The 115,736-nt window shown below is 52.9% G+C and overlaps 5 protein-coding genes, 1 long non-coding RNA gene and 1 pseudogene across 22 annotated transcripts; 2 read left to right on the top strand and 5 right to left on the bottom strand.

The window, feature by feature from the left end:
* The first annotated feature begins 16,167 nt into the window (after nt 1–16,167).
* Nucleotides 16,168–52,638, top strand: PAK6 (p21 (RAC1) activated kinase 6). 6 transcript variants are annotated; one of them, XM_078334389.1, is made up of 12 exons: nt 16,168–16,923; nt 17,360–17,569; nt 17,714–17,796; nt 29,285–29,396; nt 40,339–40,547; nt 41,686–42,339; nt 47,775–48,272; nt 48,416–48,549; nt 48,917–49,043; nt 49,125–49,250; nt 49,711–49,845; nt 51,110–52,638. In XM_078334389.1, the coding sequence occupies exons 5-12, from the start codon at nt 40,344–40,346 to the stop codon at nt 51,275–51,277; spliced, it is 2,046 nt and encodes a 681-aa protein (XP_078190515.1). In that variant the 5' UTR covers nt 16,168–16,923; nt 17,360–17,569; nt 17,714–17,796; nt 29,285–29,396; nt 40,339–40,343; the 3' UTR covers nt 51,278–52,638. The 6 variants fall into 6 exon arrangements, with proteins under 6 accessions (XP_078190515.1, XP_035115749.1, XP_009003818.1 ...); XM_035259858.3 differs by lacking the exon at nt 17,360–17,569 and having other exon boundaries at nt 16,168–16,256; XM_009005570.5 differs by lacking the exon at nt 17,360–17,569.
* On the bottom strand, nt 28,253–29,327 carry LOC103795642 (putative uncharacterized protein PAK6-AS1). Its single transcript, XR_004729717.3, has 2 exons — nt 28,766–29,327; nt 28,253–28,647 (listed from the first exon to the last, which is right to left on the bottom strand). It is a non-coding gene; the product is annotated as a putative uncharacterized protein PAK6-AS1 (long non-coding RNA).
* Nucleotides 52,639–53,518: 880 nt separating the features above from the next.
* Nucleotides 53,519–58,159, bottom strand: ANKRD63 (ankyrin repeat domain 63). The gene has a single exon (XM_078334391.1). It carries the CDS (start codon nt 57,683–57,685, stop codon nt 56,531–56,533), a length of 1,155 nt encoding a protein of 384 aa, XP_078190517.1. The 5' UTR covers nt 57,686–58,159; the 3' UTR covers nt 53,519–56,530.
* A 1,396-nt stretch (nt 58,160–59,555) lies between these two features.
* On the bottom strand, nt 59,556–82,177 carry PLCB2 (phospholipase C beta 2). 7 transcript variants are annotated; one of them, XM_002753550.6, is made up of 32 exons: nt 81,828–82,177; nt 78,350–78,427; nt 77,675–77,743; nt 76,885–77,025; nt 76,687–76,766; nt 76,552–76,605; nt 76,374–76,449; nt 73,646–73,746; nt 73,316–73,482; nt 73,081–73,227; nt 72,758–72,915; nt 72,439–72,521; nt 72,082–72,166; nt 71,316–71,478; nt 71,093–71,205; nt 70,868–70,964; nt 69,751–69,835; nt 69,487–69,611; nt 68,835–68,989; nt 68,141–68,305; nt 67,457–67,556; nt 66,905–67,009; nt 66,631–66,725; nt 66,410–66,485; nt 66,140–66,184; nt 65,790–66,012; nt 65,540–65,705; nt 65,336–65,412; nt 65,160–65,255; nt 64,578–64,635; nt 63,892–63,978; nt 62,514–63,541 (listed from the first exon to the last, which is right to left on the bottom strand). In XM_002753550.6, exons 1-32 carry the CDS (start codon nt 81,909–81,911, stop codon nt 63,338–63,340), a joined length of 3,558 nt encoding a protein of 1,185 aa, XP_002753596.1. In that variant the 5' UTR covers nt 81,912–82,177; the 3' UTR covers nt 62,514–63,337. The 7 variants fall into 7 exon arrangements, 5 of the variants coding, with proteins under 5 accessions (XP_078190513.1, XP_002753596.1, XP_002753597.1 ...); XM_078334387.1 differs by lacking the exons at nt 62,514–63,541; nt 66,140–66,184 and adding an exon at nt 59,556–59,681; XM_002753551.6 differs by lacking the exon at nt 66,140–66,184.
* Nucleotides 82,178–85,779: 3,602 nt separating this feature from the next.
* Nucleotides 85,780–90,256, bottom strand: LOC100386565 (putative ribosomal protein uL10-like pseudogene; annotated as a pseudogene).
* A 7,273-nt stretch (nt 90,257–97,529) lies between these two features.
* Nucleotides 97,530–100,353, top strand: INAFM2 (InaF motif containing 2). The gene has a single exon (XM_009005628.4). It carries the CDS (start codon nt 97,682–97,684, stop codon nt 98,141–98,143), a length of 462 nt encoding a protein of 153 aa, XP_009003876.2. The 5' UTR covers nt 97,530–97,681; the 3' UTR covers nt 98,144–100,353.
* Nucleotides 100,354–105,020: 4,667 nt separating this feature from the next.
* CCDC9B (coiled-coil domain containing 9B) lies at nt 105,021–114,468 on the bottom strand. 6 transcript variants are annotated; one of them, XM_078334383.1, is made up of 11 exons: nt 114,337–114,468; nt 113,425–113,535; nt 113,029–113,206; nt 112,273–112,428; nt 112,063–112,188; nt 111,250–111,419; nt 110,905–110,960; nt 110,281–110,334; nt 110,093–110,183; nt 109,261–109,306; nt 105,021–109,177 (listed from the first exon to the last, which is right to left on the bottom strand). In XM_078334383.1, exons 3-11 carry the CDS (start codon nt 113,095–113,097, stop codon nt 108,635–108,637), a joined length of 1,311 nt encoding a protein of 436 aa, XP_078190509.1. In that variant the 5' UTR covers nt 113,098–113,206; nt 113,425–113,535; nt 114,337–114,468; the 3' UTR covers nt 105,021–108,634. The 6 variants fall into 6 exon arrangements, with proteins under 6 accessions (XP_078190509.1, XP_002753595.2, XP_078190510.1 ...); XM_002753549.6 differs by having other exon boundaries at nt 113,029–113,136; XM_078334384.1 differs by lacking the exon at nt 114,337–114,468 and adding an exon at nt 113,763–113,822.
* Nucleotides 114,469–115,736: the final 1,268 nt, after the last annotated feature.

The following is a 115,736-nucleotide window of genomic DNA, read 5'->3' as shown; positions in this document are numbered from 1 at the left end:
CTCATTTCTCAGTTCACTGTGTTGACACATAAAGTTATTTCTCTGAGACTGGACAGTAAATATAGATTCCTTCTTATTGTAGGCTTAGCTACTATCTAGTGAATTCTTTAGCAAGCTTGAGGGCAGGCTGCTGTGTAAATAAAGCTTTGTTTCTGAAAGTAGGCTGTGAGGAAAGGGAGGGGAATCTGAGGAAGCTACTTTGTTAGAGAACTTGTATCTGTTTTACCAACCCTCCTTCCATTCCAGTCTCCTCCAACCCCAGCCCTTCTTTGTAGAGAGGAGAAAATGGTACCTGACCAATTAGGACTTATAATGTCATAGGTTTTCTGTTTGCCTAAGCATAAAACCACAAAGTGAAATCCTTTCCATTTCCCTTATATTATATGCTTGTTTGTCTTGGAAGAAGGAAGCCTTTCCTTTTTGGCAGAAGTTTCAAATGGATTTTATTTCTTGTCTCACTAAGGCAGTAATAGTGTAGTGATGGACCTGGTGGGGTAGTAGGGGACAGCTGAAAAGACAGGAGTTTTACTTTTGTTTTAAAACAGACCACATAACATATAGCATCTCACCATTCACAGTGTTGTTATGTCTGCCAATCTTACTCCACTGTTAGAGCCTTCATCCTCCTATGGCAGTAGTGTAAGAAAATTTCCACCAAATCAGAGTGCTCTTACTGAAGCCAAACCTGAATCTGGAAATAAAAAGATTTTCATGGAGCAGTAGGACTTCAGACTGTTGGTTGGCTATTATCTCAAGATAAATAAGAAAGCCTTTCAGGTTGGCACAAGGTTCTTGGAAATAACTCACTGGTGGCTTTAAGCAAGGACAGCAAAGAAGTGCTTTTCTGTTGCATCTGAAAATGAGGAATTCTTCCAGCTGCACCAGTTCTTTCTAATATGCCAAAATTTTCTTCTAATTTGGCTCCTAAAATTAAGGTTTTCCTAGTGAGGAGAATTCATTTAAAAAAAATTTTTTTTTAATATGGTAAACTTCTACCTTAATGGGATCCTTGGTTCTACCAAAGATGTAAGAAGCAATCAATATTTAATAGGTCAAAGGTGGCATTTTAAGTCAGTATGTGAAAAGATTATTCAATAACTGGTATTAAAACTGGATTAGGGGCCGGGTGCAGTGGCTCACACCTGTAATCCTAGCACTTTGGGAGGCCAAGGCAGGCGGATCATGAGGTCAAGAGATGGGGACCATCTTGGCCAACATGGTGAAACTCTGTCTCTACTAAAAATACAAAAATTAGCTAGGTGTGGTGGCATGTGCTTGTAGTCGCAGCTACTCAGGAGGCTGAGGCAGGAGAATCACTTGAACCCAGGAGGTAGAGGTTGCAGTGAGCTGAGATTGCACTACTGCACTCCAGACTGGGTGACAGAGCAAGACTCCATCTTAAAAAAAAAAAAAAAAAGATAGATTAGGCCAGGTGCGGTGACTCATGCCTGTAATCACAGCACTTTGGGAGGCTGAGATGGGTGGATCTACCTGAGGTCAGGAGTTTGTGACCAGCCAGGGAAACATCGTGAAACCCCTTCTCTACTAAAAATACAAAATTAATTGGTTGTGGTGGCTCATGCCTGTAATCCCAGCTACTTGGGAGGCTGAAGCAGGAGAATCACTTGAACCCAGGAGGTGGAGGTTGCACTTAGCCAAGATCATGCCATTGTACTCCAGCCTACGCAACAAGAGTGAAACTCTGTCTCAAAAACAAAAAATGAAAACAAAACAAAACAAAAAACCCGCAGTGGATTAAAGCTTGAACTCTATCTCCAGTGCCACCACTAGTTCATATAGCACCTTTGTGTAAATTAGAAAAGACCCCTTCCTCTAGGATTCAGTACCTCCCAGTGTGCCATAGCCTGAGTGAATTTCAGTCCCCACTTAACCCCCTCAGCCTGGTACCCTTGTGCAGCAAATAAATTGTGTGGTCTTACACAGTGATCTTGCCTGTTTCACTGCTTATCCCCAAAATGATTTTAGAGAAATCAAATTTTAATCAAAATACAATGTATTTTGTATTTTGGTTTTGTAATCTTTTGCCTGTGTGACATAAAAGCAATATATAAATAAGAAGATTGCTATGACTATAGCAGATAAAAAATATAGCATGGCCACCTGTCCTTCCCTGCAAAAAAAAAAAAAAAAATTAAAACACCATAAAGTTAAAATTTAGTGACAATAAATATTTACATCTTTTTATTCCTTGAGTCAGATCTTGCTCTATCGCCTGGGCTGCAGTGTAGTGGTGAGATCAGTCTCCAGGTTTCAGGCCTCCCAAGTAGCTGGGACTGTTGGTACACACCACCACACCTGTCTAATTTTTAACATTTTTAGTAGAGACATCATGTCTCTCTGTGTTGCCCAGGCTTGCATTCACTTTCATCTGGTCTCATGACTTATCTTTGTTCCTATCCACCTTCAGACAAATCAGAACCCTCCAAAGACTTTACTATGGCCCATAAGACCCTACCATGTCTGACCCCACTTTCTCTGACCTCTTCCCTGACTCCCTTCTTCCTTACCCACACTGCTGTAGTCTATCTGCCTCCTTGCTGCTTCTGAAATGTGCCAACTAATTTCCCTCTCCCTCTCCTTGAAGTCTTTTGGCTTTAAAGGCCAGATGTTTTTTGGCAGAAAAAACATTTCTGCCTGAAATGTTCTTTTCCTTGATCTTTGTGTAAATTACTTCCTTTCTTCCTTTCAGGTAGGTGCCTTCTCAAATCTCTATCAGTGAGGCTGTCCCTGACCACTCTGTACACTGTACAAAATAGCATCCCATCCCACACACAGTGCTGTCACTTTCTATCCCTTTTTACCCTCCTTTGTTTTCTGTAGCACCTGTTACCACCTTGTGGGTACACACGCGTGTGTCTGTGTGTGTACCTAAGATTTTTTTCCTTCATCTCTCTACTAGAATTTAAATTCCTTTAGGGCAGGGATTTTTGTTTTGTTTTCTGTTTGACTACACTGTCTAGAACAGTGCCTGAATGAATGAAACTTACTTTACCTAAAGTGCAAAAAACTCTTAAAAAATTGAAAACCAAAAGAAATAGGCAAAGGACATGAACAATATACTAAAACATTTTAATGGCTCACATACATGAGATGTTTATTCCTAATTAAATGCAAAATCATTGAGAAATTGTCATCTTTCACTGTAAATGGTTGAAAATTGTAAAGATGATAAGAAACAGGTACTCATATATTAGTTGGGATACAAACTGGCACATTATTAGCAGTTGATTCAGCAAAATTTACTTAAATACTACCTTTAGCTGAGAAACTTTTCTAAGAATTTATCTCACAAAAACATTGACACAGGGGCTCAGAGAAAACACTGATCCTAATACTTGTCTTCTCTGCTTCCAAGGCTTGTCAGTCCCCAAAGGGATAATCCACATGACAGACCCCAGAAAAGTAGTCCTGGAACTAGTATAGAGGAGCTGGCAGACCATCTCTATAGGCTTCAGGGTGCTGCGTCATTGGCAGGGAGTGCTCTTCCAATTTGCCATGAACCCTTGGAGACAGCAGAACCTGAGCTAGACAGACATTTTCAGCCTATGTAGGGAAAAAAAGCTGTGGGGAAAAAAGTGATTGCCTTTGGTGGGGAGGGTGTATGAGAGAGGAAAGAATGAATGCTTTTTCTTTTTAATTTGTACATTTATAAGCATTTTGAATTTTCTGATCATGTATATGAATTGCTTTTTAAAAAAAAAATGTACTGGGTTAATCTAGGCTAAGAAATTATAGGCCATGTTTTTGTCATCTTTTCCCTCCTGTATGTTATAAAAAATAAGCCTTTTAAGTGTTTTTTGAAAAATGAACATTTGGAAAGCTTTATTATCTAAATATGAAAGCAAAGTTGATATGGAATTCAAATGAGAGTAAAACTTATTTTAAATCTTTGATGATAATATGTCTGAGCTTTTATTTTTAGTATATAAAAATTCATGTTGAAATGTTTAATGTTCTATTAGAGATATGCTTTGTAAAATTACCATCTTCTTACTATTACAACTTCCTATGTTTGTGAACAAGATACCAAATTACATAAAATCCAACTATTTTCAAAACAAAATACATTTTTTATGGCTTTCATATAAAAACTTGAGTTTCCACAAAGTTATCTTGTATGTTTAAGAAAAGAACAAAAAGTGATGAACTTAGGATAAACATCTATAGACACAGACTTTTTTTTTTTTGAGATAGATAGAGTTTTGCTCTTGTTGCCCAGGCTCGAGTGTAATGGCACGATCTCGGCTCACCACAGCCTCTGCCTCAGACTCCCAAGTAGCTGGGATTACAGGCATGCACTATCATGCCTGGCTAATTTTATATTTTTAGTAGAGACAGGGTTTCTCCATGTTGATCAGGCTGATCTTGAATTCCTGACCTCAGGTAATTCGCCCGCCTCAGCCTCCCAAATTGCTGGGATTACAGGCGTGAGCCACCATGCCCAGCTGATATGTGCTTTTTTTTCCATCAAAGCATGTTACTTCCAATAATCTTGCTCTTGAGAGGCTTGCGTGGCAAACCTTTGGCTTCTGAGCAGTGTTGTTCTGTAAATTCATGTTAGCCGTTCCATCAAGAGACTGGTTGTCCCATCAAACTGCTAGTTTTTAAGCCCCTTGTGAGTAGGGGACTATGTGTCTATTAATTTTGTATACTCCCAGAAATGAGCACATGGTTCTTAAAAATATGTGGTGAATTAAAATATTGGAAAGGAGCAGCCACAAGTTCAGAAAGTAGTTATACTGGAGCCTTGGTGACAGGGAAGAAATTTGAGTGAGCCTGTAGATATAGCTGAAAGTGTAATCTCCCTATCATTTTTAGTATTTCACTTTATACATGTTTCTTTAACATGTAATAATTGACTGCTGACCTTACATTGCAATATACTTCATCTGGTTTATACCTTTTTAAATTAAATGTTATTTTCTCAGGTATGTTCCACTGAAATGTGTACTGTATTTCCTGTTAAATTACTTCAATCTTAAAGTGAGGATGGCATTTCATAAAAATAAATACCAATTAAAATCTGTGGACAAAAAGATATGTATTTTGTTTTATTTTTATTTTTATTTTTTTGGCATTTTAAAGCCTAGCTGTCCAGGCGCAGTGGCTCATGGCTGTAATCCCAGCACTTTGGGAGGCTGAGGAGGGCAGATCACATGAGGTCAGGAGTTCAAGACCTGCCTGACCAACATCGAGAAACCCCATCTCTACTAAAAATACAACATTAGCTAGGCATGGTGGCACATGCCTGTAATCCCAGCTACTTGGAAGGCTGAGGCAGGAGAATTGCTTGAACCCAGGAGGCGAAGTTTATGGTGAGCTGAGATCGCACCACTGCACTCCATCCTGGGCAACAAGAGTGAAATTCTGTCTCAAAAAAAAGCCTAGCTGGCCTTTTTTTTTTCCACCTAAGAGATGGGGTTTCACCATGTTGCCCAGGCTGGTCTCAAACTCGTGAGCTCAAACAATTTGACGACCTTGGCCTCCCAAAATGCTGGGACAACAGGCATGAGCCGCACCTGGGTTTTATTTGTTTCCTTTTGCATTTTAAACAAAAATGAAAAATCTAATATCACTAGAACAAAGTGATAACATAATTTAAAAAGATGAAATGCCTGAAGCTTCAGTGATACTGTCTCATTCAAGGAAACAGTAGCTAAGGGTGAATGAGTGTGCAGTGAGTCCAGAGTCCCAGCGAGTCCAGGAGGTCAGGCTGGGAGTAATATGAGCGAGGCAGAATAGACAAACACTAACTAGCATTGCCAGGAGGGACGTTTCAAGTCAAGTGTACCCATCACTGAATAGATATAAAAGCCATCGCTCAGGACTCATGCATGTTCAATATCCTACCACATGGACCAGTGGTCGAGGTTCTGGGGTATAGGCTGTTGGGGGCAGCAGCATAGTTCCTCCCTGTACCATTCCTCTGCAACATTCTATTATGAATTGCCTTGGACTTGTCTATGTGTATGGCCTTACCTCTCCAACTCGGATGAGTTTGTTGGGGGCGAGTTCTCTTTATGCCCTGGTTAGGACTTCAATATAGTGCTCACATTGTAAGGGGTCAACTTTGTAGGCCCAAGGTCTGCTTAGAACCTTCTCAGCAATAGATGACTCTTCCTATGGTACCGAACCAGACACTAGCATGGTGGCTAGAAATTCTGTCTTTAGCCAGAATATTTGGATTTGAATCCTAGCTGTGTAGCACTGGATACGTTACTTAACCTCTCTGAGCCAGTGTCATCTATGAAATGAGGATAATTGAAGGGCCTACTTGACAGAGGATTGAGAACTGAAGCTTTAAGTACACATACTTGTAGATGTTGGTATTGATTTAGTTCTAATGTTTAATGGTCTGAGGTTCTCTGGAAATCTCAAGTAATTTGAGATCTCAGCTGGTTGATCTTAGCCTTTCTATCTTTTGATTTAATATACATAGTATAGCTAAACATTTAATATAATAAAAGTAAGTGAAAGAAATGTGGTATTCTGTAACTTAAAGATAGGGGAAACTTTGTTATTTCTATCAGGATAAGTTTCAGGGAACCAAATATTTATGCTTAAAGAGATAGTCCTTAAGATCAGCCAAATACCAAGGTATCAGGAAAGTCCATCCAGTCTTCATTCTCAGTCCACAAGGTCATTTCAGCCCAAAGGACCTCTGGCTTGCAGCTGGGCTGCTTCTGTGCCATGTTCAGAGCACAGAGATCTTGAAAAGGCTGTCTTGGGTCCTGTTTGTTCCGAGGTACCAGGCAGGGTCTTGCTGCCCACCAGCCACTTAGGTGTATCTCAGTCTTCCTCTCCGCAACCAGGAAAAATGGCTTTCTAGCTTAGGGGACATGGCCTACTGATGCCATTTAAGGCGTCTAGTCTCTTCCTGAGACTCATGTTGCTAGAAACAACAAGATGTAGTCAACAGTGGACCACATATCTGACTGTGGTCCCATGAGATTATAATATCATAATTTTTATGTACCTTTTCTATGTGTAAATATGTTTATTTTTATTATTTTTTGAGACAGGGTCTCTGTTGCAGGCTGGAGTGTGGTGACATGATCATAGTTCACTGCAGCTTGATCTTCTGGGCTGAAGCGATTCTCCCACCTCAGCCTACCAAGTAGGTGGGACTACAGGTGTATGCTACCACACCTGGCTAATTTTCTTTTTTTTTTTAAATGAGAGACATTATCTCACTATGTTGCCCAGGCTGGTCTCAAACTCCTGAACTCAAGGGATCCTCCTACCTCGGCCTTCCAAAATTCTGGTATTACAGGTATGAGCCACTGCCCGCAGCCTAAACATGTTCCAATACACATATGCATACCTTTGTGTCCCAACTGCCTACAGTATTCAGTACAGTAACATGCTGTGCATGTTTGTAGCCTAGGGGCAGTAGGCTACACCATATAGCCTAGGTTTGTAGTAGGCTTTTACCATCGAAGTTTGTGTAACTATACTCTGATGTTTGCAGGATGAAACTACCTAACGACGCATTTCTCAGAATGTATCTCTGTCATTAAGCGAGTATCTGTTATTAAACAATGCATGACTGTATTTCTGTATTATGCTCTGCTATGTCCCTCACCTGAGCCAATGAATAAAAGGTGATCACCTGCTTAATAGGAAAAAGGAAAGGGGGAAATAATAGGAAGCCCTGTGAACTCAATTCAGGAACTGAAAAATCTGGGCTCAACAGCTGCTTGATCTGGTTAGGTCACTCTGCCTTTGCTTGCCCATCTAAACTAGTACTGATGGCTCCTACCGCAAAGGGTTCTTATGAGAATAAACACAAAACAGTAGATGAGCATGGAAGTTCCTTGGCTTATAGCAAGAAGTGATTTGCATCTGCTTCCCCAGCATCCAGCCCTGGGCAAGGCACATGGGAGGCAGTAGGAGCTGGTGCAAACCACTGGTGAATCTAATACACTGTTGAGAGAGATGCCTGACATTCTTACTCACTCAGGCCCGCAGCTGCAACCTGTTGACTCCTGTTTTACTCTTTGTTGAACATGGAAATGTGTTCATTTTTGCCCTCCAGGGCAGAAAATAATATCTTGGAATGTGCAAAAAAGATAAGGCACTATATATTAAGTTCTACTGTGGCCTCCACATTGATGATGGGTACCACGAAAAATATAACAAAATGTAAGGCATGCTCACGCCCTCCAGAGAGTTTATAATTTAGAGAAACATGCCACAACACTTAAAAGCCAAGATAATATATGAGAGAAATAAGTCCATCAAAAATGGACATCTCAAGGGAAGTTATGAATGAGAGCCAACAGAGTGGCACGGTGTATGTAGTAGACTGGAAGTAAGGGCTAGTATGGCATGACAGGGGCTGGAGCTGGCTTATGTTAGGTAGTTTTCAGCTGCAAAAAAAAAAAAAAAAACCCAGAAGAGCAACCCAAAATATCTTAAGGGGTAAGAATATCTGTTATTTCACATAACAGCAAACCTGGAGCTCAGAAGTTCATGCAGGGGCCCAGCTGGTCCCCTGTGGGTCCCAGTTGGCTCCCACAGTTCCAAGTACCTCAACGACTTAGAGCAGCATAAGAAAACTTTCTCCCGAGACCCTCCCAACTGGCTTCCTCACATGTCTCTTGGCCAGATTGTCACATATCTGGGCCTACGCCAATCCCTGGCAAAGGGAAGGGCATTACCAGGCCGGTCATGGTGGCTCACGACTGTAATCCCAGCACCTTGGGAGGCTGAGGTGGGTGGATCACTTGAGGTCAGAATTTCAAGACCAGCCTGACCAACGTGGTAAAACCCCGTCTTTAAAAAAAAAAAAAAGGAAGGGCATTACCAAGATTGGTTTCAACTTAAGATTCACTCCTAGGGCTGGGGCTAGGGAAGGGCCTTTCGCTGAGTACACAGGTAGGATAGGAGTGTACATTCTAATAAACGGGGTTTCTTCCAGCAAGGGAGGTGAGATGCATTTAGAAAGGCAACCAGGCCAGGCGTGGTGGCTCACACCTGTAATCTCAGCTACTCAGGAGGCTGAGGTGGGAGGATCAGTTGATCCTGTGAGTTCAAGGTTACTGTGAGCTATGATGGCACCACTACTCTCCAGCCTGGGTGTAATAAACAAAGACCCCATCTTTGTTTATTTTTTTTTAAAGCAATCAACAGTGTCTACTCTATAGGTAGTGCTGGGAAGAAAAAAGGAAGGATTTGGTAACAAAATAGCATCCTGGACTCTGAAACAGATCTCCTGGGTTCAAACCCATGTCCTGTCATTTAATGACCTGAGCAAATAAGGAAACATCACAATGCCTTAGTTGCCTCATCTCTGAAATGTGATAATAATGGTTCCTACCCAGACCATAAATTTCATGGGCACAGGGTCTTGCTCACTGAGTTCTCCCCAGCACCTAGCAGAAAGCATTATACCTAGCAGGTACTTGGTAGATACTTGTTGAATGGGTTAGTTAATTCTAATGTGAGGATTAAGTGAGATAGTGTATTAGGGTTCAGCACAGTGCCTAAAGTATGTGCTCAAAAAAGTCATTTCACTGCAGGCTTTGTAGAGACCTTGGGACCTCTACATCAGTGGTCCCCATCCTTTTTGGCACCTTTGGGACCGGTTTCATGGAAGACAATTTTTCCACAGATGGGGGATGGTTTCGTGGTAAAACTAGATTTTCAACCCGGATCCCTCACATGTCCAGTTCACAATAGGGCTCGCTTGCCTATGAGAATCTAATGATACAGGCAAGCGAGCCCTCTGAGTATCAGGAGGCAGTGCTCAGGCAGTAATGCTTGCTTGCCTGCCGCTCACCTGTGTGGCCCAGTTCCTAACAGGCCATGGACCGGTGCCAGTCTGCAGCCCAGGGGTTGGAGACCCTGCTCTGTATGTGTCTTTCAGTTCTTTTGCACTGCCTGTGCTGCCAGGTCAGGGTCTGCAGGGTTGACCCTTTCACTGACAAAAGACTTTTATTTTTGGTCCTATCCCTAGTGAAGTCCCAGTCGGTCTTTGGTAGTCCCCCCCTTTTCCTGCTCTGACAGAGACAGACCAGCCCCTCTTATAGGGGCTGCTCCTGGGAAAGGCTCATCCATAGGCTAGGCCTCTGCCGGGCCTGCTGCCAGACACTGAGCCTCTGGAGATTGAGAGCTGACACCCCACTGAGGTGTAGGGCTGCATCCAGTCAGCACAGAGGGAGGCATATCCCTTGTAGCAGTACCCACAGCTCCTGTCACAGCAGGCTGTGGCCAGACCCTGGAGTGGCTCCCTCTCAGCCATCTGTTCAGTCACCCAGAAACAGCTCCCAGTGAGTTCCTGCCTCAGTCACGTGGTGTCACACAGAAAGCCAGGGCATTGCCACTTCCTAATTTGAGACAAGATATGTAAACACGTTGAGCCTCAGACTCCTTATCTGTAGAACTTGGGGTAATGATACCTACTTCATGGTGTTTTGAGGATTGCATGGAATCACAGATGGAAAGAGCCTAGCTGTACTATGCCTGACACATTGGAGACTTTACATAAAAGGGTTTTCAGCTGCTGCCACCCCCACCTTTGAAACCAAGTATTTTCACAATTCCATACACCTGGTCCTGGAAAAAAGAACTCCATTCCCCATTCACTTACTTGAAAACCCTTATTTTTTTTTTTTGTCCCCAAGAGAGGGTCTTGCTCTGTTGCCCAGGCTGGAGCGCAGTGGTGCAATCTTAGCTCACTGCAGCCTCAACCTCCCAAGTAGCTGGGACTACAGATGTGCACCACCATGCCTGGTGAATTTTGTTTATTTTATGAGATGAGTTCTCGCTGTAGCCCAGGCTGGTCTCGAATTCCTGAACTGAAGCGATCCGCTGGCCTCAGCTTCCCAAAGTGCCAGGATTAAGGTGTGAGCCACCATACCTGGCCTGAAAGAAAGCCTTTTCTCCTGAGGGAAAACTGTTCTGGAAGTCAACAGCAGAGTCCCTTGCCAGGGCCACTTCTAATCCTGATGAGATTCTGGCCTGTACTCCCTTCCCTCATATTTTGTATAGTATTGTGATTAGAGATTGGGTAAAAAGGGAAGACCTTGCCAAATGGTGCCCACCTGCTACCCTTTCCGGCTGTCTGCTGACATTGCTCACTTGTGTTGAGTCTCATCACTGACTGTGCCTGCCCTTGGCCCCTGCCAGCATCCTCCACACACCTTGCCGACAGGAGGACAGCGGGAGCAGGGCCACAGGAGAGGGCACACAAGAGACCTAGAGCATCCCTATCTGACAAGGCCCTGAAACTTCCCTCCCACTGAGGATCTCAGGACTTGACCTAGTTATCCCCCAGTTTGCTGCCAATACTTTAGGAGCAGGCAGGTGTCCAGATAATGTCTGTTCCTCTGTGCCCACCCTGCCAGGGAAACAGCTTGGGAAAAATCTCTTGAAGGTGGGGTCCCTGCTTCTGGCCTAGCTCTCCTGGAGGCCCAGGGCTGTCAGGTGCTACCAAGGTAAGGCCAGCTCTGGAGTGTGGGACATACAGGCCTCCAGTGGCAACACCTGCTCATTAATCAAGCCCTTCCTTTCCCGAACCTGCCCTGGCTTGGGATGGTGGGAAGGGAGGAGGGCAGAATCTTTTCCTCCCTTCCTGGGCCTATGGTGAGAGGCGCTGACTAGTGTGGGCGGGTGGAGACAGGCCCATCAGAAGGCCTGAGTGAGGCACCCTCTGTACATGCAGTACAAGCAGGTGGGGAGTGCGGGGAGTAATCTAAGGATCTAGAAACATTTGACAGCAAAGGAATTTTACCCGCTGGAGCCCTAGGCTTTGTTTCTAAAAGTTTTTATTATTCTTTGGAAAAACTTGGAAGCACTGGTTTATGAAAATGTTTAGCACTTCATTGCTACATGGCCTTTCCAAACACATCCCCAGATGTTTTTTTTAAAACCATGCAGTGGGTCAAGGTTGATACAGGCAGTTGTTCCAGCTGAGTCCAACTCACCAAAATGGTGCAGGTGAGGCAAATTACTTTTGAGGCTGCAAGTACTGTATATGTCCATTAACAAAAACACAGTAAAGTAAAAGACTTTAAGAAATTGCAAGGACACTGGCTTGGCTGATTCCTGCTGCTGCAAATTCCTGGAAGCCAAAATTCAAAGGCAGAAACGTCTCTGGTGACAGCACCACCACTGCCTTTGACCAAATTGTAGATCTGTCACACTCAGGGCTTGCTGCTAGCATGGGCCTGCCATTGGCAGCAAGGGGAACTCCATGGGCCTGTGAGGAGAAACAGCTGAGTTCCTGACTTTAATTTTCTGGGAGGCTTACCTGAGTCACCTAATCTCTTGGGGCTGTGGTTTTCTCACCTGTAGAAGGAGGGGTGGGGCTGATATCCCTAGAGTCCTTTTCAGCTCTGGGATTCACGCATTCTAAGGAAGGTGGCTAGGGTATAGAACCTCTAAAAATGTGTATTGATTCCTTCAACAAAGTTTCAATGAGCACCTGCCTTGTGCCAGAAACCCACCACTGGCCCAGAAACCCAAGCATCTGCCGGCCTGCCTCCTGCAGCTGCAGCAACCTTTGCAAGCCAGCAGAGCCCCGCTTTCTACAGCCTGTGGAAACAATGGTTCTAAATTTGCAGATCTTCTCATCAAGACAGGAAGTCATGAAACATGATAGAATAGAGGAACTGGTCTCAGTTTGCACATGCCATCAGTTTCACAAGACAGGAATCAACGATGGCCAATTATCACACTCAGGAACTGAAAATGATTAGAAAAAGTGGCAAAGATGCTATGGCAACCATTGGCTGGTGTTTGGCCTCCAGCACTCATTCCCCTTTGCTTTAGTGACAGCACCCTAACTTTCCTCCCTGCATCATGTGGTAACGGAAGCATTGTCTCCAGGACACCCTGCCTGAGAGACAGGCATATGAGCCAGCCAATCAGATTCCTTCCCTGCAGGGATGCACTGGGTGGACAGCATGGTGGTAGCACCTCTCGCCCAGGTGGGGGTGATCTGTGGGACTGGAGTCAGTCCTGTCACTGAGAAGACCCCAGGATGGGCGTAGCTCCTGTCCTGGACTTGATTTTCCAGGCTGGTAGTTAGAGAACAGGACTGATGCAGATTCAGGGGAGGTGGTTTTTTTGTTCTCAGTTCCTTTCTTGAAATGACTATTATCTCTGCTAGCTACTGTAGCAAAAATCTGGAAAACATGATGTTTCTTGATTTATGACATTGTTGCTGTTACTTCAGGAATTTCTGCCTGCTTCTCATAAGCCAGCAGAAACTCAGAAATGTTACATTTCTTAAAGAGTCATTGTAATTATTATCTGAATGAGATGATAATGTTTTGAATTTAACGTAATAAACTCTATCTCCTGCCTTAGCACCTTCACATCTTCATGTTGCCCCTCCCTTTAAGACAACATTTCTGAAACTTTGAAATACACGAGGGAAGAAAAAGTGTTTTCTGTATCTCCACATCACCTTAAAGTGGAATTTATGAAGAAAAATGTTCAAATATATAAATTTTAAGTCCTCTCCTTGAGTTTCTATTATTAGGTTTTTGTTTTGTTTTGAGACTGAGTCTCACTCTGTTGCCCAGGCTGCAGTGGCACAGTTTGCTCACTGCAACCTCTGCCTCCCAAGTTCAGATGATTCTCCCTGCCTCAGCCTCCCACGTAGCTGAGATTACAGGTGTCCACCACCATGCCGGCTAATTTTTGTATTTTTAGTAGAGACAGGTTTCACCATGTTGGCCAGGGTGGTCTGGAACTCCTGACCTCAGGTGATCCACCCACCTCGGCCTCCCAAAGTGCTGGGATTACAGGCGTGAGCCACTGCACCCTGCCTATTTATTAGTTTTAAAAACATACATTCCTTTGGTTTTAATTTTGTATTGTTTAAATACATGTTCACTGAAACAATGCAAGAGTGTAAAAAGTCCAAATTGAAAGACCCCTCTCACCACTCCTATTTCCAAGGATTACCACACTGATAGTTTGTGGTTAAACATACAAATATAGAAATAACTTTAAATAAAAAACGTATATGAGATTATGCCATCTCATATTTTCAGGTTAACATTGTTCAACCTGGTCTTTTCTCTCAACTGTCGTGATCATCCTTCCTCATACATACAGATGACCAAACTCATATTTTAAGGCTGCAGATATTTCATTGCATAGGGATGTACCATCCTATATTAATCCACCCCCCCAATTAATCTGCCTAATTGATATATATTTTGGTGGCTTCTGATTCCAGTTTTTGCAGGTACAAACAGTGCTACAGTGAATATTCTTTTTTTTTTTTTTTTTTGAGATGGAGTTTTACCCTTGTTACCCAGGCTGGAGTGCAATGGCACAATCTCAGCTTGCCTCCCAGGTTCAAGTTATTCTCCTGCCTCAGCCTCCTAAGTAACTGGGATTACAGGCATGCGCCACTAAGCCTGACTAATTTTGTATTTTTAGTACAGATGGGGTTTCTCCATGTTGGTCAGGTTGGTCTTGAACTCCCAACCTCAGGTGATCCGCCTGCCTCAGCCTCCCAAAGTGCTGGGATACAGGTGTGAGCCACCGTGCCCAGCCCAGTAAATATCCTTATACAAATATCTTCAGGCTGATGTACAACTATTTCTTAACTTGGGTTCCTAGAAGGGCATTTGCTGGATCAAGTATATACACATTTTGAAATTTTGGTCAAGACTATAAAACTGCCCTCCCAAGAAGACTGTACCAACTCACTCTCTCACCTGCCATATTTTTCCCCCCTGCGTGATGACAGGGAGTGGCATATCCCTTTTGTTTTAGTTTGCGTTTCCTGGATTATTTGTTAGTGAGAGAGAGCAGAAGTGGATTATTTATAACTAAGTTTACACACAAAATTACCTGGAGATACAAAAAGAAAAATACCAAGTTCTTCTCTAAAAGAAACTGATAACCTAGTTAAAGGGAAAATGTTACATGTCGACCACAAATTGAAGTTCTTATATTTAGTGCCAAGACATCTAACACTGCGTTCAGTCAAGATGTCGATGCATGCAGCTTGAGACCTTTGCACAGAAGGTGTCTGGGGTCATGGTTTGTGAAGATTAACCTGCCACCAGTGGGTGGGTGGATAAAAACTAATGTTTATTGGGATCAAGATGAGCAGTCTCTGTGCCTGAAGCTTTTTTCATTTAATTCCCACAGCCCTGTGAGGCAGGTGAAATCATCCCCATTTTAAAGATGAGAAAATTGAGGTTCAATTGGTTCAATAGCATGCAAAAGCACTCAAACTGATAAACAGTGCAGCTGAGATGCGAACTCAAGACTGAAAACTCAGAGTCTGGGTTTTTAACCAAATACCACAGGGCTTCACTACAGAAGAAAGTTGGAGTTTTCAAAAATAAAATGTAGAGCTGAGTGCCACCTTGGATACAAAGGACTGGGGAAGAGTCAAGAACTCTCAGGCTTCCCTCTGGCTGTCAGTAGCAGTAGGTCCTGGCAGTGGGAGCTGGGCCATCAGAGGTGGTGCCTCAAGTGGGGCAGGCACAAAATGGATTCTGGGGTGAGCCACAGAAAAAAAGAGATTTTCACGGGAGTGGTGGCTGAGTGTGGAGAGATAAGAGCAGGGGACCAGGCCTGGAGCCTGGGCAGCCCACGATTGGACACTAGGAGAAGAAAAGGAGCCAGTGAAGGAGACACTGAGGCTAGGGGTGGGGATGGCACTGGGAAGGTTGGGCTCCACCTGGCACTCTGGGGAGCTGCTGGCAGGGGGGCACCCAGAGAGCTCAAGCTGCCTTACCAGCAAATGCCTCTTTCTGACCAGGGGCCGTGAAATAAAGGGCCGCGGATGAGTAACTGGTTTCTGGTCCCTGCCAACCCAGGAAGCCAGCGCCCACCCTGCCTCATATGCCCTGCCTGCTACGCTCAGCCTTCCAACCAAACCAGCTGAGACCAGCACCTGCCAGGTCTGAATCCGCAGCTCCAAGTTCTGGGGGGCAGGGGTGGGGGTCAGCCAAGGAGGTCTGATTTCTTGGGGTCAAGAGTAGGGAGGACAGCAGGGAGGCTCACCCTGAGCCCGGCAGGCAGCCCTTCCTCCTCCTCCCTTTCAGCAAAGAAAGGCAGAGAAAAACGTGTTTTTATAAATAGCTCCAGCCCCAGCTGATTTGTAAATTCAGTGGGGTTTTTTGTGTCAATGACATCACCTTCCTCCCCATGGCAACCCCCGACGATATCAAAATTGCCAAGCAACGTTGGAGCAGCTCGGCGCCCCAAACCGAGCAGGTCGATGCCTGAGGATTTAATGAAGAAATCCCAAAGTGAGCCGGGGCGAACTGTGGAGGAGGGGCGCGCCGCGGCCGGAGCCGCCGGGCCCTGATGGGCGGGAGCGGGGTGGAGCGGCAGCGCCTGCCACGCAGCCCTGGGCGCTGGGCTCCGTGGCCGGGCTCCCGAGACAGCCGCGGGTCCAGGCAGGTGGGGGAGGGCGCTGCTCCCGTTCCGAGGTGCCAGGAGCCACCAGCAGCCATCCAGGTGACTAAGCCGGCCCACAGGCATTGAGTCACCACCCGCCCCGAGCTGTTCCTGCTTCTCCTTTGCATCTGATTATTTTGGGAGCTGGAAACTTGGAGCTGCACCTGAGTCCCGCCCTTCTAGCTCCCCCCTCCCTACCTTGGGCTCCAGGAAGATGGGACGTGCTGTGAGTCTGCTCCCACCCCCTAAAGATATGGAAGATACTGTGGGGGCCAGAGGTGCCCACAAGGCTGTGGCAGCAGGCAGAGTGCAGTAGCAGACATGGTGGTCAGGCTGCCGGTGTGTGTCCTCTGGAGGTGTCGGGACAGAAGGGCGGTCTTGTCCGAGCTGACTGGAGTCCTTCCGGGCTGGCTCTGAACTCATCTCCCACGGGGATGTTTCTGTAAAGGAGTGGCTTCTGAGGTCGGAGTGGCATTTGGAGAGCGAGGCTGGATTGGCTTAGGCTGGCCTGGGCAGGTAGGTGGCTCCGTGCTGGGCGTGGACCCACGTGTGTGAGTGCGAGAGCGTGTAAGCTGGGGTGTGTGCCATCGCTCTGCTGGGGCAGCAGCTGGGTCCAGCAGAGAGCTGGCTGGAGGCTTGACAGCAGTTTATCCTAATTGATGATGGGTGGGCGCAGGCCCTGAGATGGGCGTCAGGGAGAGGGGACGCCAGACACACGGCCTGAGCAGGGTGAGGAGCAGCTGCCAGCCCCGGCAGGCCCAGGCCCTGTCTGGGTGCACAGGACAGAGACACAGCAAGATGCCCAGGTAGGAAGCTGTCTGGAGGGGCTGGCCAAGGGTGGGAGCCCATCATCCGGGGCTGGACAGACCATCAGCTGCCCCCTCATTCTGGCAGGCCTGTGTACCAAGGAAACAGCTTCCTACCGAGAACCTTGTCACACTCTCCCATGCAGGGCCAGGCAGCACCCATGTGCATCTCTGCTGAGCTCACAGGGACACATTCAGTGAGAAGGGCGCTGGCCAGGGCACGGCTTCCCACAGTCGGGACCCAGCAGGTGTCACCCTCAAGCCCCTGGTCCCCACAGGGCATGCCCCAGTGTGTGTCAGGAGGAGGGGGGAGGTCCCACCTCCCCCACACAGCTGGCAGCTTTGCGGGCACACCGGTGAGTAAGCTGCTGGAGGGAGGGGAGCTGTGTGCCCACAGAGGCAGGACCACACCAACCAGGAGCCTTCAGGAAAAGAGGCTGGGAGAGAAAAGCACTGAGGTTTTCTTTTCCTTTTTTTTTTTTCTTCTATTTTGCCTGAAGGGAGTGCCACTTCCTGGGCTAGAGACAAGCACCAGCCTGCAGTGGAGAACGCGGGGCCCCGCTGCCCAGAAGCAGCAGCCACGGTAAGGTCCCCACTGCCGCTGTGTGTTCAGGCTTCCTGGGTGAGGGACAGGGGTGCCCAGGTGTCCAGGCCGCCCCCCATCTGGTACAGGGAGGCTAACTCCACAGCTGCGGGTTCCTGGGTCAAGGAGCTCCATCCCCACCCAACCTGCACCCCTTTTCCAGATTGACTGTGAAACAGTCCAATGCCAGCTGGACTCTGGCTCCCTAGCTAGAGGGAGAGATACTTGTATCTGCCGTTCCTGCAGGTACTTCCTGAGCCTTCTGGGCAAAGCCAGTGCCACCAGGACACCCCTCTACAAGCCCCCCCTCACCTTACAGCCTCAGGGATATTTCCCTCGCGTATTCATTCCACAAATACTTAGCACGCACTGCTGGGTCCCAGGCTCCAAGTCACACCTTTTTGCTGGGCATGACCTGGCACAGATTCTGACTCTGAAACTAAGCATCAGGGCAGGTTCAGGGAGCTGCCTGGCCAAGCATAGTCACTTCTCACAGGCCTTGGGCTGCCCACCTCTGCTGCAGGGAGGATAACCTGGTCAGCTTCAGGGACATTGGGCCCAGTGAGCTTGGGTCTATAAAGCACTGGGCCCACCAGAAAGAAGGCTAATGTCCTGCAGCCTCCAGTTGTCCTTTCCCTGGCATTGTACACCAACAGGTTGATGCAGTTCTGCTTGGGGTCTTCCTGAGGCTGGTTCTGGTGGGAACTGGGCTGCAGGAGGAGAGGATGAGTTTAGGGGCTGTTGGGCCTGGGATTCAGCCCCGTGCGAGCTCATCTAGCTGGGGTTGAGGCCTTTGCGCCAGGCAAGGGATCCCCTCTGCAGGCAGGCTTTCCTGGCAGTTGTCCCAGTCCAAGGCTTGGAGGTGGCACCTGGGAGCCCTAGTGACCAGAGGACCTGGTCCAGAAAGGGTCGGCACCAGAAGAAACCCTTCTGGGAGCATCTGATTTGGCTGAAAGCTCTGTGCACCTGAGCATGGGTTGTGGGGACTGCACGGCCGGCCCAGTGCCCTGAGGACAAACTGAAGCTCTGTGAGCACTCTGGGCCCTCCTGGACTTGCCAGGCACAGGAAGGGTGGAGAGGGTGAGGTCTCCAGCCAAGGACACCCCTCTCTGTCCACAACACCTAAGGATGACCAAAAAGTCCCCCACCCTGGAGGAGCACACGGGCTGAGTCAGGAGGAACCCATAGAGTCTCTCGTGCTAATGAATTCCCATACTTGGCTCCAGATGAGAATGACCCAGCTGTGGGGTACCTCCTGCTTCCTCACAAAAGGCGACTCTGTCCCTGGGAGTCTTCCGTGTTTGCAGAGCTGAGCAGGGGCTGCTGCCCAACTGGGGACAGATGGGCGAGGGTGTCAAGCACCAGGCAGACAGCAGGCTAGCAACAGGCAGCAGGCAAGGCCAGGAGGGAGCAGACAGCAGGGCCCAGGGCAGGCTAAGCAGGACAGGAAAAGGCTGCCTGGAGTCCTGAGGGCTCAGGGAGGACTCCAGACAGCTGGCCTTCTTATGCCAGCCCGCATCTGTGGGAGAGGCCCTCTGCACAGGGGACTGGGCAGGGAAGAGGCTGAGACACAAAGACTGCATTCCTCACCCAAATGGCCCAGAGATGCCTACCACACACAGTGTCCTGGGTGCAGAAGGCAGCAAGGACCCACAGGAGGCTGTCCTGTGGCCTGAAGCAGAGTCCTTCCTCTAAGATGCTCTCTCTGCCCTGAGCAGGAAGGCCAGGCTGCAGGAGCAGTGCCTGAGACCTGGGCAGCAGAAAGGATCCCAGCAAAGCTCATCAGGAGTCATTTGGCTGCCTGCAGCTAGTGGGCCCCAAGGAAGGAGGCCCTAGGTATAGAAAGAAGTGGATTAGCCAGCAGGTTGGGGTGGAGCATTGTAAATGGAAGCTTCTGAGGCAGAATGAGTTCACAACTTCCTGAAGCCCACAATGGTCCTCCTGCCCAGGGCAAACAGTCTGCCTGTGCCTGGGAAGCTGACCCCATCTGAGGAGGTACCCTCCACTTCATCAGAGCTCAGCCCTAGGGCCCAGGAAGGGCTAAGATGAGAAGAGTGACTTGTGAGATAAAGGGGACCATGTCTCCTCCAGGCAGGGTGTGGGGTCCAGGCAGCATCTTATTCTGGTGCACAGACTGCCAAGCAGATGGTAGCCATGGCCTGACCACTAGGTGCAAGCAGTGGTGGCAGGAAGAGGGTGTAGACACGGCAGGACAGAGCTCATGCCCCGGGGATGCTTATAGGCCTGCAGCAGAGGAATGGAGGAAAAGCTAAGCTGAGCATGGGGCCAGCCCCAAGAGAAACAAGTGGATCCACAAACCACAATCAGCCCCTGGGTGGCTTCATCCTTTTGCCCACGCTGGGCCCCAGACTCATCGCTGAAGTTGGCAGCCATGACACATCCAGTCCAGATAACTTACAAGTTTACACCAATACTGGGCGATGGTTGTTCACATAGAACTTTATAAAGATGGACATAAAAAACATAAATTGAGAATGACAGACAAAGGAAGAAGCAGCTTCTGTCTGCAGTTGCAGGCAGGAGGAGCAGGCTCAGGGAGAGACACCAGGGCGGGAAGAGGCAGGACGGTGGTTGTTAGGATGGTGGTTGGTCAATGCAGTCAGCAGCGTGAGCCTCAGGCCCCTGGCTGCCTCTTCCTGGTGACTCGGGCAAGTTACTTCATGTCTCTGGGTCTCAATTTCCTCTCCTGTCCGACAGAGATAAGTATAGTACCTATGAGGTAGGGTTGTTGAGAGGATTAAATGAGACAGTAAGTGAATGCTCTGAACAGCATGGTTGGCATGCACATATTCAGCAAAAGAGAACTGTTACCAATGTGGTGATTACAGGGACTGGAGGAACAAAGTGCCGGAAGAGACCTTACCTTGTTCAGGGGAATCAGGAAAGGCTTCACGGAGGAGGTGACTTGCAAAGAACCCTCCTCTGAGGAGAAAAGAAAGCGCTCAGAATGCCCAGGAAGGGTAGGAAGAAACATGATGCCAGGTCTATTTTTTTTCCCAAATAGCACATTGTTTGTCCACTGAGGCTTCTAAGTAATAACTGGAGACTCCTCTTTCTGGGGTCTAGACTTGAAGTGAAGTGGCTGCACCTATTGGAGGGATTGAGAGTGCCGCTGTGGCCCTGGCCCCACTCCTTTTTGGGCCTGGAAGCTTTTGTCACATGCTGGCCCTAACTCCATGAGGAGCTGTTCTGCTGAGCTCCATCTAAAGCAGACACTTGGCGGTGTGGCCGGCAGAGGGGCAGATGGGGCACGTGGGCTCCTGGACCACTCTGGCAAATGGAAATGCCCAGTAATCGTGAGGCTCTGTCTCAGAGACTTCCTGTTTTTTCTACAAAGCGTTATCCGTTCTGTGAATTTAGGAAAGGTAATCCTGAAGTCTATTCACCTCAGAAAAACGAGGCAACTCCAGAGCATGACTGGCTTTCATGGGCTGGGGGAGCTCACATGTGGGAAAACAGGTTCCCTCATAACCACACAAGGAGACACAACCACCTCAGCCCCAGCAAAGGGACACTGCTGCTGGCCAGGATTTCCTACAAAACCTCATCACGACGTATGGGGACAGTGATGACTTTTTTTGTACACCTGTGGATTATCTGTGGCAACCTGTTCCTCCTGTTCCCCTGAAGTGCTGCCTCGGTCAGCCCCAGATCCTAGTGTCTCTCAGCCCAGGCAGCAATCTCCTGTCCTCTGGTCTGCCCATAGCCTCTGTGCAGTCAGCTCCCTGGGCCTCTGGCTAAGGGTCTGGAAGCAGAGCTGTGTCCTTCAGGCTGTCAAGGACCTGGTGAGAGGTCCTCTGGGTGTCCAGGGAAGCAGGTCCAGAAAGCTCAGGTCAGCTGGGGCTGTGTTTTGATCTCCGATCCCATTGCAGTGGGGACCAGCTCAACTCAGGAAAGAGCAACACACCAGTCACCTCACCCAAGGTCTCCTGCTGCCTGCCTGGTGACCAGGACCCTAACGGCTGCAGCAGTGGCGGAGTTAAACTTTCAAACCGGGAGGACTGGTTCTGTGGTTCAGCTTCCTGGCCTGGAGAGTCTCCAGCCTCCATTTTCTTGCTTATGGAATTGTGCAATAAAGCACAGAGGGTGGAGGGAGTGAGGGGACCAGTTATGCTGCAGCCTCCTGTGCCACTGGAGCACAGTCCCAGGTCAGCAGGGAGGAGCTCTGAGGAGGAAAAGGCTGCCCAGGAAGGAGCTGGCCGTCTCAGACTGCCGTAGCATGTTCAAGCCAGAGGGAGTCCCCGGAGGATGTTTCATCCAGCCCCCATAATTTTAGAGTGGGAAGCAGAGGTCGAGAGAAGGAAAGTGGGTCCTGAGACCTCACAGCTAATAATGACAGCGTCGGTTTCCAGCCCAGGGATCCCCAAATGCCTGCCCAGGACTCTTGTTACCCAGGCTGCCCATGCTCTCAAGGGGCCTGTTGGGGAGCAGGCAGCAGCCACTGGGTAAACCGATATCTTGGGAGAGGTGGCCTGGCCTGACGTATTGGGAGGCTAGACAGGTCCCCTTAGATCCTGGGTGCCTCCTGCCATCCCCTTGCCTCCTGCTAGACACAAAACCACAGCCCAGCCTGTGCTTGTCAGTCAAGTGCTTCCCAGGGATAAACTTCGCACATAGCACCCAGGCTACTCCTGGGAACCAGGCCACTCGCTGATGAGGAGATCTAAGTAATTTGTAAATGGATTGACTCAAGTTCTTTCTGTCCCAGGTAACTTCATGTCTTAATCCAAAGAAGGGAGTCACGCTGAGTGTCAGAGATGAAACCGAGATTCTGGGGCAGAGGGTAGGGAAGTCACCTGAGAGGCCCTGTTCCCCAGGTGATCTTCTCATCAGTGGAGATTTTTGACCCCAGGCGGGCATTTACATGTCCAACAGCCACCATCAGAGGTCACTTCCCAGAAGCAGGAGGCCTGTCACCTGTCACCAGTCACCAGGCCCAAGTTCGACAAGAAGACTTTGTCTATTCCACTAGAGTGGATCTTGCTGGAAGATGATGTGTCTGGGATTCAGAAAGGCAGGGAGAGGTGGAGGTCTCAGATCCTGGGAGGGATAGAGCCGGACCCAGAGGGAAGAATGCAAGGCCAGGAGTGAGCAGGCATTCAGGGCTCCTGTGGAGGAGAGGGTGGTCAGGACTGAGAAGGGGCTGCCTCATGGGTGATGAGGCCCATCATCCTAGCAAGGGCTGTTGTACCAGCCACTGGTGAGGGTATGGCAGTGGTGTCACCAGGATAGCATGGTCCTGCCACGAGGCAGTTAGGTCCTGCCTTCTGACCCAGGGCACATGCGGAGGCCACAGACTCTGGGCCAGCTAGTTAGTGTTCCTCGGGGTCCGCACAGCCGAGAGCCTGTGAGTTTTGTGCATCTGGAGCTAAGGTGTTCTGCCCGAAGTGTTGGGGGTGGGCCTCAGGCAACCAATATCCTGCTTCCTTATACCTTTCTCTTCCCTGGGGGCCTGGGCCCTCACTTAGTCAGGCACAGGCCTCTGCTCCCCCACACTCACCTGTCCTTCCTGAAAGTCAGGCACTGGGCTCCATGCAGGGGTATCACAGTCTCAGCCCTGCCCCAGCCTCAGATCTGAAGCAGGTCTTCGGACAAGACAATGAGAGTTTTCCATTCAAGGAGGCATCCAGCTGTTAGTTCTGCCAGCAAAAATGCTAGCCAGAGAGCTGAACTGCCAGTGAAAGGTATTTGGATAGAACTTTAAAGGCCATTAAGAGCAGGCACTGCAAAGCAATGGTAGCGAGAAGATATGAAATGAATCCATCATGTTTAAAATGAGTGTCCTTACCACAGATCTGGCTCTCGCTGTTCCCCAGCCCTTCCCAAGGTAGCCAAGGACGCACCTGGACGGGCACCGGAGCCTGCAGCGGTCCTGTATCTGAGGGGCTCCTCCCGGATCACCAGGCCCCTTTGGGACTGTCAGGCAGGTTTAGCCCCCAGTGTCAGCTTGTGTTTGGCGAGGATGGCTTTATGGATTCTCACTGGCACAGGAAGCCTAATACAGATGCAGAGCTTGAGGGAAAGGCAGGCAGACAGAGGATCGAGGTTCTGCTGAGGCCTAAGGTATCAGCAGGACACATCTATCAGCAGCCAGGTGAGGACCCATGGGCTTTTCCTAAACACCTAACCAGGCCCCAGATAGCGCTACTCCCCGGTGCTGGGCCCTCCTTCTGGAATCTGGGGTGAACAGACCTGTTGGGTTGATTTAGCAGCAAATGGTAGCCATGTCTACTGGACAAATCTTTGGATTCTGCTTTATGGCATATCAAACCAGGCTGCAGTGTGCACACCCGGGGGCAGGGAGGGGAGCTTTCTCCTTGGTCCTTTCTGTGGCTGTGAGGGCTGAGGGTTAAGAACCTCTTGCCCCATTTGGGGGTGCTGCTACTCAATAGTCCTGTACCCCAGTGCGCTAGACCCCATCATTCTACCACCTTCCTGAGGGAGGGAGGCACTCTTTCCATTACACACATCAGGAAACTGAGGTTGGAGACATGCTGTAAGTCTAGAGAGGTAAGAAAGCTCCCATCCACAGGATCCCATGGCTCTGCAGCTAGACTCTGTCAACTTCCCTTCTTCCTGGGTACTCCAAGGGCCTGGCAGTGTCAGCTCCCTTGGCTCCCACTTCCAGGCACTCAGAGGTTGGGAGGTTTGCACCTCCCTCTTGGCCCCATCAGCAGAGAGAGATGGGCGATCCCATCGGGGTGAGGAGCAGGAAGAAGCAGGTGCTGGGCAGCCTGGAGGAGAGGGGGAGGAAGGGATTTTCTCCAAGGAGTGCCTCTCTCCCAAGCTTGGGGCTCCAGGGTGAGCAGGCGGCGACCCTCTGGGAGCCCAGGCTCCTCAGGGCTCCTCCTGCCAAGTGTTCAGCACACGTGCCCCACCTCCCAGCAGATCCTGCCTGAGGGCCTGAGGGAGCTGGGCCCACTCTGAGTCTGTGAAGGGCAGATATGGGAGGCAGGGACTTCAGGCAGGTGCCGGCTGCGGCCAGGGAAGCCTAGCACCCAATTCCTAGCAGGGAACTCAGTGACAGAGTTGGGGAACCCGAGGACCCCTCTGCCCCTCACACCCGGTGCCAAATGGGGTGCCCTCATGTGCTACTCAGAAACAGGGGAGAGACTACTCCCACGTCCAGCCCTTTTGTGTCCCACGTCCAGCTTTCCTGGGCAGTGATTCTTTTAAATACAAATGCCTTCTGTTAAGGTCTGAGTTGGTCTCCCCCCACTGCCCGTTCAAACATTCCACGGAACCAGAGTTCTCTGAGCAGCACAGAGTTGAGAGAACCAGCTTTGGGGTCAGATACACCTCAGTTCAAATTCCAGCTCCTCTATTCAGTAACTGGCTTTGTCTGGACTGGATAACAAAATACTATGAACTGGTGGCTTATAAACAACAGAAATTTATTTCTCATCGTTCTAGAAGCTGAGAAGCCCAAGAGCAAGGTGCTGGCAGATCTGGTGTCTGGTGAGGGCCTGCTTCCAGGTTCAGAGGTGGCTGTGTTTTTGCTATAACCTCAAAGATGGAAAGGGCCAGGGATCTCTCTGGGGGCCTCTTTCATAAGGGCAGGGACCCCATTCATGAGGGCTCTGCTTTTGTGACTTAATCAACTGCCAACAACCCTACCTCCTAACACCCTCGTGTTGGTGATTAGGTTTCAACAGATGAATCTTGGGGAGACAAACATTCAGTGTATAGCAGGAATTAGGAGACCTTCAGCTGTTCTTTAACCACTCCAAGCCTCAGTTTCCTCATTTGTTAAATGCCAATAGTAATAGTATAGGACTTCCATCCCAGGGTTGTGGTGAAGACTGACTGAGGCAGCACAGGTACATAGCTTTGTACGGGGCCTGGCCCACGGGAAGCATTCCATCATTGGCAGGCATGATTATTTCTGTTATTAGAGGTGAGTGGAGTTGCCCAGAGGAAGGCACCCTGGAAGGAGTAAAAGAGCTTGTTGGTCTCCTTCCTCACCCCCAGGAAGCTTTTCAAGTCATGGAGCAGAAAGATGCAGGGAAGGGATAATGTGTTTGTCTTTCTAAACCACAGGCTGATCCGTATCTTTCCTCTTTGGCCCTAGCCCGGGCACTCAGCACTGGCTGTTGGTGCTCAGATGTTACAACAGGCTCTGGCAGCCACAGGCTGAAGGATAACCAGGAAGTGCCTGCCCCACCCGATGTGCCCACCTTGCTGCCCTCCCAGTCCGTACTGGTCTGCCAATGCCTCTGAGATGGCAGCACTCCAAGAGCCATGTCCCGTGGTAAAATGTCTGTTGTGGGTGTCTCTTCTGTTGCTCCTGCCCAAATTGTAAAATGGAAGTACCTGGACAACTCCTTCAACCAGAAGGTCTGTGCCAGCCGCCAAGGCTCCTCAAAGGAAGGTGTGCCTGGAGCCCCCTGGGCTCAGCACAGCAACCTGGGAATAAGGCCAGGGGGTGGCACATGGATGCTGCAGGAGACACTGTTCCCAGACTGCTCCTGATGCTTCCTGTGCTGTTGTTCTGCCCTTTCCTCCGGGGCAGGGCTGAGCTGGGCATGGATCAGAGGAAAATAGAGAAGGGAGAGAGTCACACACAGGAATTAATCACTCAGGACCTACCCTGAATGGCTGACTCAGTGTGAATCCCCAGCTGTCTCAATGTGTGGGAAGAGGGCTGGTAATGGGGGATCGTGCAACCCAGTGCAGCTGAACCTCGTGTAGACAAGACTGGAAGTTCAGAAAACTGGTGTTGTGATGGACCTGAGAGGTTCCCTACTCTAGTCTTGTATCCAGTTTTCTGGCCTGCCCGACTGATAGTTATTCTCGAATACCTCCAGTGATGGGGGACACATTACCTCCTTGGTCAGTCTAACTTGAGCCTCTGCCTCTCTCAAGGCCCCAAACCCACTGTAGCTCCAAAGGGGTGGGAGGAACCCAGGGTTTCCTAGAGTTAGTCTCTATGGGGTGACGATGGGACTTAGCTAGTAGCCATTCTGGGGTACCAAAGCCTGGATTCAAACCAAATTAAAGACCAGCCCATTTCTGGTAAAATTCTAACATTCATACTTTATTGTAGTTTCATTCAAAAGTACTATTCAGAGCTGTGATTTTGGTATATAAGACATTTGTAGTAAAAGAAAATAATTCGCATGTGCATTCATGAATCAGTAAAAATAATTTAGGGTGTTGATTCTAGGTTAGACAATATCATGTGTTTCATTCTAGCTTTGGTTCGTGGTTCATTTCAAATCCTCAGCAGCCAATCTCTCCCGCCCCCTACCCGCCTCCACGCAGCACATTCTGCTTCTGTAGCCAGCATTCGGCCACTGCGCCCATGTCCCTGGGTAACTAATCTGTTGGGGGAGCCATTCTTGTATCACCTGGTCCCCCTCCCATGGCCCCTTTACCTGAGGCCTAGCAGTCAGCTTCCTGGGTGACCACAGGAGGTCAGAGTTTGTCAAAGAGTCAGATCTACAGTATTGTCCAGTCAGAGGAAAGAGAAAGAATCCGTGTGGAAAAGAACAAAGAGGAGGAGGAGGAGATGGAGTAAGGAGAGGAGAACAGAGACTAAATATAAGTATGTGTTGGGGATGCTGGGTATGGCAGTGAGGACCTACGGTTAGCTGACCGCCTCCCACACCACTGTCCCATAGCACACAGGGCCAGCATCTGCACCTGGCACCATGCTTTCCCTAGGAAAGCTGAGGGTATCGGGCTTGTGGTGCAGCCACACAGGGTACAGACCTGTCTGGGGCTGGCGGTTTCCACGGGTTGCCTGAGCTCTATTTGGTGGGTGCCTTAAACTGTGTGTAACCAAGAGAGCCTGTACTGCAAAGGATTGGGCCATAAGTAGCACTGATATGTCTAAAGAATCGGTGAACAAAAATAGGTGGCCATAGTGACCTCAGTTAATCACTGAAGTCTGAGGTGCCTCACAGTGATTTTTGAAGTCCCTGCACTGTCCTTGGTCCCTGCTCTGTGACACTGGCAGTCACCCAGCCACCACTTGAGGGCAGCCATTTGGAGTCCAGATGTACTGAGTTTCCAAGCCAGAACCTCCTCAGCACTCAAGCAGCAAGCAGCCTCTCTCTGGGGTGACCCCTGCCCCTTCCCCAATATAAAAAAAACCATGTACCCCAAAAGAAACATGGTACAAGGGTATCCAGGAGTGAGTCCCTTGCAATGGTCATTCTGATCTTAGGCAGGGACCACTGAGGACAAGCAGGCAGAGGGCTCCAGAACAGCCTCCAGCAGCTCTAGGGGCAGGGTGCTCCTGGAAGCTCTCTGTCCGCGCGGGTCTTCTGCCCTAGGACTCAGGCTAGAAGGTCCTCAAGACTCAGGACTGCACAAGGTCTGACAAGGGAACTGGAATCTCTTAAATCCTGCTTTCCTGCCTGCACAAGGGGCTATCCCAGCACAGTCTTGAGGCCCTGTCCACATGGGACAGACCATCCAAAGTGCCAGGGTTTCGGACTCCCGCGTGGGCGTTCCGGGATGTGTGAGTGGACGCAGGCGGCCCGGCTCAGGTCAGGGAGAGAACGCCCGGGGCTCCAGAGGGTGCATCTGCTTTGAAAGTGAACTAGTGGATTACATACAGCCGGTGCTCAGCTGGTTCTCCAGGTCGGGTCTCTGTGCGGCAGCCACCTGGCCGTGGAGCCGCAGGCAGGTCCCAGCGGCTGTGGCCAGGCCAGGGCCCGGAGGCAAAGGGCGAGCGGGAGCTGGGGCCAAGCAGATGGAGAAAAAGATTTGGGCAGCGGGGCGCCCCTCCGGCAGAGCGGCTCCTGGCCAAGGCCCCAGCGACCCTCGGCAAACTTCTCCCGGGCTCTGGGTTCGCCGCCGCGTCCTACCTGAGGCCACACCCTGAAATCAAAATCGCGGCCAGGTGAAGCCAACGCCGCACCAACGTGTAAGCGCGGCCCCTCCTCGGCGTTCCGGCGCCGAGGTTCCTCCCGCGGAGGGCGGGCCCGGCTCCCACAGCCTTTTCGAGCGTTCCTGGGCTTCCCGCTCCGCAGGTGGGTGCCCTCGCCGCCCTGGAGGGTGGCGGTGAGGGCACAGGCCTCCAAAAACGCGCGGTCCCCTTCCCGGAGGTGCATTCCCCGAAGTTCGGGACCAGCCGATGCCAGGCGAGGGGCCTTGCGCGCAGGCACCGGGAGCTCCGCGCCCTGAAGCGGGACCTCCCTCCGCGGGCGCCCGCCCGGCGCGGGGCATTCGCGTCCCCGAGAGGGCACAGCAGTGGGGCCTGTGAGCGGGGGCCGGGTGGCCGTGCCGGGTCGGAGTGCGGCTGGAGAGGGGCCGCCCCGGAAGCGGTGCTGCGCCCAGCGTCCCCTTCTCCCCGGGAGCCCCGCGGGGAGCCTGCTGCCTCTTGCACCTGAGCCAGGAGTTCAGTCGGGAGGCGGGCGCGGGGCGGTTCCCAACGCCTGAACGCTGGCCAGTCGCAACACCCGCGGGGACACTTGCTACATTTGCCATAATGCATTTCTGATCTGTTTATGCGCAGGCCTGCAGAGGACTGGCCCAGGAAGGTCCCAGGTCTTCCCTCTCCTCCGCGCCTCAGAGAGCAGCCCACTGAGGGGTGAGGAGTCGCGAGGAAGAGGCGGAAGCACCAGGAGGTGAGTGAGCGGTCCTAGAGCCTTCTGCACTCATTTCGAAGAGCAGGCAGGGAGGGACAGTGGGCAGGCAGGTGGCCCTCCGGGTCTGGCCCCTTCCTGGTACTGCTAGGCGGCGGAGGTGGTCCCCCTTCTGGGTGCTGTCTCTTGATCCTTAGTGGGTGCATGTTAAGTCACTTCCACCGTTTCGCCCCATGGCCCCACGGTAGGCTGGGAGACGGCAAGACCTCAAATGGCTTGCCCTGCCCCTGGCCCCATCTTCAGAGGTCTGATTGCCATCAGGTCTGATGCCTGTCTGGGGTAAGGGTGTGGCTGAGGCAGAGTGCAGGGAATTCATGCTGGGAAAGAGGTTCCCAAACAGGAAGGGTGGTGGCAGGCCCGTTCTCCTGCAGGAGTCACAGGTAGAGCTGCTGCTCATTCGCCACCTCTCCAGGCCTGCTGAAGTGGCACCCTATCTGGAGTGTAGGTGCTGCCAGGAGCACCAGAGGCTAAGCCATGAAGAGCTCCCCGGTGTAGGCTGCGTTTTCTGTATCTTACCCTATTCTGGTGGGTTTGGGGGGTTTTTTAAGATGTTTTTCTGGATGAGGGGGGCATAGGTTGCCACACTGGGTGGCAAAACCGCCTGATTCCATGCAAGGTAACGGTCAGCCTGCAATGCCATGAATTCTCCTCCATAGTATATAGAACAGTGGCTGAGGACACATTTGGAACTGAGAGAGTGGGCTTTGAATCCATCCCGACTTTGCCTTTGACTCCTTAGACAAGTTGCTTCACTTCTCTACACACTTTTAAATGGCCTCATCTGTAAAATGGGAATGCCACTGCCTTCCTAAGGCGGTGGGGAGTAACTCTGGCAATGGGCTGCCCATCAGCCTCCAGCTGCTATGTTGGGAAGGGCTAAACTGCTACAAGGTCTCCCGTACTGGACAACTTTGAGGGCAGTCTGGCTGTTTGGCAAGCTATTGTCAGAAGGTATTAGAGAAAAGCTATAGGAATAAAGTAAAGGTAAGGGGCTAGTGGAAGACCCTAATTCAGGGTCTCTGGCCCTCGTGGTAACCCAGGGAAGGGCCATTTCTGGAATAGGATCTGGTTTGGGCATCAGAAACAGCAGTGCCCCCTGCACATGTCACACATGTTTATGTGTTCATGGGTGACCGTGGAACTGCCGGTGTTGCCTGGCACAGAGGGAGCCTCTGGCTTGAGCTTCCAGTCCCATCTCTGTTCTGCATAGCTGCGTGATCCAGGGCAGGTCATTTGAGTTCTCTGGGCACTGGGCGTTGTGGATGAGCTTGGAGTTTGGAGTTGGAGAGATCTGACTTTGAATCCGAGCTCCACACTTACGATCTTGGACAATTACTTCTCTCTGAGCCTCAGTTTCTTCATCTGTAAAATGGAGCTTTTAGCCATTAGATGCACTAATAAAAAGCACCTAGCACAGTATCTCCATGTGTTAGGCACTTTATAAGCATACCCTTTTCTCTTGTCTCCTCCTCCTCTCTCCAGCTCCCTGCTGTCTAAAATGGGCCCAGCAACAGTTCAGCCCAACTCACAGTGGTGTTGTGAATGTAAAGTGAGGAGGTGAAATAGGGGTCTGGAAAGTTAAGGGCTATAGAAAAGAGGCAGTCCTGTGATTAGGGATGCCAGAGGCTCCTTCTAGCTGGGCAGTGAGGTCCCTATGCTGAGGGCCCAGACCTCTGTATCCAGAGGCTATTGAGAATCTGAGGTAGTGAGAGGGTCCCTGGCTTGCAGCCCTCCCAGGAAGCCATTCTTCAGGTCTTCTCTTAGAAATAACCACATGCCCAGGAAAGCCCAGCGCTGTGCACCAGGAGGAGAGAGGCAAAGGTTGGGGATCAAGGTTCAGTAAACAGAGGTTAGAGGCTAGTCTGGCCTGAGCTGCTGCTGGACCGCAGCACTGTCCTCCCGGGCTGGAGCTGGGTGCAGGAGGAGGGCCTGAGTCAATATTGACCTTCCTTGGCTGGCTGGCCTGCTCTTCAGCCTCTCATTCAGCTGGAGTGTTGACACAAGTGACTGAACGAGCTGTATTATTGTATTCTTTTAAACAGCAGCCCATTATCTCTCCCCTGGGGATTCACTGGGCCTGTGGCATGGGAATGGTGACAAAGGCAGGGAGCCCAAGCATTTTGGCAGGTTACATGTCGTGCTCTCTGCCTGGTGCATGCTGCATCTCCCTGGGTCCCTGACAGCAGAGCTTCAGAGTCCCACTCATGCTCCCGGGGCCTCTCCACACTTCCGCACAGTGGCCCTGCGCAGGTTTTCTGAAGCTTGCCAGCATCCACATGAGCGCCACAACCTGGGTCTAGGACCCTCCTCCCCTGTGGGTGACAACCGAGCAGAAAAGCAGATGACACATTTCTTCCCCCATGTATTTTGGGGGCCAGGATAGGGAGCTGGGTCCTTCGAGTCATGTGAAGAGGAGCAGATGGCAGACTTGGACCCCAGTGGAGGCTGAAGTGAAACAGAGTTCAGCTCCACACAAGAACCATCGAGGGGACAGAGGAGACAGAAGTCAGGGGCCGCAGGGGGAGCTTTTCATCACTGAATGAGTTCTAGCAGAGTGGGGCAGCCTCATGTTGGGAATGCCAGAGGGACTGAAATTTGGGCCAAAAGGAAGGTCAGACCCAGTCAGGAGCCCCATAGACCCTGCATTCCCATCTCTTCTGGCTGCAGAAGCTTGGCCTAGAGCAAAATCTGTGAGGATTTTCTCCTGTTTACCATAGTCCCCAGAGCCTGGACTAGAGTGGGTGCATAATAGATACTTTTTGAAAAAATGAATAGTATAATTTCCCAGTTGGGCACGATGGTACGCTCCTCTAGTCCTAACTACTCAAGTGACTGAGGTGGGAGGGTGCGTTGAGGCCAGAAGTTCGAGGCTGCAGTAAGCTATGATCATGCCATGCACTTCAGCCTGGGTGACTGAGTGAGACTCTATCTCTAAAAAAAAATCTTTCTTCTTTTTTATTAGCCACAAGATTAGAAATTTTTAAAAAATTTGAAACAAACTTCTGGAAGTAAAGTTTGAGAAAAATCCTTCTGGCCAATGGGAATATTCCAGTGAAAGGCTGTCTTCTGTTCATAGTAATTCTCAACCAAGGATCGAGTGAGGCCTGTCACCTGTCGGAATGTGTATGGGATGACAGTTCCCATAGGGGGTTCCAAAGAGGTCAAGAAACCCTGATGCAGATCTCAGGGCATCAGGCCCAGCCCTGGAGGTGACAGGGTCCTCTGGAGGCCACTCTGAAAGGATGGTGATGGTAGCAGGATACTTTCCTACCTCAGGGGGCTCACCTCTGTCTTGGTGCTGTGATTTTAGGTTAGGCCTTTCCCCAAAGGGTCTTGGGTGGGCCTGAGAATAATGGAAGCTGGTGTTGAGAGCAGATGGCCACCGCAGTCAAGTTCATATCAGGGTCTGGGTCCGACTCGTGTCTGCCCCTTCTTTGCCTCTCGGCTTGCACAAGTCACTTGCTCTCTCCTCCTCTGCATCATGGAAACAGCACTAGCACTACCTCACTGGCTTGTGGCGAGGAGATGACCTGGGTGAAACACTCAGCCTGGAGCCCAGTACCTATGCTGGGCTTTTCCTGAGTGATGACTGTGAGAAATACCCAAAGCTCCTCCATGAGCAGGAACAGATGCTCCCCTCACCATGCCTGGAGAAGCTGGCAGAGGTGAATTCATCCATCCCTTGTCACCTACAAAAATACTAAGGCCTACAAAAGGTGAGCAGGCCAAGGTCACAAGCCAGGACTTAGGAACACCAAGCGCCAGGTCCACACTGAGCCAGCACTCGGCCTTGTGGCCCGGGACATGAGTCCTGATAAGCAGTCCCTGAGCCTCCCTGCCAGAAAGACTGGGCGTGCCACCACCTCCCCCCTCACTCCCTGGCGCCTTGAGCAACCCAGGAGCAGGCTCACTAGGCAGCAGCCTCCTCTCTTCACAGTCACCCGGAAATGGCAGGGAATCCCACCAGCCTTGTTTCTAACAAACAGCTTCCCATCAATCCCAGCGCTTACACAGACAACCTAGTGCTGACCCCTCCAGGTGGCTGCAAACCCCTTCAGACTCACTTTCTGGAAGCCAACTTCCCAGCCTCAGTGCCCTCTTGTTAGTCCCTTCGGTGGGCTGTGCCCTTTCCTTGAAAGAGACTCAATATGTGGAAACAGCCCAAAGTCACTCCAGGCCAGGTCTGGAGGGTCAGGTGGGTGTGGTGTGACCCTGTAGGATACCACCACTTCTGGTGAAAAGCGGGGTGACAGGTTAGGAAGACAGCTGACGTGGGCTCACAAGGGCCCCAAAGGCAGTTCCCAGAGAGGAGCTCTGGAAAGACCAGAGCACGTCTGGAACAGGCAGGTACATTCCGGAGGGGTCTGCCTCAGGCAGCAACACTCATTTGAATGTCCGCGCTCCAGCTTGAGGTTTAAATGCAGACTCATCCTCTGTAGTACCACCCTGCATTTGTGGGGCCCCGATGGCTCTGGTGGCTCTGGCATTCCAGGGCCCGGCCCATGGGTGTCTCCTCTCCCAAGAGGAGACCTAGTTGGGGAGGGTGGCCTGCCCACAGTGCAGCTGCTTTTCTCATCCCAGATGTGGACACTAAACCAGCCAAGCCTCGGTGCCATGCTCTTGGAATCATTTTGTGTCTGTGAAACAGTAGCATCTGCCACAAAACTTACCCACCACCCATCAAGCCAAGACTTTGGGTTACCTGGAGTCAGGCTAAGACCCTACAGAGGGGCATTGGCCGCATCCTGTGCTGGAGGGAACACAGACCTGCTGTTTCTGTAGCTTTTCATGGACGCCAGGCCCTGACCATCACAGCCCCCACCATGACCTCTTTGAAACACCACTTGCTGGGTGAAAAAACACCTGGTTCCTTGCAAGGTAAAGGTCAGCGTGCAAGTTAGAAGAGCCCCAGGCCCCCTGGCCTCTGACTCACAGGTCAGCCCAGGAAAGAACTTAGCAGGCTCCTTCCCTGGAGGGTCTGGCCCTGTCCTACACACTTCATGCACATCCCACGTGTTTCTGTTCATAAAGACCTGCAGGGAGGGAGAATAACCACAGCTGACTCCCTCTAGGGTAGGCATGGTGGATGGAGCAGGGGCTTTGGAATCAGATCTGGATTCAAACCTTAACTCAGTCATCTCCTGGTTTTGTGACCTCAGGCGAGTTGTTTAACCTTTGAGCCTCATCTGGATTTGTGGATAAGAATTCCTTCTCTCAGGGTTACGTGAGGATTTAATGAGCTAACCCTGGAAGGGGCTTAGCATGTAATAGGTGCTCAAGAAAAGTCTTTCCCTTTCTGTCTCTGAGACTGCTGCTCCTGCAGCACCACTGTGGCACTCTTCAGTGATCCCGGGTACAAGGCTCCCTGAACTGTTCCACGAGCTCCACCCTTGGGTTTACTGGGGATAGCAGCATTTCCTCCAGAAAGTGGGTACCAGGAACTGTCAGCCCCCACTGGCCAGGCTCTGGCTGAAGGAAGCCCAACAGCAGGGGAGCTTCCTTCTTCCATTGGTTTGGGCTGGACCCTTCCCTCCCAGCCCTGGGCATCGCCCCCTCCACCATGCAGTCATGGTCCAGCAGCAGGAAGATGCCTGCAGACATCCAGAAGAGGAAAGTTCAAAGCGGTTCTCGGAATCCTCAGTGCGGCCTCCCTCCCCTATGTTAGGGTGAGGTGTCAGCCAGGAAGGGCTGGGGCCGTTCCTGAGCTGGCAGCCTGCCTCTGCCTGTTTCTACTTCAGGGTCTTAGGCACACCTCACTTCTTTCAAGCTAGGCAGAAGAAAAGGCAGGGTCTGGTTCTCTGAGGGGAAGTCCTCCTCCTTCCTCCTCCTGGTGTCTTCTTGGAGGAAATCACCTCCTTTAGATGAATGGGATGCAGATGGAGTTGCTAGAGGGGAAACAGTAAAAGCTGGCATGGCCCCTGTGACTTAGCCTTGGGGCCTCATGGCTGATGCAGTACCCACCCTCCCTCAGCCCGGGGGCCTTGGAGATGTAGATGGAAAAAGGAGCGGTGGCAATGACAAGTGGAGGGCCCCTGGCTGGGTGGGTGGGTGTGCTCCAGGACGTGGCCTGATGCTGGAGAGGACAGGGCATGTTTTGTCCTGGGTGATTCACTTGTGATGACCAGAGCAGCAATAGCCGTTCAGGAGGGTGAATGTCTCTTAGGCTCTCAGTCTCCATGGATCACTCTTTTTAAATATTTTGTTTTCCACCAGGCGTGGTGACTCACACCTGTAATCCCAGCACTTTGGGAGGCCGAAGTGGGTAGATCACCTGATGTCAGGAACTCAGCCTCGCCAACATGGTGAAACCCCGTCTCTACTAAAAATACAAAATTATCTGGGCGTGGCAATGTGTGCCTGTAATCCCAGTTACTCGGGAGGCTGAGGCAGGAGAATCACTTGAACCCAAGAGGCAGAGGTTGCAGTCTGCTGAGATTGCACCATTACACTCCAGGCTGGGCGAAAGAGCAAAACTCCGTCTCAAAAAAAAAAAAAAATTGTTTTTTTTTTTTTTAGAGAGGCAAGTCATCGTCTTTAAGGAAAATTTAGAAAAAGAGTAGAAAGATAGAGTAGAAGGAAATCACCTGCAGCCCCACCAGGTAAACAGGACAACAAATATTTTGATGTATCCTTCAAATGGTCATTGTATTGACAAATTACCATAGGCAAAATCTTTAGAGCTTATCCTCTACCCCTAATCTATATCATCAAGAATTCTACTTTGGGCAAAGAAAACCTTGATGGTTTAGTTTGTGTCTGGGACCCATGAGTGCGGACAGGTTTAGGCCCCCGCAGGTCATGGGCTCCAGGAGCACCCACCAAGCCAGGGGTCCTCGTAATGACCACACTGAACCTGAGGGACGGGACAGCCAGGCTACGGGTCCGTGCCATCACTCCCACCAGCTTTATTATTTTACCTTTCACATTGAGGTCTATGATCTGTCTGCATAATTTTGGGGTATGAGATGAGCTCATTCTTCCAGGTTCATTTTTTTCCATGCAGATACTGAATTACTTCAGCTACATTTATTAAAAAGATCATCCATTCCCCCAGCATGTTCCAGGATCACCTTTGTCATCCATCAAATGACCTCATAAGAGTGGGTCTATTTTTGGATTCTCTCTTCTGTTCCATTGGTCCATTTGTCAATCTTTTTGCCAATTCCATACTAAATTATTGTAGCTTTATAATAAATTTTGATATCTATTTAGTATAATCCTCTAACTTTGTTCGTTAAGATTGTCTTGGCTATTCCTGGTTCTGTTTCTCTATGAATTTTAGAATCAGTTTATCAATTTCTACCAAAGGAAGTATGCCGAGATTCTGTGTGAGACGGAAGTAAATCTGCAGGTTAACTTGGGAACAATTGACATCTTTACAGTATTGACCTTCTAATCTATGAACATTCTTTAATATCTTTAATAATGTTTTGTATTTTCCAATATAAGGACTCTATATCTTTTCATTAGATTCTAGATATTTTGCATTTTTAATGTAAAATGGCATCTTTTTAAAAACTTTAATGTTGTTACTGGTATGTAGAAATCCAGCTGATTTTTAAAAACATTGACCTTGAATCAGGGACCTTTTAAATTCACTCCCCAGTAGTTTTACGTAGATTCTCCTGCATTTTCTACATAGTCAAGCTGCCCCACGCAGTGTTGGCCTCACCACATTTCAGATGAGTCCGAGCAGCCTCCCTTTAGGTGGTTGATTTTGCAGAGCTAAAGGGTGGCCTCTGGTTTCTAAAGCACTACTCCCTAGCCTGCCCCACTCCAAGCCTGAGCTCAGCTGATTGCCTCTGCCAACTCCCACCCTCGACACCACCCCGCCTGGCCCCAGAACAGCCTTGGGGGTCCTTCTTTCTCCTCTGGCCTCCCTGCTGCCTCTAGGAAGAACTTGTTCTGGAATGGCTCGCTGTCAGAGTGGACTCAGGAGAGGAACCCAGAGTCACTGGGACCATTTCCTCAAGATGCTCTCCCTGGGCATCCCTGAAGCAAAAGCTGAGCACTTGGCTGGGGCAGGGGAGTTGGAGAGAGGGGTGTTCTATGTTGGGGGGATTAGCCAGCTTTTCTTCAGCTGCAGACCATGTCCCTGCACCTCCAGAAGACTTCACAGAGCTAGGGAGGAGGTTGAAACAGGCAGCTCAACTAATCCAGGGATAGTGAGTCTGTCCAAGAGACTGGCAGGGGATAGACCTGCTGAATAAAGATTCTTCTGTAGCAGAAGGCAAAGGCCGTAATCCCAGCACTTTGAGAGGCTGAGATGGGTGGTGGATCATTTGAGGTCAGGAGTTTAAGACCAGCCTGGTCAAGATGGTAAAACCCTGTCTCTACTAAAAATATAAAAATTAGTCGGGCTTGGTGGTGGGCGCCTGTAATCTCAGCTACTCGGGAGGCTGAGGCAGAGAACTGCTTGAACCCAGGAGGCAGAGGTTGCAGTGAGCCATGATCATGCCACTGCACTCCAGCCTGGGCAACAGAGTGAGACTCTGTCTCAAAAACAAAAAAACAAAAAAAAACAATTAGCCAGATATGGTGGTAGACGCCTGTAATCCCAACTACTCGGGAGGCTGAGGCAAGAGAATCATTTAAACCTGGGAGGTGGAGGTTGCAGTGAGCCGAGATGGTGCCAGTACACTCCAGCCTGGGCAACGGGGTGGCAAGATTCCATCTCAAAAAAAAAAAAGGCAAAGACCAAGAGGGAGGACAACAAATTTTACCAAGCCATGATGTAGATATGGTGAGGTCCCCAGGTCCCAGACCCCTGAAAGCTGGCATGACCCCCTTGACTGGTAAGTCTGAGCAGAAAGTGGTTTAGTGTTATTCCCAGACGTGTATCTGACCAAGTGCCAGTGTCTGGAGGGCCTGAGCTCCAAGACAGAGATGCAGAGAGGTACCATCATAAGAGAAACAGCCATCATGTGTGGGGACTCTGCTTACGTCACACACCCGAAACCCTATAATCTGTCTTTCATTAGCCCCACTGGCTCGGATCATTTCGGTAACTTGTTCAAAGTCTCTCCAAATTAGTGGGAGACTCCCTGAAAGTCACCTGCAACTCACACTGGTTATTTTATTCCAAAGTGCTTGGTCTGTAAGGGTCCCACACGAATGGCTCTGCCCCAGGGAATGTTTGGTGGACTCCCAGAGCTAAAGGCACAGAAGCATGGCTGACACTGAGATGCGCATGGGTGCAGATGGAGTCATGCATGAAGAACTCCCAGTGGGGAACCACTGGCCGTCCAGGGCCCCGGCCTTTCTGACAGCTGCCTCCCAGGTCTCTGACCTCCTTCAGAACCTGCCAAAATGACTAGAAAAATGATGTTTCCAGAGGAGGAGCCAAAAGAGACCATGATGGCCCTGTATTCCAGATCTTCGGGTAGATGAGTAGTCCAAGCATTCAATCCAAGAATCATGTTTCCGTTTGTTTATTGAAGCCTGGAAGTGACCTTTTCAGGTGACACAGGAACCCAGTGAGCTGTTTTGAGCCTCTTCAGATTCAAAAGCATTCAAGCGGCAGCCCTGGCCCTGTTTGCCATCAACCTGTGATCCCAGGCCCTGGGCTTTCCAGAAAGTGAAACTAGAGCAGCCCTCTGGAAGTGTCCGTTCCCTTCCCAGGTTCCCATTACCCCCCTCTCAGATCTGGCCATGCTATCCATTGAAAGCCTGTGTCACTTCTGTGGATGGAGCTCAGCACGACCTTAGGCAAAGCCAGAGTCAGCAAGGCAGAGGATACAGACTTGATTGCAAGTTATGGGTTTTTTTTTTTTTTTTTTCTTTCTTTTTTTTTTTGAGACAGAGTCTTACTCTGTCACCCAGGCTGGAGTGCAGTGGCAGGATCTTGGCTCACTGCAGCCTCAGCCTCCTGTGTTCAAGTCATTCTCCTCTCTCAACCCCACAAGTATCCGGGACTACAGGCATGCACCACCACGCCTGGCTAATTTTGGCTAATTTTTTTGTATTTTTAGTAGAGATAGGTTTTCACCATGTTGGCCAGACTGGTCTCAAACTCCTGACCTTAGGTGATCCACCCACCTCGGCTTCCCAGAATGCTGGAATTACAGGGGTGAACCACCACGCCTGACCCAGGTGATGTTTTACATAGAGCTCCAAGACCAGAGAGAACAGTCCCACGGGGAGCTGGTGGTCTCTGCCTTCTCTGGAGAGCTTCACTCCTAAGATAGCTGCCCCCCACTCACCCCAGGCTATCCTCTTGGCTCAAGGCCTTTCTGGAATTGAGGTAAAGCACCTGGTAACCAAAGGCCCTTTCGGGGCCCCCGATACCTGGTCGCAGACTGGGCAGCGTCAGCGGTCAGCTGCTGACTATGTATTCATCCATCTTACTAACAGGTTCTGCTGTCCTGGGACAAACTGAGTTGTAATAAAAAACAAAAACTAATCTACTGTTGGATTCAATTTTATAGTTTTGTTTATGATTTTCACAGTTATGTTCCTAAGTGAGATTAGGGTCAAATTTTCCTTTTCTTGTACTCTCCTTACCTGGTTTTAAGAATCAAGGTCCTACTCGTTTCATAAAACAAGTTTGCTAGCTTTCCTCCCTCCTTCTCCTTTTTTAAAATTCGTTGACAGTGGAATGATATATGTAATGGGCTTTGGATTTTATAAAAACATACCCCCAGAGTCTGCCTGCTCCTCAGGGGACTTGGCACAGACAAGAAGATACCGCTTTCCTTGTTGATAGTCTGCACTGGCTTATTTATGGTGCTTTTGTTGTTTCTGGGACTGTTCTGCTGGGAGCCAGCCATTTCCCTGAGGAAGTGGGGATGGAGTGGAGGGAAGCCCTAGTCTGGGGAAGGGGGATCTGTGCTGGGGGAGGGGAGGGAGCCCTGAGCCTGGTGCCCAGCCCCTGCTGCAGCCACCGTGGTTCCCAACCAGGAGCTACTTGACCCTGCCCTTACAGGCACCATGTTCCGCAAGAAAAAGAAGAAACGCCCTGAGATCTCAGCCCCACAGAACTTCCAGCACCGTGTCCATACCTCCTTCGACCCCAAAGAAGGCAAGTTTGTGGGCCTCCCCCCACAATGGCAGAACATTCTGGACACACTGCGGCGCCCCAAGCCCGTGGTGGACCCTTCGCGAATCACGCGGGTGCAGCTCCAACCCATGAAGGTAAGCGGGGCAGGCAGGGATGGGTGTCAAGTTCAGCCTCTCCCAGTACACAGACAACCATACCTGGCTAAGCCTCAAACAGGCCCCTGGAGGAACCACCTACTTCACATCTGTCAATTAACCCGCCGCTTTCGCTCCTTGCCTGTCAGCCTGGCATTCTCTCCTGGTAAGCCAGGGCAAAGGAGTCTGGGGAGAGCCTCTCTGCAGGGTGCTAGGGTTGCCAAATTCAGCACATGAAAATACAAGATGCTCAATTGCGGCCTGGTGCAGTGGCTCATGCCTGTAATCCCAGCACTCTGGAAGGGTAAGGCAGGAGGATCACGAGGTCAGGAGTTCAAGACAAGCCTAACCAACATGGTGAAACCCTGTCTCTACTAAAAATACAAAAATTAGCCGGGCCATGGTGGCATGCACCTGTAATCCCAGCTACTTAGGAGGCTGAGGCAGGAGAATTGCTTGAACCCAGGAGGTAAAGGCTGCAGTGAGCCAAGATCACGCCACTGCACTCCAGCCTGGGCAACAGAGCAAGACTCCATCTCAAAAAATAAAGATGCTCAACTGCATTTGTATTTCAGATGAGAATGAATAATGTTTTAAGACTTGCCCCATTCAATACTTGTACCTGCAGCTGGTTCTCCCTGACCAGGAGAATTTTAGTTGTGAGGGTCAGGACTAGTAATCCTGAGTCTGGTAGAAGTTGGGGTCAGGGGCCCCAGGAGGGTTTGGAGGCCACAAAGCCCGTGTGTATGAAAGAGCCCCCGGCCTGGTCTCTGCCTCCTCAGAGAGCTGGGCACATCTCTCTCAGCCACCCGTGGAGCTACAGAAGGGAGCCCCGCCCCAAGCTCCAGCTCCCAGGCCCAGCCCACCACACCCTGTGAATGCTGGATGCAGCCCCATGGCACTTGCCGTCTGCTCTGCTGATGGTGGGCCTTCCTGCATCCCTGCACCTAGCACAGGTGCGACCCACTGGTGGGCCCTGAGAAATTATGGAAAAATGAATGGGTGGATGACACAGTAGGGGAGATCCTTAAGTGGTCCTCCCCAGGGCCCCCGGGGCATTCTCTGACCCTGATCTCCTGGCTGCCCCTCCCTGCTACAATCAGGCAGCTCCCACACACCCTCTTGTTGTCCCCTACAGACAGTGGTACGTGGCAATGCGGTGCCTGTGGACGGCTACATCTCGGGGCTGCTCAACGACATCCAGAAGCTGTCAGTCATCAGCTCCAACACTCTGCGTGGCCGCAGCCCCACCAGCCGGCGGCGGGCACAGTCCCTGGGGCTGCTGGGGGATGAGCACTGGGCCACTGACCCAGACATGTACCTCCAGAGCCCTCAGTCTGAGCGCACTGACCCCCATGGCCTCTACCTCAGCTGCAACGGGGGCACACCAGCAGGCCACCAGCAGATGCCATGGCCTGAGCCACAAAGCCCACGGGTCCTGTCCAATGGGCTAGCTGCAAAGGCTCAGTCCCTGGGCCCCGCCGAGTTCCAGGGCGCCTCGCAGCGCTGTCTGCAGCTGGGTGCCTGCCTGCAGAGCTCCCCACCAGGAGCCTCGCCCCCCACAGCCACCAGTCGGCATGGAATGAAGGCTGCCAAGCATGGCTCTGAGGAGGCCCGGCCACAGTCCTGCTTGGTGGGCTCAGCCACGAGCAGGCCAGGTGGGGAAGGCGGCCCTAGCCCTAAGACCCAGGAGAGCAGCCTGAAGCGCAGGCTATTCCGAAGCATGTTCCTGTCCACTGCTGCCACAGCCCCTCCAAGCAGCAGCAAGCTGGGCCCTCCACCACAGAGCAAGGTATGTCAGGAGCCGGGCCTGCGGGCGTCCACTGGGCAGTGGGTGCAGGGACACAGGCCCTGCCTGGCCTTCCCCAGAGGCTCCCCGGACTGCTTCCCCGTAAAGCGGCAGAAATGTACATGGTAACCTCTAAGGAGGCCAGCCTGCCTCCTCCCTCTCTCCTTCCCTCCCATCCTTTCCTTCTTTTCTCTGTGGCAATAGTGTTGTTTCATGTTTCTGTCATTATTTGTGTGGCCGTAGGAAATGCTGGAGGACTGTATTTGACTAGTCCAGAGGCAGTAGGAGGGCCGACCTATGACATGTGTGACTGCTTCAGACGCACATTTTTCTTGTGAGAAAGGAAAGGGTGAAGGGAGCCCATGGTGACATTTCTTGGCAGGCAGAGTAGAGCACGTTTTTCCTTCCTGCAGGCCCTCCAGCATCCTGTCCGTAGTGACAGTAATCTTCTTTCCCATTTGGCAGAGGAGGAAACTGACAGACAGTGAGACACTCCCAGGCATGGAGAGTGAGTCCGAGAAGGAAGGTGGGGGTGCTCTGGGGCTGCCTGTCCAGCCTGGCCCTCCTGGCTCATGGCTCATGGCTCTTGTGTATGAAGCTTTACAACCACAGCAGACACTTGTTCCTTAGCTCCTTCCTAATTAAGGGCTGCTGACAGTGGCATGGGTAATGGATCTTCCCCTCCCTCCTGGGAGGGCTTTAAGACAAGCCTGGGTCCTCCCTTGTCAGTGGCAGGGTGAGTATGGCCCAGCCTGCCCAGGGTGGGGGTTTGGGGTTGGCCTGGACTACAGCCTTTCTGGGTCACTGCCGGCCAGCTAGGTACTCAGAGAAAGTTATCGGCTTTGTGCACTCCTGTCCCCTACTAGGTCAAAGGACAGTGGGTTGGGATTCCCATGGGGTGTGGCGTGGTCTATCTGTGAGAGGAACAAGAGAATCTGTGAGCTGCAGGGTCTCTGGAAGGCTGTGCCCCTGGAGAGACTCAGCCAGAAAATAAGGTGAGATCAGGGCAGTGCACCCTGCTGGGAAGTTGAGAGTGGGAGCCTGGCCTCCCTTGTCTCTCAGGAGTCCTGCTGGGGGACCTCAGGGATTTGGAGAAACGGGTTGTCATTACTGGGCTGGGCACTCATTTGCATCTTTCTGGGCTCCTGTCAGCATCCCACAGCAGGGGGAGGGCACTGTCCATCCCTGCGCAATGTGCTGAGCTCTCATCACAGGCCACTGCTCTGCATGTGCTGGAGTGTCCCCCATACCTGTGGGAGCAGGGGGTAGTTATCCTGAGCTCGACAACACCACACTTCCAAATCCAGGGGAGTGGTTTCCCTCTGGGCAACTCAGACACACCTTTCGAGATTTCTACTTTGAAGCCAGGAGTCCTAAAGGCAAGGCTAAGACCCCCTGAACTGCTCTGGGCTGGGGTTTCTCAGCCCCTGCCCTGCTGATGTTCAGGTCAGGCCATCCTTTGTGGCAGGCTCTGCTTGCACTATAGCAGCCTCCCTGGCCTCTGCTCACTAGAAGCTGATGGTACACCCGGTTGGAACAACAAAAAATGCCTCCGGACATTGCCAGACGTCACTTGAGCACCCCCATTGAGAACCATTGCCTTCAGCAAATTCCCACACAGATGGGGGCATGAGCCCTCCTCCTCCTCCTCCACTACCTATTTCAGGAGCCCCCAGACCAAGCCAGCAGCACTCGACACCGGGGCTGACTCTGAACACTTGCAACAGCTTCCATAACAGCAGTCAGGCCACAGGGGCCACGCAGTGTGCCAGGCATGGCTGCAGGAGGGTCTGAGTAGAGAACCCAGCGCTTCTGGATCTAGCTCCAGGCAGTGCGGCCTGGAGTCACTCTGGCTAAAGAGCACAGGAAGACAGGGTTGGGGGGCACAGAGGCCAAAGAGGCAAGACAGTTTGTTAGGAGCTTGGGGGTTTAGACATGTTCCACTTAAGAGTCAGAGGGCAAACACTGGTTAAGCACCCACTGTGTACTCCAAGGAAACACGGCATCAGTAGGATTACAGCATGGGAGTCAGCAGCCATGGGTGTCCTGTGGGTTCCAGTGCCTGTGGGATAATAAAATAACCCGCAGGGTAATGAGGATTACTCGAGAGAGTGCACTGAAGGCACTTGTCTAAGTGGTAAGCCCTCAATAAATGGCTTTCTTATTATTTGAGACACCATCTCCCTCTATCGCCCAGGCCAGAGTGCAGTGACACAATCTCAGCTCACTGCAACCTCTACCTCCTGGGTTCAAGTGATACTCCCACCTCAGCCTCCCAAGTAGCTGGGACTGGGAGCTCATTCCACCACACTCAGCTAATTTTGGTATTTTTAGAAAAGATGGGGTTTCGCCATGTTGGCCAAGCTGGTCTCAAACTTCTGACCTCAAGTGATCCACCCACCTTGGTCTCCCAAAGTGCTGGGATTACAGGCATGAGCCACCATGTCAGGATGGCTTTGTTATTTTTAAAAATATTATGCCACAGCCTCTCCCCTTTAGGATACTTACAGTACAGCCCCCTAAGCCCACAGCTGGAGAGCCACGGCTCAGGGCGGGAAGTGAGGCACTGCTCTAAACATATGCCTGCCTCTTCTAGCAGCCTCCTTCCCAAGAGGTCTGTCACATGAGTAACTTCAGAATTAATCCAGAGCCCGTGACAATTAATTAATTCCATTGTCCTGTCCCCCTTTCCCTTTCTTGTGTGCCTTCCCAAGTTTCATCTGGTCCTTGCTTGTGATTACATTGAGTAAATGTCCCTCCATGTGGAGACAGGCAGTGAAGCCAACGAAAGGACACTGGGGACCAGACCTTGCCAGGCTGAAGACCAAGCCAGCTCCCCGGACTCCCTGGCCTGTGTCCCAGACTCTGCCAGTGCTGGGCTCCTGGCTGGGCCACCCCTCCCCCAGCCTCCAGTTGCAGGCTCCGCCCTGAGCACAGCCAGCACCTGCGGCTCGGCAGCAGCATAGGGGCCTGGCCCAGGGAGACAGGGAAGGAACCCCCACCTCGGCCTGTTCATGTGGCTCCTGCCCCCATGCCTACACATCCTCAGAGTGGATCTGGCCCATGCAGAAGCCTTAGAGGCCGGGAGGGGAAGGAGATAATTTCACAGCCTTTTGTAGGAGCTTCCGGATGAGAGAGGTCATTAGAGCCACCTCAAGAGGAGCTTTAGGTGGTCCCCAAGCTTCTGCCCCAACCCTCATGGATGGGCGGCTGGAGAGCATGCTTTCTAAGTCCACACTCAGGCCAGCAGACAGCCTCCTTAGAGCCCTGAACCTTTCCACAGGGTGACTGTGTGATGCAGTGACCTCTGCCCCTAGGACCTGGCATCACAGCCTGTCACGGCCATGCTCCCTCCACCCCTCACAGCATACTGCCCACTCATGCAGAGCTTCTCAAAGTATGTTCCATGGGCCTCCTAGGACCCTTGTTCAAATGCAGTATGTCTGCTCCAGGGTCCCACTGAAGCAGGCTCTGCAGTTTATCCAGCTCCCCAGATCACTGCGCACGCCCCTGCATCGTAGTGGAGACTGGGGCTCAGGGAGGATGACTTGCCTGAGGCTCATCACAGGGCAGAGAAGCCCAGGGCTGGGCCCCAGGTCCTGAGGTCCCACTGCTCCTCTACACAGTGGATGGTGACTGTCAGGTGCTGGCGAGGACATGGGAGAGTGTTTACTGTCCAAATGCAGTCACCAGAGATGGAGTGAGTCCAGGCAGTCCGGGGAGGTTTTCTAACTCCTTCCCTGCGAAGGTCAAGCATGGCTCTCTGTAGCAGGAGTACCTGTTCCGCCCTAAGCAGGCTAGGGACTTGGCTGGAGAGTGGAAGCCCTGAGGCCATGGTGGGAGTGGTCAGGGGTTGCTAAAGACATTTAAAAGACTGATGGGACCCAAGGCCCAGATTTGAGGTTTGGGGTCCCTGAGCAAGCATCCCAGCCCAAGCTTCCTGCTTAAGATTTCCTATAAGTTGTTTCAGCTCTGGGATTAGGACCAGGACCCAATGGGCACCTAAGACACTTGCTTACATGATAGGTTTGAAGAAGTTCTTAGAAGGCTTTCTCTGCAGCCCCTAAAGCATCCCTCTCCACGTGCTCTTTAAAAAGACATAATGCGGCCGGGTGCAGTAGTTCATGCCTGTAATTCCAGCACTTTGGGAGGCTGAGGCAGGTGGATCATGAGGTCAAGAGATCAGGATCATCCTGGCCAACACAGTGAAACCCTGACTCTACTAAAAATACAAAACATTAGCCGGGTATGGTGGCACACACCTGTAATCCCAGCTACTCAGGAGTCTGAGGCAGGAGAATCGCTTGAACCCGGAAGGTGGAGGTTGCAGTGAGGCGAGATCATGGCACTGCACTCCAGTTTGGTGACAGAGCAAGACTCTGTATCATTAAAAAAAGTACATAATGCCTGGTAGGGGTCATGGTGCCTGTCACCACTCCTTGGGAGAACCCAAAGATAGGAGGGCACCTTTCCTGCTAGGAGAGCAGGAGGGCTTGGGCTCGGAAAAGCAAGAAGCCTCGCAGGCTTCCAGGGCTGGGCCCAGGCTGCCCCTCAGCTCCACCTTTCCTCCCCCGCCAGACTGCATGAGGCTAGGCCCCCTATCTTCTCCTCTGTGTGTGGGGGGGTCCTCAACCAGGAGTTTCATACCAAGAAGGAAGTGGAAGGACTCCTTTAGAGGGTCCTTAAGACACCTCCCCATCCCTGGCCTCAAGTCTTGGGTTTGGCTGGACTTACCCTCCTGACTCCAGATCTCTCTGGCACCATATCCCCGGCCAGGGGAGACACCCGAGAACCCCCCAGATAGTGACATAGCTCTGTGGTCCTCTGTCGGGGACATAACCTCCCAGCACAGGCTCGCAGACTCCCTGCTGCAGGCACAAGCAGGGCTTTTGGGCCCCAGATATGGCTCCCCTGCCTTGGTTCAGGGAGTGGAGACACAGCTGCCCACTGCTCCCCACCCCACTGCCTGGGCCTCTTCTGCCCCCATGGGTCCTGGGAGGGAGACTTGGCAGTGAAGAATGCCTCTGATGCAGATTCTCCAAGTGGCCCCTTAGCACAGAGGAAGATTCTGCCTCACGGCAGCCTCCCTGCAGTCTAGCTGTCAATCGCCCAGGAAGAAATACCCAGCACAAGACCCCGCGGGGACTTGGCCTTCTCTGTCTTCCCAGGTGCAGCAGAGCAGGTGTAAGGAGCTGTCTTGGGCCTGCTCAGCTTGGTGGACTGGGTCAGGCTGCTCACACAGGACTAGGACTGGGGCTGGGCTTCAGCTCTGTCTGAAAATCTTTGCTCACAGCACCTCCCTAATTTGGTCTGACACCCTGCCTAACCCTGCCTAACCCTGCCAGAGCCCAGAGATCACGGAGGCCAGCCTGTGCCTCTGGGAAGTTACTCCAAATGATCCCACAGCCATGCCCCTTCCTGTTGCTTCGTCCCTGCAGCCCAACTCGTCTTTCCGACCGCTGCAGAAAGAAAACCCCCCAAGCCTGGTGGCCAAGGCCCAGTCCTTGCCCTCGGACCAGCCGGTGGGGACCTTCAGCCCTCTGACCACTTCGGATACCAGCAGCCCCCAGAAGTCCCTCCGAACAGCTCCGGCCACAGGCCCATTTCCAGGCCGGTCTTCCCCAGCAGGTTCCCCCCGCACCCGGCACGCCCAGATCAGCACCAGCAACCTGTACCTGCCCCAGGACCCCACAGTCACCAAGGGCACCCTGGCTGGTGAGGACACAGGTGTTGTGACGCATGAGCAGTTCAAGGCAGCGCTCAGGATGGTGGTGGACCAGGGCGACCCCCGGCTGCTGCTGGACAGCTACGCGAAGATTGGCGAGGGCTCCACCGGCATCGTCTGCTTGGCCCGGGAGAAGCACTCGGGCCGCCAGGTGGCCGTCAAGATGATGGACCTCAGGAAGCAGCAGCGCAGGGAGCTGCTCTTCAACGAGGTGGGAGGACAGGGCGAGACACGGGCAGGGGTGTTTAGGATGGGCAATGAGCAGCCAGCTGAGCTGGACATCTGTGAGCAGGGGCAGCGGGTAACCACGCATCTGGGCACTGTGCCCAGCACTCAGCCCCCGCCTGCCCCCAGGTGGTGATCATGCGGGACTACCAGCACATCAACGTGGTGGAGATGTACAAGAGCTACCTGGTGGGCGAGGAGCTGTGGGTGCTCATGGAGTTCCTGCAGGGAGGAGCCCTCACAGACATCGTCTCCCAAGTCAGGTGGGCAGCTGGGAGGGCTTGGCCCTGAGTGCACGCTGCACTCACCGTGGCCCTGCCAGGGCAATGTGGTCTTCTGCCTGTAGCCCAAAAGACTTGGGATGCCTGTCAGGTCATCCTGGGTTCCCCTGCCTGTTGGGATAACTGACACCCAGGAGTCTTGGCAATGGAAAAGAGAAGGGTGGCTTCCAGGCTTCCAGCCAAGGCTCAGGCCCCAGTTTTCATCAGGGCTATGGCCTGACTATGCTGCCAAACAGACTGCCTGGAAGCCGTGGGCCCCAGCACCAGGGACTCCTACTCTGCCCATCCACCCCACAACCTGCCAGAGCTAATGATCTCTTCCACCGGGCGGCCCCACCTTTTTGTCCAGGCTGAATGAAGAGCAGATCGCCACTGTGTGTGAGGCTGTGCTGCAGGCCCTGGCCTACCTGCATGCCCAGGGCGTCATCCACCGGGACATCAAGAGTGACTCCATCTTGCTGACCCTCGATGGCAGGGTAGGTCCCTTCCTGTTCCCGGCACAGCCACACCCCCACTTCCCTCCTCCTGGTCACCACTCACTCCCTTTCCAACCCCAGGTGAAGCTCTCGGACTTCGGATTCTGTGCTCAGATCAGCAAAGACGTCCCTAAGAGGAAGTCCCTGGTGGGAACCCCCTACTGGATGGCTCCTGAAGTGATCTCCAGGTCTTTGTATGCCACTGAGGTAACCGTTCCTCTGCTTCCCCACCCCAGGCCTCCCAAAAGCACTGGCAGCTCTTCCACTGTGGCCCCTCCAATGATCTCGCCAAAAGCAGCCCTGGTCCTCAGAGTCCCACCAGGTCAACACCCTCCCTGCTGCAGTGAGGCTGCCCTCACCCATGACTGTGCTGCCAGGAACGAGTCCTGCAAGTGCTTTCCTCAGCTCAAGGGCAGAATGGGGCATGGCCAGGCCTCCCATGGGTGATGGCCTTTCTCTGAATGACTGACAGCTGTACCCCTATAGGCAGTGGTCACTCATGCAGGCAGGAACTGGCCACAGGGCAGGTGACTAGGGGAGAAGGGAGTCAGGCTCACCAAGGAGAACTGGGGCCAACTGTCCCCTGTCCTCCCCCTGCTGCCACCAGCACATGGCCACCAAGGGACCAGGCTCTGGCCATGGGATCAGGGACATTTTCTTCCTGCAGGTGGATATCTGGTCTCTGGGCATCATGGTGATTGAGATGGTGGATGGGGAGCCACCCTACTTCAGCGACTCCCCAGTGCAAGCCATGAAGAGGCTCCGGGACTGTCCCCCGCCCAAGCTGAAAAACTCTCACAAGGTCAGTTGGTGCACAAGGGTATGACCTCACAGACCCCATTCCTCCTGAGGCGAGAGGACCAAAGCCTAGACTCCCAGCCTCTCCCATCCACAGAAGCCACAGGGTCTGGGCTCCTGGAAAAGGCTCCTCTTTCTCCACACAAAACCTGCACCTGGGTGTGGAGCTGCATCTACGCACAAACTCTCATGTGTGCTCCAGCAAGTCTCCTCCCATGGCTGCAGCAGGAGGGTCGCTGCTCCGCAGGCATTGGTCGGAAGCCCAGGGATGCCCATGAGCAGGGAAAGCTAGGACACCAGCAATCCCTGCTGTCCCGGGAGGAATCCGGAGAAGCTTCACTGAGCACAAATTCCTCCACCCCATGTGTTGGGAGATGCATACCATGATGCAACGTCCCTGTCCATCACGGCAAGTCAGCTCATGCTCCATCGCTGCATACGCCGACACAACTGAGCCACAGCGTTCCCCTTAAACCCAGTATACTCACACATGGATTCGTATACATGTAACCCTTTTTGCCAAATTCCCCCAACCTCACAGGCCTTACTGTGGACGCCCCCTGCTGGCCGGTCAGCACAGGGCTGCTAGGTGGCACTGCCATCTGGTGGCCAAAGCAAGAAATGTCTCAGAGGGTTGAAACCTCACCTCTAAATAGCAAAAAAAAGTTCTGTGGCCCCAACACACAGCTGGATGGGAGAACCAACAGGAAACATCTTGCAAGACAACTGGTCCTTGAAGCCTGCACCGCTAACCCCAGAATTAGCATACAGAGATCCCCAGTTGGCTAATTCCCCAGAGGATGCAGCCTTCTGCCCAAGACTCAGCCTCATCCCAAGATACTGGCTCAAAATGAACCAAGATAAGCCCTTGCCTTAGACTCTAAGGCCTAGAGGAGCACTTCCTCATCCTTGACCTGTTTTTAAAATCTTCTTTAAAGCCCTATGTGGCAGACAGGGCAAGCATACTTTATCACTAGCCCATTTTACAGTTGAGAAAACTGAAGCCTAGAGAAAACTGACTTGCCTGAGATCAGGGATAGAGTCAGGCCTGGATCACTGATGTGAATTCTCTGTCCCTTCCAGACAGAGCTACAGCATCTGAATGCTGAGAGCCTTGGGGGTTGGGGAGGGGCAAGAGGACAGAAAAAAACAAAAAACAAAAAACACAGAATTTAAGACTTTCTTTCAATCAATGACAGGGCCAGGCAAACAAGTCATCCCAAAGTGACTGCAAATTGTGGCTCCATCTCACTGCCCTGTCTCCACAGGTCTCCCCCATGCTTCGAGACTTCCTGGAGCGGATGCTGGTGCGGGACCCCCAAGAGAGAGCCACAGCCCAGGAGCTCCTAGACCACCCCTTCCTGCTGCAGACAGGGCTGCCCGAGTGCCTGGTGCCCCTGATCCAGCTCTACCGCAAGCAGACCTCCACCTGCTGAGCCTACCCTGAGTACGCCTGCCACCTGTGCCCACAGGCAGGGCACACTGGGCAGCCGGCCTGCCAGCAGGGCTTGCCTGCCTCGTTTTCTCAGTATTCTCTCCAAAGATTGAAATGTGAAGCCCCAGCCCCACCCTCTGCTCCTCAGCCTACTGGGCCAGGCCGGACCTGCCCCCTCAGTGTCTCTCCCTCCCAAATCCCCAGGTGAAGACCCCTTCCACAGGATGACCCCTTGGTATTTGCACAGGGATATTTCTAAGAAACGCAGAGGCCAGCATTCCTGGCCCCTGCAGCCCACACAGCAGAAAAGGCTGCTGAGGTTTTTTATAGGTAGTTGTACACTAGCATCCTAGGCCACTGCGGAGGCTGGACTGCTGGTCTCCATACAGATACTTGCTGTTCCGTGTTTGAAGCTCCAGCTTCAAACCATGGGTCTTGAGAGGGCCACAGCAATGGTTTTCATGACCTGAACCCGCTTCCTCCCTTGTGTCTGATGTCCTGAAGGCACAGTCCCACCTGCACTGCCCCTTGTGGCCCAGAACTGTGAATAGCCTGCTTCAGGCCATGGCTGGGGGTGGGGATTGAGGGGGCAAGTGGTGAAGGTGCTCTCACTTTACAGAATGGAGAGAACGTGTGTGTGTGTGTGTGTGTGTGTGTGTGTGTGTCTGTCTGACAGCCCGGGTCCCTTCAGGTCACCCACAGCCAGCTCCAGGAAGGCTGCCCCATCCACTCTCCCACTAAGTTCTGGCCTGAAGGGACTTGCTTTCTTGGCCTGGCTTCCACCTCTCCAGTCCAGTGTCAACCCGACCAGTGGTGTGATCCATAGTGAGTCCAACATATCCTGGGGGCTTGGGAGGTTTCTGAGCATCTCCTGGACTGTGCAGTGTGAGGGCCAGAGACAGGAATGTAAGGAATGGTAACTGTTTTACCTTTCAAGTTTATCTCAATCACAAGGTCATCAGGGACCCATTGTTCTCTTCAGAACCCTGTCTGGGAGAGAAGGTGAACCGCCTCTGGGTTTCCGTCGTCATGTCAAGGTCACGGTCACGAGTGCCCATTTGTGCAAACCATCTGCCCCGGCTGCCTCCACAGACAGCTGTCTCCTTGTCCTCCTCCACCCCCAATTTCAGGGATGCTGTGAGATGGTAATTCTGGGAAAGAACTTCAGGTGTCTGGACCCTTTCTATCTAGATAATATTTTTAGATTCTTCTGCTCCCTTAGTGACTTTCCTGGGGGCAAAGAAATTGCAAGGACTTTTTTTTAAGGGTCAGAGTTTTCAAAACAAAAGCATCTTCCCTAGAAATTTTTGTGAATTGTTTGCACTTGTGCCTGTTTTAAATTAACTTGAGTGTTCAAAGCCACTGAGCATCCTGTGTCTCTGGGAGTGGAGCCTGGCCGTCTTGGAGAGGCGGCGCCTGGGGTGGGCGAGTCTCGTGTAGCCTCTCTTCCTCCCCACGTGAGGGCTCCAGCGGCCACCCCGCAGAACACCCAACTCTTCCCTGGTGGCCTGTGGGCCCAAAAGGAAGGCAGAGAGGAAGGGAAACAGGAAGGCAAAGACCCTTGGGAATGTAGGAATGAAAAGTAGACGAGGCTTCTTCCCAGGGGAGAAGAGCCCACGGGAAAAGCCCGGGCCCTGCACTGCTGCTTCTGGGGGCTTCTGGGGGTGGCTTCTGGGGGAAGCACCCTGCATGTCGGCTTCTCCCATCCTCTGTGCACTTCTCACCCCCACGCCGGACCTCAAGCCGTCCAGATGAAGTGGTCTGAAACTTCTTCCGGTGAGAGCCATCCCTGTTTCACTCCTCAGGACTGAGGGAGATGGCACAGAGTTGAGAAAGAATGGAGCAGTGCCTGGAAACTAGGCAGCCTGGGCTCTCGTCCTGAGGGTGGGGAGGTGGATGAAATTATCTTGCAGCTTCCAGCTCCCACACAGATTCCCGCATTTCCTTCCTGAGATCTCCTCACTGCCCAGGGTTCAGAAGCAAGCCAGGAGCAGCCACACAGCCTTTCCTTCACTCCCCAGTGCATTCATACCTGACAGGTGCCCTGGTGCTGCCCAGCTGCCAGCTCAGCACAGCTGAGGTGCTGACCTGTGACTTATCTTCCAGAGCCAGCACAGTGGGACGCGGGCAGGGCAGAGGCTCACTAAGGCAGGAACCTCCACAGGAGGCAAGGGCTCTGTCCATCTCTCCAAAGGGAGCCCTTTGGAGGGTCAGGAGTACTTGATAAGGCAGAGGCCAGTTCTCGCAATGGAATAATACTGGATTTATTAACTATTCTTTGAGTTCTAACAGTCCTTCCACCACACAATATCACTCTGAAAGGGTGTGCGTTTGTCCCACAGCTCACACACAGACTGGTTCTGACCTCAGGGTACCGAGCGCCAGCGTCCCGGGTGACTCTTCACAATGACAAAAGCAACAAGAATTGGAAAAGCAAAAGATTTAGAAAAGTCTCTTCTGAAGGTAGAGATTGCTAGAGAGGACCCAGCCTCAACTGGGGCTGACAAAGGAGTGAGTTCAGGGGAGCGAAATGTGAAGAGTGGAAGGTCTGCATGGAGCCGGGCCTGGAAGGAGTGTACGGACAGCAGGGCAGTTAGACACATGATTCGGTTCACACAGGAACGAGCTGCTGCAGTCTTTAGAAACATCGCTTTCTACCACCAAGCTCTCCACAGCTCCACAGAGAAGAGCCCTCATGGTGGTTTATCCAGTGTAGAGGGCCCAGGGCGACATTGAAACAAAAAGCCACATATCAGAGATACTGGAAAGATTGCAGCACCTCCGATACAATGTGCAACCCAGACTGCATGCTGTTGAGCCAAAACACTTGGATTCCTACACCACTAACAACGTCATTACAATTAAACACAGTTGAATAGCGAGTACATGAGCAAGCAAGGGTCAGAAAGCAGCAGTTTGCACTTGGGGTGTCCAGTGTCCCCACCCACCCCAGACCCACTCCCTCACGCTTTTCAGGCACTTGGTATTGTGCACCCACCACCCAGACGGGGGGACTGAGGAGAGACATTTGTTTTGGGACAAGAGGGGAGGAGGGAGTGGGCAGAATACCTCAGAAATGAAAGCAATATCAGAAGAAAACAACTGCCTAATCAGCAGGTCCCAAGGTTCAGAATCATAAGGGAAGGGTTGGCGGCTCCACCTTTGCGGAAAAGAGCAGAACCTCTCAGGACACGCAGCCTTAACTTGGAAGATTTCACTTGGGGTCCTTAGTGAAGGGTCTGGGCTCCTGCTACTCTCAGTGCGAGTTTTTTGTTCATTGTCCCTCACTTCACTGCTGTGAACTGACTTCAAGTATCCGGATTTGATATTCTACAAGATGAAGAGGATTCCACGGTAAATGTACACGGAGGGAGAAGTACACAGCGGCGATCCCAAGAAAAGCAGGTGTCTGAGCTCCGAGCCGGGGCGCAGCGGGGAGAGCGCAGCGGTGCCACCAGGGGGCACCAGAGATCACGTCCTCCAGTGCGCCGGCCTGCTTGGGACAGCGGGTGGGGTCACCAGGGTGCAAGGACTGGGGAGGTGTCCTTACACCTCCACGAGGCCCACTCCTGACCACCCACCCCTTACCGCCAGGCCCAATATCTCGCACGGTCATTCTCACTCTGGGCGGTTCCCTGGGAGTTACTGGCGAGAAACCTTCCGTACTGCAAAAGCGAACAGATAGGTCGACGTCTTGGAAAGACCTCCACCGCAGGCAGGTGAAAAGCGTCAAGTCCCACCCTTGTGGTTCACAAAAGAGCCCCACTTGCCGCCTCCCTGCGGGCCGGGCGCAAAGACTAGCGCGCGAGCACTCCCTCAGGGTCCTAGCGCACGCGCCCCGCCGGACACGGTTCCCCCAACCCCGCCGCCAGGCTAGGCCAGCACGGGGCAGGATGGCAGGGGCGAGCGGGCAGGAGACAAAGGACCAACCCGGGAAAGGGCCTCTGACTCACTCATCTGCCCAGTAATAAACCTGGGCCGGGCCTCCGTCCCACAAGGTGGGGCCAAGGCAGGAGTCCGGGTTCTTGATCTCCAGCATCTATCATGCGCTCCATTAACTGCCCAGCGAGAAGAAGGAGCCGTTTAATAGACCCCTTGCAGCTCTCGCCAGAGTTTGATGTAATTTAAACCTGGACCTGCGGCTCATGTGGGCTCCCGACTCCCGCGCGCCGCTGTTTCATGTTGCAAACACTTCAGTCAATTATCCCCCTCGCGGAGCTTCTATTTAAAGAGATATTGTCAGCTCTTAAGCCTCAGAATCAGACCCGCTGCTTCCTGCTTCACATACAAAGGCTTAAAACACGAGTTCCTTGAGGATTGGAAGAAATACAATTAAGCACAGCCTTCGCAACTGTTCCACCCCGCGGGGGGCACCCACGTGCGGGACGGGGGAGCTGGAGGCGTGGAGGACGGGAAGTGCTCAGTCCTTTGCATTTCAGGCCTCTGTGAGCCAGCGGAAATAGGGCTTGGGCCTCCAGGGGCGAGGTATTGAACCTTGATGATGGAATTCAAATGAATAGAAGCTGAAGAGCAGACTGGCTCAGGAGCCCGGAGCGGGCCTAGGTAGGGGTTGTGTGCTGAATCCTGGGGCAGAGACAGTGAGCTGGAGTTACCCAGGAGCTGATTCAAGGGACAAATGGTGTTCAACACTAGGGACTCTCCCACTCCCCAAACGTGCTTTCATTGTTTCGAGGTTTCTGCCCTAGGAAAACCTAACAGCCAGACTCCGTCCTCCTCAGCTCTCCAGTACACAAAGACTCTAGGGCCCCCTGGGTCCTTTCCTCCTCTCACACTTTGAGGGAAAGGGAACTTTGGTAGTTTGTGGCATTATTGTCAGCATCACTAGTCAGAGTGGGGAGGCTGGGTCTTTATTCTTCAAGTTGGACCCGTCTATTTGCCTCGCTGGCCACTGGCCGGGTGTTGGGAAACCCAGCGAGGGGAGGGTGGGCAGAAAGGAGCAGCGGGTGGCTGAGGGCTGGGGAGGGGTATCCACCTTCCTGGCTGGTAGGCTATGGAACCAGTCATCAAAACCTCTAGACCCAGGCAAGGAATACCGAGGGGCATAAAAAAGAAGATGGAGGTCCCTTATTTCTGGTGGAGGGCTGGTGAAGGTCTCGCCTTGGCAGGGAGACAGCCCAAAATGGGCTGCAGGGAAGTGGGGCGGCTGCCAAAAAGGTGAGGGACCTAGAGTGGAGAAATACCAGTGGAGTACAGACGAGAGGGTGAGAGAAGCAGGCCTGAGGCTCGGCACCGCTTACCGCTGAGCACGCAGCGCCACAGCCTCGGTGCCCGCCTGCCATGGGTTCGGCCCAGGCACGGAGACAGGCAGAGCGTTGACCTCTACCTCTGGGCCACTCTCGGGCCCTGGAGCCTCCCCGACCAGGCTGGGGATATCTGGGGCTGTAGAGCGACGGCGCAAACCCAGGCGGCTAGAGCCGGGGCCGCCCTCCGGGTGGGGGCTGAGGCCAATGGGGGCTTGCACTAAGGTTGGGGGCACTCCCTCCAGCACCTCCTGTGAGCGCCACCGCCCAGTCCCCGAAGACTGGGGCGAGTTTGGTCGGGTCATCAGGGCCCCAGCCCGCAGGCGGGCCGCCTCCTCCTCGGTCACCGCACCCAGTGCCAGGCTCATGCTCCGACCCAGCTCAGGTCGTTCACTGCCCTGCGCCCGGTGTCGGCCGGAATTCTTGCCCGCTGAGCCAGCCTCGCCGCCGTGGCCGTGGCCGTGGCCGCCCGCCGCTCGCGCAAAGCGCGCCAGGAGAGGCCGCGGTAGGCGGCGGGGGCTGGGTCGTCGACGCTCGGGGCTGGGCGCAGGGGCCGGGCGGCCAGGGGGACTGTCGGAGTTGGAGCCCCGGGCCGCAGCGGCGGCGGCGGCGCGGCCCCAGGGCCCCGTGAGTGCCTGCACACAGGTCCCGTGGCCGCGGGAGGCAGCCAGCTGCAGCGCGGTGAGCCCCGCACGGTTGGTGCGGTCGAGGCGCAGGCCCAGGCGGCGAAAGGAGCGTACCAGGAACTCGAGCACCGCCCCGTGGCCGCAGGCCGCCGCCCACATCACTGGGCTGTTGCCCGCCGAGTCGGCCGCCTCAGGGTCACCGCTGAACTGAACCAGCAGCTGCACGGCGTCCAGGTGGCCTCGCTCGCACGCCAGGCTGAGTGCGGTGCGGCCGCGCTCGTCTCGCAGGTTCACTGCAGCACCCTGCTCGAGCAGCAGCCGCACGAAGCGCGCACGCAGCGCTGGGTCCGGCAGCCCCACGGCCACCATGAGCGGCGTGCGGCCCTGCTCCGCGCGGCAGTCGATGATGCTGCGGTCCAGCGCATCCAACACGAAGCGGGCCAAGTGCACTTTGCCCGCTTGCATGGCCTCCAGGAAGGTGCGCGTCCCCGCTCGGGGGCACAGGTCCTTGGGCTTGAGCATGGCCCCGGCCGCCGCGCCCGGGCAGCCTGGCAGCTCCGCACGGGGGCGCCCCTGTTCTCGCGCCCCGTGGGGCTCCGGCCTCCGCCCGCGCTCCTGTACCTCTCCCTCCGCGCGTGGACGACTGCAGCCGAGGGTCCCGAGGGTCCTTCTCCGGTCGCCCGGAGGTTCCGGCGGCCCCGCCGCTCCTGGGCCGCACGCCTGGCGTCTCGCCGCTGTTTCCCCGGGGCTCCCGCGTGGAGGTGTTGATTGCTCGCTACTCCGGGCTCCACTCCTGGCCCGCCACGAGACGTCGGGAGCCGAGGCTCTACCCTCTCCCGAGCTCCCGCCGCTTTCCCCTTGTCCGGTGCCCCTCAGTCCTCGTGGTTTGGAGCCGAGCCACTCACCGGCACCCAGGGCAGCCCCCGCTCCCCCGCAGCGACGGTGGCGCCCGCGGTGCACGCCTGCCTCCAGCCCTGGAGGGGCGCGCCGCTTCTCAAGCTGCTGGCGCCGTTCCTCCGCCTCCTCCCCTCTCGCGGGGGCCGGGCCACGCCGGGGCGCTTGCTCCTTCCTTGGGGGCCTCAGCGGCGCGGGAGCCGCCGCCCGCCTAGATACCTGGCTTTATAGTCTCGGGGGTCTCCATGGCAATGACTGCGCTGGAAGCGGGCTGCACCGTCAGGGCAGAGACGGACGGGGCGGGGGAGACCGCCCCTGACCCCCACCCCTTCGTGGGCCACGAAGTCGGGGAGCGGCTCCTCCTCCGCGCTCCCCAGGGAATGCGGCGGCGGTTGCGGGGCGGGGGCGGGGGCTGCTTGCAGGGGGCCACATGCACCCGACCCGGCCAATCCCAAAGTCGCAGTCTTCTCTCCCCGCCCTCCGCCCCCATCCGAGTCGTTGCCCTCCGCTCCTTAGAAACTGGCGGGACCTCGGGCTCGTCGGGGAAGACCCAGAGCTGCCCACAGCAGTCCAGGGTGAAAGGAAGTGGGACCGCATGAGCGCAGAACAGGACCACGTGCGAGCTAGGGGTGGCAGGGAAAGGCGGTTGAGGAGTAATTTGGGGGAGGGGGTATACGTGCCGCGGGTTGGGGCGCTCAGCCTGGCTGGGAACTGCCACTCGAAGTGCAGCGAATCACGCACTCACACACAATTGTTCCTCCCGACACGCTCCCTCGGAGCGAGGGGTGGGGGCCGAGTGCGCGCTCCAATCTCAGACGTCTTCAACCCCAACAACGAGCCCGCTTGCCAGCTTCCGGCGGCTGCTGAGCGAGCAGAGTGCAGACACCGAGACCAGAAAGGGGCACCTTAGGACCCGGGAATGCCGCGGACATATTAGCAGTTCCGTGGCCCTGCCACCCTGGAAAGAGCTAGGGATCCACGCAAGCTCCCTGCCCCTTGCTTCTCCCTTGAGCACAAAGCAACCCCCAGGCCACAGGGTTCTGGTCCTGACCACTGGCAGGCCCCTAAGGAGAGGAGGCGAGCTCGAGTTCCATTTTCCATAAGATGCGTGGAGGAACCACCGCATCTCCTCTCCCTCCTGCCAGCAGGCCCCACTCGGTCCTGGAGGAGGGGGGATGATACACAGGCCTGGGTGTGGGTGGTGGGGAGGGAGTGAGTAGGGTTGGAATGGATATTTGTAAAGTAAGGAGTGAAGCAGGTATCAGCTGCAGAATTTACTGAGACTCTTCATGAGCTTTTTGTTGCCAGCAGCGGGAAAGAGAGAGGCATAAACTCGATTCTAGATGGAAGACACTCCCCCTCCTAAGACAACACTGGGACATAAAAAGTGGAGGTTGTCACCTGAGGGGTGAATACATCTGCTAAATACAGACCAACACAGTCCTTTGATGAAAAGATGGAGTTGTGTGGGGAGAGGGCTCCGGAGCCTTTTAAAGATAGGACTTCAAGGATATGCAGGGTCTGGCTGCTGAAGAAGGAATTTCAGACGAGTTCTGGAGGCAAAGGCTTGGAAGCAGGATAAACCTTAGGGGACGCTGTTGAGGGCTCCTATAAGAGGTCCTTCCTATCAGAGATAGAAAATAAGGGAAGAATGATGGTGTTCTCGGCCTGGGCAGATGCTTTGCAGTAGGAGATGCTGGGGAAAGGTATTGAGCACAGATGGGCGTGGTAAAGTGGGCTCATGGCCCTGCACCCTGAGCCCCTTGCCTCTCTCCAGTTTCCAGGCTCCAGGGATGTCTACCTTGAATTTGGCGACCAGGACCTGGAGCAGAGGCTCCCACTCCCCTCTATCATGTGAGGAGCATGTGATGTGTACCTGCACCCACTGCGAAGCCCTTGGTCAGGGCTCTGCCAATTTTCTTTCCTGGTGTCATAGAAAGGCCACAGATCAGACCTCAGAGTTAAGTCCCGTCTTGAAGTCATTTACTAGCAGTGTGGCTCCCAGCCTGCATATTTTCATCTGCAAAATGAGACTGATAAAGACCAGCCCTGCCTGCTTCACACAGGATCAAGTCAGAGTGTCAGGGAAAGAGTTGCACAATTACTTCATTTTTTTGTTGTGTTGTGTTTTGTTCTGGAGCTGCATAGTTATTTCGAGTGCAGTCCTCAAAGCTGCTCCCACCCCCAGAGCTAGGGCCCCCTTCTGGGGTGGCCCCAGGAATGGGCAGAGACTGTCCACCCCCGGTAATTGGACAGGAATGCTCTCCCTCTTTACTTAGCAGAAGGCTTTTCTTCCCTTTATGACTCAATTTCTCTTTTCAGCAGTGTGAGGAAAATTGCTTTCTTCCCTTCTATTTCCAAGGTCAGGGTAGGGAGGACATCTGGAAACTGTGTGACAAGCCAAGCCTTGCACCCCCCAAGTGGAGGAGAGAAGCAGCAGAAACCCAGAATGGGCACTTTCTTGGTCCTGAAGAGCCCCTCCTCCCTGAGACAACTTCATTTCTGTCCCTGTTCCCCCATGGTAGATTGAGACAGTTCCAGGGAGGAAGACTTGGGTCAGAAAGTGCTGTGCTGGGTACCCTTTAGAAGGAGCAGTTGGTTCCCATGGCAGGAAGTGGGGTGGTGCCAAGTGTTGGGCCCTGGAGCCTTTGCTCTGACTTCCCTATGGGCTCAGTATGTTCTGAACAGAAAAGACACGGCAAAGCTGAAAAAAAACTGAGACTTTGCTGCAGAGCACAGAGGCACCAACAGCCGGAATTAGAAGCTGTCGCTTAGACAGCTGAAGGTTGACAGGAGATGGAGCCCAGGCAGCAGGGGGCAGACAGGCTCGTCCTACTCCCCTCCCCTCCTGTTCCACCGGCTGGGCCTGTCCCCCAGGAGGCCCCAGGCTGGCAAAATGCTCCCTCCCCGAGATGCCTCATTGTGGTCTGTCTGCAACTGCCTCTCTCCCGGGCCCTTTCTTTCCTCCAGTGTCACCAGCCCCCTCACCATGTCACGTTGCACCAGCTCAGCAGGGTTGGGCCCAGTGGCACGTGTCTGGGAGATCCAGAGGGCTGCTCAGGGGATACAGGGGGCGGGTGAGTCAGCAGAGGACTGGAGTCTGAGTCAGCAAAGGGACTGGGAAAGGGGTAAGGACCCTTCTCTTTGTGCAAAAGGTGAAACTGAGGCATGACGGGTGGAAAGCGAACCTTGCCCCGGTCCCATACATTCACAGCAGGGGTGGAACTCAGGTGTTCTTCACCTGCCCCAGTGCCCAAAGGGAGGACGCCAACTCTTCCTCTGTACATCCCCTGTAGCCAGAGACTAATTCATCTCCAGGGCCCAGAGATGATATTTGCCCGAGGGACACCTTGCCTTTTTGGGAGGAAAGCAGGGGTGTGGGTATCCAGGCCTGGCCACATGGGAAGGCCCCAGTCTGCTGTGCAGAAGCCTCTCTGTGCAGAAGGCAGGGGCAGGATTGCATTGCCTTCCCCATTCATTCCTGGGCTACCCAGCTCCAGATGGGGAGCCCAGAGACTGCATCAGCAGCAAAAGCTGGGGGTTGCCCAGTGGGCTCCACTGGGCTCTAGCTCTGGCTTATGTGCAGGTGCCTGGGGCCGTGAGTTCCTCTAGGCCTGAATCTTCACCTTTACAGTCCAGTGCCCAGCAGAAGGGTTGAAGACAGGGCACTGCCCTGGGGTGTAGGTGTTATGCCCCGGTGTGTCCAGTCTGTAGTGATGTAGGGAGCAGGCTGATCTATGCCAGGCCTTAGTCTAGTAAATGATGAGGCCCCCTAGCCTCACCCTACAGCCAGGGCCTAGTAGAATCCCAGAGGTTGGACTCCCAGAGGGATGCAGTGGCAGGGTGGGGGCAGGTGGACCTATTTACTTTCCAAAGAAACAGGTGTTCCCAGCTAATGGCATCTGCTGTAACTCTCTAATAAGAAAACAACCTCTTCCTGGAATCAACCCTCCTCTGGCTCTCCTAAGCCAGTGCCTGTCCCTATTTGGGATCTGGGATCATGCCATCAGTACAGTGAGTGGCTGCCTACAAGCCCCTCTAAAGCAAGTTTTGAGGCCAACCATAGCTGCCACAGGGGCCTGAGCATCCAGACATTCTGTCTTCCTAAAGGGGCATAGGTGGCCTAGAAGTCTGGCTTTCCCCCCAATATAGGGGACATCTTTGCACTCAGCTCTTCCACTCCAGCCCTGAGACAGTGGAGACAATGAAGGGCCACATCTGTGTGGGGGCAAAGAGGGGATGACATAATTTTCCAGTGGTTGTGGAATCAGGGCCAGCAGAAGGGGAAGTGAGTCCTCTTCAAGTCCAGAGGCAGGGCCATTTCACTGGGCTCTGAAAGGGACCTCACCCTGGGTTCAGCTCCCAAGATATTTTTTCCCCAGCCCACTTCAGGGGCACTCCACTCCCCTGCCCCCCATTTTCTACCTGTAGAATAGAGACCAGGCTTAAGCACGAACACTGGGACGAGGTTCTTTAATAGGAGTAGGAAGGAGGAAAAATAAATAAACCTCATAAATTCAGGTGAGCAAATGATGCTGACCTTGTCTGAGCCTGAGAGGGGTGCATGCTAGGAGCTGCCTGCCCCCAGGCCTAGGAAGAGGGTGAGCCAGGTTCAGAGTGGGAGAGCACCCAAGAGGCCACTGCCCCTAGTGACTCAGCCGAGCAGGGCCGAGGCAGCTTTTCCATTTGAGCCTTCTGTCCCAGAGGGGAGGGGAGGGCCGTCCCCAGGGAGCTGTGAGGTAGTGCCAGGCTCTGCCTCAAGGAGCTGACAAGGCCAACTCAGGCCAGGTCTGATGGGGCCTGGAAGCCCGGCAGAGCTGCTAACATTGGGGCAGGAAGGTTTGGGGCTAGAGTGGAGGTTGCAGGTGGATGGGTGCAACCCTCCAGGTGAGGAAACTGACCCTAGAGTAGGGTATGGCTGGTTGCTCACTAGGAAAGGCAGAGTGGGGCCAGGATCCCACTTTCTGCCTCCCAGTCCATAGTCTTTTGCCCTCAACAAATATATGACACTTATCTAGAGATGGGGGGGTAGGAAGTCAGCTTGAGAAGACTTCTAGGCCCCAGAGAGGTCCTGCCCTGAGGGTGCCTGGGTCCTGTCTCCACCTCTGGCCTGGCTGTTGAGGAGAGGGCTGCAGCATCCAAGGCAGGCAGCCGCAGGTTCCCACAGCCTTAGAAGGCTGGGGCTCCTTTCTCCTGGTGGGGGGAGGAGGGGCAGGAATAGAGCCACATCACAGAGAAGGGGCTGAACATCCTTGCTGAATGTCCAGTGGGATGGGGGCATCAGAGGCGGCTCTCTTGGGCATCTGCCTTTGCTACAAGTGGGTCCTGCTCACACAGTTCTCTGGGGGACTCGCAGGCCCTCTCAGGCTTGTCTTTGGCCTCAGAGGGGAAGCAGGTCTTGAGGCAGGACCTCACTGACTCCTTCGTCTCTGCCTCCAGACCCTTCATCCTGGCCTCGTACTCTGCCAGTGCCTCCTTCTGGAACTGTGGAGACAGCAAGGACCCCTGCCTGGCTCAGGAGGGGCCCCCTATCCACCCCTGCTCCCTGGACAGTGGCAAAAGGAGATGCCCAATATCCTTGTTCATAGCTCCCAGGAGACGGGGGTGAGCGGCAGGGTGGGGGAGTGGTGGAGCTCATGAGAGGCTTCTCAAGAAAGGGGATGCCAACCAGGCAGAGATCTGCACAGCTGCCTCATTTGAAAGGGCCTCGGGACCCCACAGTGAAGGACGATGGTCCCCTTCCCCTACCCTGACTGGCAGCTCCCTGGGGCAGGGCCCCTTTACACCCCGGAGCCCATTCAGCTCTGCAGGGGCCCCAATAGTGACCCTGTTACCTGCTTTTCCATCTCCCGTATCTGTTCCAGGCAGGCCGCCTGCTTCTCCTCCAGCTTCTCCTGGTGCCTCTCCAAGCTCTCCGTCATCTGGGTGGGAGTGGATGGCAGGGAATCAGGACAGCAAAGACAGGCAAGCTGGGTTGGAATCCAGCTGTAATCCCAGCTAACTAGTTGTAAGACTTCGGGCAAATTCCTTAACATGTAGGTGGTTTTAAAAATTTGTAAGATAAGGATAGCAGCACCTGTCTAACTGGACTGTAAAAGACTACACGAGACAGCTCATGCGAGGTATCTGGCAGAGTGCCTGGCACAGGTCAGGACCCAGGAGGTGGGAGCTCTGTTCTGTAATAATCCCCAGGGGAGCTTCATTCTCTCTTCCAACTCCTTGGCACCTCAGGAAGTCTGACTCCCTCTTCATCCCCCAATCCTCACCAATCCCAGCCTCACCTGGCCCTGATATGGCCACTTAGCGCATATCATTTCCATACATGGGAGCTGGCTGGAGACAGACCCCTTCATGCTGGTACCCCAGAACCCCAGGATGTCCTCTCCCATCCCAGCAGCATGGACAGCACTGGACAGTGCGTCTCCTAAGGGCAAAGTCAGGGCCTGGGGCCACCCCTTCTCACCCTGAAGAGAGAGAGAGAGTGTGTGTGTGTGTTTAGGAAGGGCAGAGCCTTACACACCTGCTTGATCACCCGCACTACTTCCTGGATGTGGGAGTTGTTAATCTCTCTCTTCAACCTGTTGGTGTAATTGGAGTTTTAGAAAAGGGAGAAAACCCCTAGGGAGAGCTGGGTTAGATGAAATCTCCGCAGGGTGTAGGCAAATGAGAAATCCAACATAGGGCAGGAACCAGCTGCAGGCAGGTACGGGAACCCAAGGAATATATCGGGGCCACTGGGAGTTCTGGGACTTCTGGGGAAACATTTCCCCAGCAAAACATACTGTCCTTCAACGCTTCCATGGGAAGCCCGTGCAGGAAACAGTGCCCCCACAGTGGACAGGCTGCAGTCCCAAGACCTCAGCTCCTTCCCGGCAAGCTTGGCTGCCTCCAGGGCTCTGCTCATGTACTGTTGGCCTCCATGTTTTGTCTAAGGAGGACACTCTCTGATCAAAGGTGACAGAGGACAGAGGTGGGATCAGCTTTTTGGAGAGCCAGGGGATAGGTGCATCTTTGGGAAGTGAGTCAGGATCCACTTGTAGAGAGGCCCCTTTCCACCTGAAGTGGGGTCTGCCCAGCCCTGGGCCTCCCCTCCAGGGCTCACCTCTCCTGGGCCATCTTGTCTGTGGTGGTTTTGGTCATGGCCTGGATCTGCTCCAGTCTCTTGGTCTCCAGCTTTTTCTTCATCTCTTTGGTGTCGCTGCAGAAAGACATGAATGAAGCTGTTTCCTGTGGCCTGAGCCCTTGCTGGGAGGCGAGGCAAGCGTGGGAGGGTCGTACATCTCCGAAGTCTCTTTCAGGGCCTTCAGCTCTGCCACTTGTTTCTCTCTGGCCAGCTGCATCATTTTGGAGATTTGCTGCGGGAAGAGGAAGTAGCGGCTTGGCAAGAAGTCCTTTGCTGTGCAGACGGAGTTGGGGAGGGGGTTCGGTTGGGGGGGGGCTTGATGGGGTGGATGGGGTTGTCGCTCTGCCCGTCCCAGCCACCTCGGCCACTTGCTGCTCCTTGAGCTTCAGAACGCACTCGTACTGCTCCTCGCCCAGCCGCAGCAGCTCCAGCTCCAGCCTGTCCTTCAGCTCCCGCACCCGCGCCTCCACACCCTCAGGGCACTTGCCGGGCGCAGCTCCAGTGCTCTCCCCGCAGGGCAGGCTCCTGGGGAGGAGGCCACGTGGGGACAGGGCCCAGAATCCTCCGCCGCCAGCTCTGCGGAGGGCAGGGAGCCGCCACGGCCCTTACCTCTTCTTGTGAGAGCCCTTGCCCGGGCCGAGCTTGCAGGCCACGCCACCACCCGCGCCCGGCGGCCCCAACTCGGCCAGCTGCGCCACGCCCCGCTGCAGCAGCTCCTCCCAGCGCCGCGTGCCGCGCCGCTCCAACTCCTGCAGCTCCTTCTCGTGCCGCCGCTGCAGCTTCACGACGCCCTTCAGCTCCCGGAGCTCCTCCAGGCTGGCAGTCCGCGGCTCTGCGGAGGCCGGGGTGAGGCAAGCCACCGACCAGGCCTCCCTGCCCGTCCAACCCCAAGGAGCCCCGGACCAGCCCCAGGCTCATCCCATCTCATCCCAGAGATCACCGGGCTCAGCAGGCCTTACCCGCAGCTGCTTTCATGGGCTCCTCCCTGGCCCCGACCCTGGCTGCTGCAAACGCCACGGGCTGGGCTGGCAGGTGTTTTGGGGCCCCCTTGGCTCCGCCTCCCCACCGCGCCCCTCGGGAGTCGCAGTTGTGCCCCCTGCCCCTCACTTTCCCGGCACTGAGGTTTCAGACACAGCCCTTCCCTCCCCAGGTGAGAGTTTTTAAAGGGAGGTGCCTGTGGGTGTAGAGGTGGAGGTCCTCCCAGTAGGTGTACAGACCGAAGCTCATACCTACTGACCCATTGGTCGTTGGGGCCAACGCCTCATTGACCTGGCTGGCAACTGGACTCGCCAGTGGGAAGGGCTTCTGTGTAGAGGTGTAGGGAGAACAGGTTAGGAAGGTGGCTCAACAGCCCTCTCTCCCCGAGTCCCGGTCCCCTCCACCCCCATCCTCTCCCACAGATAGGCCCAAGCTCTGGTGAACCCCTGGCAGTAGTGCAGGCCACACAGACCTCAGGCAGACCTCCCATGGCCTCCTTGAGCTTCACGGACTTCTTGTCATGGGCATTGAAGAACTTGATGGGATTGGCAAGGGCCACAGTGAGATCTGGGTGGGTGCACAGGACATTACAATGTGGTACATATGGAGATGGGCTTTTAAGCCTCCCCTGTCCTCACCCATTCCAGGTTGCCTCAACTGGATCCCACCCTGCTCTGGAGGCTGGCTTGATGAGGAGGAAGGGGGAACAGACAGCCTGGTGCTCCCAGAACACCGTGGGGTCCCACCTGCCCAGGCACCAGGTACGTAGTCCTTCATCTCCAGATAGACGAAGAGTGCAGGCATGGTCAGGGGCATGTTGCTCTCGCTGCGCAGGCACAGGTGGTGGTACCCTGTCGGACAGCACGGGGTAGGTAGTAGGCCGGAGCCTGCTCCTGCCAGCACTGCTCATGCACACTGGCTGTGTGACTTCAGCCAGGTTACTTTAACTCTCTGAGACTTTCTTCATCTGTGAAGAGGGGCTAAGTGTCTACTCGTGTGGTTATTGAGAGGATGAAGTGAGAATGTGTTATAAGCCTTTAGCACGTTTTAAATGCTCATAAGTGTCAGTTACTTGAGAAACTGCCCCAGGCGTTTCAGAAAATTACAGCAATTCTGTTAGGTGGGCAGCGTTCCCACCTCTGTCAGGTTCCTGGAGAGGTACTGTGCCTGCCCTACTCCTTACAATGTGAGGGTTTAGGTAAGGCCTCACTCCAGGCCCCCTCCCAGAAGCTGACCCACCCTGTGCACAGGCTCCTGCTGCTGATCTTGGAACAGTGAAGAAGGACCCCTCTCCTTACCAGAATTTAGGGCATTGATGGGGATAATACGGTGTCCAAGAAACTTGTTGCCTTCCTCCATCACAGCCACCCTGAGAGAGGCCAGCTCAGGCATCAAGATCTGGGGAGCATTGGGGACATGACAGGCTGGGAGGGGAGAGCGGAGCCAAGCTGCCCACTTCCCTGGCTCCAGAAGTCTCAGCATCAGTGTGAAAACATGGTGAGTGTCACCAGATTTGGTGAGGACAGACAGAGGGCACACTCTAGGCCAAATACAAAGATATCCCTGCAGCTCATGCCATGGCTGGTTCCATACATGGGAGGAGGGTTGGATATGCAGCCCAGGGCTGAGGGGACCTGGTGCAGACAGCCCTCGGCAGCTTTGCCAGTGGGTATACACTGGGGCAAAAGACCCCCATGATTCCGTGGGACCCTCAACCCCGGGTTCACATTTCTGCCTGTAATCCTCACATGCAAACACACACACACACACACACACACACACACACACACACACACAGACATACTCAGCCTACCAAGTAAACTTCTGTAAACTTGGGTTTTGTACTCTTGAAACAAGAGGGCCCAGGGTGAGGGTTGAGGGAAGAGGAGGAGGAAGGTCGAGCTGCCTTGTTGAACTTCCTCTTGTCTGTAAGTAGAGGCCAAGAACTAGACAGACTCTGCCCTGCCATGCCCTAGCCCCACCTTCTCAAAGACAAAGGGCGCCTCCTTCCAGACAGGGTTGATGGAATTGGTACTGGGTGACAGCTTAGTTCGATAGCGCCTCTTGGGGTCCCCAGGAAGGCCAAACAGCTCCACTTCCACATAGGTGCGCACACTGCGTTCTGACAGGAACTGCCCAGAGATTACCTGGGGGTAGGGGTCGAGGGGAGCCAGCATCAAATTCCCCACCCAGGCTCTTCCCCAAGCATCTGGGGCCCCTGGCTCCCTAGAGCTGAAGCACTCATTCTTGGGTGTTATGAAAAATCCCATTCAACTCTGGCCACGAGTAGAGGCTGTGTAGCCTACAGGTTACAGCTAAGCTGAGGACCAGGGTGCTTCCAGCATGAAAGGAGGAGGCAGGCCTGTCACCTCCCTCCCCAGCCAAGGAGGGAACAACGCCTTCTCCCAGGACCTGGGGCTCTGGCTGCCCCACTCTGCCCACTCTTCCTCCCCTCCCCCACCGTAGCCTCAGCCCTTCCCGTTGGTTTCCATGGGGACCAAGTGGCAGCCTCCAGTGCTGAGGAGGAGGCAGTTTCCAAGGCAACTTGCTACTGCAGGAACTGGCTGGGGCTGAAATTTCCAGGATATCGGGGAGGGGGTTGGGAGTGGAGGGAGGAGTGGGCTCCTGTGCCCTTCTACTCAAGACCTCAGCCATGTGTCTGCCCCAGGGCCTTGCCGTGATGGAAAGGGTGGTGGCCACCACCACGTCGATGCGGTCCACTGAGAAGGGGTTGAACTGCTTGTCTGGCCTGCGCATGAACTCGTGCTTGAGGAGGTAGCCACTCTGCCCGTTGAACTCAAACACTGCCATGTTCTGTTGCATGGGCAAGTCTGGAGGAACAAGGACACTCAGAAAAGAAGGCATGGCCCTGGGGCTATGCTCAGTCTCCATTTCCTCCCTTCCCAGCCTTTGCTGTCTGGTGAATGGGGGAGGTTGGGTGGACTCTGAGGCTGAGGGCTTCTCCTGCCCCAGTCTGCTTCCTTAGGGTGTCTCCTCTCTCAGGCAGGGTCCACAGCCTGGAGGCACCAGGGAACAAAGCCACAGCCAGGCCAAGTGCCTGTGGTGGGAGCTGGGGCAGCCGGGGCAGGCGGCCCACAGACACCTGGGTAGAGCTGCGGCACCTGGCATCTTCACATGCATCACATATGTGCAGGCACACAGGCACGGACTGATGCATTTCTGCCCCTACATGCTCACACACCTGGGCATGCCCCAGAGTACACAAACAGCAGGACTCCCCAGTCTGTTCCAGAGACCCCTCAGGGATGTACAGGTGAGGGGCACAGGGACCAGGGAAGGATTCTTCGGGGCCTGAGAGTGCCCTCACCCATCGTCTGGAAGTTGAGGGCAACCATCTGGCACCCAGCATTCCAGAACATCTGGGGCGGGTAGTTGGAGGAGTCCATGCGGGTTCCCTTGGGGTAAATGCGGCTCATCTGGCGCTTGTTGTAGCTGTCCCTGAGTATAGGACCCTGGCCCAAGGCCATCTGCATCAGGAGGACCTAACACCTACCCTGGGGGCCCTGTCCCCGGCCTTCCCCTAGCTCCCCACCCCAGCCAGGGACCCTGGCCACTGAAGACTCAAGGATACTCCACAAACTGCACTGAGGCCTTGGACAGCAGGTCATATGCCTTGAGCTCTGTGAAGGACGAGATGACATAACTTCGGTTCTTTTCTGTATAGGGAAGAAAGGGAGGGGAGGAGTCCTATCACTCGGTCCCTTCCCTCAGTCTTGGCCTCCCCTTTGGGACAGCTCCCTCTGGCATAGAGATGCCTCCAACCCAGCATTTCCACTGAGGCCTGAGGTTTAGGGGCCAACCTCTGAGAGAAATGTATGGATTGCAGTGCCTGCTGGGGGTGAGGGGTGTTCTCCGTGTGCATGCACAGGGGTGTGGTGTGTGCCATGGATGTGGAGAGTAAGGCCCACATGCCATAGATGGGCACAGAGGGCATGGGGAGCATGCCAAGCTGTGCCCAGGAGGTCAGTAAGATGCTGTACACACATGAAATGTGAACACACGCTTTGGGAGTGAGGTTGTAAGCTATGGCTGAACGCATCCGAAGACAGGGGCACACTGAGGGTAGTACACACCGTGAGTGTGCCCAGGTGGGAATGCAGGCTGTGGGTTCAGGAATGATATCTGAAATCCAACTGTGCACAGAGGAAACAGAGGTGCTTGTGTATGGGACGTGCACAGATGGTGAGAGGAAGGTAGTGTGCTTGTGTCCAGACAAGATAAAGGTAAATAGCCAGGGTGTGCACAAAAACGGGGAGCGTGCAAGGGGGTGGTGTGCTCTGGTGCCTTTCTCTGCCTCCACTCCCTCTCATGTCCCAGGACCAGGGCTTCTGGGCTTGGGCCAGCCCACAGCACAGTTCAGCCCTGGGAGCCACAGAGCCTGCAGGCAGCCGCAGGAGCCCCAGCCCATCCTGGCCAAGGTGACCTGTCATAATGACCAGCCTGTCACCAACATACTCCAGATCATTCTCTTTGGTGCCAAGTTCCTCACTAGAGAAACTGGGAGCCACTGCCACTTAAGCAAGCCCTTTGCCTGACTCCGTAGCTGGGTATTTATAGGCAAGGTGCCAGTCCAAAGAAGGGGGATATCCCCTTCCTCTTACCAACCCATCAAGCAGTTCGGTCTCGACACAGCTTTCTCCTGAGGCTAGCCTGACCTCCACTCACAACCACCACCCATGCTAACTTACGGGCAGCGAACTCAAAGGAGATGAACTTGGTGGGCTGAATGTAATTGACTAGGCTGGACATCTCCTCGTAAGCCGTCACTTCCAGGCCTGCTGTGCCCTAAGGAGGAGAGGGGAGGGCAAAGAAGAGGAGGATGGTGCAAAGCCCAGGAATGTGGCCCAAGCCCCCCACTTAGGGGGTTCTGTGGTGGAGGATGACAAGGGGGCCTCAGGGCTACCCCCACACACCTCATCCGACTGCATCTTCTTTATCTCTTCTTCATCCAGGCTTCCCGATGCCTCCTCCTCTTCCTCTTCTACCTCCTCCTCCTCCAGCTCAGTCCCTTCCTCGACAGCCCACACTGTCAAACACAGCTCTGTCGGCACTGGCTCCCTCGTGGCTCCTCCAGGTCCAGCCCCTCTCCTGTTCCAGATGCTCCTACTAACCCCTCCACAGTCCTCCCAGACTCACCTGTGCCCTCACCCGCAGGGGCATTGGGTGGGCTGCTGCCCTCAGCCTCCCCACCAGGCTCCTTACTGGAGGAGGTGGAACCGGAAAACTGGTTCTTCTTGTTCTTGATGAGGATCTTGCCCCTGAGAGCCTCAGGGCTGGGCAGGGGGACGCCTGGTTTCAACTATGGAGTGGACAGCAAGTCAGCACCATCTCATCTTCATGGCGTGGCCTGAGCTCTGTAATACCAAGCATGCTCCCCCTGCACTCTCTACTCCTCTTGACCCACCTCTCACTACTTCTCATCCCTATTCTCATCCACATAAATCCAGCTTATCCCTTGGGGTAAATCAACCCATTTGGCACCTGTAGCTGACCCTGAGTATAGGACCCTGGCCCAAGGCCATCTGCACCAGGAGGATCTAACAGCCTATCCTGGGGGCCCTGTCCGTCACTTCCTCCAGGAAGCCTTCCCTGATCCCCAAAGACCAGATCAGAACTCCCCAGGTGCTTCCATAACAACCACTGGGTTGTAATGGCCTGGTTACTTATCTGTCTCCTCACTAGAGGGTAACACACCTGAGGGCAGGGACTGTGTCTTTGTCACTAGCATACCACAAAGCCCAGCACAGTGCCAAACACATGGTAGGTGACAGGATCCCAGACCCACATCCAACCAAGTGAACCCCAGCATCCTCTGGGAGTGTCTCCCTCCCTAACCTGGTGCCCACCCTGCCTCAGGTCCCCAGGCCCCAGGCCTGAATGTCCCACAGCAAAGTCCACTCACTGGGAACTTTTCCAGGGGCTCTGTGAGCAGCATGTCCCCAAAGATAGTCCGGCAGTACTCGGCCATCTTAGCCTGCTGGCGGGGTCTGCAGGGAGCAAAAGTTGGGGTGGGGTTCAGCCGCTCAACCCCAACCTGATTATGCATTCTTTTGTGCCCTTGATGACCCAGATCAGGGGCCCAGGAAGTCAGGCAGGCAAGAGCTCAAGCAGGAGAACGTGGGGCCTTAGGGAGATTGTACTAAGACATGGGAGAAGCTGCAGGCAATGGCTAGAGGCTGGGGCAGTTGGGGGCTGGACAGTTGCAGACAGGAGGCGGGGGACTGGGTGAGAATGTGGCTGCATGGGCCTGGATACGCACGAGTCCACATGGTTCTCAAACGACAGGATGATGGGATAGGGGGAGGTCTTAAAGGCACTTTCTGCAATAGCCTCAATTGCTTCCTGGAGGAGAAGGGGACTCCATGAACAGAAGGGCCTGTCCTGTGATGGCCCTTTTCCCCCTGCCCAATTTCAATACACACATATAACTGGATGGGCCCCCCATCCTGGTCCCCACACTGGTCCGAGGCCTTCCAGCCATTCCTCCTCTTAGGCTTCACCCTTCCACCCCTCAAAGCTTCTGGCCCAGAACCCTTCCCTACTGCCACTGCCGCCAGCCTCTGCACCCTGGGTCTTACCTTGAAGAAGATGTCTGTGGTCATGGTAAAGCCATGGGTGATGATGGGCTCCTCGTCAGGGGGTTTTCCCTTCCAGCAGTCTAGCTCCACACAACGGCAGCCAGACAGCAGCACCTGGCGGTACATCTCAGCCGAGGAGAGGCCCGAGAACTGGCCAGCTGAGCAGGAGGATGGGGAGGAGTTGAGGGCATCACCCACAGGTGAGTTGAGGGCCCAGTTCACCCCCACCCCACTTCATCACGGTCTGTGTTATTGTCAGGGCCAGCAGCATGTGGGCGATGCCTGTGAAAGCAGAGGTCAGCACCGAGGTTATCAGGGCCCACCTGTCAGGTAGGTGTTGTGGGAGGAGTTGATGAAGTAATGATTGAGTGGCTGTGCCATGTCGTGGTGGAGCAGCAGCTTGTCGTGGTCCAGCACACTGTTCTCTGGCCCGCAGAGAAACCAGACCATGCCCTCAGGTGACAGCTGGCCTGGGACGGGAGATAGCTGTCAGGGTTGCAGCCCTGCTGCCCAGGCAGGACAGGACCACAGGGGATGAGGGCTTCCCTCAGTCCTCACCCCTCTGTACATTGATGCCACTGGGCTCATACTTGTCGATGAGACCCTGCACCTGGTCAGGCCGTGCTGGTGGGAATAGCAGGGAGTTAAGCCGGGAGTCCCGCTGTTTCTGGTTGATGAATTTGGTCAGGTGGTCCTTTGTCATGTAGGGTTTAGCCTTAGCATGGCTGCAGGCCAGAGAGAAGAGCACAGGTCCATATTCCTTGGGCCTGGAGGCTTATACAACCCCCTTGTCCAGTGAAGCCTCCTGATTCCCAGCATGGCAGGTGGGAGGAGAGGATTGTTAGCCACCACCCTTTTTCCATGACCAGCACAACTTAAGACACTCACTAAGAAGTGAAGATCTCATCTATTTCTGGCCGAGGACACAGGCTCATGAGGAAACTCTTGTAGACAGTTTCTGGGAAGTCCTCAGGATTGATGGCGTCATTCTGGGGAGATAATCACCTTATTGCCCCTGCCCTCATCTCAGAGCTAAGAACCGCAAACTCGGCCCAGTCTGGTCAAGGGGACCTGGTCAGAAGGCAGGCTCAAGGCAGACAGAAGTGCTTCAAGGACACCCGAGCACCCACTTCTCAAGGGTCTGGATGCTGAGCAGAGAGCATGCTTAGCTGGTTTGCTCTGACCCTGATTTTGTACAGTGGCTAGTCCATCGGCTGGGGCAGGATCAGAACTAAGTATGACCAGAATGAGGTAGTAAAGAGGTCAGAAGTGGTGCTGCTTGCCAGGGTGGTGGGCTGTCTTTTTTAAGTGGAGGACAAATTTTCAAAAAGAAGCAATTTGAATATAAACATATATGCACCTAACAACAGAGCCCCATAATACAAGAAGCAAAAACTGATAGAACTGAAAGGAGGACAATTCAACGATAATACATGGAGACATCAGAAGCACAGGGACAAAGAAAGATTGTCACTTTCATCAGAAAGTGAAAAGATAACCCACAGAATGAGAGAAAATAATTGCAAATCAGATACCTGATAAAAGTCAATAAAAAGACAACTCAATGGGAAGATGGACAATGGATTTGAAAAGCTATTTCTCCAAAGAAGATATGTAAGTGACCAATAAACAGGCAAAAAGGTGCTCGATATCATTAGCAGTTAGAGAAATGCAAATCAAAACCACAATGAGATACTACTACCACTAGGACAGCTAAAATAAAAGGCAGTCACAAGTGTTAAGGGGGTGTGGTAAAATTAAAACCCCATCCCACACAGCACTTTGGGAGGCCGAGGCAGGTGGATCACCTGTGGTCAGGAGTTCAAGACCACCCTGGCCAACATGGTGAAACCCCATCTCTACTAAAAATACAAAAATTAGCCCAGTGTGGTGGCGCATGTTTGTAATCCCAGCTACTTGGGAGGCTGAGGCAGGAGAATCGCTTGAACCTGGGAGGCAGAGGTTGCAGTGAGCCGAGATTGCACCACTGCACTCCAGCCTGGGCAACAGAGCAAGACTCTGTCTCATAAGTAAGTAAATAAATCCCCATACAATACTGTGACTTTAGAAAACAGTTTGGCAGTTTCTCAAAATGTTAAATACAGTGTGACCACATGATCCTACAATTCCACCCCTGGTGGAAGAGAATTGAAAACATGTTTACACAAAATCATGTACATGAATATTCATAACCAAAAAGTGCAAAAAACCCAAACATCTACCAACTGATGAACAGATAAAAAAATGTGGTATATCCATACAATGCAATATTATTAGGCAATAAAAAGGAATGAAGTACTAATACATGCTACAACATGGACAGACCTTGAAAACATTATGGCAAATGCATGGGCCTGACATCGAAGAGCACATATTTACGGTTTCATTTACTTTACCACCAGAATAGGTAAACCTACAGAAATAGAAAGTACATTCATGGTGTTCAGGGATTCTGCACCTTTGTTTTACTTCCCCCCCAAAAAAAACATTAGGTATCTTTCAGGATCATTGGAAGGCTGACAACAGTCTTAGTTTGGAGCAGAGGGTCTGAGCAGGAGAGTCTTAACTGGACCTCCCCGAACCTATCGCTGCCTCTGGAGCTGTAGCTCCAAGCAAAGTTGAGTCAGTAGCCTCGACTGAGACACAAAGAAAGCAGATAGATAAGGAGGACTTAGCCAAGGTGGCAGGAGAAAGGGAGGGTGGATGTGTGCTGGCCGCAGCGGTGCTGGCTATAAGGGAGCAGCAGGAGCCCATCACTACCTTGTGCCAACCCCACACTGTGACTGATGGCATTAAGGAGTCACCAACTCTGCAGAGCTGTGGCTGGGGTAAATGCTCCTTCTGGGATTCATGGGCAGGTGATCAGTGGGGGTCTTGGTTTTATTTAGTGTTCCCAATTCTTACCAGGAGAAAATACTCCCTGGGGTACAGGTTGGGACCCACACAAGAGCACTAGCCAAGCAGGGACAGGGGCTGAGATCTGCTCTCATGGCCAGGCTTGAACCCTGGCTCAGGGTCGTATCAGCCCAGAGGGCTCCTTTTTGTAATTCTCATAAGGTGCCTCATGGGGTGACCCTGCTTACAACTTGTAATCAAAAATTAATTAGTTAACTAAAAAGGCAGGAAAAAAATGCTTTTCTGTACTGAGCCGAAGTCTGCATCTTGGCAGCTTCCACCTTTGGTTCAGTTCCTCTTCCCCCACGCCCCACAGACTTCTAGATCCCTGTAGACTGCTGCCTGCCACTGCCGACCTTATCTCGCTCCTCCAGGCTGAAAACATTCACGCTCAGCTCCCATTCCCAAGACTAGACTGGGAATGCACGCCATTTCTGCTGACTGCGCTGAACGCAGTCCATCAGCCACAGCCCAGCGCCCCCACCACCCAGGGTAGGGGGTACAGACAAACCTGGTTGGACCCCAGTGTCTCAACCCCTTGCCCTGGCTCCACCTTCGTGCCTAGCATCAGTAACCAGCAGCTCCAGGGTTGATTGGCTCTCCAGACTCCTGGCTGGGGCTGTGATGTCATCTCTGCTCCCCCACCCTCCCTTCCCGGTCAAGTTGCTTTCTGGTGGAGACAAGAATACTGGGGGATGGGCGGGGGTGTGGACCCACTCACCTTGCCTTTGGGGAGGTGGCAGGCACTGAGAGCAGCTTCCACCCGCTTGCGGTCAGCAGGAAACATCTGGAAAAAGCTGAAGGGGCAGAGAAAGGCACCAGGCAGAGAGAGGAGTCAGGCCTGGAGAAGAAAGGCTTTTGGAGCCCCTGGAAGCTAGGGGCGGGGCTGGGGGGCTCACTTCTTCACAGGAATCTTCCCTTCTGAGTTGAGCTGCATCTTGAGCTTCACGAGGCTGGGGGGCAGAAAGCAGCCCGTCAAGGCCTGGGGCTGGCACACTCAGCACCAGGGCTCAGGCCTTGCAGGGGGCACTTACATCTTGTCCAGGAAGGTGCTGCGGGGGGCGTTGGCTGTTAGTGGATGCTTGACTAAGGCCAGTACGTCCTCAGCCCAGACCTGCAGGACCACAGAGAGCAGCAGTCAGGCCCCTGAGAACCCCTAACCAGGCCTGTGTCTCTCAGGAAGTCCAGGCTATCCCAGGGGCCCAGACCAGGCCCCGTGCTCCCAGACACACCTTGCCCACATTCTCCTTGTAGGAAACGAAGTTGTGGAAGGTGAGGTCCACCATGTCTGGGCCAGACACCACCGTGAGTGCCTTTAGCAGGAAGCTGTTGTCAGGAAAGTCCATGTTGAAGACGTCCCGGAGCTTCTGGCTCTGCAGCACGTGGTGACATGGTTAGGATGCAGGTGTGCTCCCTCCATGCCCAGCATGGCTCTCCGTGGCCCTCCCCTCAGCCGCTTGGGCAGAATCCCATTCCTAGCCCAAAACCACAGGCCTTAGCATCTTCCTGACCCTGACTCCAGCAGCTGGGGTGGGACGGAGAGGCCCTGAGGAAAAGGTGAGCCAAGGTGGCGGAGCGGGGCCTGGGAGTCCTGTGTGTATTGGCTGACACTTTTGTTTGAAGATGAATTCTTAGCTCCCAGTCTCAGGGAATCCTGCTTCCCACCAATCCCTTCTTCCAATTTTCCTACCAGCATTAGGCAAATATAGGCAAACTAGTCCAGGAGTAAGGGTGTAAGCCACCCCCTCCCAGACAAGCTGGGGTACTTTAGGGGCAGGAGCTGACCCCTCCTCCAAGATCCTCACCATCTCAGCTCACTGGGGCCAGTTCTGAAGCTCAGAGCCCAGGCGAACCCAGGAAAAGCCGCTCCCCTTCCTTGGCTTTGGGCCAGGGTCCTTGCTGCCCAGCCCAGGAACCATTCCCTGTGCTCTAGAAGTCAGGCTTCCCACCCCGACAGGGACCCCTGCCCTTGGCCCATGGAGCTAGTAGCTGTGCTTGAGCCTGGGCATCTTGCCCACCTACCTTGGGCATCTTGGCAAACTTCCCAAAGCGGGTGTCCCGGATGCTGGTGATATCCAGAAACTCCATCTCCTGGGGGTGGGGGGCCCCGGTGGGAGCAAAGAAAGGATGAGCAACAGGGAGAAGGGAGCTTCCACACCCTTCAAATCTTGGCCAACACCTCTCTCTAGATGCCAGGGCTGCCCAGGGCCACCTGGACCCCACCTTCCCTTCCTATGGCCTGGGTTCTCTCTATTCATGGGGATCCTCTTCCCTTCCCCTCTTTCCATTCCTCCTTGGCACAGGAGCTGGGGCCTGTAGTGTCTCCTCCACCATCCTGGACCCTCCCCAGCTTCCCTTTCCCTTCCTCTCGCCCAAAGGCTGGGGCCTCTCATCTCTCAGAGCCCCAAGCCAACCCACAGCCACAGGCATCGTTCTTCAGCAGCAACACTCTTTCCCGTCTCTCTCTCTCCCCAACGGATGCTAAGGATGTAACATTCGGGTAGACACAGGTTGGAATAACCAAATCCTCCTTTCCAGAGCAAATAGCCCCTGCCCACAGGAGAGCCCTGGAGCCACCGTTCCAGGCCCTTCTGTACTCCCCAGCATCCATGCCTCCACCTTGGTGCTGCCAGGAGGCAGCCCGGCCTCAGTGGATAAGCAGGAGTCCAGAGCCATGGTACACAGGGGCTTTCTCACCTTACTTTGATATGTCCAGTATAAGTAGTAGCCCTTAGGGTCCACACGGAGTATAACTGGAGCGGCAACTGTAGTTTCCTGCAGAGAGAAGGAGCCAGCGCTCTGTTCTGAGACCTCGGCACAAACCTCCCTGTCCAGGCCAGGGGCTTCAGAGCTCATTATCCTCCCAGGAGGTGCCCATCCCGGTAAATCTGAAGCAATTTCCCTTTGTTGTCTAGAGCTAAGCACTGGGAGAGAGAGGATTGGGGATGCCATTTCTGGAAGAGAATGTTTTCCCCTCTAAAGCCCAAATAGATGTTTTCCTTCTAGATCCCACACAGGACCTTGGCCTCTACCTCACTTCATAGAGAGAGACTCCCTACTACCACCCAGGAGAGCTTGGCACAGCAAGAGCCAAGAGCCCAAACTCCTGCACCAGCACCCAAGGCTCTGCACAATCCAGATGCAGCCTAACTTCCTGTGTGCCCCTTCTTCCCTCCATGAACACCTCTTACCCTGTCCATCCGACTGTCCCATAAAGACACCAAGCCTTCCCCCTCCAAGCCTAAGTGCCCAAACCTCCTCTGCTTGAAATAACTTCAAGGACAGCCCGAGCCTTCCCCGCTTCTGAAAAGCCTTCCTGAAACATGATGTAGTAACCGGGGGATGCGGGTCACAGACCTAGAAGCCCACCTAGGAAATCCCCAGGGACTCACGGACTGCAGGACAACAAGCCTACGCTGGACCATGAGCTTGGTGCTTGGCCCTTGAACGTGGTGTTTGCTGAATGAGCAAATGAATGAATGAATGAGTGAGTGAGTGAGTGAGTGAGTGAGTGAGTGAAGTCTAAAGTCCTGTTCCACTCACTCACAGAGCACATAGGCTGCCTTTTATTTTAATGGTCTTTGTATGTGTATATAACAAGATACTAAAATTAAGGTTTCCAGCAAGGCATGATAGTTGCTGCATAAAAGCAGACCAAATGCAGCATTTACAAAGTAAATGATCCAAAAAATGTTCTCAGATCGGAGCGGTTAGAGTACAGGGGAAAGCGAAGATTTTGTGGGGAAGCCAATTTTGAGAAAGCTGTGTTGAGAGCTCCATTCCCTTAGCTCCCTGGGGGAGAGTTGGAGTGCCTGATCCCCCACCTTAAGCCTAGTGAGGGGCTTCAACTCTACTTGGAGAGCTTTTGTGATTTTTTTTAAATTTTACTTTAAGTTCTGGGATACATGTGCAGAATGAGCAGGTTTATTACGTAGGTATACACGTGCCATGTGGTTTATTGCACATCTAGGTTTTAAGCCCCACATGTGTTAGGTATTTGTCCTAAGGCTCTCGCTCCTCTTGCTCCCCACCCTGAAACAGGCCCAGTGATCCTTGACGTTGTGGGCATAACAGGCAGAGGTTGAACTCCGGCCCAGGAGACGGAGTGGGCTACAGCGGGCTAACTGTGCAAGGCAGAGCAGGGGGTGCTGGCATGTTGGACCAGCCTGCACCCTTGGGACAGTGGATGCCTGAGTCCACGGTGGGCCTGTGGGAGAATGGGGACAAAGGGCCTGTGAGTGACACCTAAAAGAATGCTGGGGGGACTGCAAGTAAGAGATTCCCAGTTGAGGGGGTAGGTCTCCCAAGAATCCTCAAAAATGTCCTCCAGAGAAACAATAAGCTTTAAGCTTCTGCCAGGCTCAGAAAGCATGAGCCAATTTATGATAGCACCTATTGAAATAGAACTTGGTTACCCCTTCCTAGCTCCCTCCCTGCAGCTCATCCCTAGAGGGGCCTTGAGTAGGACCAGCAGGGAATCCCACCAAAGTCCTTTCCATGGGGCCTGCCACCTACCTGAAACTATTCCTGGAAGGCGGGGGGTAGATGTCCATGAGAATAAAGGTTGGAGTTTTGATTACAGCCAGTTTCTGACATCAGACTGGGTTTTGTGATGAAAAGTGACCACTGGACTAGTGACCAAGAGTAAATGTCATGTCTTGTGGCCTGGCAGTTTCTTTCCATGGCCAGGAGGAAAGTTTCTCCTACCCAATATATTGTAAAGGGGCCATGAGAGAAGAAATGAAGTTGGGAATTACATGGAATTTACATCCTATGTATTCTGCTTATTCGGCAGGGTGCAACACACCCGTGCCATCCACTAACTGTGCTGAAAGCAGCCTGAAAGCAGAGCCCTGTCTCCCAGAAGCATGGGCCTGTGGCTAGGCGTGGGTCATTCCTGCTTGTGCAGGTCAGGATCCAGAGAACATCCAATGCCCTACCTTGGAGAAGGGAAGAGAACAGCCAGGTACACAGGTGCCAGCTTAGCAAGAAGGACAAACAGTCTCCACTCGGCACTGTCCCCCACTTTACTGCCACCCTGTGACCCTCTGCCCAGTCAGGTTACACACACTGCCCAGAGGAACTGAGAAAGGCCACTTCACTTTTCATTCTGAGCCACTTCCCTCATTCCACAGGCTCTTGAGACATGTCACCTCCATGCCACTGCCATGCCACTAACCCCACATCAGTCCTAGGGAAGCCGGAAGCATCTCACCACAGGGCCCCAACCTATAGTCATGGGCAGTGAGATACCCCAGCCTAACCCAACCCCGAAGGGCCTAGACCCAGACCCCCTCATCCCACCACCCATCAGTTGTACTAGCCAGGGCTAAGGGCCATCTTCCCTCCCCCACCGAGCCTTCATTTCCCTTCCTGGGACCAGCCCAGCACTCTAACTCTCAGACTGGGCCAGCCCAGTGGCCTTCCCTCCCTCAAGGAGGATCTCCATACTGTTCTCCCCAGCCTAAGAGAATCCCTGGCCTAAGGTAACATTTTCAGGGGCCAGGAGGACCGGAGGCTGCGAGCGGTCCGTGTAGGAAGAAACAGACACAGCAGAGACAGAGCTGCAGGGTGAAACAGTGCCTTCCCCTTCCCAGCAGACACGGAGCAATGCCCAGCAAGTGGGAGCAGAAGTCAATCAGTTCCTTCTCAGGGCCCTGGGAACAGAAGCCTCTTAGGTCCAGGGGCCTTTTGTGGCCGCTCCCACAGCAGCTCAGGGGAGAGCAAGGCTTCCCCAGATGGACAGTGCCCAGTGGATGGAGTGAAGGAGCTGGGTCGCCAGAGCAAGAGCAAGGCTTCTGTGCTAGGAGCGGTGACAGGTTCACCTCTCCTCACCCTGCCTTAGCTCTGGGACGCACTTTCCTCCTGTTCTCTTGGGGTTTTGGAGGAGAAGAGACACAGACCCAAAGAAACTACCTCCAGCGACCACCCAGGCAGGCCACCCACTTCTCACACACCTAGACACCAAGGCTTCGCCCTGCAGCTGGGGACACATACCCTTAACCCCAGGTTTGTTCATCCAGGCAGCCGTGTCCGCAGCCTGGCCAAGCCACACAGGCGCCTGGGTCCTAGGAACATAAACCAATCCTCCCACCCGGCAAAGCCCCCTAGTAGCCCAGCCCCGATCACCCAGTGTCCCAAGTGCCCCAGCAGCCGAGGCCCCTGCCCCACTTACATCATCCCATTTGATGAAGCGCTCCCCCTGGCTCAGATAGGCCTTCACCTTCGGGGGCAGCAGGACAGGATTCAGCAGAGACATGGTGCCAAGCGTTCCTCTTTCGAGAGGCTGGGCAGACACAGGCAGGCAGAAGAAGGGCAGCCAGGAGGAGAGCCAAGCTGGGCTCACATGGTACCCGTCCCTGAGCTGCTCCAGAAGTCTAGGTGCTCTTATAGCCCCCCGGGTGGCCAGGGCTGAGCTCTAGCCAGAGGCCCATCTGCCTTGTAAATCAGCCTCCTCCCACCCACCCTGCCTGCCGTGGGGTCCTGTAGTCTCTGCTTCTGGCCAAGGAGGCCGGCTCCTCTTCTGGCAGCCCCTGCCCCCACCCCCACCCTGTACCTCTCAGCACTTCCTGCTCAGGGCTTCCTTCTCTGCACTGCTCAAAGCCAAGAGGTGGTCATGAGGCCTGGGCGCCTTGGAGCCAAAACCTCTCGGTCCCTGCAGTGGTCCCTGATCAGATTTGGCACAGGAGTGCTGGAGGAGGACAACGTGGAGACCTGGAGACCGGCTGGGGAGACTGCTGCCCAGGCCTGGACTGAGGGAAGGGCACAGGGAGCTCACTAGGAGAAAGGACCTCCTTAGGGGCAGGGGCCAGAGCAGAGGGGTCTGACTGCAGAGGCAGGGACCACTGCAGAGGAGGGGGTCAGGTGGGGACAGGGCCCAGCTGGAATGGTGTGTTTTGAATAAGCAAAGTTTGCTGAACACCCGGCTCCCCTTTCTCAATGCTTCCTCGCCATGAAAATGAGGTGCACGTGAGGCAAGGCAATCACTCCCCTCACCCACTTCACCAGACTCCCACCTCTGGGCCTCAGGGACTGACTGGGGCCTGCGCCCCACTGAGCAGCCCAGCTCTGCACAGCCCTGAGCAGCCCCCACCCCTGCCCAGGCCTCCACTGCACTCTCCTCCAGGCACCTGCCTCTGCTCTGCACCCCAGGGTGTAGTGGGGCTGGTGCAGAGGGATGGCTGCTCTGGCTGGCGAGGCTTAGCCCCAGCTGCTCAGGTGCATGACCCACACTCTGTCCCAGGCCCAGGGAGTTCGGCACCAGCCCAGCTCAGCCCAGCCCACTTCCTCTTGCCTAATCTGCTCCTCTTATCACTTTTCTTAGAGCAGCTGGGGAGGCAGGGAGCTCTACACATGACTTCCTTCCCCTCTGGTGCCTGGCTTTCTGCCCTGGGTCCCCCCATAGGGCTGTGCGTACCCCCTGACAAGAGTCAGACCCTCACCCAGGCCCTAGAATTGCCTCAGCTGGAGGGATGGTCCAGGGCAGGATGGAAGGAAGGTGAGGGAGGACACTCTTCATGGGGAGTTAAGACAATGAACTGCCCAGTGGAGGCTGGAGCTAAGGGGATTCCCAGCACAGAAACAATCTGCAGAAGAGCAATTCTAGGGCCAGGGGGATGGAGCAGGGCCTGACCGAGCTCAGAAACAGCTCCGAGGACTCTTCCCCCTCCCCTCCCCCAACCCTCAGTGTCTCTCATCTCTCCTGTCTTCCTCCCTCCAGCCCAGGGCCCCTCTGGGGGCTCTCTGGTAGCCCACACTGTTCTGGGTCCCTCCCTGGGATCAGATTCCCTCAATGTCTGTTTGAATGGATTTTGCAAGGGAAATCCCTGTCCCTTCCCAAAGCCCCTGCACCTGTCACCTGCGGCTGCCCTGGTCCTGGCACCCAAGTCCCTCCCTCTCCACTTTGGGCCTAGAGAAACCAGTCTATTCCTCCCCCTCAGGCTGAGGAGAAAAGAGGCGGGCTCCTCTCCTCATTTCAGGAGGTCCTCTGGTCCTTTCCATCTCTGGCTCCAAATCCACAGAACAAAGCCTTGCCCATCTTTGCTCAGTGATGACACTGCCTGCACCGCTCTTGGGACCCCAACTGTAGCTTCAGTGGAGGCATGTACTCTCCTGCTCACATCCTGACCTACTGCAAAGCTAGCTCTAAAAATGCAGAAAATCCAGGCAGAACCAAAAATTTTCATCAAAGAGGGCTTTTTTCTTTTAAAGATACGTTTAGCTTTTAAAATGTGTATTGACAAAGAAAACTGTTCTGTAAACAATAGTAGAGCAGATATGGAGAAGATCAGGAAGTCACACGAATGCCCTGTTTGGGAAATGTGGCCTTGGGTGTCTGGGCTGAGCTGGGTAGAGGGCACCCCCTGCCGTGGGCCAGTCTCACCCCCAGGGCGGGCAGTGGAAGGACAAGGATGCCCCCTGCTGGGTGCACTCAAAGCATGCATGTCCTGGAAGTTGCTAGTGGGTCTGTCATTTGTGACTCATGGGACACCAATGTTGGAGAGTTTGACAGGTGGGAGCCTTGAACCACAGAATGTGGTAAGAACTTATATTCAACCAAGTGCTGCCTCCCACAAGGGACATGCCTGTGACCTGGAGCCCAGCACATGTCCCAAGTTCACTGGTTCACTTGGCGGTGCTGTGTGGGGGCCCCATGCACTAGTTTCCCAGTTTGCTGATCAGAGTTTAGTGGCAGAAGTTGAACTCAGACCTTCAGGTGCCACAGCTACCAGCCAAATGAGAGAATCAGACTAGATTGGTTTCTTATCTGATGCCATGACTGATGAAGCTGTGGGTTTCAGGAACCCTGTTGTGCATCTTGGCCAAGGGCTGGATCTCTTTCGGAAGGAAGATGGCTCTTCTGGTGTCTGCTTTCCAGTCTGGAAAAGGGAGTCATACTCACCACTCTAGGAACCCAGCCACTTACTAGCTGGTTTGTCTTGTGATACTTAACCATCCTGGGCCTCAACCTTCTCACCTGTAAAATGGGGATATTAATGCCTCATGGGGATGTTGCAAGGATTAAAGAATGTAATGAATGGTACTTAATACGGTACCTACACATGAGCTCAATAGCACTATGGTTATCATTATGAGTTATCATTGTTATTTATTTTATTATTATTATTTTATTATGTTATTTTATTATTACTTATTAGCAGACACTGGCAGGAAAAATGGCAGTTTTGTATTCCTTCTTCCTCAGTTCTTTCCACACATGTCTTCACTGACCTTCTCTTTGGATTTTTCTTCCAGCAGTTTGTGTGGATCAGGGCTGGACCCACCTTTGCAGGGAAGACTGAGTTAGGGTTGCTTCTGACTGTGAACTTAAAGCAAGCTGTCCCCAAGTGGCCTGAATTCATGGAGTGATGAGCACAGGAGCTCTGATCATGGGCTAGTGCCAGCCTCCCACTGGCTTCATGCCACCAGAGGCCCCACAGTCGATGAGGCACAGGTGAGAGTGCTGAGCTGCCCAGCTGTACATCCATCTATGGCCCCAGCTCCAGCCACTCTCTGCATATTGAGAGCTAAGCAGCAGTGGAGGCATGGGCAAGGCTGAGTAGCCAACACTGATCCCTTAGGGAGGAGAGAGGCAATCAAGGTTCCTATAGTCTCCCTGGAGGAAGACGTTACTTGTCCTTCCATTCCAAGCCCCTCTATAACCCCAGAAGGAACCGTCTGGGACTTAGAAGTAGGAAACAATCAGTCCGTGTATGTTTCCCCATGAAGTGCCATTTTGGATCAAATTTACCTGGAGGTGTAGTTGAATGAACTCCTCAAGAAATCCAGAGTTTAGTCCCCACTGGAGCAAAGGTTTGTTCTGTGATGTTAGCAAGTTACCTCAGCTCTTGAATCTGTCAAACTTTTTATCATTTCTAAGATTCCTTCCAGCTCTAAAAATCTCTCTCCTTCCACTCAGAAGGGTAATCTTGTCACCTTTCTCTCCTTTCATCTCCTGAGAGATGAAAAACCTAGAGATGAGAGCTGTAGGTGGCAAGAGAGGCTTAGGTCTCACCACACTATGAGATTCTTGGGCACAATGACTTCTCTGTCTCTGTCAATCTCTTTGTGAAATGGGCCAGTTTTAGTAAGTATGATAGAAATAAATGAGATGATGTCCTTCTCTGGGCAAGCACAGAGCATTGCATATAGGAAATGTCATCGGTATCAACCAATTGCTTCTATCCTTACTGCTGTCCTGGTCCAAGCTTTTTTTTTTTTTTTTTTTTTTTTTTTTCTCAAAAAATTAAGCCTTTATTTCCTTGTTTTGCAAATAAAGCTGGCTGAGTTGGTTGCTTATTGGTGATTAGTCAAAGACACCAAATCCCTTATCTTCATCTGGCTCCTCCGACTCTTCCTTGGCTTCAACCTTAGCTGAGGCTGCAGCAGCAGGAGCAGCCATGGTGGCAGCAGCCACAGGGGCAGCAGGCACAAAGGCAGATGGATCAGCCAAGAGGGCCCTGACCTTTCCAGCCAGTGGGAAGGTGTAGTCAGTCTCCACAGACAGAGCCAGGACCCGTTTGTACCCACTGGTGATAGAATGGGATACTGATGCAACAGGTGGGTAGCCAGTCTGCAGACAGACACGAGTATCATCACAAACACCCTCCAGGAAGTGAGAATGCAGTTTCCTCTGTGATGGCAAGCACTTCAGGGTTGTAGATGCTGCCATTGTCAGACACCTGCTGGATGAGCAGCCCAGAGGAGAGGGGAGAGATGTTGAGCATGTTCCACAGCGTGGCTTCGCTGGCTCCCACTTTGTCTCCAGTCTTGATCAACTGCATATCACTCAGGATTTCAGTGCAGCCCCTGGAGATTTTAGTCATGATTCCTAAAGCCTGGGCAAAGGGGGTCTTCTCAGGCCCCAGACCAGTGCTCTGGGCTGGCACAATGACTTCACATGGGGCAATGGCACCAGCACAAGCAGCAGCTGGCACCGTACTAGCCAGCAACATGTCCCTGATCTCAGTGAGGTCCTCCTTGGTGAACGCAAAGCCCACATTTCCCCGGATATGAGGCAGCAGTTGGGTTGTTTTCCAGGTGCCCTCGGATGGCTTTGCGCATGATGGTGTTCTTGCCCATCACCACCAGCTCCCTCGGAGAGACATGCAGATCTGCTGCTTCTGCTTGGAGCCCACATTGCAGCTCCCGTGATAAAACATTTCAGACAATCATCTAAAAGCTGGATGATCTTAAAGAATAGTTGGAGGGCCGGGCGCGGTGGCTCACGCCTGTAATCCCAGCACTTTGGGAGGCCGAAGCGGGTGGATCACGAGGTCAAGAGACTGAGACCATCCTGGTCAACAAGGTGAAACCCCGTCTCTACTAAAAATACAAAAAAGTAGCTGGGCACAGTGGCGCATGCCTGTAATCCCAGCTACTCAGGAGGCTGAGGCAGGAGAATTGCCTGAACCCAGGAGGTGGAGGTTGCGGTGAGCCGAGATCGCGCCATTGCACTCCAGCCTGGGTAACAAGAGCGAAACTCCGTCTCAAAAAAAAAAAGAGTAGTTGGACCTCTAGGTCGCCCTGTCTTCCCTGGGCATCATGGCGATGCATCAGGGATTGCCACACAGTGTTTAAATATGATGTCACTTTCATGAGGACACTGAGAGAGAGCTTTTTTTTTTTTTTTTTTTTTTTAAATACAAGATGAAATCTCACCCTGTTTCCCAGGCTGGTCTAGAACTCCTAGGCTCGAGCAATCCTCCCACCTCACCCTCTCCAGTAACTGGGATTACAGGCATGCACCAGAAAACTTGGCATCTGATCCACCTTTTTATCAGGACCTGGGCAGAGCCACAGAGGACAAGCCCCTCAAATTTGTGAATAGCCAGGAGCCAGTGAAGACAGGAATATGTTGGGAGACAGACTCAGGATCCAAAAACATCCTAACCTGCTGGAGCAATGGCCTAAACCTCACAAGGTGCAATGAACAGGGCTTCACCGAGAGATCTGGGCTTGGTGCCAAGGCACCGACTGTACAAGGACAGGGCGGAGAAGTGGCAGCTTAGCAGAAACGTGTGAATAAAACTGAGGGTTTTCACTGACAGCCAGCTCCATCTGAGTCAAATGACAGAGCTGCCAATAAAAATGGACAGACTCAGGCTGCTGAACTGAAGTCGGGTACTGAGCCCTGTGGTTCTCCATCTTGGTATCACACCAGAACCACCTGCAAAGCTCTGGTGACACTGCATATTTTTTGCTGTACCTGGACCCTCAGAATCATGATCTGGGATGAGTTGGGAGAGGGAAAGGAGGGTAAGGAGTTTGCATTTCTTTTATTTTTTTAGAGACGGATCTCACTCTGTTGCCCAGGCTGGTCTCAAGCTCCCGGGCTCAAGCAATCCCTGTGCCTTGGCCTCCCAAATGTTGGGATTATAGGCATGAGCCACTGCACCGAGCCAGGAGTTTGGATTTCTAAAGAGTTTGCCCCCTAATTCCAAGATGCATCCAGGGCTTTTGAACCAAGGAACACTCAGTGCCATTCTTATTCTCAGCATGACCACACCCAAAATACCTGAGGAATTCAGTTTCCGTTGCTTTGTTGCAGGAACAGTCATAAATGGAAGGATATTTGGTAGAAAGCAGCCAGGATGCAGGATGCAGGCAACACTCTGCGGGGAACCACTTTATAGAAGACACAGGTGGCCAGGAGGCCCGCCTTCACATTAATGAGACTTGTTCTCTGGGATCCCAAAGGTTAGAATCTAGGCCAGGTGCAGTGACTGATGCCTGTAATCCCAGCACTTTGGGAGGCTGAGGTGGGCAGATCACTTGAGGCCAGGAGCTCAAGACCCGCCTGGCCAACATGGTGAAACCCTGTCTCTACTAAAAGTACAAAAAATTAGCCAGGTGCATTGGCACATGCCTGTGATCCCAGCTACTCAGGAGGCTGAGGCAGGAGAATCGCTTGAACCCAGGAAGTGGAGGTTGCAGTGAGCCAAGATGGTGCCACTGAACTCTCGCCTGGGCGACAGAGTGAGACTCTGTGTCAAAAAAAAATTTTTTTTTAAGTTAGAATTTTAGGGGACTGTCTTAGGTCAGGGTTCTCAGGAAACATGCCAAGATAGGGATTTGCTTGAAGGAATTTTATTGGCGGTGCTTTCAGAGATAACATCTTTGAAGAAGAATCAGAAACAAGCCAGAGGAAGAAACTGATGAACAATGCAGTCACAACACAGAACGCTTCCACAGGAAGCCCTGGGGTTGGGTTGACCTTTAGAGTTAGCCCCAACTTGGATAAGAGGGCTGTATCTTTGAATTCCACATTGACTTGACAGACAACCCCAGGAAAGGGTGCGAAGTCCAGCAAGACAGCTGCCCTTCAGGCAGCTGAAGGAAATGCCAAGGGAGAGACTCATGTGTGAGCCATGGGCAGCCAGCACTTCTGGCAACTTCAGGGATAAGCTCTTTGGTCCTAAAGGCAGTATCTGGGGGGTGCACCACAGCAACCGAGACCATACCCCCACGCATAGCCCAGACCCACCTGCTTTATATGGTAAGTTCACTACCTGGAAGTAGCTTCTCCAGGATTCTGGTGATCTTTCTCTGGGAAACTTACAAGAATGAAATGGAGGACTACAGCCCCCACTACTGCAACTAGTCTTGGTGGCACAACTAATATTCATCATTCCCCTCCTCTGTCACTCATTCTAGATTCCTTTTACCTTCAGCTTGCACTTCTGCTGGTCTAGGTGGCTTGCCTGTTAGGGTAACCAATCACCAATCACCGTGGCCTTCAGACCATGCCCCTGATGTGCCCAGCTTCCACCAAAATTGGGCATACCAACAGACACCCCAGAAAATCCCCTAGGTGCCAAACATATTCTTTCCTGAGCCCCTTATGTAACAGCAGCCCTGTCTCTTCCAAAGGATCGGGGTCAACTGCCCTTTCCAGAAAATGACTCCTCTTCTTTCCTGCTGGTTTCTTGGCACAAAGAGTCTGACTGACAGAAAGCGGCCATATCTAGAGTACTTGGAATTCTTGTTCTGTCCCTGATGGAAGTGCTCCCACTCTGGGAACCAGATTCTCTAAACTGGGAGAGCTTGGAACTGCAGGAACTGGAACCACAAATTCCCCCAGAAAGGTCACTGGGAGGGATGGTAAGTGGAGTCATTCCTACTTCTACCCCTAGTTTCCTGAACCTCTATTCTACAGGTTGGGACATAGCACCATACAGGATAGTTATTGATTAGAATATACACCTCATCCTGGAGCACGGTGTCTTGTCATCTCTAACATGGTATTTCAACTGCACCTCTAAAGGCTGTTCTATTGCTCCATCAGCTCTATTCAGCTTCTGGGTGGTGAAGTATGTAATAGGCCGAAAAGAGCCCATTATCGTGTGCCCATTCTGTCCTTAAAGTGGGACTCTTGGTCTTCTGCAATGGTACGTGAGATCCCGTATCAGTGAACCAAACACTCTTTTAGCCCCCAGAGAGTGGCCTTTGAGCAGAAAAGACAAATCCATATCCAGAAAATATGCCAATTCAGGTCAAGATGAGTCCCTGACCCTTCTGGAGTGGAACAAGTCCAAGGTAGCCCGCTTGGTACCGAGTGGCTGGTATCAGTTGCTGGCAGGTTGGACTTTTAGCAGCAACCATAGCTAGATCAGCCTTGGTGAGTGGGAACCCATTCTATTGAGCCACCCGTGCCACCACACGTGACACATGTCACCTCCATCTGTGCCACCATGGCCACTTTATTCATGTGCCCATTGTGCCAGCGTGGGGTGATCAGTGACAGAGGCTAGGTAACATCAATTCCATATTCTTCTGTCTACTTGATTATGCAGTCTCCCCTGTGGCAGGTGCTCTCTGATGAGTATTAGCATGCAATATAAAGATATTCAATAGTGAGATCCCATCTCTATAAAAAATTTTTTTTTCTAATTAGCCTGGTGAGGTGGTGTGTGCCTGTAGTCCCAGATAGTCCAGGGGCTGAGGTGGGAGATCACTTGAGCCCTGGAGGTCAAGGCTGCAGTGAGCCGTGATTGCACCACTGCACTCCAGCCTGGGCAACAGAGCAAGACCTTGTCTCAAAAAATAAAAATAAAAAATAAAGATCTTCACACTTGGTGCTCACTCCCATAGATATATCCACATGTCTCTTCCCAAGAGCTTCTTGTTCCCAATCTTCCAGTATTTCTCTTTCTAGCCCTCTAACCAACCAGTCAAGCTATTTGCCTACAGCTCATGAGCCTGTAGACAGTTTTACCTCAGGCCACTCTACCAGGGGCCATGCTGATAATTCAGTTCCCAGACAGGTATCAATGTCAAAGCAGACACTGCATCCAGCAGACCTTAAAGCATCTGAATATTCTACTCTCCCCAGTGCACAGTTACCCAAGTAAACCACATAGGTCCCTTTGGGAAAGTAGTGGGGAAATCATTACTGTATTGCTATAGTATTGCAGAAATCTTTCTCCTGGGAACCTGAACTGAAAATTAAATCAGGTCTGGAAACCAAACAAGATATTGTGACTTTTTATTGGAGCAGCTGCCATCACCTCCTCATCGTTCATCTTTGATTTCTTTTTATTTTATAGCTCAGCAATTCTTAGTGTGTGGTCTCCAGACCCCTTGGGGTCCCTGAGATCACTTCAGGGGTTTCACAAGGTCAAAAATGTTTTCATAATAAAACTAGCATGTTATTTACCTTTTAACTGTGTTGACATTTGCACTGATGGTGCTAACGCAATGATGGGTAGAACTTCTGGCATCTTAACCAATGAAGGCAGTGCCACCAAACTGAACTAGCAGTTCATTGCAGAAAGAAAGAGAGAGGAAAGAAAATTTTTAAAAAGAAGAGGAAAAAGTCATTTTACATCAGAATATTTTAAACAAAACAATAACAATTGTTAAGCTGTATGAAGTTATGACCTTTAAATACATGCCTTTTTAATAGTCCATGTGATTCAATGGTAAGTACTCTACTGCACGTGCAAAGATAATGGTTCTCTTGGGGAAAGCACTTGTGCGATTGGGTTGTGAGCTCAACTAGCTGATTTTTTTCTTAGAACACCAACCAGTTCTACTTGAAAGAATGACTGAAAAACCATGGCTATGCAGACTTGGCTATGTGGCAGATGTGTTCTCACATTTGAACCAAGTGAGCCTGTCACTTTGAGAAAAAATAACTGATAGGGTTTGTTACCAATGATAAAATTTGAGTTTTCAAGTAGAACCTAGAATTTTAGAAAACATGTGTGCACTGGTATGAGCTTCCTAGATTCCTAATCCTTAAACTTTTTATATTACCAAATATGATTTTTTTCTATTGTATAGTGAAATGTATCAATATTGCAAAGATATGTTTAATTCTGTGAACCAATGTTTTCCAAATGATCAAAGCGGGATATTATATAATCACGTATGAGTAAAAGTGCCATTCAAAGGGCAAGGGAGATCAACAGACTTTAATGTAATTGAGTACAAAAAAGTTCACCGATATAGTTTCATGGTCTACATTTCAACTACCATTTAAGAAAATACTACTTGTTGGGTTTTGATGTAATAGCAAAGAAAAACAGCCACAATTATCTGAAAAGGCTGTTAAAATGCTCCTCTCTTTTCCAACTACATGTCTATGTGAGGCTGGATTTTCTTCATATATTTTAACCATAACAACAAATTGCCAGCAGATTAAATGTAGATGCAGATATGAGATTCTAGGCATATTGGCTCATGTCTGTAATCCCAGCATTTTGGGAGCCTAACGCAGGTGGATTGCTTGAGCTCAGGAGTTTGAGACCAGCCTGGGCAAAACAGCAAAACCCTATCTCTACAAAAAACATATATATATATATATATATATATATATATATATATATATATATATATATTCAAAAATTAGCCAGGCATGATTCTGTGTACCTGAAGTCCCAGCTACTTGGGGGACTGAGGTGGGAGAATTGCTTGAACCTAGGAAATGGAGGTTGCAGTGAACTGAGATCATACCACTTACAACTCTAGCCTGGTGACAAAGTGAGACCCTTCCCCTCTGCCTCTCCAAAAAAAAAAAAAAAAGAAGTGGCTATGAGGATCCAGTTGTCTGCTACTGTATAAAGCCACATTGCAGAGTTTTGCAAATTTACAAAGCAAAGCCACTCTTTTCACTATTTTTGTCATAAAAATATATTATCTGCACAGACGTGGTGGCTCACACCTGTAATCTCAGCATTTTGGGAGCCTGAGGTGGGCAGATCACATGGTCAGGGGTTCGAGACCAGCCTGGCCAATATGGTGAAATCCCATCCCTACTAAAAATACAAAAATTAGCTGGACATGGTGGTAGGCCCCTGTAATCCCAGCTACCTGGGAGGCTGAGGCAGGAGAATTTCTTCAACCCAGGAGGTGAACGTTGCAATGAGCCAAGATTGTACCACTGCACTCCAGCCTGGGCAGCAGAGTGAGACTCTGTCTTGGAAAAAATAAAATAAAATAAAAATTATCTGTGTTAACATGTAATGGGGCTTATTATTCTTTAGATGAATTAATAAATATTTTGCAAAACTCTCGGTCTTATTTCTAATATGTCAAATTAAAATAGTTATAATCCACATAAGCAAAATCCCTTTAGATACCTCTCTTTCTCTCTCTCTAATATACATAATTAATTATAATATAATATAATATATATTATATATCCATTAATATATATATAATGGATATATGAGAGAAATATACATATATATATTTTGTATATGTGTATATGTATATACTGCAGGCTGGAATGCAGTAGCATGATCATGGCTTACTGCAGTCTCAAACTCCTGAGGTCAGGTGAGCCTCCTGCTTCAGCCTCTCAAGTAACTGGGACTACAGGCATGTGCCACCCTGCCTAGCTAATTTTCAACTTTTTTTTTTGTAGAGATGAGGTCTCACTATTTTGCCCAGACTGATCTTGAACTCCTGGGCTCAAGAAATCCTTCTGCCTCAGCGTTCCAAGTAGCTGGGATTACAGGTACGAGACACCATATCAGGCTTAGAGACCTCAGTTTTTAAGAATATAAAGGGATCCTGAAACTAAAACATTTGAGAATCACTGGTATAGATAGAGCAGTACTGTTACTGGCTGCCTATCTTGTTTGCCCCAGGGATGCTATGCTATCAACCATCTTCAACCATGGTTCTCTACTGGCCAGGACTGCCCCCACTGCCACTCCAACCTGCTGCTTATTACAACAGTTGTACCATCTAGCTTCTATGATTTCATGGTCCTGTCATCCCCACTGCTATCTGGAGCCAGTTCCGGAATGGCCTGTTGCTGTCAGGCCTGGTTTACAGAGGACAGTCCAAACTCAGCTTCTCAAGGATGCTGATACCCCTCTCACCAGTGCGTTCCTTGTTGCTTTCATAACCAGAGTATCCTCTGGGCCTTCCTGCAGAACCTAAGTGGTTTCTGGCCTGACATAGTATACCCACTACAACATGCCTGCTTCTCTGAGCTTTCAAACCCTTCTTCCACATTCTGCCGTGGTAGTTCTGTCATTTCCATTACACTTTGTTAGCCATTGCCTTTCTCCTGTCTCCCAGGATCCTTGTTGGGATATGACATCCTGATTCACAGAAGAATACTCCTGTAACAACAAAGTCTCCCTCGGTCAACTTAATGTTTGGCACCACACCCCACCTTGATCTAGCCTATACATTTGCTCCTGGCTACTGCCAGTATATATTGGCTACTTCCACAACAACTTCGTGGTCTAACCTTCTTCCCTAGTGGGACTCTGCATATCTCTGGCTGGGCTTTATTGTGATCTGGCTCTGTGTATTGGACTTGTAGGTCAGGAGAGAGAGGCAGCTTCCTTTGGTGCCAGAAGGCAAGTCCCAGGGACAGTCGCAGCTGAGTCATGACAGCCAACACTCCTGACGGGTGGAGAAATGAGCACCTCCCTCTTGAGGGTGACCTGGGTAGTAACCTCCAATATCTACTATAGAGACAAAGTCTAGCTTTGCCTATGATGCAGAGCAGAGACGGGATTGAGAGCCTAATGCTTTGGAGTCAGGGGTCTGAATTCCATCAGGGCTTTTGAATTCCAGGGCATTAGGGCTATGTGACCTTGGGCAGGTTCCTGGCCCTTTCTGAGGCAGGGACTTCATCTCTGCAATAAAGATAAATAGAACTAACTGACAGGTCGTTGGGAGACTAAATAAGACAAGGAATGTAAGGTCTTGGTATAGTGCCTAGCGCATTCTAAGGGCACGGTTATTGTCATCGTTGGTCAGAACTTTCCAAAGTCGCAAAGGGCTGCCTCAGGGAGCAGACAATAAGGTACACCACCACCCCAGATGGCCTTTGGGCTGACGCTGCTGAGGGCTCCCCAGGGATTTTGTGGAGGAGGCTCTGGGGTCCACAGGGGTATTCACAGAAGATGACCTTTTGGGCCCATTCTGTCCCTAAGCTGCCTTGATTCTTTCTCTGATCCCTGCCTGTTCTTAAGGGGAGGGGGGGAGCGGGCGGGGAATGTTCACTTTCAGGCCACTAGGGGGCCATTTCGTTTTCTGCAACAGGAGAACACTAATGGTTTCTTAATGGCTCAGGCACGAGGGAGAGCAGGCTCTTTTATATCTGAAAGCATTTTCAGTTCCTGGGGTAAAAGACACTATGTAAATCCAGATAATAAATTGGGTTTATTGATGACAGGTTAAAGAATCTGGCCCTGTTTCTTTCAGAGAAGATAGAGTGAGAGGAATTGAATAAAGACTTCGAGTTTATTATTCTTTGGTATGGAAGAGTGGCATCCTGTTTGTTCCCCCACTCCACTGGGAACCAAGCAAGAAGAAAGGCATTTAATTTACACGAGAAATATGGAGAAGCAATATGGAGTGCATTCCGGAAAGGGGACTGAAGGAAGCTATGTATTGGCCTTGCCTGGAATCTTTAAGAATTCACCATGGGATAGTTGTGTGATATGTCCTGCCAGGAAGGCCCTAGAGCAGGGGAGAGAAGAGAGGACAGATTCCAGAGACAGTTCAAGAATTTTAAGTCAACAGGCTGCCCTGGCCAACTTAGGAGCAGGGTGGAGGAGTGGGTTATTTCTTTCCCATAAGCCCACAAAAGACCATACACACTAAAAACTTCCAATATCCTTGAAATGTCTCAGAAAGTAAAAAAGCAGGCTTTTCCTTGAAATAGCGTCTGGCTAGCCATTACTAGGGGCAGCCCCACACCTGGGCCTGGATCAGGAATGAGACTGAGGCTGGGTTAGAGGCCTGTGGTTCCAGCAGTCCACGAGCACCCTCAGCTCTGGTAGCCACTTGACTTCTATGCTGCTGAGGTGGCAAGGCAGCAGTGTTAGGAGGGAAAAGTGAGAAGGGCAGAGGGGAACATGCCACACAGGGTAGAAGCCAGGCCAGGCTCACACTTGCAGTGGCCTGAGGGTTCATCCACAGAACCCAATCAGAACCACAGTCTTCTTCCCCAACACATGCCCAGGCAAGTGTCCCTCACTCATTCAGACACCCAGGCAGTCCACATGTCCAGTTCTGGGAACACAGGAAGTAGGATCCAAGGAGGAGGGAACAAGAATTCTGGAAAGCCTTATAGAGAGGGAATGGGGAGGAGAGAAGGCAGGGAGAGGGAGAGGGCACAAGTAAAGCCGCAAGGGAGAGTCCGAGCCTTAAGGATTGTTAGCACCAAGGAGGTCCCAAGAGCAGACACAAGAGTCCCCGGCGTGGCCCCTGGCCTGGAGCCAAAGAGGACAAGCCACAGATGGGAAAGGGGAGAAGGGACAACCGCTCAAGCCTTGAGGTCTGGAAGGGATCTGAGACTGAAAACGCTCTAGGAACCCTGAGCATTAAACTCCTCAGGTTCAGTGCAGCCCCTTGGGTCCAAATCCACGCCAAACCCAGGAGTTGGAAGACCCAAAAAGCGGGACCTGCGACCTGCTGCGAACTTCGGGACTAAGGTGGCGGGCGAGTCTGGAGAACAGCTCAGACCGTGGTTCTGTCTAAGAGGCTCAGGACTGGAGGGTGAGGCGGGTCGGGGTACGGAATTAGGAAGACTCCAGCAGAGCTCCGAAGCCCAGCCTGGACCCGGTAGAAAGAAGGAACACAATCAGTTGCGGCTCCAGTGCGCGCTCCAGGTGTTTATCCCGGGCGGGAGCCAGGCTCTTTGGCTGTGAACGGGCCTGGGAGACCCTCCCAGAAAATACGCGGAGCGTAGTGCGAGCTGAGAGCTGGAGTGTGGTATCCTCCCTCTCCAGTTTACCGTCCCCTCCCATGGGGTAAACCGAGGCCTGGGGTCCGAAGCCTGGGCTGCTATTCCACCTGTCACTTTGGAGCCTCGGGGCGGAGCGGGGAGGCGCCAGGGTTGACAGCTCGGGCTCCAGCCGCCCCCTTCCAGCGCCGCACTCCGCCCCGCACTACGCCGTTCCCCCTTTTAAAGAAGCTCCCGGGGCCTCCAGTCTACGCCGCGCCAGACTGCAAGACCGCGGCGACGTCGCCCGTTTAAGAGCCAGCCTCCCTTAACTCTCCCTTAACGGGGCGTCCCGGCGGGGCTCCCGGCGCCCGGCAGCAGCCACCTCCCCTCGCGGCACTTCCGGACCCCGGCGTCGCCCTTTTAAGAGGCAGCCCCTAGCAGCGCTCTCCCCGCCCCTTGTTGCCGGCGCGCGAGGCGGGGGAGCCGGTCTGGAGCGGAGCGCGCGGTCCGCGCGGCCACTGGAGACTGGGCGGCCGGCGGCCGGGCAGGCGGCGGCGGCGACGGCGGCTGAGCGCGCGGCGGCGTGGCGGCGGATGGGGACGCGGAGCCGGGCGGCTGTGGCGGCTGTGGCTGTGGCGGCGGCGGGGAAGCAGCTGACGGGCCGGCGGCGGCGGCGGCGCTGGCGGCGGTGACTGGTCCAGGCCCCGGCGGCGGCTGCAGCGACGCGGCGGCGGGCTGCGGGCGGGCGGCGTGAGGAGCGGCGGCGGAAAGCGGGGCCGCCGGGAACCGAGGGCGCCGGGCCACCCCCTGCCCAGTCCTTGCAGGCCGCCAGGCCCCCTCCAGCCGGGGCCGTGGAGCACCGGGGCAAAGGCCGGGGTCCCCCCATGAAGGAGCGCGACGCGGCCCCGGCCGAGCGGGGCAAGCCGGCCACCTACACCGGGGACAAGAAGGCGAAGATGGCGGCCAAGACCAACAAGAAGTGGGTCCGGCTTGCCACCGTGTTCGCCTACGTGCTCTCCGTGTCGCTGGCCGCCATCGTGCTCGCCGTCTACTACAGCCTCATCTGGCAGCCGGTGGGTGCCGGGACCTCGGGGGGAGCCGCTGGCCCGCCCCCCGGCGGCTCCAACGCCACCGGCCCGTCCGGGACTTCGGGAGCGGCGGCGGCGGGGCCCAACACTACCGGGTCATCCCGCCGCGAGGCGCCGCGCGACTCTCCCCCGCTGCAGGCGGCGCGACCGGCGCCTCCGGAGCCCCCTGCGGACAGTCCCCTGGTCGGGCCGCTCGAGCGGCCTCGGGGGCCGGACGAGGACGAGGAAGAAGCGGCGGCGGTGCCCGGGAGTCGTTGAAGCCCTTTGCACTAAGGGCGGCCGGGAACCATCCTCCCCAAGCCCAGAGGAAGGACTTCGAATCAGGATGGGGTGGAGAGCCCGCGGGAGTGACCCCCACGGGAGTGAACGCTCCCCCACACTCCCACCATCGCCGGCTGGTCCCGGAGTGGGCGGCCAGCAGCCACATCTTCAGCCAAGGGACCACGATTCGCCGGAGGGCTGGGGAGCTGGGGAGCTCGGGAGCTGGGGGGCTGCTGCTCAGGACCCTGCTGCACCAGGGCCCTGAGCCCTAGGGGGATGGGGGAGGGGTGGGGAGATCCCAGCACCAAAACCTTCTGCGCCGCTAGCTCTGGTGTATCCTACATGCAGGGGTGACTCGGGCTTTCCCCCAAGACTCAGGGGAAGGAGGGAGCTATAGGGGCTCTTTTTAAGTAAGCTGAAGCTCTCGAAAGGAGGAGGGCACCAAAAGTAGTGGAGCTCAGGTACGTCAACCTAGTTGCAGTGGCCAGAGATGCATTAAATTTCTAGATCCGTGTATATAGTTGTTGACATATGCACTAGAAACTATAATCACATAGAATTCTATGTATATCCTCCCACACCCTGGGTAGCTACTGACTGAAGGGGCTTAGCAAGGGCTATTTGCTGGCCCTCAAAATACACCTGGCCGGAAGGGCAAAAACACGGCTTCTTAAAATCACTCCCTCTTTCCCCTGTTCCTCTTCTATTTCTGAAAGATAAGTTTATGACGTTCTTACACAAAAGAGTATAATCATTCTTAGACTGTTGACATGGCTGTGGAAAGCCTTAGGAGAAGTAGAAGCAATTTAGGGAAGGAGGGGAATGTACTTATCCCCTCCTCTTTCCATCCTACTGCCCCCACCAAAGAAGCTTCTTGTTGCAGCCCTCAGTATCTGGATATGGGCCAGGGAGGAAGGAAGGGAAAGAGCAATGCTGCTATGCTTCCATCCTGGCCTTCCCCTCACAGAATTCTTTTAGGAAGAGCAAGCTTTTGTAAGTAGAGTGACTGGCAAGTGTTCTTATCTTTTTTTTCTGCTCCTCAAAATGTTGTCTTGTTTCGGCAATCACTTTTGCCTTCCCGCTTTCCTGAGCCTGTAGTGGCAAAGCCTTGCGATTTGGGATGAAATCTGTTGCGACACCAGGGCTTTGATCACACATCCTCTGGTTTTGAGTTATACTACAGAATCAGAAATGCTGGAAGGTGGGCTGCAAACCCAGGATTGTGCTTTGAGAGCCAGTTAATAGACCAACCATGGGAAGGTTGAATTGGTTGTCTTTACCTTTTCTGATAAGCCCTACTTAAATGCAGTCTGTAATTGTATAAAGGAGACGAGAAACAGAGAGAGAAATTACATACATGTAGCTCTGGAGCAGCAAGAAGTACACTTCCTCAATTTGGATTCCATTTTCTTCTGCCACTTGCTCTTAGGCAATTGAGTGTGGGTAGTGATGAGATATCAGACCCCTTAGTGTTTCCTTTTTGGGAAATGCACTATTTAAAAAAAAAAAAAACTTACCCACCTGAGTCCTGAAACAGTTTGTCTCTCCAGTTTTCTGGCCTATACTGTAGTTAGCTCTGATCCAAGTTTACAGGACAACAGCCTTGCTTTAAGCCATGTCCTGTTGTGGGCACCATAATAGCAACTGAGCTGTCACAGCCTACCAGCAGGCTGGTAACACCCCCAGGGTCTCTTGGCTAGAGCAGATTTCCTAGCAGCTGACTAGGACTTAAGTCATTGGGAAGCCTATGAGGCCTTTACATTTTTGGTGTGAGATGGGGGAGAAACAAAATGCCACTTTATAACTTCAATAATAACCTGTAATTTATATTTACTGTGTGAATTTTTAGTCCTATATTTTAATAATTTGTAAATTGATCTCTTATTCCAAGAATCCTTTGAACTTGTAGAACATCTGGGAGTCCACTTCCCTGTCCCCTTTCTGATCCCTGCTTTCTGGACTGTTTAAATTCACTTTGGGATGGATCAGAGTCTAGAAAGGCCACTCATAGGTCCAGCTGCTGGCCTTCTGACTCTCCAAAGCCTTTACTGGAATTGGGACATTTGCTCCAGCCCTAGCTGTGAACATGACCAGAGACATTATTTATAATTCAGCCATTTAAGATATACCTGTACTGAAAAAGTCCTGTATATTTTTTAAAAGTTTTATTTTTCAGGTGAACAAAAATACATTCTAAGAACTCTGCCTAAGCCTGTGTAAGTTGATCATTTCTCTTACTGTGCTTTATGGAGAAGGAGTAGAGGTTGGAGGAGTAAGTGGTCTGAGGTGTGATGGATGGATGGTGATGAATAGGCTGCGGAGGAAAAAGCAATTGCCCTGCTGTTCTCAGTGCCTGATGGCTTGAATGAATTGATTAGTGAAGGGTGGCAGAATCCATCTTAATAGGGAAGCAGTCCAGAGTGACAAGAACAGTGATCTCTAGCTCAGCCACCTTTTGCCAACCTTAAGCAGGCTGAGAAAAAGTTCTGCTTTACAGAAGCAGATGCCTAACTGTCAAAGCGAAGGGACCAGTAAGCATGAATATTAAGATTTAAACATTTAGCTGGCTAAGCACCAAGGTGAGGATAAGCTGCCTGATAGCAACATTGTCCTCACCTTTAAACCACTGGCCTCTAGATAACTCAAGTACTAACACCAGAAGGGCAAGCGTAAGCTTTGTCTACCATGGATGAGGCAAGAGCACCAAATGGCTGAGAGGTGTAGGTTGCTTCAAAGGTGAGGGTTTTTTTTTTTCTCTCCTTCAAGCAAACAAGAAAGACGTGGGTGAAAAGCACAAATATAAGGGATTAGTTATGCTGCAAAATACATGGTAAGCAATTGAGCTCAGCTCATTATTAGACAATGCTGCCCCGTATAAATCCGGAATGAGAAGCCAGTGTCAGTGGGGCCCCCTGAGGCCTGTACTTCAGCAGAGCTGTTGAGGGGTAGCTACTGTTCTTTTACATTACCTTATAGTCTGCAGGGAGGCATGAAAAAAGCCCGCCCGTCTTTTATTTCCCTCTTCAGCCTACACAATGGCTTTCTGAGAGAGGGCTTGGTAAGGCAGAGCAGAAGGAGAGTGAAAGAGTTTCTGAGGCTCTTTTGGTCGGCCCCTCCTTTTTGCAGACAGTGACATGTGGCTTCTGCAGCTGCCCACGGCAGTTTCACATGTTGGGCACATCGAGCAATATATACAGTGGGAGCCTGCTGGCGGATGAGACAGGGCCTGCTTGGCTGGGGAGCAGTCTGAATAGCTTTATATCCAAGGGTTAGATAGAAATCAGCTGCAAAATCGTCCATGAGGTTTTAAGCCAGGGAGGAGAGATGTGTGCAAAGGGGGTCACTTTCCTTCAACGGCTTTGCTCCAGGACTACCAGGACCATTTCTAGGTGTTTGCTTATATTAGAAGTTACGGTGCACTTTAATTTATTCCCTGACAGTCTGAACTTGAAGAAAGAGATAAGCCTGTTTCTAAAGTAAAGTTTTGGGGTAGAGGGTCAGGGAAGGAACCCATTAGGCTGAGTCTGTGAGGGTATCTTTACTTTCCCCATTAAGGTACAATGAAGTATTCCTCCGAGGTTTTTAGATAAGAAATACTTCTCTTCCTAATAGCTCTAGATTTTCACATGGTATAAGACCATGTTTTGGAAGCTTTTCTGTCTACCTTGTTTTTCAGTTTTCGCTGGGGAATTCTGAGATAGCGTGTTCTTTAGTGGAGTATTTATATCCTGTCTTGAAATGCTGAATGCAGAGCATCTACTTGTTTCTACATGTTTGTTTAAGGAGAGCTGAAAAGTCAGGTCGCAAGCTTTAGGGCTACCACAGCTATTTAAAGGGGGTAATAACTGTCCTCCTTTTCCTGTCTACAGAGAATGGAGGTATTTCTGGAATTGCAATTCAATAACAAAAGGGCCGCAGCTATACTTTTTGTTTTCCATCTCCCTCTGGGGAAGGAGAAACTGCAGTGGCTTTGCCTGTTTTGACCAGCACTCACTCAGCGCCTGGCAGTGGGTACTGAGTTGATCAACACGTTGGATGGAATTAGCCTTAGTATCATTGTGATGTCTCTGTCATAATCTACTTGTATACTTGTATCCACAGCCCATAATCTGGTTGAACGAGGTAGGTTGCTAAAGAAACCCCTGCAAATCGTAACCACACTGGTCTCTCTGGCCTCAGGGTTTTTTATTTCCCAGTTAAAAGGACTCAGGCTTGGTCTTCCCATTCTTTCCAGGTGCCAGAAGTCCACAGCGGTATTCCATATGGTGCTTACAGACCTGCAGAATATGTGACCCATTCACTGTCTCCCAGATCCCAGCCCTGCAGCCTGTTAAGCTATAAACATACCTGCTCTGTCGACAGTTTTTTGGTTACATCTGTTTTACTTGTTGACACATCTTGTGGTTTTCTGCTGCCAGAAAGCCTGTATTATGCTTTTTGTCCCCTTCAGTAGCTAATTGAAAGAGCAAACAAACAAACCTCTCTTTACCACTCACCTAGACTCTCCCAGGCTTTCCCCCCCAAGTGCAGAAACACCCTGGATGGGAGCCACCTGGTCAGTGCTCCTCACTGGATCCTGTGCCCCATTCAATTCTATCAACATTTGTTAAGCTACCATTAAAGGACCAGAAAATTACCTTCAAGGAATTCAGTCATGCCTGCAAGTCTTCCCTTGTCAAACTACCCTGTTTTTTAACTTCAGTATTCTGTTTTTGCCATAGCTTATCAGTTAAATAGCAATACGATTTTAGCTCATATCCTTAGGGATATTTTCCACGAACCATTACCTTTAATTCAAGAACTTTAATGTAGTTTAGATCTTTATTTGGTGTCTGCAGTGTGCTAAGTGAGCCTTAAAAGTCCGAAAACCAGCTTGTCCAAAAAAAAGCAATTGTGTTGATTACCAAGGATTTCCTTTGAAATACATATACCTTTCTCTGCTACCTCAGTGTTCAGAGTCATTAGTTGAGGTCTCCCCACCTCTGTGTCCCTGAGGCCCACCTGCTCCCTCAGCTCCCTGCTGGTAGCGTGGGTGGTGTAGAGTCACAGCAACCAGGCTCAGAGGTATAGACAGCTCACAGCATCTCAAGGCCTTGGGCGGGGAGACGGTGTGTTCTTGGGAGGGACCCCTGAACTGGAAGATAGGAAGCCTGGGGACTCAACAATGGTGTTAGTTAAGGCCCTTTACCTCTCTCTTTTCTGCTAACCAAATGGAATTCCCAAGAGCAAATGGAGGTTTTACATATGAAAGGGCTTTGAGATCTTGGGAATAAAAGTACAACGTGTAGAAATGAAGTTATATATTTTCAAGGGAATATCTGTCTCTCAGGCAATATGATGCACAGAAAGAAATGTGAAGGGGTAGGTGGTAAACTTTACACCAGTGTGCCCAGACCAACGGCACCAGCGTCACCCGGGAATGTGTTAGAATGATGACAGCTTAGGCCACATCCCAAACCAAGTAGAGAAGAAATGCAGGAAGCGAAGCCCAGTATTCTCTTCCCAGTAACCAGCCTTCCAGGTGAGGCTGATGCACGCTGAAGTCGGAACCACTGGCCCAGCCTTTTCCTCTGATGCTGTAACTTATGGGTAGGGTATTTCTGTTTTGACAGATGGTTATCGAGGTGCCTTTTGACCCTTTCTCTTGGTTGAAGCCAGCTGCTTTGCTGGGGGAAGAGGAAACAGTGTCCCTAGTGTTTGTAAGAAAAGGGAAAAAGGCTGCATTGTCCATTATTTTTTGACAGTTGCCACAGAACTTGCCCTGGAGAGCTTGTTAAGAAGGAGGCAGCCCTGAGCCGTCCCCTCCCTCTCCTGCGAAGGTACTGCTGTGTTTGCCTCACCTCCTGCCCTGAGGCCTGCTGCTTCTTGAGCCAGTCCTTAAAAGGAGCAGTGGGTGCCACATTTGTTCTTTCTGGTGCCAGGTCTGGGCTGTTTCACTTCCCCAGCGTCAAGTGGGTGCTTAATGAGCAGCTGTGACGTAAGGCTCAGCAGACTTGAGAGAAAGCAGCTGCAGTCCACGCTTTCTGCTTGCCGCTATCATTCCCTCTCCCAGCCTGGAGTTCTCCTTCGGTGGGGTTGTGGTCAACCTGTCAGCCCTTCCTCATGAGCCCTGATAACCCTTGCTCAGAAAGAGATGTGTTTGGGGTATGTGGACATGGATAAGTGACTCGAGCAGAAGTGACATGGTATCTTTAGTTCTCCTATTCCCTTGGCCCCTCCCTTGATTTAGACCCTAAGATAAGAAAATATAGCCCTATCTGGATTTTTGACAGTTCCTTGTTATTTTGGGGGGTGAGTGCCATCTTTTCCTGTGGTTCTTTTCTCTGACAGAGTTGGGGCTGGAGTTGACTGGTGGTCCAACCTTCCCAACGTGTGCCTTGTTAGATAGCTAGGCTCTCCTGCTTCCAAGTATCCCCAGTTCCTGTCCCTTGACCCTAGCAAACTCCAGTCATGCTGCTCCTTTGGGTGACAAAACAATTCTGGGACACATGCAGCAAACTCCTTAAGAGGGTTTGTTTTTGGGGAAAATAAGCAAAAAAACTGTGGTGTGTGTGAGATTGCTACTGAGGTAAACAGAAGAGAGGAGGAATCCCTGTGAGCTGTGGCAGGTGAAGGGTTAAGTGGGATGGAGCCAGTAGGGGAGGTCAAAGAACTCTCCTTGGTAAAGCCGGGACTCTGCTCAGGCTGAGACTCCACTGGACCCTCCCCCCCCCACCCCACCTCTCACCCCCCACCCCAGAAGACTGAAGGAAGCTCGCCTGGAGGGCCAGATAAACTTTACAGACCATTCCTTGTTTCCCAGAAAGTACTCTGACCCTTGCCCCCAGCAAAGATGGGGCTAGAAGAGAAGGTAAAGAAAAGATAGAAAACAAAGTAGGGAGATCACACCAAATCGCTACTTCATTTATTCGACAAATATTTACTGAGTGCCTTCTGTGTACGAGGCTACTGTTAAGAGAGTCCAACTGCGGGCAGGTATATTTTGCATACTCTCCCATCCAAGTACTAACCCTGCTTAGCTTCCAAGATCAGATGAGATCTGGCGTGTTCAGGGTGGTGTGGCTGCAGACTATTTTGCAGACTCTTATCTTTAATTTTATCAGCAACCCTTCAAAGTAGGTATCACAAGCCTCATTTTGCAGATAAGGATACTGAGGCTTTTAGGGGCTAAAATTGACCCAGGTCACCCGGTTGACAGATGGCGGCCTAGGGTTCAGATTCAGTCCGTCGGATTCAAAGGCCTGCGCTTGTACCACCCGGCCACACTGCCTGTCATCAAAACACATGTCTTTCTTGCAAGCTGGTCTGTTTCATTTCCTTCCCACCATCTGTCAAAAATGGGCTTGGGACGGAGAGGCCTCTGCCTATTCTGCCCTTCTTGTTTCAAGACCTTAGGTGAAGCCCATCTCCCTACAGGCTCCTCCCTCCTCCTGTATGCCCTCCTTTCTCCAGGCCCCCAGCCCTGTGCCTGGGCTCCTGGCAGCTGTGTTTCATGAAGACATTTGACCTTTGAAGAGCAATCTGGTCTGTTGGTTGGAGAAGAGAAGGGTACCCAAAAGGAAGGCTCCCAGCCAGGTCTTTAAACAAAGCAGTCAGGAAGAGGTAGAACCAGCTTCCCATGATGCCATGGTCTGTGGAGGGGTGTCTCACTGCGCCTTCCTCCCGCTGCATGCCTGCTTCCCTCCTAGAGCAGGAGGGGTGGCACCCACCTGGACGGATAGCCGGGGGTTACCACCATAACTACCACTTCCCTTATATTGCAGAAGAGCTCTCTTTTTATGAGAAGAACTCTATGTTACCTGCCTACACTACCATCTTCCTGCGAGGTCCTGTGCCAGTCTCTGTTCCTGCCAATCCCTGTAACTCCTGTGACATCCCTCCTCCTGACATCCTTCTGGATGTCACCCCACGGAGACAAGCCCTACTGCCCCACAGCCTTCTCTCCTGCTTCAGTCCCATTGTGAGGGCTGAACCAGGGCCCTGCCTACTTCCTGCATCCTCACCAGGGTCAGACGAGCCTAGCGTATGCCTCTTGTGAAGACGCAGCTGTACAGTTGGCAGCACTGGGTTAGGGAGCAGATTGTGAATCTTATAATTCAGATTCTTGATCACCATACTTTTTGGAGACATCTGCTTGGTGTCTCCAAAATCCAAGGGCTCTGCCTGAACCTCCTCTACCCCAGCCCCATCCTTTGGGAGTCATGGATTCCTAGGCCAGTGTCACACTCCAAAGCCATGATCCTGTGACTAGAAGGCAAGAGGAAAAACTTGAGCTTGGAGTCTTCGCCCTGGCATAGGCGTGTCTCACACACTTAGGAATGTTTCCAAGGCTTTCCAAAATTCCTCTGATCAACCCCACACCAACCACCTCTGCCCTCTTCACTTCGTCCCTTCCCTGACCAGCTCTCCCACTGCACTACCAGAAGTTGACACCACCCACTCACTGCCTTCCAAAGCATCTTCCCCAAGTCTGAAGCCAGGAAGCCCCCGCCACCTGACAGGGGTAGCACTCCACCCTGCTTACATAGCCACCAACACTTAGAGTCTAGAGGCTCTTCACCCCCAGCCCTCCATATATTCTAGTCCAAATCCTTACTACTAAAAAGCATGGTCCAGGAACCACCATGGACTTCACCTGAAGCCTCTTAGAAATATGAATTCTCTCTGCTCCAGACAAATCCAGAGGGAAAATATATATATATGAATTCTCTGTCAGGCATGGTGGCTCCACACCTGTAATCCCAACAGTGTAGGAGGCCACGGCAAGAGGATCACTTGAGCCCAGGAGTTGGAGACCAGCCTGGGCATCATGGTGAAACCCTGCTTCTACAAAAAATACAAAAGTTAGCTAGGCACGGTGGCATGCCTGTAGTCCCAGCTACTTGGGAGGCTGAGGTGAGAGGATTGCCTGAGCCTGAAGGGTTCAAGGCTGCAGTGAACCATGATTGCACCACTGGATTGTATCCAGCCTAGGTGATACAGCAAGACCCTAAAAAGGCCCTCCCCAGGCCACTGGAATCTGACGACTCTTCAGTTAAAGTATGAGAAGCACTTCTCAAAACAGTCTGGTCTGCTGAAGAGACACGCCTCACCTTCCTGAATAGAGGGCTGGGGTAGAGTTGAGAGCCAGTGAGGAAGGCTGAGCTGGGACCCCACAGTTTAGGTCTCACATTGGACAGTGGAGAAATCTCAGGGTGACCCTGATACTCCCTAGAGGTCCACAGCCCTCAGCAGAGAGAAGCGGCCCTGGCAGGACCAGAGAGGAGGGGGCAGAGGGGACCATGCGGTGAGGTCCAGACCAGGGCTTGGGAGCAAAAGGCACACATAACAAAGACACCTGCTTCTGCCAGGCAGAGGTGGGAGGGTCCCCTGGAGTTCCTACCGCCACCCTGCCCCCAGCTCCCACCCAGAGCAGCACAGATCTGCCGGATGGCTGGGTTTCTTCGCTCCCTCTTGCTGGCAGTCTCCGTCGCCTACCGGCTGGATTACTGGTAGTGGGTGCTCAGGAAATGTTTGTTGAACTGAGAGGAAGCCACAGCTTGTGCGGAGTTCGGATAATACAGCAGACATGGGCCTCAGGGGAGGGTGGGGATGGAGGCTTCGTAGGAAAGATAAGTCCTGATGTCATACTTAACTGGAAGTTGTTTCTCTGTCTGCAGAGTCCCTCTCTCATTCTTGCCTTTGCCTGGCCCTGGTGCTAGTGCAGGGCGGTGGGGAAAGGAAGTGGAGAGAGCAGGAAATGACCCTAGGCTGCGGGGCCAGGCCCTTGCCTCTGTTCAGGGTGCACGTGATGTCTGACCTGGGTGTGGGGGCCTGGGAGTGAGCTCTCCCATCCTGCTGTGGGGAGATGAGGTTGTCCCTCCCCATCCCACCCCATTTCAGAGAGGAAGACTTTCCAGAGATCCTCCTTTTCACTGAGAAGACATGAGCTCTGCTCTTCTTTGCCCAGGCCAGACGTTGCCAGCTGTGTAGAAATGTTTGTTGAACTGAGGCCTCTCATCCTCCATGCCTCAGGATTCCCCTGGTTGGGTATCCTGGGAATCTGGGACTGGGGGATTCCAGCCCAGGCCAGAAGTGGAAGCCTGAAGCTGGAAAGGGAGTCCAGGCCCTGAGTGGGGGGGCAGTGATGGAGAGCCAGGTGCTGGGTGCCACTAAGCCTCGTTCTCTAGTTATGGTGGAAAAGGCTTGTGGCCTGGGCAGCAGTAGGCCCAGGTCAGGGTGCCCTAGCCTCAGATGCCAGGCACCAGTACAGGAATACACCAGGGGCTGTGCCCGTGAGTGAAAACACACATGTGCACCGGGATGAGTGTGCGAGCTACAGGGAGGCCACTCCTTGCCCTCACAAGGTTGTCGTGCTGGCAAGTTTGCCACACTGCTCAGTGACACTGGCACAAGCCACAGCAACCACATGGCCATCACATGGAGGGCTCCTCATGGAGTGCTTCCCTTTTCCTCTCCCCGCAGCCTCCCCAGCTCCCAGGACTATGTTCAGCATCTTCCTGCAGGGCCAGGACGCCCTGTCCTGCGCCTCACACCTGCTGTGCCTCTCAGCCTTTGGCTGCGTCCTCTCGGGGCCCAGCTTCTCTGCGCCAGGCCCTGCTGGGCCCCAGCCTTACCAGACCTGTCTTCTCTGGGCTCTGGAGGCCCTGCTCCTCTCTGTGGCTCAGGGCAAGTCTGGACTTCCAGCTCAGCCTGGTGATTATTCCACTCCAGAGGCTGCTGCTCAGAGCCATCTGGCCAAGACACAGGGCTCTCCTGGGCCCCAGGCCTCAGATTGAGCAAAAACGTGCCCTCCTTAGGCCCAGGGATGCTAGCCCCTCCTACAGAAAGGTCAAGAGGAGTCAAGTCAGGCTCCTGTGGAGAGCAGGGGACTGAGCTGGCTGTGGAAGCTGCTGACTCTCCCTTTGGCCCCCCTGGGGATGCCAGGGCTGGGTTGGCTGCAGGGGTGCTCCCCAGATGGCCCCGCTCCATCCCGCTCTGCTTCTGTGCTTGCTCCTCCTCACTGGGAGTCTCTCTGGTGCTTTGGCTTCCCTAAAACAAGAGAACAGCCCCAGTGGCTGGTGAATCCAGGGCTCAAGTCCCCAGCCTGCCCCATCCTATACTCAAGTACCTACCTCCTGACTCTCCAGCTCCTCCTTGTCTTCCTCCTTCATATCCCACCTGTAGAAACAAAGCGCAATAGTACACCCCGCCCCACTTCACTACAGAGCCGGTGGCCCATGTCCCCTGTCTGAATAGAGGGGTGGGGTAGAGTTGAGAGCCAGTAAGGAAGGCTGAGGCTGAGCTGGGATCCCATGGTTTACGTCTCACATTGGGCAGTAGAGAAATCCCAGGGGTGATCTGGACTCTCCCAAAAGCCCCACAGCCCTCAGCAGAGAGCAGTAGCCATGTCAGAACCAGAGACAAGGGGCCTCCCTCCACCCTCTCTGGGCCTCCACTTCCTCTCAACCTCCACCTCCTTGCAAAAGAAACCCCTGAGAGAAGCCAAAGCCCAAGGGTCTCAGACTGGGATCAGAGCCAGAATGTGGCTCCAGGATCCTTCCCACACCCAAGCCTGACCTTGTCCCCTAAATCCAACTATTTCCTCTGAATGCCACCCACTCTGGCCCCATCCTGGGCCCCCAGCTGCTGTTTATGGCCAAGCCTGCAGCACCTTGAGTTCTGTGGGGACTCCAGGCATGTCCCTGCCTGCACTGCCTGGGAAAGGCACACCTCACTTCCCAGGGGAAGGGAGCTGCTGTAATTACCACTGGCCTCCCTGAGCACTGGGCTCTCACTACCGCCTTTGCTGATGGTCTCTCCCAGCCTCTCATTAACCTGTCGCCAGGCAGCAGTCAGCCAGGAGGTAGGGGCCCCAGGGACAAAGCTGGCACCTGGGCCTGTGCTGGTCCAGGAAATTGGGACACCCAGATGCCCGCCTTGATTTTGTCCCCTGCCACCTGTTACCTTCGGGCCCTGCCAGTCAGCCTCTCTGTGCCCCGGGCTTTGCTGCCTGCGGCTGGTGCCACCAAGGGTCTGCTGGGTTGCCCACCCCGACCTGCAAGAGATGGTCCACAATCCAAGGAGATAAGAGGTCCATGGCAGCCACTCCTTCTTTAGCTGACGGGACCCAGACCCTCCTCCTCCCAACTCACCTTTTCCATCAGGGAGCAATGGTGGGGGCTGTAGTTTCCGGTGGCTCCTGGGACCTGTGGGGGACAAAGGAAGTGGAGAAAGGTGGGGTGACAAAAGATCCAAAAGAGGAACCTCAGGAAGCTGTCAGTCCTCAGGGCCAGTCGTGGGTTTTGCCTCCCCAAAAGCACCCTGGCCTGGGGGTCAGGAGAGTCTGGTCCTGTGTCAGCTTTGCCACTCCATGGCTGGGTGTCTGGCCCCAACTCTCAGGCCACAGCTTCTTTATATATAAAACGAGGGGACCAGAAATCCACAGAGCTGTTTCTACAGAAGGCCCGAGGCAGGACCACCAGGACTTTCACCCAGTAGGGACCAGGACCTCAAAGAGACCCCAGGGCAGGCTTCCACCGAGCCTGCTTCTGGGGCCTTCTGGTCAGAACCTGGACAAGAGCTGTGGGCTCAGAGGGGAGAATGGGAGCTCTTGGTGCTCTCCTCTGATAGCAAGGGAAAGGAAGGAAGACGTTCTCCAAGGCTTCCTTTCAGCTCTGAAAATAAGTAGGAAACTAAGAGACAGAGGAAAGAGAGGATAAGGGGGTGAAAGATGAATAAAGCCTAGAAGGGGAGGAACGAGGTGGGTGTGGGCTCACCCCTTCTGCCTGCCCTGGCCAGGCCTTCTTCCCTCAGCTGGCTGCAGTCGTGTAGCCTGTGTAGACAGACAAGGGAGTCAGGTTGCTAGTGCACAGAAGCTACCATGGGCCCCACCCTGACACCCCTTCCTCCAAGCCCAGGCCCAGAATTGAAGGCAGCAGGGAGATGGTAGGCCCAAGAAAGATGGGAGACCCAGTGCGCACACAGAGCCTTGAACGCTGGGCCTGACCAGAGAGCCCTGGCAAGGTCCTCTTCACCCCAAGGAGGGTCCCTGCAGCCCTCTAAGCTCCATCCCAGCACCACAAGGACACAAGCCCAGCAAGCTGCCCAGCCCGGCCACCCACATGGGCTTGGCCTTGTCCAGGTCCCACGGGCGGCGCCAGTCACCCTGTGCATCTCTGTGCCGGGCAAGGCGGGCTAGGTCAATCTGCTCCCGCTCCTGCTTCCACTGGGCATAGTCCCAGCCCACCTCCGGGGGTTCCCCCACAGGCTGGCTCCGGGGCTCCCGAGCACCCTGCAGGAATAAGACAGTCAGCGGGGGGGCGGGGTGGAGGGGGAAGAAAAGCAGGAAGAGGCTTAGAGTGGGGTCTGGAGACTCCAGATGTTTCTTCTCTGAAGGTTTTCACATCCCCAGCTAGAGGTCTGTTCCAGCTCTCTCGTGGAAATGGTTTCCATCTACTTGTTAGTTGTGTGTTTTAGGCAAGTAATTTAACCAGTGTTTCATTCCCTCATCTGTAAAATGGGGATCTCCATAGCACCAACCCACAGGGTTGTTGCAGGGGGTGTGCAGACAGGCCGGAGTGGGAGGGGCACTGGAGGCTGTGAGCAAGGGCAAGGACTAGAGGGTGCTGCCACCTAGAGGTCACACCTGGCACTTGGCCAGTCCCCTCCACCCTCCTGCCCCCTCCCCTGCTCCTCTCCCACCAGAGGGGCTAGATAGGGGAGGAGGCTGGATCACATCTCTGGCTTAAACTGTCTCCCACTTCAAGGCCCAATCAAAGTAGAGACTGGTCAGAGAAAGGAAGGAGGAGCAGGAGCTCCTGCAGGTGCTGCCTCGGCCACGTCCCTGAAGATGAGGGACATATCTGACTCAGCTTCTCTGCCTCCACCAAGTGAGGACCTTCAGATCCATGTCCCCATCCCCTCTGAAGGTGTACCTTCTGTGCAGAATCCGAGCTGATGGCCACCTGCATGGGGGGACTCCGGGCCACGCACCCTCCAGGTGACCCCTCTGTGCCCTGGTTCCTTGCTCTGGTGGGCTTTTCACTTACAATCCGTTTGGCCTGGGGAGGGTGAAGATAAGCAGTGCAGCAGAGCCAGGGAAGAGGCTGCCTGCCAGTGCCTGCACTCCCACCCACCCTGCTCACCTCTGCTTTGTTCTCCATGGTCACCGCCAGCTCTACCCGCTCCCCTAAGCAGAAAGGACCGCCATAGTCCTCTGCGTCCTCATCCTCAAGCATCTCATTGGCCACTCTGGGTCTGCAGGTGCCCCTTGTCCAGTTCCTGCTAACCACCCGCTTTTCCTGCAGAACAAAGACCCTCAGGCCACATGTGCGGTGCTGGGTAGGACCTAGGTGCTGGGTCCTCTCAGTGGTTCCCCAGGCCTGGGTTCCACCCCCAGCCCTCCCTGCAATGCCCACAGAGGAGCTGACTCCCACAGGGTGTTCACATGCCAATGGCATGAGGTTATCCATGGCCCAGGGCCACTCAGAGGACCAAGATGCCACAGTGGCCCGTCATCGCTGAGCTGGGAAACCCAGAGCACTGAGACAATGCATCTCTGTCCCTCAGACACTGCTTCTGGCATTCAGCCCCAACTCTCTGTCCCCCACTTCCTGCAGGGTTTTTACCCCTGGGGCTTGAGGTTTAGGAGTGTACTTTGCCGCATAGGTGCAGAGCTGTGGGCTAGAAAAGGGTACGAGGAGGCTTCTACTGGGGACGGGGGATTTCAGCTGTGGCTCTTTGGTGGGGACAGCAGTGGCCAGGTTGCAGGAGGTTGGGAGCTGGTGGGTGCACCCTGGAACAGTTAGTGGGAGAGGGGAACAGAGGCAGCTGTCTTCCCCCGACATGGTCTAGCCCTCCACCTCCTCACCACACGCCCTGTCTCCCAGGGTGAGGCTTACACCAGGAACCTGGCTGATGGTGACAGTGAGGCCATCGGGCTGGAGGAGCGGTGGTGTGGTCACAGCCATGCCCCCCTGCTCTGCCTGCCGACGGTCCTCCTGGATCTCCTGTGGGAGGGCCCGGGGTCAGCACACGCCACGGCCCCCCAGGTTCACAGAGACACTGACGCTGACAGGCCTACACAGAGAGACACCAGTGGGACACCAGGGGGCAGAGACACCACATCACACATCCCTAGGACCCTGACCAAGCCTCTGAGAGGGACCATGCCCACCCTACCCCTAGCCCCAGGCCCAAGATGCATTCCTGAGCTCTCAGGGAAAGACCACCAAGTGTTGGACAATCAGGGAGTGGCAGCCAAGCGGGTCCTCCTGGCCCTGTGGCAGCCCACTCACCTGGTACCTGCGGAGCAAGGCCTGGTTCTTCTTGCGCAGGGCAACTATCCTCCGATCCAGCTCTGCGTCCTTCTCCTGCCTGCGCATGGGGGACTCGGCTCTGGGAGGCCCCTGCAGAGGCAGGGATCCCAAGCTCCTGACTTCCGGGTCCCCACCTCCAGTCCCCAGCTTTCACATTTTACCACCCAAAGAACAGATCCCATACCCACAGCTAAGGTCACCCAGGAAGGAAGGGGATTGCTCAGGCAGATGGCCCAAAGAAAGCCCCAAGCCCCCATTCCAGCTAGGCCTGTCTGCCTGTCCCTGACTCCTGGGGGGCTCAGGTCAGGGCCTCATACCCGCAGTCACAGCTCCCAGCAGTGGGCTGCCCCTCCCCCAGCTCTCCCGGGAGCTTCACTGCGGAGCAGAGCCTGGAATGGGAGTTATAAATGGCTCTGGCAGAGGAACCTGCCGTTACTGGGAAGCTGCCAGGGGATTCAAGAGGTCGAGGTGGGAGCTGTTAGGCTCCCAGATTCACAACCACAGAAAGAGGAGAGGCCCTGACTCCCTCCTGGGCTCTCAAGCTCTGGACCCCAAACCCAGGCCTGTGCGCAGCCTGGAGGAAAGAGCGGCTCCCATGGGCCCAGCCTCTTTAGGCCGAAAGCTGCTGGCAGTCAGGACGGAGAGAGCCAGCTCCCCTGGCGGCCCCAGCCCAGAGTCACCCTGGGCAAGCCATGTCTCTGCTTCGAGATTCCAGGTTCCTCCCTATCTGCCTGCAGGGTCTCTGTTGTGGCCTGCCCTTAACCCATCTAGTCACAGGCCTCTTCCTCCCAGCCCCAGCTGTCCCCAGCCGCCCCCAAAGGGTGACTGCCTGGTATCCCAGTCCCCTCCCAGTCCCAAGAAGCCCCCTGCCAAAGGCAGAGTGCCACTCACAGCCGAGTGCATGGCAACAGCGAGCACCGAGAGAATTCCAGAGCAGCCCCTGGGGAGCCAGAGTGGGAGGGAAGCTGGAGCCACCAGAGCCGGGCCTTTGCTGGCCTCTCCCTGCCGGCTTCGCTGCTCAGCACACGAGATCATGTTGTGATTACAAAAGACTCCTCTGGGCTCCCAGCCAGGAACGCTGGGCCGCCACCCCCACCCTTCCACTCTCAGAGGGCGAGGACCAGGGCACTGGCAGCTGGCTGGTCCTGCCTAGCACCTCTCCCTGCCCCGCCCCAGCAGGAACCCAGCCTGGGCTGGCCTGCAGAAAAGATGGGCAGCCAGCATAGGCCTCTGTGTCTCCCACCAGTAGATACAGGCTTGCGGCACACAAACACGCCTCCCCTCTCCTGCGCCTTCTCCTCATCAGCCTTGATTCAAGTAAATCACAGGGATCAAGAAGCTCAGTTCCCCTAGACCACCAAGTACTACCACATGTCTAAAATGACAACACTAGCCATTCATTCTTTTAGGTTGGACATTGTCTTCTCTGTGCAGTCATGTACCAGATAACATTTCACTCAACAACGGACCACATAGTTGATGGCAGTCCCATAAGATTACAATGGAGCTAAAAATTCCTATGGCTTAGTGACATTGTAGCCATCATAACATCACAGCACAGGGCACTACTCCTGTGCTTATGGGGATGCTGGTGTAAACAGACCTATTGCACTGCCAGTCATACAGAAGTATGGCAATACAAGCATGCACAGGACAGAATACCTGATAATTCACCGTTATGTTACTGGCTTGTATATTTACTATACTTTTTATCATTATTTTAGAGGATGTTTATTCTACTTACAAAAAAAAAAAGTACTGTAAAACAGCCTCAGGCAGGTCCTTCAGGAGGAATTCCAGAAGAGGGCATTGTTATCACAGGAGGTGACAGCTGCAGCCCTGTTACTGCCCCTGAAAACCTTCCAGTGGGACAAGCTGTAAGGTGGAAGACAGTGATGTTGATGGTTCTGACCCTATGTAGACCTAGGCTAACGTGTGTGTTAGTTTTTACCAAAAAAGTTTGAAAAGTTAAAAAGTTTCAAAATAGGAAAAAACATAGAATAAGGATACAAAAAGAAAATATTTTTGTACAGCTGTACAAGGTATTTGTGTTTTAAGCTAAGTGTTATTACCAAGAGAGTCAAAAAGTTTTTAAAAATTTAAAGGTGTATAAAGTATAAAAGTTACTATAAGCTAAGGTTAACATTACTGAAGAGATATATTTTTTTAATTTTTCATTTTTTGAGACAGGGTCTCACTCTGTCACCCAGGCCAGAGAGCAGTGACGTGATCACAGCTCGCTGCAGCCTCAGCCTCCTGGGCTCAAGGGATCCTCCTGCCTCAGCCTCCTG

The sequence above is a fragment of the Callithrix jacchus genome, chromosome 8 (genome assembly GCF_049354715.1).
Source record: "Callithrix jacchus isolate 240 chromosome 8, calJac240_pri, whole genome shotgun sequence".
NCBI classification, from domain to species: domain Eukaryota; kingdom Metazoa; phylum Chordata; class Mammalia; order Primates; family Cebidae; genus Callithrix; species Callithrix jacchus.
This window is presented reverse-complemented; position numbering and strand designations above follow the sequence as displayed.

Bases quoted from the DNA above. Each gene is read 5' to 3' on its own strand.
- PAK6 (XM_035259860.3), top strand. From the start codon at position 40,344: ATGTTCCGCAAGAAAAAGAAGAAACGCCCTGAGATCTCAGCCCCACAG. The intron at 48,550-48,916 runs GTGGGCAGCTGG...CTTTTTGTCCAG, and splicing joins GACATCGTCTCCCAAGTCAG to GCTGAATGAAGAGCAGATCG. The intron at 49,251-49,710 runs GTAACCGTTCCT...TTCTTCCTGCAG, and splicing joins GGTCTTTGTATGCCACTGAG to GTGGATATCTGGTCTCTGGG.
- INAFM2 (XM_009005628.4), top strand. From the start codon at position 97,682: ATGAAGGAGCGCGACGCGGCCCCGGCCGAGCGGGGCAAGCCGGCCACC.
- CCDC9B (XM_002753549.6), bottom strand. The intron at 110,961-111,249 runs GTGGGTGGCCGG...CTGTCTACACAG, and splicing joins CTGGACAAGGCCAAGCCCAT to GCTACACGACTGCAGCCAGC. The intron at 110,335-110,904 runs GTGAGCCCACAC...TGTCCCCCACAG, and splicing joins GGCCAGGGCAGGCAGAAGGG to GTCCCAGGAGCCACCGGAAA.
- ANKRD63 (XM_078334391.1), bottom strand. From the start codon at position 57,685: ATGCTCAAGCCCAAGGACCTGTGCCCCCGAGCGGGGACGCGCACCTTC.
- PLCB2 (XM_002753550.6), bottom strand. From the start codon at position 81,911: ATGTCTCTGCTGAATCCTGTCCTGCTGCCCCCGAAGGTGAAGGCCTAT. The intron at 71,479-72,081 runs GTGAGTGGACTT...TCCACTCCATAG, and splicing joins AGCCCCTGGAAAAGTTCCCA to TTGAAACCAGGCGTCCCCCT. The intron at 65,706-65,789 runs GTAAGGGCCGTG...CCTCCTCCCCAG, and splicing joins AAGGGCTCTCACAAGAAGAG to GAGCCTGCCCTGCGGGGAGA.